Consider the following 136,869-nt stretch of genomic DNA (forward strand, 5'->3'; position numbering starts at 1 on the left):
CCAGGACTACTCCATGTGTTGCGCTTTCGCACCCAAACTCACCAATTTATAGGTGTCAATGTGTTGAGAGTCAGAGTCGAACTCAATGCGGCGAGAGCAGTAAATTTCCCGAGTGCTTTTCCATCGGCACAGCTCAGGAGGCGGGCGAATGCGTCACTGTCCGACGGGCTTTTACCTTCAAACACGGATGCTGTCGACTGAGTACCATATGTAGATTGCAATTACAGACAATTCGATTTCTTTCTCCCCTCCGTGTCAAGTCAAACTGGACGACGATGCAAAGATGAAAGTGTTTTTTTTTGAGTAGGGGAGAATTATGGTTTTTCGAAAATTTAGCAACTTTTTTACTGAGTCAATAAAACGTCAAGATTTAGCACTTTTTCAAGGATTCCTCGCATATCGTGCTCCATGAATATGAATGACTGTTCGCGATTATTCCGTACAGTTAGTGTGTCAGTAACGAGAGAAACTTTCTGTCCAGATGCACTTGCTTTAGCAGCGAGACTCCTTCAAGTGGAAGAGTGCTTGACATCTTCTCTGGAATCTTCCTGGCTTGGAAGTGTGACAAGAGGAGTCGCCAAGTGACCTGCAGTGTTCCCATCACAGAATCAAGTGCCATATTCACAGCCTATTTCCCGAGTGCATTGCACTGGATGAATTCGTGGCATCTCTCAGGCGAACCCTTTAATTTCCCCAAAATTCTCATCAGCCGAGGATGCGCACCCGCTTTTTTTCACGCTCTCTCTCAAGTGGCAGGCGCTTCTGCCCCGGGGCGGATCCGTGAGAGCTCCAACTTTTTCACGCTGCGTCGCAATGAGCATAAAGACGTCATTTGAATTCCTCTCGCAATCAAATTGTCCCCCTTTGATGTGTGCTCTGCTGCCTCTCTTCCACTCCATGAGCGATTTGTTATGCAATTCCACAACTGCTTAATGCTGGATCTGGCAAAGTAATTTCTATTTTTAATACCGTGAGAATGGAGCATCTCTGCGCTCACACCGCTCTTGGTGACTGCGTGATGATCTGCTCCAGCGCCCGAGATTGCCATGTTCACATCTGGAGAGTCAATGAAGGGCTGAAATTGCGGAATAAGAAGATTGTGTATATTTCAGGAGTGAAGAATATAATATTTTCTCCATCATTCAATGTATTTTTCTTTAAAGTAGAAGTAATTTAATTGACTATTTTCAAACGTAAAACATGTATCTGGGGACAATTTGCAATTTCAATTATTCCTCAGCACTCGAATGTGAAATACGCCAAGATTATCCTTATTCCCCTTTCGGTAATATCTACGGAGATGTCTGAAATTCACATCCTCAGTCGATGAATTAATTCTCAACGAGTTGTGTCAATAAAAGTTACACGGGTGTAGCATGTGTTCCATTTATGCTCCGCAAAATTGGGGGCCAGCTTGTGGGTGTGCGATCAATTTGCCTTCGTGCGATGTAAGGTGGGAATATAGGTAAATACATGACGTCGCCTTGTAATCCCCTTCCAGCGGCACAATGTGTAATTTTCGTTTAATTGTGTTTGAGAGCAGGATCATCAGATCGACAATTTAGGTTGACATTCAATTCCATTCGATTATTCACCCATTCTTGAGCATCCCTCACCTTCCATTGCCACAATAGCCTCTTAATTTGGTAGCAATTCCAACTTGGCCTGCTGACGGCGGAGGAGCTACATGACACCATGTGAGCGGTGGGTTCATTTAATTGCACCTACACAACTATTTCCCATCGCAGGGAGACCTTTGAGAGGGGATTTCCCTGGAGGAACACGTGTGCATGCAAAAGATGACATTCGCCACTCTGATTGATAGTCTGAGTATTTCCAACGTACAATAGTTATTTTAGTATGTATTATGTCAGTGTGGAGTAATAAAGTGTGATTTAATTCTCTACCATTTCATTAAATCATCTTCGCTCCTCTTACATTTCAAAAGGTGGAAATCCGCCCACACAATTCACCTCTGCAATTTGCGCTTGGCGACTCTCGTGGGGATTTAAATCATAAAACATTCTCCGCACCACCTTTAGACAGTCGACATCGTTTTCGTTCAGCAGTGCCACCAAAAACCCGGGCAGCGGGAGGGATTGCGGTGGTGGTGCAAAGTGGTGAGAAGTGAGTTCTGTATGAGGTTTGGGAATTGGCGAGTTCACCTATCGTCTAATGGTTGGGATTGTGCTGGGACAAAATGCTCCTGGTGTTAACCCTCTAACCCATTAAATCACGAGGATACCATCGTTGCACGCCACTTAACCCCCCACCCCGGGCACTTCGCAAAGGTGGATCCTTCGGTAAATGGAAAACCATATAAGAATCCTGAATATTCATCGAGGGAGTGTGCTTTCTCATTGTATTTCTGCATGCGTCAGGGGAAAATTTATAACTCTCTGCGGTTGTGTCTTTTCGACAGCATTGGGGGAGTGCCTGACGGGGGAGACTTTCAATTTAATCAAAGATCATACGCTGAATAATGATAATTGATTTTCCACTCTCAATTCTCCAAGGTTTGCACGATGCTCGAGCAAAGGTGAATTTGAGCACTATGCATAGAGTGTAATTGAAAAAGTGTGGTACAGTAGAGAAATTGAGATAAAAAGGCGCCTTTATTTAAACTTTTCAAATTTCCCGAGATTAATTCAATTAAGACGCCAGCGAAACACCGGTCAAAAACTTTGTCCCGTGACATTTCCCTCCCATTCCATCGTCATCACTTTTTTTTCCCGTGTATCCCAAGGAAAACACACACACACAAGAGTGCGCCCTCACCCCATTTGGGAACGGAGACGGAAGAGAAGAAAATCTCAAGTGAAAATTGGGAAAGTTTTTATTTTCCGTTGTGTGGATTCAGGGCAATTCCATTTAATTTCACAAACGTGTGTCTCACAGGCTAAATTGGCAGAAATAACATCCAATTGCACAATTTCCCCGTGTTTCTCTTGCTTTCCTACCTCCACCATTTGTTTCACCCTCAGATTTATAGTTCGTAAAAAAAATTTCTCCTTGCCAGCTCATAGATATATACATATGTAGTTTCCCGTTGAATAGGAAGCTTCGCAAGGTTGAGGCCTCTTGCCAGAAACGATAAAACTCATAAAGTGATTCCAGTGTAATCCTTCGCTGCCAAAATCTCAAAGAAAAACGTAAAGCTCTAATCACATTTCTCGACTGAGTGACTCTCACATCCTCTCGACGGTCACTCTAAAGTCTCGTGCTTACTATTCCTTTAACTAGTTATACTGTGCGAACCGCGGATACATTAATTTTTTCAGCAGAATATTTTCCATGTGAAATTCAGGAACGATAAAGTGAATTTTCCACTCAAATTTCTCACATTTTCCCTGTATATATACTCCAGTCTTAAAACTCACAGAGGTGTAAATAATGTTAATTGAATCCAACTTTCCCCCATTTTAGTCCTTGCGGTTCTCTGTGCATTTTCCATTCTCACCCAAGTGGCGCCTATGTCGCCCACCTTCCTCATCTCTCGTAAAATTCTTCGTGTATCCTTTCTGTTAAATTACATTTTTATCCTTGAGTGCCATAAAGGTGAAGAGTTGATATTAAATTTCATCAGTATCGAATAGGAGGAATTGCACGAAATGAACATGTCATTTGCCAACATCAAATTCACGCTTTTCAATAATGATTTTTCCGCCCACTCGTCGTCATTCACACCCGCAATATTGCTCAATTGGTCTCATGACAATACCCACAATGACTTCCATTTCTCGTATGCTCGTGAGTATTTATGGCGCCTCCGGTGTTTTTAATCATGCACACGTCCTCGGCAGAAATTTGAATATGACACCGTGGCAGATCGTGGAGAACAGATTTTTTGCAACAATGCAAGGCATTCATATTGGACACGTCGCTGAAAATTCATTTCTCGCCTCCCATTCACCTGAATGTCCCGACTGTCCCCTTTAATCTGAGAAATTCACTAGGGATTCGCCATTGGGCGTGTTAGGTATGCTTTTTAATATCTCCACGGAGGTACAATCGCCACTTGACGGAGGAAAAAGTGGGTGGAATGATGCAAGGAAAATAAATAAATCACTCAGTTCAATCAGATCTATCTTCCCTAACTATTTTATATGAGTTTCCTGATGGTGTGTCCTGCGGGGGTAAGAATTTATATACAGACATCAGTTCTTATCACAACTTCACTATCGGCTACGTTTCACATTTCACCATGTGAGAACCTTCCTTTGGGTGTGCTTGACCGGGAGAAAGTCAACATCTATCCACTGTCCTAATGGGTAACTTCCTCTTTTGTTGATAATGGAAATGGTCGGTAAGCTGGGGTGACATCGACTTGTTCAGAAATGGATGGCTCTGATGGTCAAGCCATGAGACGAACTCTTTTATCAGTGTATGAAAGTGCAACGTGGATAGAAAGTGGGGAAAAACTTTTTTGTCTTCTATATTTCCCTGTATAATATTCTATATACACACTTGATATCTTAGACCTCTTATCTTGAGAGTGAAAAATGTATATGTGGACCAGATACTATGATTTCTGCGTTCGGCGAACTCACAAGAATTGTGGTGTTTTGCGAAAAAGCAACTTCTATATAAATCTCTTTAATCAGAACTTGACCTTTTGCACGCAATCTTCATTTCTACACACTCCCTTTAATCGTTTCGTATATATTCAGTAAAGTATTCCATGTACATACGGTAGTGAAAATTAATATAGGACACCTATGAAATTTAGGCAATTTTTCCTTTAGTGCTAATAATTCGATACTTCCTTCAATTTTCGAGACAATTACCTTAAGACAAGAAATAATTAGAATTTAATTATCTTTCAAATAACGTTGAGATCATGGCGATGTCTCAATTCGGAGTTGAGATATTGCAAAATGCAGAGAGATGTGCGAATAAGGACAGCAAAAATTAAATTAGAACACTGGCATATTTTGCTCTAAATCCATGTTATAAACATAATACTGACTAGAATAACCATATTAAATCATGCGTTTGAAATGTCTCAAAATCAGTAATTTATTATTAATGCATGGCAGGAAAATGGTTGTGAAAATACATAATTTCCAGTGAACTGTAGGTAGAAAAATAAGTACACACGTTTGCACATGTTCTCCATCTCAATGTATTCGACGTGGAATGACAACGATGGTGTGTGTGAATTGAAGAAAATTCCCTAATTCACTTTATTTTCTTCACACTTCCACTTGAGAACGACAATTTACCGTGTAAACAGATTCGTGAGGTGAATTTTGTGGTAACGCATTAACACACTTCAGACTCTGCGTTAAAAACAAGTCACGAGGCTTTCCGCTCTTCATTGGGAGATTGATCAATTGAATTAGATGTAATTTATAACTTCATTTCACATTCATAGACTATATAAATTGACTCATGTCTTTTTTTCTCTCTGGTCCATTTAGGAAAATTTCCACATCATCCCCCTGCTGAGGATGGTTCGTGAAAGTGAATTTGATGGAGAGTCAGTGAGGCAAGCCAAAATTTCATATCCCTATTAAATGAATTTATTATCACAATTGGTTTTGATTTAATCCAAATTGAAATGAAGGGATGCAAATTGATTCATGAATCGACATGGATACATCACTTCAACATACATACCTCGCTCTCTCACCATGAAATACTCTCTCATTTCGCCTAGTGAATAGGGCAATCTATTGTCCCATCCTCACAGTACTTCGTCCTATTTTGGGGGTGCGTGTGTATTTTCGTCGCTTAGGTATTGTATTTGGGATGTGCAATATGAGCTTTTGTGGTTTACCAACAATAGTTCAGGTGGGTGTTTCCACACATTCGAATTTGTTGGCAAAATCAATTTACAGTGAAATTTGTACCGGATTTCAACTTAAACAGGAAGACCATTTTCAGTCTCGTGCATACCTTTCACGCCCACCATTTGATAAACTGCACCCAGTTTTCCCCATGATTGGCCGACAAGGAAGTGTCTTTAGTGTGACGACAAATTTTATTATGCGACAATATTCTGGAACTTGACGATAAATAGCTTCTAACCTGATGTATGTACATATGGAATCACATGAAATAGCACAATTCTGATATGATATAAGTTAAGAGAGAAGTGTACGCTGTATGGATAAAGAGATTAACACGGTCATGTGAACATATTGCGATACATAGAGAAGTGACATGCCTGGATCCGACAGTAGACGTCAGGAACCGTAACATGTGCTGAGACCAGGAGAATTGTGACGATTTTCGAGTGGAAATTTGTGATACATGATGGTCAGACTTGTTTCCGGTGGCAAACACTCCTGTTGAGCAATATTCAAATAAGGATTATTGTTAAAGATTTAATAGTGATTAATCTCTGTGATTATTATGTATACGATGTGTTTCCACCTTAAATCTCCGCGAGGGGCGACGAAAGAGGGGAGGAAAAGACAGTTGCAGTAGAGCTCAGTAAAATTTCACTGTAGAATCAATTTGATGTGCGAGGAAATTGTGACGATAAGGGATGTTGATGCCCTTCTGTGTCACCACAATGATAAATGTCTATTGTTTCACTTGTAGGCATTGAGAAATGTGTCTCACTTTCCTCATCGTATCACCAGAATCCATCTGATCCATCTGTCTTTCTGTGTACAGAGGCACAAGGTGTAGAAGTGAAATGAATGTGACACAATATTTTTCTATTAACTCTTGACTATTTTGGGATGTGGCGTGCGTAGGTGGGGTCACAAGTGAATGTCAGCAATTTCCATTGATTTCCACCTCGTCCTCAGTCATTTATTGTCGCGCGGCACGGAACAAAACAATCCACGCGGGTGAACATGTGAAAGAGAGAACAAACAAATTTGAACAGGAAAATTCTCACCTAAAAGCCAATGGTGAATCCTGCCGTTTTAGCGGTGTATTGTTCATGGAAAATACCCCGGCGGAAGGGGGTGAAAATGCAAATAGCTGAATGCACACATTTTCCAATAGCGTGAAATTCTCCTGAATTTACACACCTCCATGGCGAAGGGAGATTCCCGCGCTCTTAATCTCTTAGTCCGCACCATAATGACTCGACAAATCCACTCGCAAATGAGAAATGCAGAGCTTTTACAATAGACACCGTCAACAATTTCCATGTCACCATCATATAATGTCAATATTTCAGTATTGAGATTTTTTTTTTATTTCGAGATTCTTATCGGAAAATTGCAGTCAATAAATCCAACAGGCGATGGTTCATTTGCACTGAAAATCTATGTCATCACACCACAAAATTTTCCACCGAATTAATTGGTCAATGTTTGTTTGGTGAATTGATTGAGTCGCCAGAAATAACATTTTCAATAATTCATCACGATATTGACTGTAAGTCATGACGAGTGAAAACCATTTCATTTCCATTCCAAACTATGCTTCTCATGAATTTGTGTTGCGTATCATCATTGACAGAACACCTAATATATTAACTTGAGGCACAATGTTTTAGGTACCAAAGCCTATAGCGCACAGATGGTTCCCATGTATTTTTCCTTGACAGATCTACCTTCCTCTCTCTCTCTCCCTCTCTCTTCCGCGGTGGGGAGGCCACCTAGGGTGAAAGTTTGCCCGCCGCAGAAGTCGTATCTCAGGCAAAAAAGGTGCCCGCCAGCCTGGAGCCGCTGCTCTTTCATATCTCCCGCACCTTAATTTCATACCGGCAGCTAGAAATGGCAGCATCTCCGTCTCTGATTCACCCCTCACTCGAGTATGACGGAGAATCTTCCAAATTTCCACCCTTGTCTCATTCACCTTCCTCCCCTTTCAAATGCCTCGCGTCTCACTGGCTTCGTTGCTGGCTTCTGAAGTAAATAGAAGATGAAGGAGTAGAGATTATATTAGAAGATGTTTTCATCTGCGAAAAATAGTGTTTATCAAAAACAACAGGACTTCATGGTCTGCTTTCAAATGAAAATTCCAACGGAATTGTCCAGAGAAGTGTATAATGATTTCCTGAGGTTGCTTTAATTTTCTTCGCCCAACGTCAGAATTAAACTTGGAATTAAAGGAAAACAGAATTGATTATTATGCAAATGGTGTTTGTTTTACTGCGTAATTTAATCACATCTCACCCCTTTTAATTTATTCATTCCCACATCAACAGTCTACAACAAAACACCTTGATGAGTAATTAACTTCTTGGATTCTTTTGCTCAAAAATCCGCAGCAGCAACAATTCAAAATTCAGAAAATACAACTATTATTGACTTTGGAACTCTTCAATTTGTAGAATTTTTTAAGTAAACATTGTCTTCCACGCCCTGGAAAATTCTACAATGATTTCTATATTGCGGACAAAGTTCTGGACCATTTAACGACATACAATGGAGGAGAATTTTGGAGGCTATAGAGCTGCAATGCAACAAATGGTACTTTTGTGTAGCAAATGATATAAAAGAAATGCCAGCCGGAGATGCCACCAGGAAACGGAACACCTAACCGGAAGGAGAGAATAATTCGTTCCTTGTTCTGTTCTCTTTTAGAACTTTTGATTCACTTCACCAGCAGTCACGGTGGCTGTGCTGGATGTAGAAAATGGTAAAGAAAGGCTTCACTTCGTTTACAATTCTGAAAAATGCGCAGTCCTTGAGGTTCCTCTCACCCTATCCTGGAAGGATAATTCTTTTGGAATTATCAAATTAGCTGATAAATTGCAATGACTAATTTTGTGTTAAATATCTCAAGGCAATCAACCGAATTCTTAGGAATAAACCTGAGATTAGATTAAAGAACTTAGGTCAACACTCAAATATGATGAATAATAATATGATTTGTAATCAAATATAAAGAAATATAGCACAAAAACATTCTATAAAACTGCCTGTCGTAAATCATAAACTGAATATTTATTTTTGGCTTCATTTTTTGCGTGTTCGAATGCATCACGGAATATTGGATAATAAGAGCTAGTAAAGCTTAAGAGAGATGTTGATTGATATATTGACCGGCCATTAGTCATGTTATGCTTTCTCAAATCACAATAGACAAAGTTTATAGCAAATCCATTACTGAAATCAATTAATCACATATTTCATAAATTTTGTATCATTCCTCTCCATTATTTGTGTGGATAGAATTTCACATACAATTCGCCTTTTGTTATCTCCTGCATCGATGGATGTTCCATTGAATGGCTCGGAATCAATGTGTGATTGGTGTGTATCAATTTGCGGGGGTGAAAATTTTACTGTGGCAAATTTCGGGCAGAAATAGGCGATGTCATTAATTTCACACAATATCGCGATGCTCTAAATTACAAATTTTCCTCCATCAATTTTGATTGACCGCTCGAATCACAGCTCATTATCATATTGGAGGGAAGAAAAAATCCGTCAAACACTGTGAAAGTCAATTATAAGATTGCACAAGGGCGCGTCTTAATATGGATGTGGAATTTTAAGAGCATATCCCTTTTGATCCTCGTCGGGATTGCAGAGTATGTGGAAAAATTGGAGATGAAAGAGGAATTTTGCTTGGAATGCAAATTGCAAAAATATTCCATAGGTTATAATTGAGTGACCTTTGGATTAAGCAATTAAAAGTTTCACTCTCGAGCCAACCCCCACTCAACACTGTGGCCTGTGCAGAGTGGAATAAATTCACGGAGCAGGAAATAAATCTTTCTCAAGGCAATTGACGGCCAACAGAGGGTTCAACTTCTTTTTTTCTTCTTTGGGCGCAGTGGTAATGGGAACTTGGTTTTTCTTCCTTTTTTCGGGACGGCACAAAATGAATATTCAATATCTAATTTATGTGCATATTCATTGATTGGTGACCAATTTGTTTTGCCTCACATTTATTCATTGGGCGATTGCCTAACGAATGTGAGAAGGAAGTATGGCCAAATCGAGAGATGGGACAAAGAGGACACACAAGAAAGGAGGAAAAGACGGAAAATATTGTCAAGTGGGATGGAATGGTGAGATGCTTAATTCTCTCTTGACTTTACCATTAGGCAAGATTAAAAGATAGCATATTTGATGTTCGTGCGTGATTGAGACGCCAACGTGGCGCCCACACGATGGACACTTTGTGAATTCTAAATGAGGTTATTCAAACACACAATATCACCACAAGGGCAGAAGATTGTGTGCCATAGGAAGCTCCTCTCGCACAATTCATTTATTAGCTCTTGTGCTCCTGGGCGGGAAGGAGCGTCATTTGGTGCACTTTTCGTGGTCTGTGGCGCACATTGGCAGGAAAGGAAATAATTTGCTAATAGTGCAAAATAATATTTGAGCCATATTCACGTGGATGCACATGTATGAAAAGTGCAAGAGATAAACATCAAAGCAATGGCAGCTATAACAATAATAATATTTCTGAATGGGGGTCTGATTTGAATTGCACAATCTACCCTGAGGGTAGTGTTGGACCGCGTCGTAGTGCTCGAGGCCGACGAGATGTCGTTCCCCGCTTTCCGCACACTTTCTTCCAATGTTAACAATAAAACCAATTCACCTCAGTCAATTTCACGTAATGTTATATGTATGTAAAATGGGTGGAAATACCAGAATTCACACTTGAATGAGAATTTTTCTTACCATCCACACAAGTGTGTATAGACATTTTATATATCGTTTCAGTGTGCATCAAAGCATTTCATTGGGAAAATATCTTATTGGGAAATTTCCCCCTGGGCGCCTGGCGAGCCAAGAAGATGCCAAAGGGAGCATTGCGGGCGCTGCCAAAGGCAAAAGTGCACACATATTGTGTAAAAAGCTCCCCACCATATATGGTGGGGTAAAGTATAAGACAAACATTTTCCATGTGAAGCACCGGAAGAAGTTAGGATGCTTTTTCACCCACTCCACGCGTGCATCAACTCACACTAACTGATTTATGAGTAGCAAATTCCAAGTACAGTGAAGCATCCTCAACCTCCCTCGCATGTCTCGTGCACATTGTGCTCCATGGCAATGGAATGTAAAGGTAAAACAAGCGAATTACATCAGATTCACAACATATTGCAATGCTGTGTTTTATGTTACACCCACCACATCATGTTTTCAAGTGCAAAATATGAGAGTTTTGCGCCATATCACTACACTTGCTGTTGTGGGTGTTTAACTTCACATCTACACACGCAATTCGGGTTAAATTTGCATATTCCAATAATAACATTTTCAACGAATTGGTCCAGCAATTTACTGGGGAAACCCTCTCTCCACCACAATCATCCTTCATCACTCTGACTAAATTTAATTATCTCTCTCTCCTCCACACAACATCTTTCTGCAGTTTACGGGATGGTATAAATTTTCTACCTTTGCACCAGTATCGCATCCTGTGCAGAAAAGTTTTTTAATTAGTGTTTTCCTGACTTTCACAATATTACATGCATTACAAATTTTAGTCTCTCGCAGAGAGACACGACAGTCTGATTTATTAATCAGCAAAGTGCTCAGATTGAGCTTTCCCTTCGCATCTTTTCACTTTCACACACAGAAAGCCACTTTATATTGTGCCACAGAATGCATGCAGAATATTGGAATTATGCATAGAAACCAAAAAAATCTCACTTATAAGGGCTGATATCAAGGCTGATATAGTGAGTTTATTAAATTTAACATTCAATCCTTAATGAAAATCATTTTTCACATACTGAGTAGTTTGAAATGGTAATTTTTCCATACATCCCAGATGACACATTGACCTAAAATCTGCATGTTTTTTAGTTGATTTCGTGTTGAGTCAAGGTGCTCATAATCAAGCAGCTCTCATATCAAATAACGCTCAGACAATTATTGCTTCCTCAGAGCAAAATATTTATCATTTATTCATGATATTCGGCCACTTTCTGCTGAATTTTGAGTAGATAAAAACACATTTCTCAGCATATCCAATAAGCCTCCTTTATATTGTTTTTTTTTACAGTTCTTCGGTGACATAAACAACATGTTGATGGGCCGATAAGAGGTCTAAGAATACATAATGTCCTTTTACTACTATTACTTTTACTAATCGCCGCTAGGATCGGGAGTAATTCTCTCACTTTGACCCGAAACAAGCGCTTTTGCGAGCAGATTTTTAAGCACGATGAAATTCTCAACAAAGTATGTTTGCTGGGGTATTTTAATAGGGAAATCATACAACAGACAGCCACGTACGTTAGAAATACCATCTAGTTCCCACATTCTCCCATAGATGATAAATTTAGGGCATTTTTTCAGTGGCATCGACAGAATTCCCTTTCACTGCGGTTCGGCTGCGCAAGAGGGTGAGAGATCAGAACACCTTCCACCCGAAATACCGTGGGTCAGAAAAGTGGAATAAAAATTTGGGTACGGCCAGAGATGATGTACATGGAGAGATGATAGATTCGCATACATGTGTTGTGCCTCACTTCGTATATAATCTCTTCAGAAACATGTGGCCACTTGTGTGGCGAAGAATGCTGTGCGTTGAGGAAAAAAAAGAGGAAGCTAGGCAAGGGGTGAAACTCTATTTTTCATACTTTTCCATGCCTCTTCCGTTACGGGGGTGCGCTTTTGCCTATAGGACACAATCAAATTGAACATCGGAAACCAAAGTTGATGCTCGGCCTCTCTGTTGTATCTCATGGTCAAGGGATGGACGAGGAGGGGTGAAAGTGGTGGCAAAGGATACTTCTGTAATATTAGATTTGTGAATAAAATGATCTTATACACACGGTTGATTCGACCGAAAATGAGAAAAATAACATTTTTTGATGTCCAACTTTTTTATGTGTAAAACCACCCTTCGTGATTCTGGTGGAGGCGAGTGTGTGTGTTGGCGTGGATGGGTAGAAGGGATGAATGGTGGCATTTTATACCGCAGTTTATAGTGAAATCGATATGATTTTTTATTGTGGAAATATTGTCGGTCAAGAATTGTAGCAGATGTTAATAATATCAACCCATCATTTTATGTTTCTTTTTTGCAACAACACACATCTGAAGGTTTAAAACCGTATATCAATGTTAGGAATTTATTTTTTGCAAGATTGAAAGGGGAGATGGTAGAAAATATTTCAAGATTGTCCTCATTTATATCGAATACACCTATAAATTCAGACTTTTATTCCATTTCATGCATGTACTCCATTACCGTTGCCCTTCACCTCGACACCCCATTTATGTCGCTGTTTAGAACTTTATTCCTGATTATCACACTTCGCAAATTTCGATGGAAATCAAGGGTGACAGAGGAAATGAGATGCTTCCTTACTTATTGTTTCATTGTAAATTAGAAGGACTTCATCCTCTCTGCAGCTTGATATACAAATATACACACCATGAGGAAGAAGGAGTCTCACACCATTTCAACTCCATTTACCTCATTACCAGCTATTCTCTCCTTCTACCTGACGACGCTCGAGTTTATAATAACAAAGTGTCGCTCGCTAATGAAGATAAATTCCACTTGTTCAACTTTTGTTCTTGTGAATTAGACACACATACAAAACCAGCAACTTTATCCGATTTCTCTGACATTTTTAATGGCTTTAAGCACTGACTGTACAGAGAAACTTTACACCTACTTATGCAGGCTTCGGGGGATGTGAATGATGTGAATTTAATTTTTCACAGAGCCTCTCTCTCGGAATCACGGAAGCTCGTGAATTGGCGCCTCTGTGAGCGACACAATCCACTCGTGATGTGTGGAGACGCGGGCGTGAATGTCGGGCACCAAACCGCACTGCACACTCCAACTCTTCACGCCCACCACGTGATTCCCGATGATTACAGGTCCTCCGGTGTCGGCCATGCACATTCCCTGGCCGAAGGGATTGGATGTGCACAGAGTGTTCTCGTGAATGAAGGGTCTCTGAGCGAGTACGTGTCGCGAACGACACTCATCCTGCGTGAGGGTCACTGTTGGCAGCCACTGGAGAGCATCGGAGAGACTTCCGGGATTCGAAGTCCATCCCCAACCAATCAGAGTCGCTGTGACTCCGCCGGCCACGTCGGAGTTGCCCAGGGAAATGGGCTGAATGTTGTTGGTCCAGAAGAACGGCGTGGTCACGAGAATCAGCGACACATCGTTTGCCATGAGGTTGAAGTTGAAATTGGGGTGAGTGAAGATGCGAGAGCTGCGGAAAACCAAACCGCCAGACGTTCGGAGGTGACTTCCAGCCACGATATTGATCGCATCTTGGTCACGACCCATCATGCAGTGGCCAGATGTGAGGACCCAGCGCTCATTGAGTATGCATCCGCCGCAGAAGTGGGTATTGAGGAGCGTCCTGAGCGACACGGAGAACGGAAATTGCCCGGCAGCAGCGTCTGATCCGCCCAAAATTCGATTGTCAATTAAAGCTGAAACAATAGGATTTGAATAAAGTTGCATGAATTACAATGCTTAATTGTTACTCACGTGAAGCGAAAGCTTTCACCAGAAGAAGGCTCAAAAGCACTGCCAAACAAGCCACTGTCTTCATTGTCGCAGGTAAAGTCATAGACTGACTGTCGATTTTCTGTTAAATTTATTATTGTTTGTCATCAGTAGCGAATCTTATCGTCCTAGATTAGTAAATCTCACCTTTACACACGCTGATTGTGCGACAATACATATTTAGTCGAATTCCTCCCGATTATTTGGCAGCTCAGCAGTTCATCTAGTAATACGGAATGTGAGATACGCGAATATGTAGATTTCGGCAGTATATAGCACACATTACATATACAAAGTGGGTATTTTCTTATCATCCAGCACTTTGATGCGCAATCTTGTGACCAAATGTAATTGGTACGAATGTATTTGTTGTGGGATTTATGGTGGGCTTATTCACTGCCTCCTTCTAAGTGAATTCATTCACGAAATTGCTTTTGTCTATATTTTTTCATCGCACATTCTCCCCCACTCCCGAAGCACTTATTACAAATTCACACAGTGTCCATTCTGTTGGCGCCAAAAAGGCAAAAAAAAAGTGGATAAGGAAATTGAAAGACTCTGCAGAAATTGCCTTAAGCCTTTTTGATATATCATTTAAGTGTCGAAGCCTCCTTTTCATCCACTAGAGTAAATTGAACAGGACATAAAAGTTAAATAAATCAGCATTTTGTTTAGAAGCAAATGTTGTCTTTTATTATACGAAATAATGTATTTTACAACGAAAAGCATAAGCAGATTATCATGGAATAATCATTATTTATAATTATCATAATGAAATCTAATTTTTTAATAAAAACGTAGAGATTTACTGATATAATGTTGGAATTTATCATTATATAAATTTCATCACATGCTTTTCGACACTAGAGGGCGGTTTTCGAAGGAGAATGAAGCATAAGCTGTACAGCATTTCTTTAATTGAAAGCAACGAAATCTCAATAGCAAGATTTCGACAATTTATGAGATAAATTTATTACAGTTCAATTTAACTAAACTAAAACTCTTAAACAGCGTATAAACCTCATAATAATTAAATTCGTCTAAGCGTAAAACAAAGGCTAGAAATAAAAAGAGCAGCGCACAATGTATAATCACTTTATTGAAATAGTTATTGTCCAAAATCACAAAGAATATAATGTTTCCCCAAAATATTGCAACGATAACAAAAAGCCAAACAAAAAGAATAAAATGCCAAAGTCACCCTTAACAATAAACAATAACGAAAATGCTTTATAAAATGTAAAAAATGCACCTAAACAGATTCTTGTGCTTTTCGGTACTCATGAACACTGCCTCGTTCGATAAATTTGGTCTCCTTATTGTCTTGGACAATATTGGGGATATCTTCATCGCCTGGACGACCATATCCGCCGCCGCCAGGCGTCTTCATTGAGAAGATATCACCCGCCTCGACTTGGACGGCAGTCTTGCCGCCCAAATTTATAACTCTGCCAGTCGATTTAATGAGTAAATTCAATCCACGCTTTCCATTCTCTCCTCCCGCCAATCCGTAAGGCTCCAGCACTCGACGCTCCGTCAGGACAGACAGCATCATTGGCTTGCGGAAGAGAAGCTCGCGATGAACTCCCTCGCCTCCATTGTATTTACCTGTAAATACACGAACATTTGACAAGGAGATAAAGACAGAAAAATCGTTATCGGATTTTGGTATCACTTGTCTTTTCCAGTCAATCTTATCATTCATGTGTGAGCAATAGCACAAGAAAATTCGTAGTGACCCAAGTGATAAGGAAAATGCTAATCTGTCTTTTCATTTTGGCAACTTGCTTCCAAATACACCAATTCCAGCAGTTGGAGGACAATTCTCAATCACCACTCGTTCACATTGGACTCGATTATGTGGCGGATTCTGTAAGTCTTTCTCCCCCTTTGCAATTGAGCCATAAATAAATGTGTGATTTTACTTTCAGGAATTTAAATACGACGACACAGAGAAGTGGAAGGAAAAATACCCCATTTGTGGTGGAAAAAGTCAAAGTCCAATCAACATTGATCCTTCAAAGTGTGAAAGAGTATCGAAGAAAGCCACATTGAAGGTCACCAATGAAGATTATCGTCCAGAAAGTGTGGAACTCATAAATGATCACTACACAGTGAAATATCTTATCTCATGGCAGAAGAATCACTTTCCCACAATATCAGGTGACATCCTTCGCCACAATCGCTACATTCCCAGGGATATTCACTTCCATTGGGGCCATGAGGATTCCCAAGGATCTGAGCACTCCATAAACACACGCAAATACTCAATGGAGATGCACATTGTGTCCTACAATGCGAAATACAAAAGTGTAGCTGATGCAAAATTTCACAGAGATGGCATTTTGGTAATTGCTCAACTTTTCCACGTGAACAATTCGGCGCCGAATTACTTCTTTCTGGACTATTTGCCACGCGTGAAGCAAAGTAGGAGGAAAATTGTGATCAAAGACAAACTCTGTGCTTTCAATTTGGGTGAATTTCTCAATGTGGACGCTCTCAGTGCATCATTTGTGACCTACAATGGCAGCTTCACAACTCCACCGTGTTATGAGGATGTCACATGGGTTCTTCCTCTGAAGATAAATGCGATACCGCATAATAAGATGAGGTTTTTTCGAGATATTCAAGGATTGGAGGGTCATCTTGTCGACAACTATCGCCCTATTCAGCCCACAAATGGTCGAAAGTGTTATGCGTTAGGCTAGTGCTAAATAAAGTGATACTGAATGTTGTGAAAGGACGCTTTGTACTCACCTCTGCCGCCTGATTGATCGTCGCGAAGACAGAACTTTTGAAGAATTATGGGATAACGCAGCTCCATAATTTCCGGATCGGTGATTCGTGTGTTTGTCATATGCGTGTGAACTCCGCCCGTTCCGTGCCATGTCGGTCCAGCTCCACTGCCACCAGCCACGGTTTCGTAGTACCCAAAAGTCTCATCACCCATCGTGATGTTGTTCATGCAGCCTTGCGAAGCGGCGCAGACACGAAAGGCTCGCAACACAGTGTCCACAATCCTCTGGGACGTCAGCACATTTCCACCAACAACTGCTGCTCCCTCGGAAGGATCCAGAATGGAGTTTTTCGGTATGACGACTCGGATGGGCGCCAGACAGCCCTGATTCAGCGGCACATCGTGTCCTACCATGCAGCGAAGGCAATAAATCAAGGCGGAGAGTGTAATGGCGCGCGGAGCATTGCAATTCCCAAAGACTTCTGGGCCAGATCCTGTGAAGTCACACACAGCATTGCCCTCCTTCTCATCTATGGTGATTTTCAATTTGATCGGGCTTCCATCGTCCATGCGCTCCTCCGCTTCCAAAGCCCCTTCCTGTTGCACCTTCTTGGCAATCTCCTTCAGCATATCGCTCACGGCCAGTTCTGCATTGGCCTGGATGAAGTTCATGTACGCCTGAACCACACTCAAGCCATACACATCAATTAATTCACCCACAAGTTGAATGCCTTTGTGATTGGCCGCAATCTGTGCCTTCAAGTCGGACAGATTATCACTCAGGTTGCGTGTGCCACAAGCGCCTGGCGCGTCTGTGGGCGTTGTGAGGCGTTTCACGGTCTTCTCCTCCTGGAACACTCCGTTCTCCACGATGAGGAAGGACTTGAAGGCGGCTCCCTCCTCGGCGAGGCTCTTTGAATGGGGCGGCATTGATCCCGGCGTGATGCCACCAATATCAGCATGATGTCCTCTCGATGCCACAAAGAACACCGGACGCGCCACATCGTTCCTGAACACCGGAGTGATCACCGTGAAGTCCGGCAAGTGCGATCCACCAGCTTGGGGGTGATTTGAGAGGATAACGTCGCCTTTCCGCAGAGAATCTCCGCGCACTTTCAGCTGGAACTGCACGGTCTCTTGCATGGCGCCAAGATGCACTGGAATGTGCGGCGCATTGCTCACGAGGCCACCGTCAGGGCCAAAGAGTGCGCACGAGAAATCGAGTCTCTCTTTAATATTCGTGGAAATTGAGGTGCGCTGAAGAACACGACCCATTTGCTCGGCTATTGACATGAAGCGATGACTGAAGATGCTCAATTGAACGGCGTCCAATTTCTCATGAATCGGTCGCATTTCTCCGCTTCCCACGTGAATGATCAAATCACCTTTCCCGGTGATCTCGACACGACAGTCTGGCTCCACGAGAATCGTGGACAAGTCATCAATGAGGATGGCAGGCCCGGGAATGACATCACCCGCCAGGAGTTTCATGCACAAATACACTGGCGTTTCCCGAACGCCTCCTTCGAAGTACACCTTCGTCACCTCCTCCATTTGAGGAATCGTCCCAATGGCGGAAGCAATATCACTTTCCGGCGGTGCAAATGTTTTTCCCAAGCCTCTCACGCGCACATCATCCACAATTATCTTCCTATCTGTGATCACAAAGCCGAACTCCATGCGATAGCGCTCCAGAAATGCCTCATAGAAGTTTCCGTACTTTTGGCTGAGAGCATTGTCATCACTGTGAATCTTCTTGGGTGAGCACATGAGAGCGCAATCTGTTCCATCGTATCTCATGTGTAGATAAGGCTCAAGTTCAATTTGGTCATCTTGGAAGCCCTGCTCCTTCAGTTTTTGCACACATTGCGCCGACAGAGTGTCCAATCGTTCCACCAGAATATCACTCGTGACAGGTCTGAAATCCACACCGCAAGGCTCTTGAGCCTCGTGCACGACGTCCGCCAGAGCCATTCCATATGCAGACAGAATGCCTGCATACTTGTGCACCAGCACCTTCGTCATTCCCAGCTCCCGGGCGATGCTGCACGCGTGCTGTCCACCAGCGCCTCCGAAGCAGCTCAGGACGTGCGATGAGGTGTCATAGCCGCGCGCCTGAGTCAGTGCCCTGATCGGTCGACACATTGTCTCATTGGCCACTCTAATGAATCCCATGGCGACCTCTTGAAGCGTCAGTTCTGTCGTCCTTTCGCCAGACTTAATCAGATGCGCGTTGATTTCCACAGCGAGCTCCTCGAATCTCTCTCTCGAAGCCTCGTAATCCAGCTTCTCGTTCTCGTTGGGGCCGAAAATTTTGGGAAAATACTCAGGCAAAAGACGCCCGAGGATCAGATTGGCGTCCGTGACGGTGAGAGGACCGTTCTTCTTGTAGCACGCTGGTCCAGGATTAGCTCCAGCCGACTCTGGTCCCACCACAAACAATCCTGAGCGGAAGAAGAGCATCGAACCACCTCCGGCCGCCACGGTGTTGATGTCCAGCTGTGGCGCTTGGATAGGAACTCCAGCTGTTGTGGATTCCACAACATGTTCATACTTTCCTGGAGAATAGAAGAAAAGAAAGAGAATTACAGTGGCAAATCTTGAATATCTCCCATACAAATCTCATCCATTTTACGGGCAATTTACTGCACTTTAATGCGATTAATTGATGGTGTCCAGTTAAGTTTTTCACGCTTCGCACTGGAGCTTATTATTACCTCAAGTTTATACCTTACATAAATGCATTCATATCAGTGGGAATACACACACTCCTCAGCACAATTTGGGGCAGGTGGAGTGCGAATTGCTTGGCGTGATAAATTAACTCACCGGAAGCCAGTCGCGAGACGTCCGTTGAAGTGCCGCCCATGTCAAAGCCTATCAGTGGGGCTTCGGTTTCTCTGCATCCGGTTACAGCGTAGCCGACAACTCCGCCAGCCGGTCCGCTGAGAATGGCTCTGGCGGCTCGGAAGTTGTCCATCTTCGTGAGTCCACCGTCACTCTGCATGAAGAGCACATCGACATCCTTCAGCTGATCCTTGAAGCCCGCCTTGAAGCTGGACAGATATCGCTCCACGTGCGGCGTCAAGTACGCCTCGGCGCACGCTGTGTATCCGCGCGGAACGATGCGACACATCGCCATGGCCTGGTGAGATAGCGTGATGTGCTTGAAGCCCAACTCTTGGGCGATGGCGCCAATTTGCAATTCATGCTTGGGACAAGCATAGCTGTGCGTCAGCACGACGGCTAGGGAAGTGATTCCGCACTCCAAGGCGCTCTTCAGGGATGCTTTCACAGCCAGCGAGTCAACTTTGCGCATCTCCAGATACTTGGACCCCGTCACACCGTCGATAGTCTCCCAAGTGTGACCTAAAACGAAGAGTCCAGCAATTGAGCACACATTTTATCACTGAGCACACAAAGGGCATTACTCAATTGGCACTTGTGCGGCTGGTCTGGAATGACTTTACAGTCCACCTCGATAACCGTTTTGTACAGATTGGACGGCTTCTTGATGTCCAGCTCGAAGATGCTCGGTCGTGCTTGATTGCCAATGTACAGCAGATCGCGGAAGCCCTTGTTGACCACGAGCGCCACGGGATCGCCCTTTCTCTCCAGCAGCGCATTCGTGGCCACGGTTGTGCCCATGCGAATGGACGAGATGCACGCCGTGTCCACGAGTCCATCCGTCGTGATTGCAGCCTCGCCGATCTCCTCCCGCAGAATCCGCCGAATCGCCTCCCGGGGGGCATCGGAGTACCTCAAGGGGTCCTCCGAGAGCAGCTTCAGGGTCTTCACGCGCCCATCTGGAGCCAGACACAGCACATCAGTGAACGTGCCTCCGCGATCAATGGCAAAGGAGAACTTCTTCATCTTCCACAGTCACTGAATGCACGAGAAAAATGGAGGATTTAATTAATTTTGGGATTGCAATGAATAAATCTGTGAACGAAAAGCGCTTACAGGTAAATTTAACTTCACTTGCTTTGCTCCACTTTCCGACCAACACTGAGCTGAACTCAAATGATATACTTCGCATTTTTATTGTTTTATAAGGCAATTATGTGAAGTTGTTTGTTGATAATCTCTATGAGTGTGTGTGGCAGATCTTATGTAATCAGCAACAAAAATTAAATAGATTCATTCAAATATTTGGTCTTTCCACTCACTATCTCCCACTCTGTCAAATTTTTCGCCTATTTATGCGCATCTCCTCTTGCACTCGTCTTCGTCTTCGTCGTGCCTCAACCGCTATCTCTCGCCTGAAACGACAAACAGCATGTTTGAATTGGCGGTGAGTGAGAAACCGCGCTGCTGATGAGGGAGTGAAAGATATTCCAGGAAGCAAAAATGCAATTACAACCGAAATTTCAAGCACTCTTGCGGATGATGTTAGTGGTAAAGTGCCAAAACTAAATCACTTATGGTTTATTCAACTGCTAGCATAACCAAAAGTCCAATTTAAATGGAAAGTACACGCATTTATCAAAGTTCAGAAAGAAGTGGAATTTAATGGCTCAGCTCAAACGCACAAAAGTGTGTGTACGAAATAAATTGTTGCAGACAATAATAAATTTTTTGGCGTGAGAAAAATAATCCAAATCAATCACAAATTTTACACTTTGCCGCACTTTTCACTTCTTGAGACACTCTGAGAAATTCCCCAAAATATTATTGCGAAAATCTTTTCACTAGAAATTAACAATATTTCTGCATTGTCTCAAAATGTATCATTTTGAGCTCTATTTTTTGACATATTTTGGTGTATTGATAAAGACATTCTGACAATTCGTCGTAAGCAAGGAAATACTGTACACGATAAGAACTAACCTTGGTAATTTTACTTACACTCTCTTATCATGTTTTTCTATTTCATTGACTTTTACAAATGATTTTGTTCTAAATACTAATTACTCGTGCACAGTTTGTAAGCAGTGATATTTGAAATCCTTAACTAGAAATATTCAACACGTGCTCCGATACGATATATACAAACATATGTGTTCCAATCAAACATATGTAGCATATCTGTGTACATATATTGCGGTGGTGAAGTGGGAGAAAGTTCTAATTGTTCGTATAAAAGAAATGTTACACCGAATTTAAAGTCTATTTATTGAAATATCTTGGAGGAAAATGTTGATTAACTTTTCTCTCTTGTTTCTTTTCACTCAAGTGATTGTGACCATTCAGCTGTCAAATAACTCAACTTCAGCCCCACGAATTCGTAGACAAGCTCAACAGGATGGAGCCGTGAGTGAGAAAGAGTTTCAGGAAAAAGAGAGTGAAAGACACTTTTGCTAAAGGACGCATTTCTTTCAGGAATTCTCATACGTCGATGCCGATCGATGGCGAGACAGATTTCCAATGTGTGGCGGAACGGCTCAGAGCCCTGTCAATTTGCGACCTTTCGACTGCAATAGACTCCAGGGCGGAAGGAGTTCTTTGACCTTTATCAATGCTTTCACACCGCCAAGAACCGTCGAATTGATTAACAACGGTCACACCGTGAGATTCGTGTTCCACTGGAATCGCAACAACACAGCGAGGATCACCGGAGGTCCTCTGAATGGGGCGCAGTACATTCCCCACGAGGTGCACTTCCACTGGACCAACGGAGTCTTTGGCGGCACCGAGCACGCCATCTACGGCTTCCGCTTTACCATGGAAATGCACGTTGTGTGTTACAATGCGAAGTACCGAAATCTGGAGGAGGCAATGAATTTTGCAGACGGAATCTTGGTTCTCGCTCAGCTGTTCAAGAGGTTCATCTTTGGCGATCGATTTCACTTCCTGCAGACACTTCCTTACGTTCGCAGACGAGGATCAAGGATCACCATCAATTACCTAGTGCATTTATTTACTCTAGACTCCTTTCTCAATGTGAATAGGTTTAATCGAAACTTCGTCAGCTACATAGGAAGTCTGACAACGCCACCGTGTCGAGAGCAAATTCAGTGGATTGTTAATGTAATACCGCGGAAAATAGCGTACAAAGCAATGAGACTATTTAATGGATTGCAGGGCTCTGAAGGATTCATCAACGACAATGTTCGTCCACTGCAGCCCATGAATGGGCGTCCTTGTAATACGAATTTCTGATTAATAAAGTCAATACTTTTTTTTTATAATTTTCTCTATGAGAACAACACAAATTGTACATATTATTGTTGAGTAAAATGTGATGGAATGCAAAGAAACATTATAGGTGAAATTTTATAGAGAAAATCCGGCAGAATAAATCAATTTCCTCTAAATCATGTGTATACCATACAAAATCTTTCTATGCTTTTCTTTGCTTTCATCCGTTCAATATCAGATCATACGCCATGAACTGCGACCGCGCGACAGCCAGCGACTCTACGTGAATACACACGGAGCGCGAGAAAAAGCAAATTTCCAAATTTTCTCACTCATATCCAACACATATTTAACCAGTGATGCCAAAGGAAAAAAGTAAAAGTTTACATTTATCTCAGGCCAATATTGAGAAACAGCAATTTGTGACACAATGCTCAAAAATCCACGATGCGCTTCAATTCATTTTGTACTGCTTGTGATGTTACAAATGCAAAAACAATAGCATATCAATTCTTGAAATATTCACACATTATGCCAAATAATTTTACCCGTCACACTTGTGACTGAATTTTTTAGCGCAAAATAATCTCATTTCAATCCATACCGTTAAATTACAAATATTTGCCCTGTGTGATTTGTATATCAAACGATGAAAATGGTTTGTGCTCGTCAAGGAGTTTGTCAGAAGTCTATGAACATATCGGTAAATGTATCAGCGTGATGATGTTTGAACTTGAGGAAAAACTGGAAAAGCAGCAAATTAGAAATTAAGAAAGGGAAGTCAAACGAGTTACACCTGTAATTACACGTAAAATCGCACGCTCTGCTGAAATGCAGAATTATTCAATGAAAGTGGTGGGTTTCTCAGTCGCGACGCGAAGCGAGGCATCTCAGTTGGAGTCAATGTAAGATGGCAGAACTGTTGTTTGAGAAATGAGAAGAACCTCTGGGCTATAAAAATGGCTCTAGCGAAGTACAATTTGGCGCTGGGTATGTTTGTAAAAGTAAATATAAAAGCACATTGTTGGGCATGTGAATGCGACTTTGGAGTAAATTAAATAAGGAGAAAGAGAAGAAAGGTTGGAGTGGAGGAAAGAATGGGGCAACAAGTGGCTGTATTTGGCCGCGGCAGGTCTGCTTCGCGTCTATCTTCGCGAGTGAGATGATGATGGTCGAGTTCTGTTACTTTCAGTTGCTGTTCATCTCTCAACCGTTCAACACCTGCTTTCGCACATTAGGCGACGCCACACTTGAGTCTCACCATCGAGGAGATTTCTTTGTATATGATTTGGATTAAATGTGACAATTGGTGAATTTGGGCGACTCCAGTGAAGAGCACAGAAATTATGGTGTAGAAAGTGTATTTGGGACTTGGTTGAAAGATGCTTTCTAGTAGAACGTGTGAAATGTGATTTTAAGGTGCAATTCTCTCTCCAAAATCAGTGTGCAATATCAAAAATCGAAGCCAAATGGACTTTATCATCTAAAAGGCCGTGTTCAGAGTTTGCAAGAAGTTCGGAAATTTGAACATCTCCTCGAAAATGAATATCAAATGGATTATCGTGTACCTCTTGTGGATTCTAATGCACCAAGCTGTGATGAGAGAAGGTATGGACAAATGTCTCTAAATTCCAGAGTGAACTTTCTCGCAAATACCAAGGCGTGGGACTGTAAATCCTTTTCATACCTCAATAAAAGTTTGCCTATAATGGTGAATTTCCCAAGTAATCAAGTCATTAATAACACTTTAGTCTAATATGCATTCACAAAAAATCTTTCTATCATAACTCAATTTGACACACTGGTCGAGCAGAAAATCGAAAGTTTGCCGAAAGCTACAAATCGAATATGTATATTTTGAGTTGGGGATTTTCACCTCAAGAGATACCAATAATTTATGCACTCCATCGAACTTGCGAGCACCTCATCTATCTCTTGAATTGAAAATTGTATTGTGTTTGTTTCGCCTTTTCTGTGTAAAAATTCCCAAATCTCCCCTATTATAAACTCTCAGTGAAAACAAATTACAAATCAAAGAAGATAAAAAAAAGAAGCACTTGTGGTCAACGTAGGACAATAGTTGAGTTAATGTACGCCTAATGATCAATATGAACTGTTATTAGACTCTTATTGTGGGCATTTATTAAATCGGAATTACACGGAATTCAAATTATGGACAAGAAAGTATGAGGAGAGAGACCTAGAGTGATAAAAGCATTATACATAAATTTATGTATGCTGATATACCGCTCTTTCGTGACCCATTTCAGTTGCGGTTCTTTCGGAAGCGCCGTCGAGTGTGTAAAATAAAATTTAGAATTAAATATTAGAGACGACCAAGTGAGGAACGGAGTAAGAGTCACTCAGCCATGAGGCAGAATGTCTGCGTTGCCGGACAATATTTTGCACCTCTTTCCCAAGAATTGTGTTAAAAATTCCTCAAGTCGTAAGAAATCTTTTAATCAATGAGTTCATTATGTCAGCAGGTTGGGAAAAAGGTGGCTTCCCGCTAATGTTTGAGCATATTCGTGTCTCGCTCATGTTTTATGTGCAAAACACTCCTCTTCACTTCATCTTTCCCTCCGCAATGCATTCTGCCGAGACTCCCATATTTCCCCGCGCGCGAGAAAAAGAAAATTATGTGTATATGGCACCAGGTAACAATGAATTCAATCTTAATTGTAGTTATATTTTATTTTTGCATCATTACCAACTCACCTTCTGTCTTCTCTGTGCCCTTCCCCAAACAATATGAAATTTGTATGCTGGGAACATCTGAGACTCTGATCTCTGAGCCACACAGAGAGATGCGTCTGCAATCTCCGTGGCATGGCATCATATTCCCTCGCAGACGTCATCCAGAGTGTTACTTCTTTGGCTCTTCTGGTCGAGATGCCACAGCTGAAAGCATATGTAATGCAGAGGAGGGGAGAAGATTGGGGTTCTCACGAGTGCCACACAAAGAGAAGAAGTGGCAAGAAGGCATTAGAAAAAAGCACAACAAATCAAAGAAATGGTTTTGTAACACAGTTTTCAGACTATTGTGAGGTTTATGCCTCATTAGAATTGAATAGAAAATCATCTGCAGCCCATCAAGCAGCTCTCTAGACACTCGTTGAGGCGAGAGATGAGTCTCACCACACATCATCACCGCCGTGATTGAGCACCCTTTTCCTGGTCGTCCAAAACTCACAGTAAACATGAGTAATTGGGTCATTAGAAAATTTGCCTAACCGCTAACAAATTGCATTTAGTCGAAAATCGAACAGAACTCAAATATTTTGACACCAAACACAAAAAGCTAAACCCTCAATGGCGAAGACCAAAAAAATATTTTCATCTCTTTTTCCTCATTATACCCATAAAGTGCGAGTGGATAATGCATTATTAATGATACACAGTGTTCGTGAATATCCGCAATCAGGAAAAAGAAAGTTATACCGCTTTAAATCGTCGTCAGAGCCTCCGAGAGTTATCAATATTATGGGATTATTTTGAATGTATGCAAATAGTGTTATAAAACGTCTCCACCTAAGACGCCAACGCTTAATGTTGCTCTTCACATTGAACATCCACCAAATTTATGGCGGCTTTTGTGCCCTATGCGAGATAAGCCATCCGCGTGAGGAAATTTCCGTTTAAAGTGCATTAACACAGCAAGACACACATATTCCTCGAGATTATCGTTTCGAAAAACAGACATTTTTATCTTCATTCGTCACTTGTATTTGCACTAAATTGTTTGCATTTATCAGCGGAATCACGTAACGTGATTAAACTCAGCACTTTCTACTCTCGATGCTCGGCATCTTGGCATTGAAAGGAAAATCCTCAAAACTGCATAGATGCGCATACTTCTCATCTCCCTAGAGGCCATTCACCGACTTACTCCGCTTGAAAACCGTTCAACTTAATGACAGTTAATGCATACTTGTGCGTATGAATTAAGATTTTCTTGCAATTACTGCCCAGGATGACTCAAATGCCTCCAAGATATTACATTGACCACTCATTTTCACCCTCGGATTTCTTGCAAAGCACACAAAAACCGATGTACAGACGAAGAAATACAGGGAAATATCGCACGTTAATTTGAATTGATAAGTCAAGTTGAGACAATAGCAGATAATACTATGCCTCTATATCTATTACAGACTTCAAATAAATGTGAGAAAACGAAAAAGTTCCACAGTCTGTTGTTGGTTACTTGATGAAGCATCCATTAATCAAGTTTACATAATTGCAAAATGAACTATCTTACAAAGCTATCGAGAGTGAAATATTTTAACGAATCCAGCATCTAAAGAAACACCACAAGTCTGAATAAATTTCCAAATGAAAAGTGTATCGCAAAAATGTAGATCCAAATTGAGGTCGTTTGGTGGATCTTTACGTAAAAATCTCGATAATATCAAGCAGATCAACTCATTTTAATATGCACAAGCATTATATAGGAAAAAATTTGCACAAAATCAAGTCGCAAAATTCGGTAATATTTATCATTAATTAACATTTTACGAGGTTAACTACTATTTGCTATATATAATATAATGATATTTTCCTGAGTCGCTCGTGCTTTAGTTTCTTTTCAAATTCTCTCAGTCGCACTGAAAATTGCATTCTGAATTGACTTTCAGTTTTTTTTTTCTCGTTATGAAATTTTATGCATGAAATTGATTTTAAAGTCCACCAAACTTTCCATTTCTTCAGCGCGGTTTTTTTCTCTTCAAGCTGCTTATAATGCTCTGAGCGTAAGAGTGAAGATTATCTCTCCTTCTTTCTCTCTTTCTCGCTCTGGTCTCAGTGGAGATGAAGGAGAAAAGGAAGATCATTCCAATTTGATTCTAATGAGAAGTTCCAAATTACAAGCAACAACGTGGAAATGAAGAAAGTATTGTGGCCAATGTATAGCCAAAACACTCACCGTGTCAATTATTTTACATACATTATATCGTCCAATTTTCTTTTTGTCACTATCTCCGCTCTCAGTTCAGCATAATAAGGAAAGTAATATTTTCTTTCCGACTCGTCGCTCAGAGCATCAAAATGAAATGTGAGCAATAAGTCAACGTTGCAGAACAAAATATCCACTTGTTGGAGTGCAAAGTCCCTTTCTGAGATCTCTGCATATGTATAATGAAGAAAAGCTCGCTGGTGGAGAAGCAAAATCCACGAAAGTCCTAGCAAACATCTGTGGGCATTAGCAATGATTCTCGATGCATAGAAATGTGAAATCGAAAAGCATAGCGACTCCTCCATATCGCAGCCAGTTTAACGTGAATATCTTCTAGAGCTAGACACTATATATTACACACAGCGTCGTGCACTCGCGATGGAGAGTGCAATTGTCACACCAGCCGGTTTTCTATCCAATAAATTTCTTCTCCATTCGGTATTTTGCCCATTAAAACTATCATCATTTACCGTAGAAACACAACACCATGTGATGCACAACCGTTATGCACTCGCGGATTCATTAGAACACTATCGTAATCGTCAAAGAACTCGCACTGAGTTCACTTGGCGATTAGTCAATTGCCAATTTAATAACGATTTCCCTCCACAAGAACGCAGGTTTAGCAATTAGAATTAAAGCAGGAAACCGAATTAAATGCAATCATCATCTTGCCCCTTTTCAGCATGCGTCTTTCACTCGCGACTGGGATATGAGTCTGAATCGGAGGGAGTGAGATTTATACGAGTGCGGGAGGATCTACCAGTAGGGGGTGAAGTTCTCACACTTCGTGCCTATCCAAGGTAAAAGAAATACGCGGGCGAACTAAAAGGCGCAATAAAAACCAAATTACTTTCACCAAACCGTCAGAGTAATATTAATGAAACCTTTCTACTTATCTCGCACCATAGAAATTCCATAATACTTAAGAGTATGGACAGATCAGCGGATCACCATTACTTTCGATTGAGAGAAGTCAATGCTACAAACATCCAAGTTTTATTGGAGAAATCACTGGAGGATCTTGTTGATCGTGATACACCTCAGAATCTTATTAAATTTAAAATACAGTGCAGCAGTTTATCGGGAAGGAATGATGAGCAGACATCGTATATGACAATAACGGTGTACATTGAGGATATCAATGATCACTATCCCATCTTCCAAAATATGCCATATGCCGTGGCAGTTGACGAGGCGACGCCCGTCGGTTCGACCATTTTTCACAGCATTTCCGCCTTCGACAGAGACAAGCCGAATACACCAAATTCCGACGTGCAATTCTCAATTGGGCCGCAAGAATTCGACTCGGCCGGTCCATATTTCGCCCTCGAGAGTCCTCATCGTCCCTCTGTGGTCCTCAAGCGATCTCTCGACTATGACGATGGAATACGCATGTTTGACGTCGTCATTCTGGCATCTGTGAGTATTTCGTGGTGAAACTGTTAGCTGAGATAGCGCATAATTGACAACATTAATTCTAGGATCGCGGCACTCCGACGAGAACCTCCAATGCAACGTTGAAGGTAATGGTGAGAGATCACGATGATCTTCCGCCGAAATTCACGGAAGGTGTCTATCGAACGAGGGTCAATGAATTCTCACCACTCACTGGAAAGGCCATACGCGTTCCTCTCTACTTTAATCCACCCATCAAAGCGTTCGATCAAGATTCAATTAATTCGTCACTCATCTACGATATTATTGCCGGCAATGAGAGGAGGCTTTTTCGCGTAAACCCCGCTAATGGAATGCTGTATCTTGAGAAAGAGATTGATTTGGAGGAAGAAAGTCTTCCGGGGAACACATTTGTGCTCCAATTGGAGGCACGACAGCGAGACAGTCCCCAAAAGAGAGCCGTAGCGCGAGTGGAGGTCGAGTTGGTGGATGTTAATGACAATGCACCTGAGTTTGAAGTTGATCTGTACAATATCTCGATAGTGGAGAATCTTCCCAGTGGCTTTAGTGTGCTCCAAGTGAATGCAATTGATCGGGATCAGGGAGAAAATGCGGAGTTCTTCTACAAGTTCTCCAATGAGAAGCCCGAGGGGGCTTTTCTCATAGATGCACGCACCGGTTGGATTACAGTGCGCGACCAGGCACTCTTGGATCGTGAAGCCCGATCGTCAATCACGATGAAAGTGCATGCGATAGAGAAGAAGCTGCCATTTGAGCCGAGAGACTCCACTGGCGGCAGTGTTCAAGTGGAAATCACACTCTTGGACTCCAACGACAACACGCCACAGTTTCAAATGGGAAATCTCTATGAGTTTAAAATAGGTCTCGATTCGCCGGTGGGATATTTGGTTGGGCACGTGACTGCCAAAGATCCGGATGAGGGAAGAAATGGCTTGATTCTGTATGATCTGCAGAGGCCGCGCGGAAGTGGAGTGATACCTTTTCAGATTGATCCTCAGACAGGCGCTCTGACTGTGTCTGGTCAGCTAAGACGAGGAAGAATCGCGATCTTCGTCGAGGCCAGTGATCAGCCGGCAAATCCCTCGGAACGCCGATTCTCTCTGGCTGTGGTCACGATTGAGATACTGAGGGGTTCATTTGACGGTTCCATCGACTTCATAGGAGCTCCTTATGAGTTTTGGGTAGGCGCTGATGTGCCTGTGGGCACTTCAGTTGGCCAGATAAAGACCACAATTGACTGGGATGCTCAAGGAGAGCAAGTTATGTACGATTTGCTGCACTCCTACTCGGAAGGCGTTCCTTTTGCGGTGGAAGAACGTTCAGGAACTGTAACAGTTATTCGAGATTTGGAGGATTTCTCAAGAAATATCTATGAATTTGAAGCAGTTGCAACACATGTAAGTATAATTTGCACTTTAATAAGTAGCTTATGTTCAACCATTCCTCCACTTTTCAGTACATTTCTGAGAGATCATATGGCGAATTGATAAGAAGGTCGTCGAAATCCGAAAAGCAAGTGACCTCAAGTGGAGAAGTGATTGAAATCGACGAAGGTGTGATATCAGAGAGCAAGAACGTTCTTGTGACGAATGTGACAATCCACGTGGTGAGTCCAGATGATGAGAAAGGTATTTTAATGCGCGGAACAAGCGCTGATCCCATTGAATTTCGTGTGGCGGAAAATCTCGCTGGTGCTCTTATTGGTCAATTGGTGTACAATAACAATGCCACTATGAAACTGAAGCATTCCGATTCAAGGGTGAAAGTAACTCCTGTGGCATTAACTTCGGGTCCTCCGCCAACACGGCGCAAAGATAGGCGTCTGAATTCGACGAAATTCGTGAAGAATGCCACGAGTTTCAATACAATTCCCAAATCCCGAAGACGCCACCGAGACACAGAATCACAGACAAATTTCTTCGTTGCCGTGGCACCGTCTGTTTTCTTCGACGAAGACTACCTCACGCAGGAGAGTGCAAGTGTGCTGGATTACGTGAGAGCTCCAAAAAGTAGAGATTTCGACAATTATGATGCAACGGCATTTGATTCGCGAAGAAATAGCAAATTTCCCAACTACTTCGATAACTTTGAGTCCACCAAGGTGAGAAATGAGAGTTCTCTGCGTCCAAAGGACATTCGAAAGAGGACTCCAGCTCCTCGGGAATCACGGAAATTTGATCATCTTCCGACAACCACAGAAATTCCACCGTCAACATATCGGCCGAGATTCAGAAACTCCGGCACTTACGATGGAAAGACTGTAAGTTCCACTATTGAGACATATCAGCAGATAAGGCAGAACAATGACACAAACCGTGGCTTGCATTTCCTTATCGCCAACCAGCGTGATGTCACTGATATGATAACAATCACGAACGACGGAACGCTGATGACTCTCAAAGGGTTGGACCGCGAAGAGCGAGACACTTATAGACTCACGGTAATTGCCGAATACTCCAAAGGATTCGTGAATGGTGCAGGAATTTACCAGGTCACAATTTATGTTGACGACGAAAATGACAATCCTCCGAAGTTCAATCACGAACACTACATGGGACTCATTACTGAAAATAGTCCTCTCGGAACAGAGGTTCTCGTCAATCACCTGATTGTCGTGAAGGATATTGACTTGGGTCGCAATGCTCTCTTTGACGTCCATCTCTATGGCGAAGGGAGTCATCTGTTCAAGGTGGAACAGGTCAATGGCACTTCTCTGCGTCACAATAAGACGTTGATGGCATCTTTCGATAATTTCGCTAGCGCCATGAATATTGAGCAAAGCTTCGCCAATCTGCAGATGATGTTTGTCGACGCGTTTGCCCGCGCACAGAAGAACGAGCCTCACTTCGTGATCAGTTTCACGGGGCCGAGTGTCCTGGACAGGGAGCGTGACAACTTCTACAACCTGAAGATGGTAGCTAGGGACAAGGGTGGCTTGAGTTCCGAGGTGAAACTGGGCATTTTCGTTGCCGATGTCAATGACAATGCGCCGATGTTTGAGAAAATAGCCGTCTTCAAGAATGCCGGCATAGAGATTCTTGAGTACACCGAAGATATGGAGATATACTTTGTCGAACCGATGCAAGGAGTGAATTATGCGAAGGAGGACAATAGAACAGATCAACTCACTTTCAAGATAACTAATGCACCCTATCCATCAGCACTGCGGGACAGCATGAAAGAGATGGTGGATCGGTATCATATCGGAACACCGAGGCACTTAAAGACCAACCATAATTATACGCGCCACGAGAAGTACGGAAGAAATTACAAGTCTTCACGTAACACCACAAAAAGGCAAGCTCGCAGAGAGTCTACGAGCTCATCACCTCTCTTCTCACTGCTGGAAAACACACCAGTTGGTCAGCGTCTCATCAAAGTCACAGCTAATGATGAGGACTTTGAGGGAAATGCGCGGATATTCTATGAGATTGTTTCCGAGAACTTCGCCCTCAAGCGAAACAATCCGCGTGTTGGTCACACCTCGGATGTGCGCTATTTCAGCATTGATAGACTGTCTGGTGAGGTGAAGATCAATCGTCCACTGCCAGCAGAATCTGAATTTCGACTCAATATCACGGCCAAAGATGTGGGAAATCTGGCGGATTACACAGTGTTGCGCTTCAGAGTCTTGGACGTTAATGATCACGCGCCGGTGTTTATGAAATCATGGTACACGTATGACATCGAGGAGGGCGTGTACTCCAACACAAGAGTGGGCAAAGTCGAGGCAATAGATGAGGATTTCGGTCAGAATGCCAACATCACGTATGCCATTCAGTCATCTGAGAAGATTCCATTCGCCGTGCTCCCTCACAGCGGAGTCATTATCGTCACAGGAGACATTGATAGGGAGGTGAGAGATGTCTATGAATTCAAGATTGTGGCAATGGACAATGGTGGTAAAAATATGCGACTCTCGTCGTTTGCCGAGGTGGAAATTAATGTCTTGGATCTCAATGATAACTCACCCGAATTTACGGGCTACGACGAAATCTTCTATTCTGACACTGATACCGAAAATACCGACAGAAGGCTCGATGAAGTGTCCACAGTTGAGTCCAATCGTCAGGCAACGAGCAAATTGCCCGTGTATAAAGCCTATTTGAATAGAAACACCGAACCGGGAACATTCGTTAAGCAGGTCAATGCTGTGGACAGAGACTTCACGGGGAATGGAAATGGACTCGTAATGTACTCACTTCATCACAATAAGCTGCCATATATGTTTGAAATTGATTCACGCGACGGAATCATCACCACCGTGTCACGATTCACGACTTTCCATGGCTATGAGCATCTGAACTTGACTGTGGTCGCATCGGATTTGGGCAGTCCATCGAGATCCTCAACTGCGCTGCTCCTCATCAATCTCCAGGGTGAGGAGGTGCTGAATGAGGAGGACGATGACAACTACCTCTTCCCCCACAAGTACTATGAAGTTGAGGTGGTGGAGAACAACGTGGCGCCAATGGTGATTCTCCATGTGAACACTTCCTCGCAGTACAATCGGGAGATCTTCAAGTGGTCCATTGTACCTGAGATGCAAGTGCTCAGGAATGACGAATTCACCATTGATCCCAACAATGGCACTCTGTGGCTCACCAAATCTCTCGACAGAGAGATGAGAGATGTGTACAAGATTAAGGTACGAGCTGATCGTGTGTCCAGAGAAGGGAGGAATGTTGCAGCGGCGATGACATATCCGGTGGAAGGAGATAAACTCAAGGGCTTGATGTACAATGAGATCAGGGTGAGTGAAATTGCATTGTGTAAACCTTCGTGTTCATCCTTAAACACACTTTCTCTCGCAGATTGTCATCCGGGTTATCGATGAGAACGATAATGCGCCGATGTTTGTGGGAAATGGACGTCCAATTGTGGCTGTAATTCCAAATACAGCCAATTTCGGCTTTCCCGTGACCCGCGTTCAAGCCACTGACGACGATATCGGTATCAATGCCGAGATTCGCTACTCCCTCCTCAATGAACCGTCCAAGTTGTTCGGAATCGATGCGGTGACCGGCAGGATTAGAGTCCTTGGGCCGGTGAGCAAGGGAAATCAGCGCGTTTACGGATTCGATGTGAAGGCGACTGATTTTGCCGGTGGCGATAGTGGCAAGACAACAATAGCCAACGTCTTCGTTTACATCTTGGATGAGCATCGCCAAGTGCGTCTCGTCCTGGCGGGAAATCCTGTTGAGGTGGAGAAAGAAGTTGACTCCCTGACGAAGAGTCTCAGCGATGCCACGGGTCTCGATGTCCGAGTGCGACTCTTGGAGCCGCACATGGGCGAAGCTGAGCAATCGTGAGTTATTATAATTACCTAGATTAACTCTATATGAAAAAATCTTACTGTATTTTTCCCTATTTTTTGCCCAGAACTGATGTCTATTTGTACGCTGTGGATCCAAAATCAAATTCAGTTATTGATATGGCGGATTTACAAGAGTAAGAAGAGGATTTATAGTGTCAATCCATGTTTTACACACTATAATTTATGCATTTCCAGAGCTGTATCTACGATTGATATGTCTACTTTGATGCCATCCATTCCTGTGCTGGAGCTGGTCCAGCTTGGGAGCGCTCGAGGCTTATCGCGGACCAACACGCACATTGGGGCACTCAATGGTCCAGAATTGGCATCAATTATTCTGGCTGTCGTGATCTTTGCCGGAGGCTTGGCCACGGCATTCTGTATTGTGTGTGTCCGCTACAAACGGTATGAAGACGATGAAATTGATGACTAAGTTTTGCAAGAAAAGTTGTATTATATGTTCACAGAGAGACTAACAATTGGCCCAATTTGAGAGGAAATTTTATTTAACAATTTTAATTTATTTGCGTTATTTGCAATTATTGTGGTAAGAATAAAAACGGAAGTTTGTGCTGCACATTAGACATTTTTACTCCCATTCCACACATCACGAGTGATGGTTGTTCTCAGTAATATGTTCATTTATTTATTATAACAATTTCATCATTTGCATTTTGTTGCAGTATTACATACTTATATACATAAATTTAATACTAACGTCACAGTTGAGGCTAGAGACACACGGGAAGCAACTCTGAATTTATGGACGCACATCAACACATTACTTATGTAAAGGTAACATCATTAATAGACTTTAGAACGCATTGGAAACGAGTTCTTCACTCATCATGATCACCATGCAAATGCACATTAGGTACTGTATTCACCGAGTTCTTGGCTTTCATACATGTCTGCATTTATTGCGATGGGATTGGTGAATTGCGAGTGAAATTCTTGGATGATGTAAAAGGAAGAAAATTTGTTCACTAGCCGACGGACGTTGCCCCCGGAAGCCAGCTATTCCGTAGGACGAGGCGGCAGCAGCACTCTGATGACTGGCGCCACGAAGTCCACCACGACATACACCACGAACGGCAAGAAGAAGCCACCGCCACTGCCGCCCACTGGGCCAAAGTACTACAACGCCCCAAGTGCCAGGTATGTTGCATTGATATCATAGAGAAATTCCACACAAAAACCGTACGCATTGCAATTATATACACAAATATGTTCTATGCAGAGACAGACAGCGGGAATACATCGATGTTCCTCTTCCTCAATCGGTTCTCAATGCAAATTTCAACATTCTCGACCACGACACAAGTTGCTTGCGCTTCAATCAACTCCACAGCGGACACCCGTAAGTGGGACAAAATGCATGCTTTTGGGCAGACACTCCAGACGATCAAGACTTTCTCTGTATTGTCAGGATCAATTTGGATAATACTGGGCATTCCCTTCACTCTAGTGGACGTGACTCGGGTCTGGACTTGTCCAGGGAGCGCAGCGAGAGTCCCTCGCGGATGCAGCAGGCTCAGGCGGCATTGCTGGTGACGGATCAACAGGTTGTGAGACTCCGCGATAAGCGACACGAGCATAAGAACAAGTGCCAATGCGGCCACAGTGAGTTGAATGTGTGCAGCGGAGAGGACAGTAGCGATAGTTACGAGGATTCCCTCAAAAATTGCCAATTGCCCAGACGAACGTCTCTGCCCAAGGCGCACGCCTTTCGCCGAAGTCTCAACAGTCTCAGCAATCCAATAGCAGGAGGTGCGATGGCCAGAGGAGTGCGCCACTCCTTCTCAGGTGAGGGTCAATGACAAGAAATCCAGTGTGTAATAGCCAAATAATTGGATAAGTGAGGGAAAATCAATGTTTTCTATGCGATCTTTTTCGAGAATGACTTGAAAAATTCAGTTTATCGAGTCTAGTTGTGAGACAAAGAGAATATAAATGTCTTCTATTCAGTTTACCTTCGAAGGTGCGATGTTGACTACATATTTCAAAATCAATTAAGGAGCATTACGAAGTCAGTGCTTCGATTTTTCCTCCGATTCTTCTGCACATATTGTGACTTTCTCACGCCACCCACAAAAATCACTAACCTTTTTCTAAGTAGCCTAAACAATAGACACAGAAATATTTCCCATGAATATGTAAGAAATTATTGAAAATCCTGACCCAAAAAAACACAAAACATTCTCCACAAGTATTCAATTCTTCTCTGCTTTAATATTGCAGGTGTTCGAGATGACCTGATTCAGGGTTCTCCAGCACCGCTCCAGAGGAATCGACATGGAAGCAATATTCGCAATTCCATGACAGATCTCGAGGAGAGACTGAGAAATCTCGAGAGGACATTCCGGGAGCCTTTCCTCCTCAACAACAATTCGCACTGTTGAGTCGCCCTGAGAAACCAAACATGAGACCTCAAACCAGATTGAAAGAAATCAAACCTTCTTGAACGAATGAAATGTGTCTGTGTATATATTGTATAGACAAGATCAATACTCTGCATTTTGTAAAAGACTTTTATGATGAATGTACATAAGAAAATAAATTTTTCCACATAATAGAAGAACTCATTTGAATTTCACATCTCACAAAATGCCGCATTTTATTCGCAGTTTCACGTGATTCTTGTATAAAAAATTTGTAAGAAACATTGTTTTTAGCCTTCGAGGCACTTACAATTACAGTTCAACTGCAGGCAGAACGAAAAGTGGTAAAAAAATACAGAAATGGTATCCTTTTATGAGTGAACTGGGGCTTAGCCTTGGATCTTCTTCAGCACCTCACCGAATTTCGTCGCAAATTCATCCACGCCCTTCTGGTTGATCTCATAGCCGTCCATGGTCTTCTTGCAGTTGTCGTACCACTTGGCCACGTTGGGATACTTGGAGAAGTCAAACTTGAAGCCATCATAGGTGGAGATCGAGGCCACGAGAGCGTGATCGGCAATCGTCAGGCTGTCTCCGGCGGCGTACTTCTGGCCCTCGAGGGCAGTATTGAGAAAGCCAACGGCCTCCTCCATCTTCTTGTAGTTATCGGGGTTGAAGGGCGCCTTGGCGAAGATTGGCGGATAGTAGTAATCAGCGAAGCGCTGATACAGCACGCCCATGTCGAAGTAGAGCTTCTGGTTCACGCGAGCCCTCTTCTGCGGATCCTTGGGATACAGAGAATCGTCCTTTCCGTACTTCTCCGCCAAGTAAGCCAGAATGGCACGAGATTCCCACAGCGCAAAGCCATTGTCCACAATTGTGGGCACGCAATGTTGATAGTTGATCTGAAATTTTGAGTATGAATTAGAAAATGAATTTTCCATCACAATCTAAAGAAAAACTGTGCCAAGTTGTAATCTTATCGAGCCTGAATCATGTCAGAGTCATACTGGGAGTATTAATAGATTGATAGCTGAAACTGCTTTGTAATAGATAGCATTGATAAGACTAACAAGGAATAAGTTATGCTAAAAATAGTGTGAAATTAAGCAATGACTTTCTCTTCTCACCTTCACAAATTCGGGCTGCAGATGTTCTCCGGTCATTAAGTCTGCAAATGAGGAGTAAATGTGTAAGAAATGTTGATTTTCTCCAGGAATGCAATGCAAATACTCACTCAACTCCTTCATGTTGAACTCGATGCCGAGCGCTTTGCCCAACAGAAGAATACTGCGGCATGGGGCAGATCCCAGAGTGTAGTAAAAATCGATGGTCATGGCGACAGGAACTCCTCTGCTTAGTCCTTCTGAAGTAGGTTCAATTTGTTCTGTTGGCGGGGGAGAAAAGACGACAGAGAAATTAAATTTGGCACAGAATGCGAGGGTGGAATTGCGGCAATACTTGAGGAGGAGGAACAACCCATATTTCTGGACTTTATATTGATTAACCGACAAGTGAAAATACAGTGTGTAAAATCGATTTCACTAGCAAAAAGTCAACTCTCAGCGCACTGATAGCCGATACTGATTATATTCAGGGTGAGAATGAGATCAAACAATTGATGCGGTCGACGGCAAACTGAGAAGGTTTTGTGTGAGAAGCGGTCCGAAAACCTGTTCAATCAGCCACTTGTGAAGAGCTCTTCAAAAATTAAAGATACCAAAAGGAACACACGCATATTACTATGTGCACGGAATTGATATTTTCCCAAAGAACTTTTCCTCGCCGCGCAAATGAGTGTGTGTGATGTGAGTGAGTAATAATTCAACTCCCCGAAGTGCTGTTGTCTTTTTTCGTCTTATGCCAAAATAATGAAAGGAAATTATATTTATCCAACACAACCACAAGCAAATGAAATGGAATGAAACATTCTGTTTTATACAGTGCGACTCTGCATCGAGTGGAGGCAAAAAACTTCATTTGTGGAATGTTTCTTCCGACAGAGATCCGATGTATTTTTTTTATCTCTTTTATGCAATCACAAAAATTACTATGTACCACATAAAATGTGACCTTCACAATCTATTGCTCTACCCATGCAGAACAGTCTTTTTGTTAATGTGTAGTTTGCACAGAAAAGATCGGAATGCTGACCGCGAATTCGTTGCGTAACTTCTGCACAGAACACTGGACAAGAATTAACGGAGAAGATCACGACATTTTATGACACTCCTCTTTATGTTTCACATGCGATACTTAATTAAAAGCAACTTATGTGCACAAGATAATGATGTGAATCTCACTGATGCGCTTCTGGGAAATTTCCACTGTTTCCACTTACCGAAAATTGGGGAGGAATTGGCCAGCAACACAGAAGAACTATGACTGAAGCGATCCCAGGAGCAGAAGTGAAAACTGGCCACCAAGCCTCTCGCTATTTATACAGCCGGCTTCCGTGACGCTGAGGAGGCGAAGAAGTGAGTGTGTTTGTGAGCGGGCCGGAGAAAAAAATATCACTAATTGTACGAACATGTAGTGAATTTATACGAAAGATGACTTTGCAAAAAAATTCCTAATGCATCAAAGTAGAAACGCACATATGATAAGAATACTCTGTGTCAATTTGTTTGGGAAAAATTGAGTTTTTCTGCTGCTTTTCTCCTGTTTCTCCAACACATTCATACATTTTTTCGTGTTCCCCTCTAAAAACAGCCGGCTTTAGGGCAGAGAAAAGCAATTTGTAACACTTTTTGGGTTTGTAATATTAAAACCTAAAATGTATTGAAGAATAGCTGGAAATTTACTTCAATTATCTGGTGAATTTAAGGACTTTCTTCGGGATTTCCTCAGTTTAGCAGCTCAGAAGACAGAAAGAAGCGAAATAAGGAATTTTGGGTGCAAAAAAGCCCCGCTTTTCCTTATTTCTCACAAACACATCCTCACAGTGAGTCTATTCAACAGATGGTATTTGATTTTTACAATGTTGGATAATTTTAGAAGAAAGTTAATTGTGTTTTTGTCAGTTTTGCTGAAATGATATGGAAAAGAAGAGTCACAGCATTATATTTCCTTAATTGTAGCTCTCAAGGAAAGCCAGAAAAGCCGCAAATAAATGCAATAACATATATTAGCATTTCCCCTTTTCAAACACATTTGCATCCGATCCACAGAAAGTGTCCGTAGGCAGACTTCCCTTTGCTCCAATTGGCTCCAATATTCAGAAGAAATGCAACGAGTTTTCATGTGTTTAGTGTCATTGAATTTGTGCTTTGCGCCCAAGTATTATTTCTCTGATTTCTCTTTAATACCGTTTGGTGATTTGAACGAAATACATTTGGGTAGATTTTGTCCTCTGCTATCGGTTATTTTTTTTTCTTGTATTGCGACAATGTTAAGTAAGCAGAAGGAAGATAAGATATGCATATAAGATATTCACCTTCATGAGGTGATCAGGAGGACACAATGTCATAATGACAATATTGAAATAAAGATTCTTATCTAATCTAATCTGTGCAACCAAGAAAAATATATTTGAGACATTTGGAAGTCAAATAACGAAATTAAATTAATATATTTTGTATGTCTTGCACTTTAAATTCATGTTCTGTCTTCTGTATTTGCTGTTGATTAGACTAAAAAGCGAGTAATATATATCCGTAGGATATTGTCATTTATTTAAATGCAGAACGCTGACAATGTTGCTTTACAACTTCTTCGATATTTCCTCTTTTATATGAGCAGGAATTTTGTTTAGAACATCTAGATAGTTGACTCCTTTGGCTGTCGCTAGCACGCCGCCCTTGTTGGGAAAGGACACACCCTTGCCGTACAAGTAGTGATTGCCCATCATGTCCGTGAGCGTGCCACCGTTCGCCTCCAGGACAGCCTCTGGGGCACAAGTGTCCCACTTCTTGCAGCCCGCGCTCGCGAAGACGTACGCGTGAGCCTTTCCCTCCAGCAGCTGGATGATCTTGTATCCGGCGCCGCCCACGCGCAGCACCTCGTCGGGCGTCAGGGCGTCCAGGGCGCTCTGCACCAGAGCATTTGAGTGTGATCTCGTTGTCGTCACGATGAATTTGTTCTCTGGCAGCGCGGCGGGATTTATGCCGCCAATTCCCAACTCCTTCACACCCCAAATGGTGCGTCCGATCTTCCCTGTGTCCGTCTTGAAGTACGGCTGGTGAATCACGCCGCCCACGGCCCGCTCGTTCACCGACACGCCAATCAAGACCGTGACGTGCTCGAGGAAGCCTTGCGTGTACTCGGAAGTGCCGTCCAGAGGATCCACCCAGATCACGAGGTCGTCTTCGGAGACGTTGCTAAGCGAATCTGGACACTTGTTCCGCAAGAAGTCCTGGTCAGCCTCGTTCGTGAGCCACTCCTGCGGAATCTTCAAGTCAATATTGCCCTCCTCGCCAATCACCTTCACCTTCGGGAAGTGATTGCTCAGCGACGCCACAATGCATCGCTGGGCTGATCTGTCTGCCTCCGTTTGCAAGTCATCTTTGCCCTGGAAAAGCCACACGACAACTTCATTATATCACTTCCTCATTGGCGAGTAGATTAAACCGAGATGATACCTTGTCAACAATTCCAAGCTCGCCTTTGTTCATCACCTCACGAATAATTTCGCCCGCTCTATTTGCCGCATTTATGGACAGCGCCACAACGCGCATCAGGAGTGGATGTTGAGCCATTTTATCGTGGTTTAGCTCAATTTTTCCTCACAATTTATCACTTAAAGCATACTCAACACTCCAGTAAAATCGGAAATATTTTATCACGACTATTTGACAACCAACTATATACATCGCATTCATATATGAATATACATAGCAGGGTAGTACAGATAGTTCTGGAATAAGTTATAACAAGTTTCTTATTGGAATGGTTGAAATGACTCTCTCCCTTTGATTATATTGCTGATTCTGATATGCAAAGACAACTTAGTTTTCTTCCTTCGTCTGGAAAATTCTTTATTTTTCAGAATTATCAGCGTTTTTCTCACTTTCCCATAATGACTTTCAAATCTCAACTGCCACTTCCCGTTATACGAAAGCTTAACGATGAGAGCTTTTCATCGATTTTTGTAGCAAAGCGCTGTCAAATGACGTGGTTCAAAGTGACAAAATCATTTTCACGTTTTGTGGCCACAAATTAGTGAGAAAATCCTGTATTTATTGGCTGAATAGAATAGTAGGATCACTGGTGAGTAGCTGAAATATCCTTCGAGGAGTCTGTCAATTGGGAATTGAGGAAAAGCCTGCAAATTTGCCAAAATTCGTCTTGAAAGTGAGGTGTCCTTCTGCAGTCTTTTCATCCTCATTTCATCAATATTATCAGCTCCTGGGGGATTTCAGGGGATTATTTGGGATTTTAGTGGGTCCTTGGAATGTATTTTGGGATAATCGCGTGAATAAACATGAGGATTTCCGTGAATATTGCACGGAATGTCAAGGTGAAGGAACAATCGATGAGATGACGGAGCTCCACGTTTAGACTTTTCCCGGTTTTTCGCAGAATCCCAGAGATGACCACGTACGAGGAGTACATCCAGCAGAACGAGGACAGGGATGGCATCCGCTTCACGTGGAATGTGTGGCCGTCCAGTCGGATCGACGCCACTCGGCTGGTGGTGCCGCTCGGGTGTCTCTATCAGCCCATCAAGGAGCGCCCGGATCTGCCGCCGATCCAGTACGATCCGGTGCTCTGCACGCGCACCACCTGTCGCGCCATCCTCAATCCTATGTGCCAGGTGGACTACCGCGCCAAGCTGTGGGTGTGCAACTTCTGCTTCCAGCGCAATCCCGTGAGTATCAAGCAAAAGAGTCTTGCGTGGTTTTCCCTGCTCACGAAATCTTCTCTCGGCAGTTTCCTCCGCAGTACGCGGCCATCTCGGAGCAGCATCAGCCGGCTGAGCTGATTCCGGGCTTCAGCACGATCGAGTACACGCTGATGCGGGCGCCGTGCATGCCGCCGGTGTTCCTGTTCGTTGTGGACACGTGCATGGATGACGAGGAGTTGGGCGCTCTGAAGAACTCCCTGCAGATGTCCCTGAGTCTGCTGCCGTCCACGGCCCTGATCGGCCTCATCACCTTCGGGAAGATGGTGCAGGTGCACGAGCTCGCCACGGAGGGCTGCTCCAAGAGCTACGTGTTCCGCGGCACGAAGGACCTCACGGCCAAGCAGATTCAGGACATGCTGGGAATCGGACGAGTGCCCACGGGTGGGATGCAGCAGCCGCAGCAGCAGCAGCCGCGCGGCGCGCAGGGACAGCCCGTGGCGCCGGCCAATCGCTTCCTGCAGCCCATCCACAAGTGCGACATGGCGCTCACGGATCTCCTGGGCGAGCTGCAGCGCGATCCGTGGCCAGTGCCGCAGGGGAAGCGCTATCTGCGCTCCACGGGCACGGCGCTCTCCATTGCGGTGGGACTGCTGGAGTGCACGTACCCCAACACGGGCGGCAGGATCATGATGTTCGTCGGCGGCCCGTGCTCCCAGGGGCCCGGCCAGGTGGTGAATGACGAGCTGAAGCAGCCCATTCGCTCGCACCACGACATCCACAAGGACAATGCGAAGTACATGAAGAAGGCGGTGAAGCACTACGACGCGCTGGCGATGCGCGCGGCCACGAACGGCCACTGCATCGACATCTACTCGTGCGCCCTGGACCAGACGGGCCTCATGGAGATGAAGCAGTGCTGCAACTCCACCGGCGGCCACATGGTCATGGGTGACTCCTTCAACTCGTCTCTGTTCAAGCAGACATACCAGCGCGTATTCGCGCGCGACGCCAAGGGCGACCTGAAGATGGCCTTCAACGGCACGCTGGAGATCAAGTGCTCGCGCGAGCTGAAGATTGAGGGTGGAATCGGGTCGTGCGTGTCGCTGAATGTGAAGAATGCGTCGGTGTCGGATTCGGAGATCGGCATGGGCGGCACGGCGCAGTGGAAACTGTGCACGCTGGCGCCCAGCATGACCATGGCCTTCTTCTTCGAGGTGGTCAACCAGCACGCGGCTCCGGTGCCTCAGGGCGGCCGCGGCTGCATCCAGTTTATCACGCAGTATCAACATTCCAGTGGACAGAGACGCATTCGCGTCACCACTGTGGCGAGAAAGTGAGTTGAGCTAAAATCCCTCTGACTTTTGGGCACCTTTGACTCATCTTTTATTCTTCCAGTTGGGCGGATTCATCGACAAATCTCCACCACATCAGTGCAGGATTCGACCAGGAGGCCGCGGCTGTGCTCATGTCGCGAATGGTGGTCTACAGGGCGGAGAGTGATGATGGTCCCGATGTCCTTCGCTGGGTCGACAGGATGTTGATTAGATTGGTGAGTGTTGTGTGATGAAATTGACTTGCCCTCGAAGAAAGAACAATTTGCATTTCTCTTCTCTGTTTGCAGTGCCAGAAATTCGGCGAATACAGCAAGGATGATCCGAATAGTTTCCGCCTGGCTGAGAACTTCAGTCTCTATCCACAATTCATGTATCACTTGAGACGCTCGCAATTCCTCCAAGTGTTCAACAATTCGCCCGACGAGACGACCTTCTACCGTCACATGCTGATGCGCGAGGATCTCACGCAGTCACTCATCATGATTCAGCCCATTCTGTACAGCTACTCATTCAACGGACCGCCAGAGCCTGTGCTCCTGGACACATCGTCAATTCAGCCGGACAGGATTCTCCTCATGGACACATTCTTCCAGATTCTCATCTTCCACGGTGAGACGATAGCGCAATGGCGACAGCTCAAGTATCAGGACATGCCGGAGTATGAGAACTTCAAGCAATTGCTGCAGGCGCCGGTGGACGATGCCCAGGACATCCTGCAGACGCGCTTCCCCATGCCGAGGTACATCGACACGGAGCAGGGCGGGTCGCAGGCCAGATTCCTGCTGTCCAAGGTGAATCCCTCGCAGACGCACAACAACATGTACGCGTACGGACAGGTGAGTGCAATGATTATCGCCACGCGCGGGTGGTTTTGATGGGTTGGGAGGAAGAGATGAGAATATCCTCGTGATCCTCGCTGCCGATGAATTGTGCGATACAAAAAAAACCATACAAATCACCAAAGAAAAAAAACACTACTGACTTTTTGTTGCTGTTTCAGGGCATGATTGGAGGCAATGCAATGGTATTTTTATTTGTTTTTATATCCTCAGAACTTCCCATTTATTTATCAAATCTAATTCTTCAAAATTCAACTCATTCTAACCATGATCTTCACAAATATTCACACAACACGTAACATAACATTTTTCTTTTCGGTTTTCCTCTTCATCTTGTCCACGTCGTTTGATTTCCATTAATTTTGGTGGTGAGGGTGCTCTTGTTGTCTCTCTGGGGACTGTCCATTTACACCTTTCTTTGTACTCTAAACACACTGAATGATGTTCTTGATGTGCTTTTTGTGTTTCAGGACGGAGGAGCGCCTGTGTTAACGGATGATGTGTCGCTGCAAGTGTTTATGGAGCATTTGAAGAAGTTGGCAGTCTCTTCAACAACATAGAGATCTGGCAGATATTCTAATGGAATCAATCTATAAAATATTTTAAGAGTATTGTTCGGTGAATAAATAGAATGAGAAATAAATCATCATGAACGTTGTGATTTGAATGCCAATGCCTGCGCGGTGATTCCCCGCCATTCCAGTATTCAAGTGGACGATTCGGTCAAGCGCTCTCGTTAAGTTTTTCCACAGTCGGAATTTGCATTGCACAGAGATCGAAGTGATCGCGCGTGAGTGTTTTGCTAGTTTTTTGTCTGCGTTTTATCTGTAAATTCCATTATCTTTTTGCTGAAACGGCTGATTTGACTCAAAGACAGGCTTCTTGATGATGTAAAGTAGGAGTATATCTTTGATATTACGCCGGAAATTAGTTCTTTCACTGCGTTTTTCAGCGCTGCAAAAGCCGCGAAGAAGAAAATGGAGAAAATGTTGAACAATAACAGCTTGGCGACGTCCAACAAGAAAAAGGCTGCGGAGAATGATGACAGTCTCTTTGAAAATGTGGAGCGTCGTTTTCACGAATTGGCTTTCAGTGGACCAAAGTCATCCGTGAAGTCTTCTGATTCTGCCTTCGAGCTGCTGCTGCCGACGACGTCGATTTTGGAGCAGAAAAACTTCCCTTCCGTCACTGTATCCGCCGCTGGAGCGACTGGCGCGATTGCCAAGAAGAGCCAGACATCTGAGGACAAGTCAGGGCATGGGATTGAGGCGCTGTCCGTCAGGAGTCCAAAAAAGACAACCACAAATGCTTCCACAGCGCCCAAGGCTAAGGCTTCGGGAGTGCAGCAGGCAAATGGAGAGCAGAAGGTGACTCCGGAAGAGTACGCGATGCTTCGCGCCAGAGTGGACATGCTGGAGTCCTTTATCGGGGCTCTCGCTGCAGATCACTCCGATTTGAGGTGTCAAGTGGCTCTGTGCATGGGATATCGCACGAACATCCAGGCTTTGGAGTATCGCCTGAACGTGATGTCGGGCGGCAACGCTAAGAAAGAAGCAAAAGCTCCGCCGCAGAATCTTCCTGTGGCGGTTCCAAAGGCCGCAGCAAAGCCACCGAAACCGCCTCGTCGTGCGCAGAGCACGGAAGTGTTGCCTTCTGCTGGCCCAGCATCGGACAAATACCAGCACTTGTTCGTCACTCGCCTGGCCAACAGCGTCACAACTGATCAAGTGGCGGATTACATGGAGAGCAAGCTGACCTCGAAGCGCCGTCCGCGCTGCATTCCCTTGAACAGACCCGACGATCCCCGGGACTATTCTTCGTTCAGAGTCGAACTGCTGCCCGGGGATTTCAAGGAAGCGTCTGGCGCGGGCTTCTGGAGCGAGGGCATCATCGCCACGACGTTCAAGTTCAAGGGAGCGCCGGGACACGCAAAGAAGCGCTCAACATCAACTCATTCAACCAAGAACTTTTAGCTTGATGCGTTTTTGATCATAATAATCAACTTAATTGAATTTGAGACTTTTCAGGAGCGCGAAAAATGAATTTTTTATGTCAACTGTGGAAAATATTTTTCTGCAGAATTGTGGAATTATTTTCAATATTTTTTCTAGTTAACAATTCACGATGAATTCGGATGAATTAGAGTTTCCTCAATCGAATTTCAATATTGGATTATAATTTTGAAGTAATTTTTGTTTTTCAACCAAGAGTTGATTCAAATGAAATAATTTTGAAATACAACACTTCATTATGACGATTTATGCTATTTACAACAAAATATTTAAATGTATAACTTGGAATATATGGAATTAAAATTTTTTGATCATTCTAATAAATTTCGACCTCTTACTATGAAATTTGCGTGAAAGTTTTCTACTGAAAATTCAGCAAAGATCTCAAAAAAAATGCGTGCGAAAATTCATGAAAGTGAACGAATGAAAAAATACACACGAAGTTAGCAACGTTCGTGGAATTCTGGAAAAGTCCCGTTATATTTTCGAAAAGGCTGAAGAAAAAAGTTTTGTTCTTGGAAACACACGCGAGATCTCCATCTTGAAAGATCATTGATTTGTGCCGTTTCTACCTTATATTTTTCTTATTTTTGAGTGAATAAGTATTGAAAGTCAACGGAAGCAGTTCATTTTATTGTTTGGCTAAGTCAGAAGAGCATTTTCATTGCGGCAAAATGCTGTATACGCTTTTGAAGCCGCTTTCCAATTTCTGGAAGCCGAAAGACATTCAGATCTACAACAATGTCTTCAATCTCCATGGGAAATTCACCGTGGCTATGTTGGTAATCTTCTCCCTGATCATCTCGGCCAAGGAGTACTTCGGGGAGCCCATCAAGTGCATAAATGATCCGATGGACAAGACCGACAAGACTTTCATAGAGTACTATTGCTGGATTCACGGAACGTACATCTTGAAGAACTTCCTGAACGGTGAGCAGAGCTTCTTGTGCGGCGTTTTGTGCGAAATTACTGTGCGTGTGTGTGATTCCAGTGACCAAACGTGAGGCAATCATCGCCCCGGGGATCACTGTTGTGCAGGGAGTGTCGGCGGAGAGGGATCGCATCTACCAGAAGTACTATCAGTGGGTGGCGTTCATCCTTGTGCTGATGGCCGTGGCGATGCGCGTGCCGACGTACATGTGGAAGATCTGGGAGGGCGGACGCCTGAAGAGCGTGTGCCAGGACTTCGGGTCGCCGCTGACATCGTCTCACTGGAATGGCGTCGAGAGCGTCCGCATCGTGCGCTACTTGCGCCAGAAGAGACACAAGGACTTGCATCGCTGGTACGCCTATCGCTTCATCAGCTGCGAAGTCCTGAACTTCTTTGCCATCCTCGGCGTGATGTGGGTGCTGGAGTTGTTCCTGCACGATTTCTGGTTCACCTACGCTGAGGCCGTTCAGTCCATGTTCCGAATGGACTCCTCGGGATGGATCATCAACACTGCGCGCATCTTTCCGAAGCTCGCGAAGTGCGATGTGTACAAAGTGGGCGTGTCCGGATCAATGCAGAATAATGACTATCTGTGCCTTCTTCCGCTCAACATCATCAACGAGAAAATCTTCGCCATTCTTTGGGTGTGGATGATCTTCGTGTTCATCGTCTCTGCGATCAACACCCTTTGCAAAGTGGTCATCTTCGTCTGCCCTCTCATTCGCCTGAAGATGCTCTACTCTCAGATCCACGATCACAGTGACCAGAAGTACTCCAGTATTTACCACATCACGTACGGCGGCGACTTTGGCCAGTGGTTCTTCCTCTATCAAATGAGCCGAAACCTCAATCCTGTGATTTTTAATGAAATCATCAGCGATCTGATCAAATACGACAAGGAGAAGATGATGAATGAGAAAAAGAAGCGAACTCTGGAGCCTAATGAGAATCACGAGGATACCATTTATATTGAGGAAACCATCTAAAGCAGGTCTTTGCATTCCCTTGAAGGCGATTCTAGTGATATTATCCATTTATCACACGGTAAAAGGTGAAAAAGTAAAAAATTGATAAGTAGTATACTTAGTGATAAAACTGAAACTGAATTGACTGTATATTTATCACATTATACCTCATTCTTGTTGAGTATTGAATAAGAAATCAAAAGTAAGGTAATACAAGTTATTAGATTTAGATCCTAATCTTAAAATATTTCCAATGTGCTCATATTTTTCCTAAAGTGCCATTTCTTATTGATGAATTAAGGTGTTCCTGAATATTTAGACTGAATTACTTATAAAATTTATGAAGTATTTGTATTTTGTACGAAAATTTAGAGAAGTTTAGTAGTGAAATAAAAGTTGCGCTGCACAGAATCAAAGCTTTCCCGTGGAATTCCCGCGCTTTCCAGCTGAACGAAAATCGTTTAACTCATCGCGTGTTTCATCGAATTCTCCATTGCCCCCGCGAGTGTGATTAAAAGTGCGCTGAAATAGTATTTTTCAGTGAATCTTTTCCTCCTCGTGCAGCAATATTAAGCAAAATCTGTGTGAATCGAAGAAATTAGCGTCTGTGCAGAGAAAGGTGAGTCTGAATGGTGAAAAAGTGTTGAATTCATTGGGAAAATAGCAGTTTTTCTGTGGCGTCGCGCGAGCTGTCAAATGGTCTCTCTGAAAAAATTCGATTTTGTCCTATAAATAATCACAGCGAGCGTGAAAGTTGGTCATATTTGTGTAATAACATGGCATGTGACGTGTTTTATTGATATATTTGGTCTATTTCCAGGTGAAAAGGAGAAGAAGACTTTCTCTCTGGTGTATTTGTGAGGTTATGTGAGGAAAGCACGGCGTGAAAGTCCTGGAAGAATGTTTAACAAACCGACATTTGGAGCGGCTTCAACTTCTGGGTTTGGGTTCAACAACGCCGCCACGCCGAGTCCCTTCGGGCAGTCGACCTTTGGGAAGCCGGCCACCACGAGCTTCGGGCAGACGGCCGCCTTTGGCCAGCCCAGCTCTTCGCTGTTTGGCGGCAATCAGCCTTCCGGAGGACTCTTTGGCTCCGCCAATCCGTCCCCGTTTGGAGCTCCGCAAGCGACCACGCAATCCGGCTTTGGAGGTAAGTCTCTGACAACATCAGGGAAGCGTTCTGTGAACTTGAGCTCTGTTGCTTTTGCTAACTGCGCAATTCGCAACGTCAGGGAATTTCGTCATGAAGGTGAACACGTCACTCTTGCAGTATTTATGAGATGAGCTCGCGTGAATTTCGCCTCTGAGTCACACCAACACAAGCAGTGTCGATTTCAAAACATTCCTTCCACTCAATATTTACTTATCAGTGTTTATTGTTCTTCTGGCTCAAATAATGTCTATAAAATGCTGAGAGAAAGTGATATTTTGGTCGATGTAATCTGCCTAAATTTTCTTTTGTTCGGCTACTGATAAGGAAATAATCTTCAGGCGCTGAACCTGTCGAGGCAGTGAAAATTGATATGAATTTTAATGGATTTCCTCTATTCTTATTGCAGGCTTCGCTCAGCCGACCAACACGTCAGTGTTCGGCAATGCGGGCACCAACCAGAACACCTCCATCTTCGGCCAGTCGGGCACTTCGGCCTTCGGTGCTGCCAAGCCGTCTGGATTTGGATTCGGGAGCAGTCAACCCACGGCATCCATCTTTGGCCAGGCGAGCACTTCCACCGCGACCGGAGCTGGCTTCTTTGGCCAACAGAATGCGGCCGGCAGCTCGATCTTCGGCGCCACGCCAACTCCGGCTTTCGGAGCCACGGTGACGGGCAACAGCGGCACGGCGATAGCCAAGTATCAGCCGTCCCTTGGTCAGGATACACTGATGAAGAATGGCCAGGCGAACAGTGTGTCCACGAAGCAGCACTGCATCACGACCATGAAAGAGTATGAGGCCAAGTCGCTGGAGGAGCTGCGAATGGAGGATTACCTGGCGAACAGGAAGGGACCTCAGGCCGGAGCTGTGGGTGGCATTTTTGGCACTGGCACCACATCGACTGGGATGTTCGGTGCTCCGGCGCAACAGCAGACAACCGGATTGTTTGGCCAGCAGCCAGACAACAAGGGATTGTTCAGCAACACCAATCCCATGACGGGATTCGGCCAGACAAATGCATTTGGCGCCACCACGAGTCAACCGTCCGCTGGTGGAATGTTCAACAAGCCATTTGCCGCTCCCACGACAAGCACTTCCAGCTTCGGCTTTGGCAACACGACGAACAACACCACGTCAAATCTGTTCGGAGCGAAACCCTTCGGTTCACCAGCAACTGGGAGTGTCTTTGGGGCTCCGCCAGCAAACACTGGCGCTCCTTCGGCCTTTGGACAGCCAAATACGGGCTTCGGTGGCTTTGGTCAGACCAACACCAACCAGAACAACACGCTTTTCGGCGCGAGCCAAGACAAGCCAGCCTTTGGCATGGCAGCCACGTCGAGTGGATTCGGTTTTGGCACAAATACCAACACCATGGCCGGCGGAAGTCTGTTCCAGCCGAAGCCCAACACTGGCTTTGGCGCTCCAACCGGTGGCTTTGGCACCTCAACATCGATGACGTCTGGATTTGGTGGTTTTGGACAGACAAACACTGGCGGCTCGCTGTTCAATTCGTCCTTCAACAAGCCCGCCACAAGTGGCTTTGGTACGTTCGGGAATCCAACTTCTAGCGCTCCGCTGGGTGGATTGGGCACAAACACTGGTGGATTGTTTGGTGGGGCGACCAACAAGCCGGGTGGATTCTTCGGGAGCAACACAGGAACTGGCACGGGCGGAGGACTGTTCAACAACTCCCTGTCATTTGGCAACAACAACTCACTGATGGGTGGCTTGGGACAGAGCAGCTTGGGCATTGGCGGCGCTCCGGCGCTGGGACAGAATCAGCAGAACACAGTGCCTGTGCATCAGCAAATTCTGGCTCTCACCACTTCGCCGTACGGCGATAATCCCATCTTCAAGGACCTCAAGCCACCAGTGGGCATAACTGAGGATTCACTGAAGCCCACAAATCCGGCGGCACAGAAGGCGATTCTCGAATCGTCGTCCAGTCAGTTCAGAGTGTCGTCTGCCAAGATCGACAGGGGCGTGAAGGTGAAGCCCATTGGCAATGGATTGAGCAAGAAATCACTGTTCGAGGGCTTGGAGGAGTATGATAGTTCGGTGGAGGAGAACTTCAATCTGAAGCCAAATGCTCGACGATTGATCATCAGCAAGGGCGGCGTGACACCCAGCAAATCCCTCAACGATTCTGTCACTCAATCACCGCAAGGATCGCTCTTTGGTGCAGCTGATAAGAGGAGAGTGTCGCTCAATGTGACACCAGTTGTGCACCAAGACAAGGAGAATCAGGAGAGCTTCAGGAATGAAATTCCCACAACAATTCCCAAGGCTCTGGACAATCCACGTCGAGTTTCGTGGTTGCACTCGAATTTGGACAAGAACAGAGCGCGCAACAGTGATGTGTACTTGGAGAGTACAATTCAGGAGATTGTGGCGGAGAAGAAGAAGTCGGAGAGTGCGAAGACGAGTGGCGTTTCGTCGGGCTCGAGGATGTCTGGCCAGACGTTGAGTCAGGACAAGGATGTGTCGTCGACGTCACGAGAGGTGTCCGAGGCGTCTGTGGCGGCTGACATGAGTGATGGTGAGGAGATGCTGGATCAAATGACTGCCAACGCTGAGCCACATCCCACGGGGATTGTCCTGAGGCGCGCGGGATACTATACAATTCCCTCCTTGGAGCAATTGATGGATTATCTCAAGGAGGACGGCACGTGTGTGGTGAAGAACTTCACAATAGGCCGCGAGAGATATGGGAATGTGTTCTATGACGAGGAGATGGACGTTGCCGGATTGAATTTGGATGAGAATGTGTTCTTCCGCCACAAGGAGATTGTTATCTATCCGCTTGATGATCAGAAGCCACCCATTGGCGTGGGTCTCAATCGTCCGGCTCAAGTGACGCTGGATCAAGTGTGGCCACACGATAAGCAGACACATGAGTCGATCAAGGATCCGGAACGGTTGCAGAGTCAGGGCTATGAGGACTTCCTGAGGCGTGTGTGCAAGAAGCATGACACGAGATTCGTGGAGTATCGCCCTGAGACGGGCAGTTGGGTGTTCAAGGTGGATCACTTCTCCAAGTATGGCTTAACGGAGAGTGACGAAGAGGGTGCTGGTCCAGTGGATCCAGCCAAGAAGCCTAAGATCTCAGCACCGCCGGCGCAAAAGACGCCACTGTCTGTGGAGAAGAGCAAGCAATTGCCTGAAGTTCCCTTCTCATCGACTGCGCTCTCTCATCCGGACATTGATGAGCTGAGGCAGATGACAAGCATTGAGCGATGTGAGTATATAGAGAGAATCTTTAGTGGATTGATAAACATTAATACAATTCCTTGTGAATTTTTGCTTTCAGCCTTTGAGATGGAGGACGATTTCGACATGGACTTTGTGCCGTCATTCTCTCAAACACACCCCGTAAGTCCGTCAGCCTCAGTGGCGATGGAAATGGGCGCAAAGTCACACAAGTTGCAACTGATGAAGGCGGCTTTCTTCGCTGACGATGACTACGACAACAGATCTGTGTGCACGGATTCTATGACGGGCAGAGAGAGTCCCGATCAGGATCAAATTGTGCCGAGTCGTCACTTGGGCAGTCGCTTCTCCTCCATGCAGAGCATGTACAAGGGATCAAGTGTGATGAGTCTCCAGACGCAGTCAGAAGACACGCCAACTGTGAGCTACACTCCAGTTCGTGTGGCTCCAGTGACGTCCAAGGCGGACGTGGTGGAGAAGAGAATTCCGCGACAAATCATTGAACCCATGTACTATCCACTGGTGGTGGAGCCAAAGATTGCCATTGTGAATCCCGTGGGCACAATCATTCCCTGCGAGAGCTCAATTGTGAGGCGACTGAGAGCGAAGTGTGTGGCTGACAGTGGAATTCTGGCTGGAAGGCGCTTCAAAGTGGGCTGGGGCCCTCGGAATGCCGTGATGATTCTCAGCAGTAAGCATGCTGTTCAGGATTTGGTGCGCGCAACCACAAGTCTCGGTGACTTTGCACCACTTCTCGCTGCACGGAATGTGAATGACAAGTCTCCGGCGATTGCTGTGAGACTCGAAGTGGCTTCTGTGCTGCCAATTCGGGCATTCCACCGATCGATTCACAAGCATTTGGGCATTCAGCTGAAGTACTGCGAGAAGGTGATTTTCTCGCCAAGTGAGTGTCCGCAGTTTCTGCCAGCGGGCGGAACGGATCTCCTGTCTGAGCATTGCCAGCTGGCGAGGGAGCAACAGAAGATGGGCGATCAGGAGAAGAAGTATGGGCAGACTGTGTGGTCTCTGTGCGAGGCATTGTGGGGCGAGGAGGAGGAGTTGCAGGGACAAGATCCGGCTAGTCATCTCACTGTTATGCGACGCCGAGAACTGCTGTCCAACTGGCTGGAGGAAGTTGTGACGGAAAAATCATCGGGCAGTGCGGAGAAGTCTGACTATTTGGAGTACTTGCTTCAACTTCTCTATGCTCACAAAGTCACGGAGGCTTGTGAGTTGGCATTCATGAAGAGTGACATGAACTTGTCTCTGCTCATCTCCCAATCTTCGGGTAAGTGTTGCTGAAGTTTTGGATGAAAAATTGCTTAACATGCATTACTTTCCTTCTGATCACAGGTGGTCCAATTGTGAGGCAACTCATTCAGCATCAGTTGGCGTCGTGGCAAGAAGTGGAGGCAGATAAGTTTATCAACGCCAATCGCCTGAAGGTGTTTATGCTAATTGCGGGAATTCCTCTGCTATCGTCCTCCAATGAGAGCTTGAATGAGGGAAAAGGCGGAACTATAAATGTATTTCAAGATGTGGACTGGATCACAGCTCTGGCGGTGAGTGTGTAACTTTCTATCTTTCAATACTTAATTATCTAATTTTGCATTAATTTTCCCTCAACAGCTCAATTTGTGGTACTTATGCTCTCCGACTGCATCAATTACCGATGCTCTGTTGAACTATGAGAGTGCTTTCACGTCTGAAGATGGTGTGGCAGCGGCGCCAAGACCACCTTACACGGATTACGAGGTGAACAGTGCGAGTCCCATTCAGGATATGCGCTATCACTTGCTGAAGTTGTACTCCAAGAGGAGTCATCGGATCGAGACTCTCCTTAATCCGGCCACACACACGGCAGACTCCATGGATTTCCGACTCAGTTGGCTGCTTTTGCAGACTCTGGACACACTTGGCTATCATCATTGCTCGGAGAAGTCAGAGTGTCAGCTGCACACGTCCTTTGCCAGTCAACTGGAGAACTATGGGATGTGGCATTGGGCGATCTTTGTCCTCCTGCACATTCGCAATCGCGAGCGACGAGAGATGAGTGTGCAGCAGATGCTGTATCGCTTCATAATGCTGCCCGGCGAGGGTGATGCGGAGTACGAGGCCAATGAGAGATTTGTGGTGGAGCAGCTGCACATCCCGGTCACGTGGATTTGCTGGGCGAAGGCCGTGAGGGCGGGTGCCATGAGGAAGCACCAGGAGCAGGCGGAGTTCCTTATCAAGGCCAAGCAGTGGAATTTGGCCCATGAAGTCATCATGGAGCACATCGCTCCGGATGCAGTGATTAATGGTGAGGATTTCACTGTCATTTGAGTTTGCACTTCTTTAATCGTCTTCTCGTTTCACTCTCTAGACAACATCCCATACTTGATGCAGCTTCTTAGGGCGCTCAAGGAGACGAAAAAGATCATGAACTGGAGGAATCAGGGTCAAATCCTCTATGATTTTATCGATATGAATGAAAAGGTGAAATTTTGTGTGTTTTCTCATTTGCTGCTTTGTTCTAATATCAATTTATTCTCTTCTCCAGTTTGAATCCTTCAAGTCGGTGGCGGAGAGTGAACTCGTGAGCCACTGGGAGGGATTGAAGCCTCAGCTAGATGAACTATGTTCGCGAATAAACCTCTTCCCGTGTCCGACGGCGAAGCATCGCCTGTGCCAGAGTGAGATCTCTCAGCGACTGGCCTGTCTCGTGCGCGGAGTGCTGATGACGTCGCCTCATCTCAATCCCTGTCTGCTGATCAAGGTGGCACTGGAGAAGTTGCCGCTGCCGCAGGAATATGCTCAGAAGGAGCTCAGGTTCTTCATCGACTCCGTCATGGTGGACACTTTTCAGCCAACAGACGACCAGATGGATGTTTAGTTTTTTTGGACTGTTTACAAAATAAGTATGTCAGATTATGAAATTCACAGTTAGAATGTTGGAATTGAATAAAAAAAAACTCTTCATATGGAACAATAATTTTACAATGCGATTTTGGAGGGCGCGAATTCGTGTCCATGTGACTTCCAGTCTTCCAGTTGGATGTCTTTGGGCTCTTCGCCGCGGTGCGGCGCCGCAGTCGGTCAGCTGACAGCGCGAAGAAAGGGAAGAAGAAGTGGGAGACGCAGCTCGACGCAGTTTGCTTGCGATTTTCGTTGCGTGTGTTTCGTGTTGTGTGACCTTTCATGGGGTTTTTGTGCTAAAAGTGAGAAAAAACTGATGATTTTGCCACAATGACCGTGTGGAAGAGTGTGGACGAGAAGTTCCTCTATGGAATCGGTAAGATTTCGCGGCGAAAGGGCTGCTGGAGCTGGCAAGAATCCACGATATGGCGAAAGTAAACACGTACAAAAAAAAATGAGGAAGGAAAAGGCGAACAAGAAATTGAGTGTGTGTGAAGAAAAATAGAAGAATCACTTGTTGCATTGGGTGACAAAATGTGGGAATCGCGCATCTGCAACTGGGAATTTGTCGTGTCTGCGCGGATTTGCGGTCCCGCAGCATGCAAATGCTGATGATTAATGCTGGAGCAAGTGTGCGCGCCTCCTTTCCTGTTTCCCACCCGAGATTACTCATTTTGTTGTTCCCGGACGGCAGAAGTGTGTGATCAGTTCGGGTGGCATTTATCGGGTTTTTGGGGCTCCTGATGCCGCAAATGAGACACCAGCGAAGGCCCCTTGGCAGTCTGGGAGTGTGTTGTGGGTCAATTGAGTGAAATTCCCAGAATGTGATCGGCTCTTCGGACATGAATCACGCTGAGATTTCTCGCTATCATGCGTGTCAACTTCTCGAGATGTTCGGGGAATTGATTGTGATACGCAGAGGAGAAAAAGTTGTTGCTCAACTGAAGGTTTTCCTTGAAATCCTCTTATTTTTAATCTATACTTTTCCAATCTCCCTGCGGCTTTGCTGCGGCAAAAGTCGAGTTATTATTGACTGTTTTTGGGGCTCTAAGGAAGTTATCCCACTAAGTTTACTACGATTAACTGAGCATATTGATCTAAGCACAGATTCTTAAAGTCGTATTTCCACTTTATTGTAGGGTTAAAATGGTTAAAAGCGAAAGACAATGACTTAATTAGTAATGACGAACACGAATTGTCTTTAATGCCTTAAAAGAGTGCAAAAATGCCCTAAGTTGCTCAAAAATTGACAGTTTTCTTGCTCTAATTGTCTCTAAATCAGCATCTTTTAGCATCATAGTGAGATATGACACTAATAAGTTCGCTTTGAAGGATCGTCAATGAGAATTCTGCCCAATTTCCTTTCATTTTCAATGTGTCAATTGGAATTTTCAGCTTGATTTTGAGTGATTTCAAAGAGCAGTCAGCAAAGCTTCTTCACTTGGTCACGGTTTTTCTGTACGTGTTTTTTTTTACTCAACTCAACATACTTGCAAAGTGATAAGATAGTGCAGAATTATCGCTCAAATGGCTCATTGATATTGTAAGTTCGCAATAATTTATTAGCGTATTGAATATCTCGAATGCCGAGGAAAAAATGTGGTGAGAAGAGAAATTCATAAAGTCAAAAGTCAGAAGCAAATTGTTCATCGTCAGCAAATTCTCAGTTTGAGTTTACTTTTGAGTAAACATTATGAATTAACTTCTTTCACGGTGATATTTTTCGTCAGTGCGACACAAAGTTCTCTTCTATAATACATTTTTTACCGTGACTCATCACATAATTTAGCATACAAATAAGCACATAATTGGACGGCAAAGAACCAGGAGAGCCCCTAAAATGTATTTTACATCAGATTTTTTTGTCAGTCTTCATTCACCTCATGAAAAAACAACACACGCTCAAGTGGGAAAGAAAATTTACAATTTTGAGAAGCATTCGCTGTGAAAGGCGTGCGAGACGAGAAAAGTGAACATTTATCTAATCTCGTGATTCTTCTACATTTCAGTAACGGTGATAACAATTTTCTCTATCGTAACACACTTATAACTCTATAACAATTTCTGTTGTGCCATTTTATCTGAAGACCTGCGAGTGTGTTCTTCTTTCCTCTCTTTATTGTCGATCTTACACACTTCTGCTAGAGAGTGAAAGAAGTGAGCTGACGCGCGAAGACAATCTCCCATTAGAATGCGAAAATTAATGCTGTGTTCCGTTAGCATAAATATTCATAGTGAGAGTTTCTGCGTGAGCTTCAAAGGGATTTACGTCAGCGATGCTCTTTAATCGCTCCTCCAAAAATAGGCGAAGGGGAAGTCCCTACAAATTTTACCACACGTGAGCTCAGAATTTATCTCTGGAGTCACTATCTGAAGACAGGGTTTAATTTTCTTAACCAGCAATGCTGATAAAAGCGAAGAAAGTCGATTGAAAGGTGTTTTTCTTGTCCCGCTGAATTTCCAGTATTGATCGTCAATGCTTTTTGGGGCCTTTTGGTCAATGTTAGTGGGGAAATCTTAAGGTCGATCCACACTTGACCGATGAACCGGTAGTTTTTATTTATTTGTATTTCATTTAATCTACTGTGAGATGAAGTGAAACTATGTGTCGAATTTTGTATTTACACACAGCGTGTAATCATTTAACTGTGTATTTACAAATGATTCACTTGCATAAATTTAGTTTGATAATAAAATGGATGAATTGAGTAATGTAAATATTTATGGGTAAATAAAGTGAATGATGAGGTATTTTTTCCACATAACTCTTCATGCGCTTGCATCCAATAATTGGGCTTCCAGAGAGACATAATCACAATCAATTAACATTCATGGAAGTCACTCGGATAACAAACTGTGGGGGACGCAGGATTTTCGTGTGCGTTTATTTTGAAATTTGTGAGCTTGATGTGATGAGGGAAAAACCAGAGATATTTTTAATTGTTCCTCGACAGACCTTTTCCTTTTCTTTTTTTTTCTCTCTTTCCACACTTTAACTGGGAGAGCGACAAATATGCCATTAATATATTCCCCCTTGTGTGTGAATATGAAAATGTGCGCCTCTTTGGGGTGTCGGTAGCGCAGAAGAAGAAGGCATTATCAATGGGAAGAAGCGTGTCTTTCTTCGGCTTTTAGTTATATTTTATGCTAAAAGGGCGATGTTGATGTACTGTTTATTGTGTGGCACGCGTTTCCCTTGATTTTTTTCGTCGTCGTCTTCTTCTTCAACTACACTTTCAACTTTCCTTGAACAATGTGACTTAAAGTCCACAGCATGATGACGCTCATGTCTGTATGATGAACATAGTTGTGTGTAAAAATGTTTGAGAGAATGCAATTACAATTCACACTTTATCATGAATAATGCAAGGCTTCCCCTATATTTTTTTTTCCTACGTGTGTTTTATTCTTAATTTCAGTCGCAATGGCAGATTCGCACACGGTATTATGTGATAATGATTCATGCTTTTATCACTTAATTGAAGTTGTGATTACATAAATATTTTCGCATTTAACACTCTTGCGAATTTCTAATATGATAATTTACATGGTATTTCTCATTGGTTTGCCTCTTTTCACTTCGGAAATGTTATGTTTCTTTGAATATCAAACATAGAAAACAGTTGTATTGAAAAATTCATGTTATTCCCCGTTGAGTTTTCGGTGTTTAACAAGCAATGAAGAATTGTGAGAGGGAATTTTGTTAGAGAAATTGAAAAGTCATGCGGGAAATTTGAAATGTTCCATTTCCAAAGCAACCCTATAATCAATCATTTTATATTTTATTGACGACTGCTGTATATCCCATCGGATTAAATTGACCCCAATACAGAAGATGAATGAGATATGCAGATTTTACTACACTCTTTGAGTGTTGTATAATCGAAATGAAGAATATTTTTTCACACCACGATGAAATGCGACTATTAATTTTAATCCTCGAGACCCAAATAACAAATATTCTAGCTTCAGGAGAGTGAGAGAGAGTCTATTTATGACCATTAGTGCTTCTTCACGTGATGATTTTTACGATTTGAAATAATTTGAGGTTTCAGGGTTAAAAATAAATAGGAAAAAATGAACCCAATCTGTTCTTTCAAATAATCTCCTTTTGGACCTAAAAGAGAATTAACGAAGCCAATAAATCTCGTGTCTGTGTTTACACACATTTCATCATGTGTTTCTCTCGTCTGGCTTTTTTGCTGCCGGATGAACTATTAGATGGATTTTTTCGAGATTTATTAATCTCAATACATGAGCAATCAATTGAGAAATTACATGGTCAATTGCAAATGTCGGGCTTTACAGTGTTTCTAAGTGAAAGCTATATCGACAGATTTTTGTGCTATACAAAGCTACACAGCCCACGAAATTGAGAGGCAACAAAACGCATCTCTATATGGAGTATTTAAAATAAATATATTGGCAATTGTACATCCAGAGACTCGTTGTAAATTGAGTACAAGCATCACGAATTTATTGCTCATCTCAAGATGTGGGTGCGGCAGATTCAACTTGAAGTAAAGCGTGTGAGAAAAAGTCTTACACGCTATTCCGTGTATATGTTTAAATGCACAGCGCGATAGTTTTTCGCGATAGAATTGCGCATAAAATTCGATGATTAATAAATATGATGGAGAAATTTTATTTCACTTCACGTTGTGGTCTCATTATCACTTTGAACATGCAATTTATTGATTAATTCCTGTATTGAATTTATGTGTTGATTTAATTTTACGGACACTGAGCTTATGACGTGAATTCTAAAGTGACTCAACGCACATTGGTTGTAATTGTTTGCTTAGCCAGTGTTCTAATCATTCGCCCAATTTCAATTGGAAAGCAGGAAGGAAGCTCATTCTCTCGTGATAATACATTCATTTTGCCGTTTAATCTCCCTTTAGGTCGATGCTCGGGTGAGTGTTGTTGCTGTTTACCACGCGCGCAATTCAGTTTGAGAACTTCTTCTTCCAGAGAAATGTGGTGTTCTCTAAGTTGAAATGAGGCATGAAATGAGTAAATTGAGGGCTTTTCTTTATCAAGGAAACCTTATCTTTATGACAAGCTAATGTGCATGACCGTTGCAAGGGTATAATTCTTCCGGTGGAAGAGGTTGGAAAGACAAATATGTGATTTTGTAAAGTGAATTTCTTGTCGAAACACAACCTATGAGTTATTAAGTGTTTTTCCATTTTTTTCCTTTGTGTGATACGAGAATTCGGTCAAGTGCTTTAGCTTTCGCTCTGGTGGAACTTCATAATAATGTTTTGCATCTCCGTAATGAGTCTGTGGCCCGATTTGAGTTCGAGGGGGAGTTTTGATAGTGCTGAAATTGATGCTGATTAGCACCAGTAACCCATTTTGATAAAAACATTTGTAGTGTTGAGAGAAAATGGGAAGCACTCAATATGATCGTGGGTGGGCGCAAAAGTGGGGGAGAGAGTCTGTGTGCAGATTTTTTCAGTTCCACTCTAGTGCCGTTTTCGTCAGTTCTGCATGAGATTTTATCGGTTCATCATGATTGTTTGACTTTACAATGTTGAGTGCTTTTTATATTCCTTGGCGTCGAGAAATTTTGAAACAGAAGCTCGACGGAGTTTTTCCAGTGAGGTTCGATGGTTTTTCTCTGGTGTTTTTTTTTGCTTTCTTTCTTTCTCTTGTGTGTCATTGACGTGGAATCCTGATTGGGTGCATAACAGGAGAGCTTCTTCTTAGGGGCGTTCTTAGAGGAGTGAGTTGTGTGTTGATTGTCAGTCGGTGGAATTGTGAGAGATGCGATGTGAATAGAAAATTGAATGGTGCACCAACCAATAAAATGTGTGTGTGATGTCACATCAGGGTCATCAACGTATAATTATCGTAAATGCCATTGATTAGTCACAACGTACTCAGTATACACATTCTCTCCATGAACAGATTATTCCATCAGGAATGTCTTGTATTATTTATCTATACAGAACTCGGGCTCTTTCTCACATGCGAAACCATTTGATGTTGCATAACACAGAGTCCGTTTATCTGCACAGTGGCTCAAATGGGAGGATTGTGAATGCAACTCAGAGTGTTATGAGAGCGAAAATATGCTTTTAATTGGGTTAATATTGCAATTTGTGGCTTTTTTCCCCATTTCAACTAAAGCGAAAAGTATTTCTGTGAAGCCCAGTTGAAATGTTTTGTGAAGTTCGAATATGCGTTTCCTCTCTTCTGGGTGATATTATTCTACCTGTTGTGTCGGGGGTTTTCCGAGAAAAATCCAACAAAACGTGGTACAATGCACACGTATAATGATTCTACTTGAGTTCCTCCATCAATAGCAAATAGAGTTGAAAGGGAATTTTTTGAAGAAACACCGACAGGATGAATGAAAGAAATGTATCTGAAGACTATTTGTTATTACGAAATGTATGAATTCGTGGCTTTTCGGGTTGTTTTCTGTAGGTGAAAAGAAACCTTTTTCGGAGATTCTTTGTGCCTCTGAAGAAGTGTTTTTAGCCATGGCAAAAAGTGACAAATTGAAACAAGTATGTAAATCTCTTTACCAAAAGTCGATGAGATGTTAATAATTTATTCAACAACATTCTTGACTATTATTCTTTCTTTGGCTTTATTCAGTGAGTGATCAATTAAATGTTCATACTTTTTATTCAGTGTGTAAAAATGATTCAGTGTTTTGAACTATGAAATTCAAATTAATTGAATCTTATTGGTTGAGCTGTTGGAAAACATTTGTAGACTATTTTGACTGGATTATTCGTGGATTTTTGCCAGGTCATGAAGTGAATATGAATTTTGTAATATTAATACGACGTTTCTTTTGCAGCCAAGAACAATTTTTCCCAAGACAAGTCGCACAGACTGACTTTGGACGTTGGCGATGCTGTGATAATCCTGAAAGAGACATCAAATTGGTACTATGGATACAATAAAAAGTGCGTGAGATTCTTCCTCCTTTCCATTTATTGTATTTTTTCTGCCTCTTCCTCTCTCTTTCTCCCTGCTTGTCTAACATAATAGCTGAGCTGATGCTCTTGTGAGGAATCATTGAACTTTAGTTGATGTGAACAAAGAAATAAATATATTTTCACTTTTGTCTAATTTTTCTAAACTTCATCTTCTTTCTTTTGCAGAAATCGTGGGAATCGAGGCATATTCCCAAAATCGTACATTCAGTTGATGGAGTGTGTGAGGTCTAAGAGTGACTATGTAATCAAGAGATCAGAAATTGTTGATGAGATCACGACAGTTCTCGTGGAGTGGGGAGATCTATTCAAGAAATTTTATTTGGTAATTTGTTACGCCAAATTTGGGGTGTGTTCTAAAAATAATGCTAATTTGCCTTTTTGCTCATCACGCTCTGTAGACAAACAACGCAAACTTCTTGCCCATCAGACAGAAAATGCTGGAATTGATAAGGTTACGATCACAAATACTGTCTGGCAATTTGCCAGTGGACGAGATGAAGGAGGTGAAATTGCAGGCAACGGCGGAGATTGATGTGGGAAACAGTCTATTGGGCTTGGACATGGTGGTACGAAATGAAAGTGGAAGTGTTATAGATATTAATTCCACATCAACAACACAATTGTATGAGCTTCACGTGAATGCTGTGGAGCGAATACGAATGGCATCGGTGAGTTCATGACCTGACTCATTGAGAGAGGCGCATTTTTGCACTCGCAAGGGCACCTGATCTGTGTGTGCTGTACATTGTCAATGAAATTATCTTGCGCTCTCAATGGCTATTCATTGACCACAATTTTTATAATTGTATGATCGCTCTTTCAGACGTCGTTCAGCAAGAACCGCGTGTCGAAGAACATGAACAAGCACTCACACAATCTCCTCGTGCGCGTTCATGCATTTGTGTGCAAGTTCCAAGAAGACTCAGACCTCCTCATCACACTGTACGACGCTGACGAGCAGAAGTCCATAACGGAGAATTACGTGGTGAAGTGGGGCAGGCAAGGCTTGGCCCGCGATATCGATCAATTTGATAACAATCGGGTGTTGTTCACTGACTTGAGTACACAGGATTTGAACAGGAATAAGGTGTACTTGATCTGCTATGCCATTCGAATTGGTGGGATGGATATCAAAGAACCTGACCCGAAGCGGGTCAGTGTGGCAAGTGTTGTACTGCAGGTCAGTTTTCTCTTTTTTTCTCTCTCTCTTGCTACCCAATTAACCTGATAATTGTTCAAAAAGCCAGCGCGCTAAATTACTGGCTCGATTAGACGATGAATGATTGGCTAATTGTACACTTTTCTGGCTCTTCCGCAGGGCGCAATGAGCAAGAAGAACAGCCAAAATAGTCTCAACTATGCTGGAGCAGATGCAATGCGAAGGCCTTTTGGTGTGGCGGCGATAGATTTGACACCGATTATCAAGAAGCCGGAGGATTTTAAGAACAATCTCGATTTGCCCTTTATTCTGTGCGAGAAGGAGAATCTCGACACGACACTGAAGAAGTTGATCAACAACAAGGACGTGGGGAAGATCGACTCGAAGTTGGCAGTGAGTGTTGAGGTGCTTCATGGGGACATTAAGCAAATCCGCGAGGATTATCCGCACCTTGTGCACGGAAATGTGCCAATTGCCAGGAAGATGGGCTTCCCGGAGGTGATCTTTCCGGGCGATGTGCGCAATGACATGTACTTGTCACTGGTGAATGGGGAGTTCTCCAAGGGTGTGAAGAGTGGCGATAAGAACATCGAGGTGATGGTGTGCGTGTGCAATGAGAAAGGAGTCGTTATACCGGACGTGATAACACTGGGAGCGGGCTATGCGGTGGTCAGTGAATACAAATCCGTTATATACTATCATGAGGACAAGCCCAAGTGGAATGAGACATTTAAAGTGCAAGTGCCGATAGAGGAATTCAAGCAGTGCCACTTGAGATTTACATTCAAGCATCGAAGTTCCAATGAAACGAAAGATCGTGCCGAGAAGCCATTTGCGCTGTCTTACGTGAAACTAATGCAAAATGATGGCACAACACTGCAGCATATGTGTCACAAGTTGCTGGTGTACAAGATTGATCAGAAGAAGTATGATAAAGACTCAGTGTTGAACTACTTATCACTGCCATCGAAATTTTCCGATCTGGAGCCCAACACGAAGCCATCAGCCGTTGGATTGAGTCTCGCATCGAAGGACTTCTTTGTCATTGAGACTAATCTGTGCAGCACAAAACTCACTCAGGATGGTAAGATCTGAATTTACTGCCAATGTTGCGGGGAAATCATGCTCTTGTTTTCTCCGCAGTTGCACTTCTGGGACTGCTCAATTGGTCATCGAATCTTGATGGTTTGGAGAACTCACTGAATGCCATAATGGGTGTGAAGCCCGAAGAGGTTGTGAAATTCCTGCAGGATATTTTGGATGCATTGTTCTGCATTTTGGTTAGATTACAATGGATTTTTCTTGAGAGCATTTGATAGAAAATATTCCTTCTGTTTTCCAGGTCCAAAACAATGATCCTTCAAAGTACGATGATTTAGTCTTCAGATGCTTGCTGCGGCTCATTGAGATTGTGTCCGAGATCAAGTATCAACATTTCCAGTCTGTTTTGGATTTGTACATCAACGAGAGCTTCTCAGCAACGCTGGCTTATGAGTAAGTCTTAAAGTATCATCAAAGATTCTACTTTAATTCTCTCTGTTTGCAGTAAATTGATCAACGTCCTGCAGACACACATTAAGAACGCCATCAACAGCACTCCAACTGTAATTCAGCCAGAAATATGTACTCCAATTGAAACAGAAATGGAGGGATTGCTATACAAAATCACGAAGAACTTGCAGTATATCATGAAATTTATAATTAGATCGCGAATACTCTTTGCTGATTTGAATGACAACAAGGACAGGGTGTTTTTCGAGCAGAGTCTGGACGATTTGCTGACGTCGTTTAAGAACTTGATAGCCTGTCCCAACAATTTGCTACGCTCACAAGGTGCCACTCTCAAGTATCTTCATGTCATCACGTCGGATTTGATGAAAGTGTACAGTCCAATTAGGCTGAGGTAAAGAAAAATCCCGTCACGTCGAGTGATGTGTGAGAGAAAGTAAATTTGCTATTCTTTCATATATTTCAGTCAATTTATCGTGGATATAATCTTGAATATTCCACCGGGAAGGTTGACACAATCAAAAATGATGTGCATTAAGGACATGATTGACTCGAAGTTGTTCAAATTGCAAGAGTGTCGATCAATTATTCTGCCAGTGTTTTGTCAACAAATCAAGGAGAAATTGGAGAGCAAGGAGGAGGTATGTGTGCACTCTTATCTACTTCGTGTGTGTTTACAAAATAACATAAGAACTCTTTGTTTGTGAATCATTAATCTTCGCACGTGCTTCAATGTTTTGTGAGAGCATACATTTTACAACAAAAAAAAATTTGTTTTGCCATGTCTTAAAAATGATAATGCCTTGTGTGTCTTGTGAACGTCTTCCATTCGAAACATGCTGCAATGATTTTTATTACTTGTCTTGTTAATGTTCTGAGAATACCTGAAGTACCTTCATCGACCTTAACTGGGACACTTTTCCGTGAAAAAGAGGTTTAATGTACATAAAGAAATGCGAAATGACAACACTTTTTTTTCTACTCTACATCACGCCTATTCTAAATCTTCAATTTCCGGACATGATTCACTGTTTTCCCTCTTATCCCTCATACTCACTTCCACATTGTGATTGATGATTACACTAATCGGGATTAATTTGATGCATGGTAGTTTTTGCATGTTGTTGATGCTTATAATAATGCTGAATCAGAGTTGGAATGAATTGTAGATTTGATATGCAATATTTACTTTATTACGCTTTATTTTATGGTCAATTCAATGATGATAGTAGAACAAATAGAGTCAATTTAATCATGGATTTTTAAAGATAAAACTTTGATAATTCCTTAACAACAATATTGATTTAGTACAGCTTAAGTAACTCTTGAAAATCTCTTTGTTCCTTAAAGTAGATTTTGATTTTGTTCTTTCTTCAAACTGTGGCCGGTAAAATACAATGAATATTTCAACTCTGACTGCATGTTATTGCAAATTACGCTTTTCTTTATGGCCTGCATCGCCTGCATTTTGGTTAACTCCATGCAATTGGATGCAGTTTGTTTTACTTGCTTCTTTCTTGCTCAAAATTGATATGGGAGCAAATGTTTTACATGAATGTTCACGTAGATTTGTAGAGTGTAAAGTGCTTAATCTGTGTAGATTGATTGTAGCTTTCATGAATAACAATTATGTGGTGTATTTTATTTAATTAATATAATTTCTTTTTTTGGTATCTTTAACTCTCCGTACCTGCCAATAAATTCTGTGGAAATCCTATTTATCCTCATCCTTATCACGTGCAATTTGCCAAAATAAAACAAAAAAATTACACGCAAACAATTATCAGGGTGATGTAATGTCAGAATTGTGGCAACAGCAAAAGAATTTAACAAAGGCCGCTAAGGTACTGGGTGAATTAAAGTCAAATCTGCACACGCGTGAGTCAACAGCCAAGACCAAGGTATATTTTAGTACATAGAATAATATTTCTTTTTATCTGATTGTTTTTCTTTTCTTTGTAAGTGTGCTGAAGAGCTTAAAGAATTTCTCAATGTGTGTTGCATTTGCTGAAGAAAAAAATGTGATATTAACGAGAAATCTTTTTATGTATTTATGATGATTCGACTGATGACTTGGTAATGCTATCTCTCTTTTCTCTCCATTGTGTGTGTGCCGCTGCGGTGGCCCCATTTAGATTGCGGAGTGTGTCAATATCATGAATAATATCTTGGGACTTCTCCACCGGAAGGATATTGGATCAACGGTGCATGATATCAGAGATATAATGTTTATTCTTCTGCGAACGGTGATTCAGTCGTCCATCCAAATGGACAGGGATAATCCGCTGGTGGGGAACTTGGTGGCAATAATGCTGGGCATTTTCCGGAGTATGAAGCAAGAGCACTACGCGTGGTATGTGAATCACTTCGGCACCAAATATGATCTCATGGACTTTCTCACGGAGATTCTGCACGTGTTCAAGGATTTGGTGTCATATCCTGTGTTCGCAAGTGATTGGATGGATATGATAATGCATCAGAACATTGTTATTCTCGAGAGTCTGAAGCACTTCACCAACATCATACTGGAGAAGTTCTTTGTGCCGTTCGAGAAGCAAGTGTGGTCGAATTTCTTTCACTGCTCCATCGCCTTTCTCATTCAGCCGTCGCTGCAATTGGATCAATTCACGACAAATAAGACGTCAACCATTCTGCTGCGCTACCGTGACATACGCAAGGAGACCGCCTTTGAGATACGGAAGATGTGGTTCAGCTTGGGTGAGAATAAAATTCAATTTGTGCCACAACTTGTGGGGCCTCTCCTTGAAATGAGCCTCATACCGGAGCCAGAGCTGCGACAGGCCACCATACCCATATTCTTCGACATGATGCAGGCGGAGTACTGCAGCTCGCGCTACATCACGGAGAGCTACGGGGACACGAGGCGCAATAACACCCATTACAAGGGGAATTTCAATGACTTCGAGAATGAGATGATTGAGAAATTGGACATTCTCATCGAGGGTGGGCGAGGAGACAATGACTACAGGGAGATGTTTTATCACATCATGATGGAGAATTGCCGCAATCACAACACCCTCAAGGTGGATGGCACGAATTTTGTGGTCATTGCCACGAAGCTGATGGAGAGACTGCTGGAGTATCGGTGCATCATTCACGATGAAAGCAAGGAGAATCGCATGGCGTGCACAGTGAGTCTGCTGCAGTTCTATTCGGAGGTGAATCGCAAGGAGATGTACATTCGCTATGTGAACAAGTTGTGTGACTTGCACATGGAATTTGATAACTACACAGAGGCTGCCTTCACGCTCAAGCTGCACAGCAATCTGCTGATGTGGAATGACACGGGTCTCTCGTCACTGCTGCGCTCACAGCGCTTCCCACACTGTCAGACGCACCGGCAACTCAAAGAGGCACTCTACCACGAGATCATTAAGCACTTTGACAATGGGAAGATGTGGGAGTGCGCCCTGGCGATGTGTAAGGAGTTGGCTGAGCAGTATGAGAACAAGGTGTTTGACTACATCAGCCTCAGTGATATTCACCAGAAGATGGCGGCGTTCTATGGGAAGATCCTCAAGGAGATGCGCCATGAGAATGAGTACTTTCGCGTGGCCTTCTATGGCCTGAAGTTCCCAGAGTTCCTGCGCAACAAGATTTTCATCTATCGTGGCAAGGAGTATGAGAGACTGAGTGATTTCTGCACGCGCATCTTGACACAACATCCGGCAGCTGAACTTATGCAAACGCTGACAACACCTGGCCAGGATGTCATGCAGAGCGATGGTCAGTTTATCCAGGTGAACAGTGTGGAGCCAATAATGGCGGAGGAGAATGAGCGATATGAGGATAAAATTGTTGCACAACAGATTGTGAAGTACTATCAGACGAATAATGTGCAGAAGTTCAAGTTTTCGCGACCCTATCGTGATGGGAAGTCAACATCGAATGACTCAGTGGCGAATATGTGGCTGGAGCGCACGATAATGCAGACAACTTATCCGCTGCCGGGCATTCTGAGGTGGTTCCCAGTCGAGGCGACAGAGACTTTCAAGATTTCTCCCATCGAACATGCGATCGAGACCATGGAAGCTACGAATAAATTCATTAGGAATCTAGTAATTGCTCACAGGGATGACGAGACGCTGCCAATCAATCCGCTGAGCATGAAGATCAACGGAATAGTGGATCCGGCAGTGATGGGAGGATTCAGGAAGTACGAGGAAGCCTTCCTCACGGAGGAATATCTGGAGCAAAATCCCGATGATGTGCACTTCGTGGTGAAGCTGAAGGAGCTGATTGCGCAGCAAATACCAATCTTGGAGATTGCTGTGCATGTGCACAGATCAAAGGCCCCGAAGTCCTTGGCACCTTTCCATGAGCGACTGGAGAAGTGTTTCTTCGAGATGCAGGCGAAAGTGGAGATCAAGTACGGGAAGAGGGTGAGAGATTCAACAATGATGAAATCACTTTTGCTCAATTCACAGAACTTCTTCTCTTTCATGTGTGTTTATCAGACGAGTGACTTGAAGTTTGATCGTGAGTTCGTGACGATGCGCCGAGGAATGTCAGCTCAGATGAGTCTGGACTCGAATCGCCTCTCCGAGACGAGCATGGGATCGAATGAGTATGTAATATGGTGATAGCTTAGCATTCATAGATGCCTAACATTTCGCATTTAATCTCGCAGTAGTGGCCTGTCTAAGTCTATGCAGCCAAATCGATCACAGACCAGCTCAATTAAATCCACATTCGCCAATTTTAACTTCAATGCAGCTAATTTGACAAGGTTAGTGATTCTCTGCCTTTCATTCACTTGATCTTCTGTTTTTATTTCAATTACATAAAAGCCATTACAATGCGGGTTTGTTAATATGCGGGCACATATATTTTATTCAATAAACTCTTTTCCAAATTCATTTTACTAACAAGGAATTTCAGATTAAGAATGCGTTTATTTAAAAAGGATTTTTTTTTTGGGTGAAAGGCAACATTTGGCTTTAGCAATTATTTTTAAGAGCAATATGAGAGGTAAAAGTTTAATCGTAACCCAAATAAAGAACCAAGCACTTTGTGGGAGCTTTTCAATGAAAAATTAAACGTTGTTAATTTGGTGACGGAATTGTTTTGGTGGATGAAAATGACATTTAAAGTCGTGTTCATCAATCCATAACTGCTTGGCTCTTTGTTTTCTACCCTCTTAATTTACTTGTTTTATTTATCATTTAATCATATTTTAATGTTGGTTGTTGGTTTCATGTTTATTTCCTTTCTTTTTATATGTATATTTGTCCCCCATCCAAATAAATCACCAGAACATCGCTAGGAACGACAGCAAATGCAAAGAAAAGTAAAGAGAAATCGAGCAATAAGCGACGATCGAGTCGTAAAGTATGGGTTTTGTTTACTTTTGTTTTCAATTCTTACGTTTTTTCTTGCTTGTGTCTTTGATGAAGAGTGTGAAGAGTGTCCAATTGATTTTGCAGATTGATCGGGAATCACTAAATGTGACAACCAGTCAATGGTACACAGGAACTCTCACGCCGATCACGTCTACGCCGCCGGAGAAGGACACCACGTCGATTTGCAGCAACGGAAGCAGTGCCTTGACCACGCCAACCAACAGTTTAGTCGTGGAACTCACTGAGGAGCTGACGCCTAAGAGACCGCTGAGATCTGAGATTGAGCGCGAGAGGAGATTATCCAGGACGGCGAGCATTGTGACGCCGACGAACAGCATCAGAGGTCTTCCCGGTGACAGCAATTCAGTGTCCGACGCGGAGAGTAATAGGAATTCAATAGGTGAGTAGAAATGACGAATTGCAGTGCTATTTATGATTGAACACGACCCATTTCTGCCTCTGATAGATTTTATTTAAAGACACTTCTCGATCCCTAGTCTGAGATGTCATCAAAATACTTATATTTTGGTACGTTCTTCTCGTACTCCATGTCTCTATTTGTCTGCACACAACTCAGCTTCAGCTCTTTATTGTCCCACAAACATGTTGCAGAGTTTCTGGATAGATCAATTCCTTTTTTGTTCCAGCTTACAATAAGATTTATCGAGCTTATCCATGTTAATCACTTAAGCAAAGCCACATATGTTATAGCTAAAGTGTCTCGTATGACTTTCAGTAACAACTGACTCAACGGCCTCGGACGAGGACCTCATTCCACCTCCGCTTCCGGCCAAGACAAGAGACTCCACGGACTACACAAATTTACCGAATGAGGAGAGCAATTGTGGCGTTCCGCCTCGGCAAAATATTCGCTCATCCAGCAGCAATAAACCTCTGCCGCAGCTTCCCATTGTCGTCAATGTCAACTATGAGTACGTTGAGGCGAGAAATTTTTGCATTGGAAATGACGAGAGGAAACGACCACCGACTCCACCGCCAAAACCCACTCGCAATTCTAAAGGCGTTTCCTCACCATAGATTATATGTATTTTTATCACGAGACCATGAATAAGGGACGCGTCTCGGTGTTGAGCGTATATGCGGAGGAAAATGGTGCAGAGAGGCGAGAGAAAAAGTCTCTCAGGGGGTGGAGAAAAGAGGAGATATTCAAGGAAGTGAATTTTATAATGCAAGGTACGTGAATGTGTCGCATATTTACCATCACGTATATATTTTACTGCAATTTATGCCTTTAATATTTATCCCCATATCGGTCTTAAAGTCACATTTTTATGCACACGATAAGTTATGCGAAAATATTTTTAGGGGAAGACAATGTAAAAGACTGCAAAATGCCTTTTTTTTGCAATATTATTGTGTAGACAAATATCGCGAGAGCACAATTTTTAGGTAGTAGAAATATTTAAGATTGCAATAATAACATTTTTTTTTATATATGAAGATTATATCCTAGAAATGTGCCACAAATTTGAAGGTCGTGACAATCAAAATTTTCATTATACCGCAGAGTGTCTTTGAAATAACCATATTGTGCGTATTGCAACCAAAGTTATTACTTAAATATCCTAATTTTACTATTTTACAGTAGTTGAATTATCCATAATGTTTATTTTTAGTCACGTGAAACATTTAATTTACGGGATTTTATGGAAAAGTACAAAATATCGTGAGGGAAAATTTTAGAGAAAAGGGAGGATAAATATCAAAATAATGGCATTTTTAGGGGGTTTAATGATATTTTAAAATCTTTGATAGATTGTTTTTTTTTATCACAAGAAAACTCTTGGGTGAAATTTAAATTTGAACTTCGAACAAAGGAATAAACTCAGAAATTTCAGTTGATCCTCATAAGAGAATCATTATATTTTACCGTATATGGATTGAAAGCCAAAGATGATGTGAGTTTGTAAGAGAGTTTTACTATAGAAAAATGTATTAAATATTAAGTGAGACATTATATTGCGATATAAAAAGTAATAAAAGAGACGGCAATAAAATCTTATGTATAAAATTTGAGACGGAATTAGAAGTGTTCACTAGTCGTGCTGAAATTCTGCAAATTCACTTGGAATAGTGTTCTAGAGCTGCGATTCTGCTTCTGTATCTTCTCGATGACCTCGCAGAGACCGTTGACGACGGGATTTTGAGTATCTTCAAGGCGTCGTCGTCTCCTTAGCGTCACCGTCTTCAGCTCATCCATTATAATATCCATACCTGAAATGGAAGGAGGAGAAAAGGAGTTGTTGTGAGAAACTTTTCTTGCGCCGTTTTTCTTGCCGCAAATGTCGTGGGACGGTTTTAGACACTGGCCACAGTTTTGTGCGATTTTTGTGGTGTGGAAAAATTCATTTGGTAAATTAAATTACAAATGGAAAGTACGGGGAATGGTGGAAAAGAGATGGTTAATGGAGGAGACACTAATCATCGGTGTGGTTCTTGGGCGCTTGGGGAAAAGTCAAATGAATAAATGGTTCGACGGTGTAATTGAATTAAAGAGGCAACAGAACTTCTCACTTACGAAATATCTCACTTTATATCCTTCTTTTCACTAACAGTCCTTCACGCGGGATTGCAAACAGTTTCGTTTTCAATTCTGCGTCAAAACAAATTGTCCAGTGAAATTTGTCTTTGCAGAACTTAATTATTCAAAAATCTGAGAGAAACTATTCAGAAATTTAATCCTCCTACTGATAAGTGATATGAAAAGTGGGTCAGTGTGCTTTCTGATCCTTTGGATGAGAGTCTATAATGAGGAATTTCGCCGTTTAACGTTTAATATAGTCGGCTCGTGATGCATTGTCTGGCACTACGTATTTATCGATGGACTTATAGTGACTTGTGCGGACGAGGGTGTCCGTGGGGGTGGGCGCAATCATCTCGGGCGACAGAGTCGGGCCGGAGCTGAAGAGCGGCCAGGCTGAGTCCTCAGTTGTGCTCCTGCCTCGACCACAAAAAGCCGTCGACTGAGTGCACTCTTGTCGCGCGTCTCACGGGAAAATTGCCATTTTACTTCCCTCGCGTCACCTATCTTTTGCGCATATTTCATACACGGCTCCACAACACACTCCCCATCGGGCGCCCCCTCCTCAACGACACGTACCCGATGACTTGTTGACATGTTTGATATTTTTACGATTGATTGATTTTAGTTGCGATAAAAAATTTGACGAGTTCACATCTTCAGGCGGAATGATGTGTTCTCCTGTGCCGAGGCGCGATTCCTTGTGACTCCTTTTCAATGAGTGTAATGTGAGAGTGATTCTATTTTCACACCCTCAACAGCAAATGAAGTTTAATATTTGTTCTTTCGCTGGTAAAAGTGTAAAATTGTTTAAGGGGGAAAAAGTGAGAAGAATACTGTGTAAGGAATACAAGATTCAGCACACACTTAACCGACGGATTACCAACGACGAGAGAGGAAAATTGTATTTCCCTAAATTGTCCATCAATATCATTTGAGTTTTTTGATAAAAAGAAAAACCTCTAGCTTCGGTAGTTTGAGGGAGACGAAAGGAGCACAAGACACGGCGAGAGGAATATTCCGCGAAGAGATCTGTAGTGGAAAATGAGGCGCGCAGCGGTGGAAAAAGAGTCGCGAAGCGCGATGGGTGGCGATGGGGTGGGCTGGAGGATTCAGCTGGGGACGGTTGATGTTGTGTATTTGAATTTCATGTCAATTAGGGATGATGGAAATGCTTCGTGGCGGGTAAATTTATGTGGCTTTTATTCAAGAGAGACTGCGAGGCTGTGAGTGAATTAGACTCGATATTATGTTTTGTTTCGCCTCGTGAATTTCATTGTACAATATACACTTTTTTTTCTCTCTTTCTCTCGACTTGTAGCAATTTCCCTACAAATACCCCGGGTGGGCTTCTTTTGCCAGATTACACTCACCAACCGCAGAACAATTCCATTTTCGTGTTTTCACAGAGAAATTATACACAATTTGTGGAAATTCCACAAATAAACGGTAGTTGACGAAACTTTTTTGAGCTATTTCGCGTTTGAATCACTTGGAAATGTGTCATGAAATGTTAGTGTCGAAGGAACATGAAGGAAACCGGCTAAAAAAACTACTTAATACAGTAATTACAGAGACAGAATATACAGAATAGTAGAAATAGACCCTAAAACACTTTGTCTCTATCTAAATGATTTATGTACATTGCCAGCAACTACGCCACTGTTTGCTCTAATAAGCGTGGAAATATTTCTCAGCGAGCTACTGTGCCTGTATTATAAATATAAAGTCGTGCAAACAAATTGTAAGTCATAGGTTTTGTACTTGTTGCAGCGCAATTTATACGCAATAACGCAATACGATTGCTGGGGACACGCCGGGGGCGCTCTGGGGGTGGATTGGGCGGATTGATTTTCGCAACAATTTCACGAGTTGTGTGAAATTTTACTTGTATGAAAATGTGTACGCTTCCTCTGCCCCACTCTGGGTGACTTTCTCCGCAATATTCTTGTACTTTTTGCCATGGCTTTCTCTCACTCTTCCTCTTTGTCACCCTATTCGCCTCGTGACTGGAAGCCAGTGTTGGTTGCGATCGATTACGGCTATGTACACCCACACACCCGCGCACAGTACATACCTGTTGATTGTCCCTTCTTGTGGCTGGATGCTGAAGCCTTCGCCACCCTACTCGAGTCATTTCTTTCAATATCGCCGTCACTATTCACTCTCGCTGTATTAGTCATGGTTAGTGGCGGTGGCGGCGGGGGTGGGGGAGGGGGAGGAGGCGGGGGTGCCTGGCTCACGGACTCCTTCCGCCTCAGCTCCGTGAGAGCCGTCTCGGCCAGCTCGGCCCGACTCAATGCCAGACTGAGCTCCCGCTCGGCAATCTCGAGCTTAATCTCGAGCATTCGGATTCTCTCAATAACATCCTCAGCGAGTCCCTCCGCTCTATCACACTCTTCCACCTCATCGACTCCATCACCGTTCCCATCCTCCACCTCCTTCTCATGCTGGAGTGAGAAAATTAGTAATTATACTAACTTTATTCAACTGGTTAGTTTTGCACTACTTGCGTCCTTCTGTGCGAATTGTGCGCTAATCGAATTGAGGGGCTCAAAAGGACTCACCATTTCTGTAATCCTCTTCGGTGGGACGGGAAGTGGGCGCTCGGGTTCCACCCTTGCATTCTCGAATTGCTGGATACGCATTCGCGTGAGCTGATTCTGCGGCACGGATTTCCTCTCCGGCGGACACACCACGTCAGGAGTGTCCCTGGGCGATGATGACTTCAGCAATTTGTCCTTCTCAGCTCTCATTTGGCGAATTGTGTACTCCATCCTGTAGGGAAGCATTATCCGCAAAACTCAATTACTGTTATTGTTCACTTCACGACTGGATATTAAAGCACTAAATGTGATTCAACGACAATTTGCCACTGCCCGAAAAAAAGCAAGGGAAAAAGTGATTAAGAATGGAAATATTTGCTTCTGTTTGATACAAACCACAATTACAAAAAATAATAAATAGTCATACACAAGCATGAATAGTTGCAGAATAAACTCTGTGATTAATTGTACATGCTTGAGGAGAAGAAAAATGGGCATTTTGACGCCTTGTGATTAATTTCCAAAACATTGCAACACATTTTTTCAAATTTAAACCACTCGAAACAATCATATCATATTGACGTAATATTGCGCAGTAATCGACATAAAGATAAATCTCTCGATGGAATGCATAATTTCTGAAGTGAAATTATTACTGTTTTCGTGTTGTGGAGCAATTAAATGTTTAAATGCAGAAATTGAAGTAATAATTTTTGCGAATCTGTTTTTGACCATTTCTTTCACTTCACGATTAAAATGCATTGCTTACTTTTTGCTTGTATCGATGCTTTCCTGCATATTCTCCGTGACGAGCTTCGCCAGTGTCGTCATATTTGCATTTTCCACCTTCAGGCTCGCATTTTCCTTCTCAAGCTGCAATTTCTGTTGGACAAAGAGTGGCATTAATTCACTAATGAACTGGATGTTTCACTCATGTTTCATTTCACCTACATTTTCCATTAAATCTGAGATTTTCTCGTCAGTCTCGTAGAGTTGAAGCTCCAGTTTTCCAATGTAAGCCTTCAGTTTGCCAATCTCATCTACCATCTTCTCCATGCAGTCGGAAATGGAGGGTTGTGTGGCGCTTTCGGTGGAATTGTTGTTAACACAATTATCTGTGTCTTCGAAGAAGTTCTCCTCGGGTAAAAGTTCACCGAGTTTTTTGCGAATATTCGCATTCTTCTCCATCAATTGCTGGAATTCTGAATCTCTCTTTGCGACATTTGTCTTCAAACTGTGGAAATTGAGGAGAATTTATAAGTGACTATTCGATTGAATTTGATGGAATTTGTTGAGGGTGAGGAGAAGTGAAAAGATACTCACGTCTTGATTATATGTTTCTGCTCATTTTGGACGGCTTCGCTGGTTTTTCTCGTCATTTGTTCTCTCTCGAGGAGGTTTTTCGTCTCACCCAATTGACTTCCGAGACTGGCAATTTGAGCTTTGAACTTGGCATTTTCTTCACTTATTTTCTGGTTTTGTCGCTCCAGTTCGACAATTTTCTGTAAATCTACAAATAATGACACTTTATTAGTTTTTCCACGCGACATGAATGCGGACTTTTTACTCACAATCGCTACTTCTGCTGGATAAATTCCAACGGGAGCGACTCATCTCGTCAGTGGGACTTGGTGAGGATGAATTGCTCTTCTGGAAGGCACCGGGCAGATGGCTGATGCTTCCGTAGAGGAAGCTGGAGCTTCCGTTCTCCACCGGTGATGTGCAGAGAGAGCTTCTGAACTTTGTGGGCTTCGGAATGCCACTCTTGCGACTGCTGCCTCCGTTTCCCTCCATTGTCACATGCATTAAATTCCAGAATGCGCGGCGATATCCTGGAAGGAGGAAATGGAAAATGCACGAGTAATTATCGGATTTCTCTGCCACTCCTATATGGCGCCGCTCAGCATAGGAAGGAATTAATTGCGAAGGTGACAAATGACTCACTATTGTGAGTTTTAATCGCATTTGCGGAAATTAAAACACTTCATCCTTATTGATGGTGTTTCTCTCCTTTAGTCAACCTACATATAAGGATTCGTCAATAATTGGATTGAAACATGTTTTTCAATTAAATCATAGCGAAGCTGGTCAAGATTTCACGTTGTTTTATTATATAATTGCTCTGTACGATAATAAAACGTATACCACTCATATTTATATGTTCTCACTTTGCTAACAACCTCGTGCAGATGGATATCGATCCAATTTCTGCCACTTCCAGTCAGGCTTCGTTGAAGGAGGTTTGCAAATATTAATTGACCAGATGTTCTAGTTCATTTGTTTATGATAAATTCACGGAGAATTTTACAATAAATCTGTCAATTTGTAAGCAAAGTTGAGGTGAAAATGAAACATAAAAATACCAACTTGATTACATGCTCTTGAGCATGTTTAAAGAATTCAGTTTGGAATGAATTGGGTGTTTTGAATTTCAACCAAATGCGAACACGCAGAGGCTCTTTTCTCAGGTGTGCAGCCGAAAATGTGAATTTTGATTGTCCGTCGCGGCGATACAATGCTTCTCATTGTTTCCGTCATTAATTATCGCGTAATCTAAATCAGATGCGATTGTGTATTTCCGGCTTCACGGTGCGGTGCGCCCCTCATCTTGGGACACCTCACAAAATGTTTGTCTAGCATTGTGTCTCACGAATGGTAGGAGAAACATGGCAGATGGAAGACCTTCGCTGTTGCGGAACTTTAGGAATTCTTCGTGGGTTATACATTATAGATCTGACTGTATGAATTTATTGGTTTTATTTTTTCATCCCAACATTACACAATGTGATTTTCATGTGCGATTGTGTGTGTGTTTTTGAGAGCTTCAAAAGTTGATAAACAACTCCTCCCACGCGCCCGCACAGTTCTGTTTGATATTGACATTTCTTTGCGCAGGTAATATAATTTTTCTGTATGGCGAGTCAAGTGGGCTTCAAATGGCGACAATGAAATGGAAAGTTCCACTTATTTGCCACCATCCAGCTCGATTATTTCATTATTTCATTATGCCCATGTGTAAATATTTCAAATTTGTCCATGCATCATTATTTGCCGTGACGTTCTCTCGATGTTCGCGAGCGAAGAAGAATTTCAGATGGAGTCAAAGGAGAAAAAATCTCGCCATACTTTCAAGATCGCTCCGTTAGAGACGCATTTCTTCGGCGCACCTTCTTCAACACCATCACTTGACTTTGGTGCCTTTTTTTTTACCAACAAGCGCGAAGAACTTGTTCCATGCTTGTTCTCTTCGTGGTCGCATATTTCGAATATTTCCGCAATGATTCAGTGAAAAATATTCTTCCGCGAGATTCGGAGTGAAACATTATGTTGGCTAAGAATTTTATAGTGCTCTTAGCTTACAAATTGAGGCCATCTGTGGATAAATTAATTGTGTTTCTTCAGAGATCGTTTATTTGTCATTTCTCCTTAATCAAATGATTGACTAATGCTTTTAAAGCATAAGAAATGCATGCGGATGTTAATGTGACATCACAAGTGCGTGTTGCACCGTTATGTAGTCAATAACTTCCATTTAAGACAATAAATAAATCGTTAAACTTTGAAAGATAGACCTAGAGTTTAAGATATCGCGAATAAAATCCAGAGATTGTGCGTTCTGGTATATAAGAGATTGACAAATACTTGAATTTATTTGTTTGATAAGTCTGATACTTCCTATTGATTTTTTGGTTGATAAGATAATTCTTAAAGAAACGTCAGAAGTTTTCCATTTCCAAGTTTTCATGAGTCAATCTGGCGATTCAAATTGTGACTCGAAACCTCATTTTTTTTCTATAGAGCATTTTACGATTATGCGCGGCAATTTCATTACGCTATTTTACGGATTAGACATTGAGTTCGAAAGAAACGCATCGTTTAATTAATTCAATCGCAAAGGCGTACGCCTAGTAGGAGTTAAGTGGACATTATTGACCACTTTGCACAACACTCATTTGCATGCATGTTCGGGCGCTGTGGATTGAAAGTTTCATGCAACTTTGGAAGCCTCTTCGCGGTGGCAATGCAGAGAATTCACGAATCTCTCGCCTCAGCATGAAGCAGTCTTTTGACCCATATTCCATCAAGTGCTGACCGACTCTCGATGTTTGGTCACATTCTCGGCACTGACCTGTTTTCTCCCGCCAACTTGTTGATCGCTGGACACCCAGTTGGGCAGCTGGGAGGTCAATCACTTGACTCAATGATGAGCTTCCTGTGGCCCCTCTCTTCGTTCCAATTCACCAAAGTTCACCTCTTTCGCGCTGCGGCGTTTTTGTATTCAAATGCACTCCGCGCACTGCAATATTTCACCAAGATATGATTTGTGTTGATGCAACTTGCAGCGCTTCTTTTCACATGAGACGCCACAAAAAGTTCACACTTTGCACTGAAAAAGTGCTCAGGCACTCTGGAAGAAGGCGCAGAAGAACAACAATAGCAGAATCTCAGATGGAATGACTAAGAGCTGGGAATGAGTCATGGGTTGCGCGCGCATTCTAAGTGGCACACGCTGCGACTGAACTCGCGGTCTCGGAGCAACTGACTGTCTCAGCGGCGCTGGAGTGTCTTCCTCCTGGCCAAGTGAGCGCCCAAGTCAGCACCACGACACTCAAGTCGCATATCACTCGCGCACATAATCTGTGACTTATCTGGCGAAATTTTCCCCTTTTTCCGCTGGACTCTCCGCGTGTCGCTTGGACAAAAATACGTGAATCTATTCGCTAGAAAAGTGAATGTGTTCACTTCCGATTAATCAAGAGCCATTTTTGTCTCAGACCTTTGCGTTGCGATTAACGCGTAAAATGCTCGGGATGAAAAACACATTGAAAGTGCATTTAGCCAGTCACTTTCAGTGATTGAGCGATAGGAAAAAGACACTTTTGCCACGACTTTGACTTGAACACCAGTGACTGGAATAAGAAAACTGACGCCTACAAGTCCAGAATACCAAATGGACATCATGTGAACCGCGAGAGGCCTCGTCATTCGAGCAATTTGTCCACTGAACCCCGCACTTAATTAATCCCTCCTCTTCCTCACTTCGACACTCCGCCAGAACTATCAATTTACTTGCCTTTTGTTCGTCTAACACTCCAATTAAATAAAAATTCGTTATGGCAATTTTTGGGAGCGAGAATGCGAGAAAATAGTGGCGCTCTTGTGAGACTCTTTCGCTCAGTGATTGTACGCGAAGCTGGAGTTCTTCTCGCTCGTACGGCCAATGTATCATTATTGCCTCTCACCGACAATTGTGAGCGGCGTAGAGGCAATATTTGATTTCTTCTGTTTCTTTCTCGCAAGATTTCTAACACTTACATCTGCACATGAATACATTTTGCTCACTATTCAATAGATATAATCGCCGAAGCGCACTTACCGACTTTTTAATATTTTAATTTGATAAGAAAGCGAAATTACAGTCGTGTGAAATGCCCATTTTATAAAAAATGGCTATATTTTGGAAATAATGCCAGTATGCGTGTTGAAGAGCGGAAATATTTACAGTCATAAATATATGTACATAATTTACTTTCGAAGCCAAGACACACTTCCAGATTGTACACAAAATAAAGTATTTGATAGGGCTGTTGGCCGCTAGAGGCGCTCTTGTGATTATCACAAATCCATCTGTGGAAATTTGGAGAAGCTTTTTTCGAATTCAACGTGTTTTGGAGACATTTTTTGCTGTACTAAATTTCAGATATTTCGATATTTTCAGAGTTATTGAACATGATTGAATCTCATTTCAATAAATGGTTATTTCCTGTGAACTCCAGCCGCTCATTCTAATTCCCTTCTCTAAAATTGTGATTATAATTCCATGTCCTAAGTGGCTAATGGTGATTACATATGGATACATTGAAAGGATAAAGGGTATTGTTCGCTTATCGTCCCTTGAAATCACTCCTACGTTGCTCCAATAGTAGAGATACTATTTTCAGAGAACAAAAAGACATTACATGTTGTCATTCACAGAGTGAAAGCACGAGTGAAAGTGATTTGGTCCCAAAGGCTCCCCTTTAAGCCCCTAGAAACAAAGAGACTTTCTGAGAGGGCAAACATTAAACTCTCACTTTATTGGAAGAGAAGGAATTTGTTTTATCTTCTTTAAAACAAAGTGACGCTAGATTTATGCAGCCACGACACATTTGTCACTTGTTAGATGTTATTTTGCAAGATACTAAGTTATTCGTCAACATTGTGATACAATCAATGTCCATGACATTGATTTTGTAAGAATAATGCTTGAAAATTGCATTTTGATCCAAGGCTAGTCACCGGATCGAAAGAGTGTGAAATGAGAATGAGTGACATAATAACTGTGATGAAACTGTAGCTATAAATGAATGGATTTCAATTAACTTTCAAAGCTCAGAGCATTTTTGGGGTCACGAAAGATGAATTTGTATAGGAGAAGTGGTGTGGCAAAAGAAGTCACATGGCGAATAAACTGGCGGAAAATGTTTGGCACGCCGTGAGTAATTAATTAGGAGTCGCAGTCAATCAGTCACAGTTCCCTTCTCACTGGGAAGCGGCGTCCTCCGGAAGGTGGACGCCTCCCCCGGAGTAAGGCATGCGCATCCCGGGCATCGCCAACGTGCACGACGCTCCGGATGGCGTGCCTCTGCAACACTGTGTCCCATCATTGCGTGCGTGTGGGTCGCATAAACACAGCTCGCCTGCGCGCCCGTAAACCACCTACACTCGCAGTCGAAAGTGTGCCATCGCGGCTGAGGATAGAAGAAGTCAATCCCGATAGTTTCCTAGAAGTTCTATTTTACGAATAGAAATGCAGTTTAGCGTTGAAAAAATTAGTCCAAGTAAATTAGTTGAATAAAATTGTATTTAATTTTTGATGTTTTTGATATAATACAACATGTGTAAAATGTTGTAGTTATGAAATGAAGATTGTTCAGTGATGAGAAACAATAACAGTACTATGTGTGGTTACGCATTTATTATAATACACATTTCGTAATGAAAATTTATTAATAAAAGTGAAGTGATTTATTTGATACTTTAAACTCTATCTCGATTAATCTTGACTTTCCGAAACTTTTACACCCAAAATGATGTTGTTCTGCACCTAAAAAGTCATGCGTAAAAAATAGTGGATTGACAGAAAAATAATAGTAGTAACTGCATTGGCTGTGATTTCGGGAGCCATAATTCAGGTTGGGAACGAAACTCACGTCGTGTTCGACGAGAAAGGCGCCGTGTCGTGGGGGAAACCCCTTCCATCGGGCGTGAAGCCTTCCCCAGCTGCTCCACGAGCACTCTCTCTCTCGCCGTGTCTCTCCATGCTGTCTCTGCTCCGGATGTGGGAGCTCCGGCGAACTCTGAGCACGCTTTTTGGGGGATTTTCCGCCGCGTACACCTCAGTCCGAGGTTGAGCTTCTCCATGAGCGCACTTGAGCCACTGTCGCGCTTTTGGGTGTCCCAGTAGTCTTTTTTTCTGTTCCATTCCTTAGTTCATCACTTTCCTTTCACACATCGTCGCGAATTTGTTATTCACCACCTCACCTGGCGCGCTGGACGAACGCACTTATCTCATTTTCATCTCGCCAGCCAGTGACCACTTTTCGGCGAAGAGACCACAGCTCTGTGATAAAAGACAATAATACAATTTGACGACGGAGATTGAAAGAGGTTTTGCTTCTTTTTCTCGGAGGGAAACAGTTGTGAGAAGATTTTTGTGCTGATTTGCTTCTGCGAAAGGTGAAGATTGTGTGAACAAAAATCGTGAAATAGTTTATCGCCGAATTTTGGCATTGCGCGCGTGAAAAAGAGCTCAAGTGAAAGCAATTTAAGCGGGGCAAGAGAGAGAAATTCGTGGGAATAATTTCGTTGGATGGAATAAAGTCACCTGGGACGGACAGAACGCGAGAGCGGGTGGTTTAGTCACCCTCGACGGGAGGATTTCGACGGTGGACGACCGCCATTTTGGGTGCTCCAAAATGCCCCCAACCCGTCAGCGACCCCACACAATTGGGGGCCACCACCTCACCCTGACACTGCTCATCGTGGCTTTCTGCTGCACCAACGGTAAAGTTTCTTCCGCACCTCATTGAACACCAACTCCACTTGACCCCCCTTCACGCCCGCGAGCCGACGGAGTTAATTAATTTGGGAAAATTTTTGCGCCAAACTCCAGCGGCTCATTCACACGACACTTCTGCTCTGCATGAACTGTTTTCACTTGCGTGTGTGTTTGTGTTTTTTTATGTTCTGGACAGTTCACGAGAGAGTCAATGAATTTTTGTGATTTTTGACGAGAATCTCGTGCTCCAAGGCAGGGAAAATACAAAGCGATGGTGTACGTAAGGTGTTTCAGTACACTGGAGAATTGACTGGAAAGCCTTTATCATGTAAAATCCATAGAAAATGTAAAAATTATAGAGAGAAAACAATGAGAATTGTATATTTATTTGCTTATTGCATTTGAATAGAAACATTCCAGAAAGACAGGAAAAATTGTATCATTTGTGATGCATGAAAAAAAGTTATATAGAGCGCAAATATTATGTTTTATCATCTAATTGTATTGTATAATATTGTAAAATATTGAAGAAATGCAATAGAGGCAAGTTGAGGTTCATCGCATGTGCAAATTGTTGATTTACTTTCTTTGTGGAGCACAAATTTTCATAATGTGACGTTAATATTGTTATTATACATTACTAATATGGGTAAATATTATCATCATTGCTGTGTACACCTTCTCAGTGAAGCTGTGCTGCCTTGAGCTTAATTTGCATTGATTCTTCGTGAAGGTTGTATCTCTTTCTTTAACTTAAGTTGTCTGTTTAGATCGGAAAAAACCGGCTTTAGGTTATTAATTTTTTGGGATGTGTCTTTAAAAGTCAAATATCACAAAAATTTCACGAAAACTTTCCACAATGTGCGCCTTGTTGTTGGCTATTTGCTCAAGTCGGTGTAGTGTTGACATAAAAATGTGGGTTTTCATTGTCAACCACACCAATTAGCGAGTTTATTTTTAACATAAAATACTAGAGTGAAAGCATGTGAAGTGCACTAATGGCTTACTATTAAAAATGCTCACGTTTTTGAAGGCCCATGTTAATTGTCACTGATGGCAAAGAATAAAGTGGGTATCGTGTTTTTCCTCTCGAAGCATGAATATGTACACATCTTGCATCATTTGCATCATGAGCACTTCTCCATGTGAAAATCTCATAAATACATGCGAGGTATTCTTTTGACTAATTGCATTAATATGGATTCGTGGCATGCTGCGTTGTCGCTGCTAGACGGGGCTTTGTAATTAAAATGTAGTGAAAGTTGAGCGTCGATGTTGTGGACTCTGTCCTTAATCTACTTAGAAATCTTACAAGAATAATCACTGAGACATTCTCTCCCTCCTGATGCGAGTGTCAAATCTGATAATGAGTTCAATGTTTCATGGAGGCCATTTGAAATGGCAGAAGCAATACGTTTTCTTGTCAATTACCATCGATTTTGATTGATGCGAATTGACTCAGCGTCGCTCTGTGTTCTGTGTTTTTCATCTTCTGTCATTCCGTAGGGTCAACCGGATACGGAGTCACATTTCGCATCCAAGTTAAGCTTGTAGAATTTCATACTAAAATTCCCACTTTGCGACGGGATTTCAGCTAAAATCCTGCAGTGAAGAGAAATTTAAATAGATTTCTTGCATTCGATTGACTCAATTAAATTTGAGAGATCCGACAGGAAGTGTGAAATTGTAGAAAATTGATCAAAGTGCTACTTAATAATATTACTTCTTATGCGTGTAATGTTTTTGATTTGCATTTTTTGCTCTGTCATCAATAAAATCTCTTATTTCATGGGCATAATTTCATGTTAGACGCGTAAATGTATGGGAAATTTTCATCTCTCCGAAGTCCTAATTGTGGGCTGTCGATGTGAGAATTGTGCATTGCCTTCGTCTTTGCCACCATCCTCATCGTGAGTGATCGAATTGTTGAGCAAACAAGGGTGAAATCTCTCGATGACTATTAATGTTTATTTTTATTGACTGAAGGCCCAGTTTTTGTCTCAATTCCCTCACAAATCCATAGTCATAAGTGTGGAAGAGAGTCAAATGTATACTTGAGAGGAGATTAATGAACCTTTTTGCACTATTTTACTTACTCGATGTTTTATTTATACTTTATAACACATAAGCATGCCATTATCGTGATTTCGCCAGAGAAACTGAAAGTTTATGCTTTGCCCGTCAATCCACTTTTGAGAGCACATCTGTAGGGAATATTAAATGCGGGTCAGTGTGAGAAATTGTCCAAGGAAACACACAGTCAATATTTAGCATGGTGAAAATCAATTAACCACCATGAGTGTTTGTGTCTTCATAAATAAAGAGATAGGGAAAATTCAATAATGATTATCTTATTAATTGTCTTTCATGCAGCCTTTCCGTACCATGTCTACAGAAAACGTGAGTCGATTGTTAATGATCAATTTCACACTATTGTTGATTGCAAAAATTTACCACGAAGCTGAAGTGTGTGAGTGTGTATTTTAAGTATACGAGTTTTGCAATTATGTAATATTACTTAAGCCATGCGAGAGAATGCTGACAACAAGATAGAGCCGAGAGGAGAAATATTGAACTACTTTCTCCTTTGTGGGCAGTGCCACTTCCATGGTTAATTTCGCTGCAAGATGGAAACTAATTTAACTTTCTTCCATCAGAACTTATTCCTCAAGTCTTATCGCAGAATAGGGGAGGTGAAGTGCAAAAGTTCTCCCAATAAGCTCCCCACTTTTCGTCCTTCTGCATTTCTTTTCTCCCGCTCAATTGGTGTGGAAGGAAGAAGAAATGATGAAAATATTCCACTTTATCAGTGAATTGTTTTCTACCCTGCGAGACGCCGTGGAAAAAAATCGATTAACAGCTCCAATTTCAAGTGGAAATCTCTTGAAATTATTTGATCATCATGAGAAGCGCCTTTCGCAATTTTTCTTTCCTTCCTCCCACGCGCTGTCGTCCCCTATTCAGGTCCTCCATCAATTCCAGCAAAGGTCAACCACCTACGAGGAGAATGCTACGGCACTCAGCATTATAATTACTTATGTAATGTGAAAATTTATTCAGTCATGGCACGACGGTTTATCTACTAAATATTTTTCCGTGCGCAGTGACAAATTAATAATGTGTGCAAATTACATGAACCTTTATCAGCATTTCCACTACAACTTTGTTAGAAAGTTCCACCCTCATCTGTACCTATTGTGTGACACACTTCCGCCAGTGCATGAATTTTTGCGATATGACTTTTATTGCTGGCAATTTATTATTTCACACCCTCCATCCCAGATACATTGAGCACCAGAACCAGCGTCGTAAAATTCTATGGGATCGCCGACCCCACATCCAACCGAACCTTTCCCACCGGCGAGAAATTGTCACCTATTTGCGTACGCAATTGCAACCTTCATCCCTCTGCTGAGGGCTCATTTGGACAGTCCATTTTGAGTATTTATACTGAAAATTTCACATGTAAATCCATGAGCACTGCTGGTACTCATTGGCTTTTCATGACAGCAAATTGGTAAATTGTTCCCCCTCGTCGTATTTTGGTGGTTTCTTAATGAGTAATTTGTGGGGTGGTGTCGAAAAGAATAATGACTCCATTAGTAATGCAATATGCAAGTTTTTCTGCGTATCTCAATTACAATGCGAGATGTCGTTTATTGAGTTATATTGCAAATTCAATTCACTGGCGGGAGATATCGATGGGGTGACTTCGTTCCCCTAAATTGACACTATATGAGAGATATTTGGTAGTTGGATCGCCAAGAATGTCTCGAGGGTGGTCGAGAGGGCACGAATGTTGTGGTTGGAAGTTTGCGCGGAGTGCATCGCCGGGCGAAATATTTCACTGTCAGTCGGGAAAGCGCGATAGAACTTTCATGATTGGGCGAATTATATTGGAAATTATCGGAAATTGAATTACTTCCGCGTGAACACCTCAAAATGAGGGACTTTTGCCAAGCTCTCTGTCTTTCCACCGATGAAATGTATTACATACTCTCGCGCGCACAGTTATCGCCAAGGAGTCAGACAGGGTTTTCAGATCAATGCTGTGGGAGTGGTTTTTCCTTCAATTGCATTTATCACTGATTCGTGGCTGCTGAATCGAGAGAAGTGAGATAATTTTTTATGGCACCGCTCGCTTATGATACAATTATCGACGTTACCTCCCATCGATGGCATTGCAAATTACAGGAGTCTGGATTGTGCGTAGTGAGGGCGACAAATGCCCTCACAACACCCCTCCAAATTCCACACTGGTTTCACGCTTATTGCTCATATTTTCCAGAGCAACTCTACTGCCGTCCACGGCTATGGTTAATGCCGTTCTCGCATTGTGAGGCACGTTCTGGGCTTGTAGCGAACTCCTGGAAAATATGTGGACGGAAGCGATGTTTCCAGGGGGTGATTTTCCATGCAAATTTATACACATAGTGAGCATTGCGTATTTGTGTGCGTGTGTACACATTCCTCAGCGTTTGAGGAAAAGTGCCAAACGTCGAAGGTAACTTGTGGATCGATAAACGAACAGATGAGTCCTCACCTTTCAGTGACAGTGGGAAGGATACCGACAAATATACATTATTCACGTTTTGGGGTCTCTGCTCTATGATCTGGGCTGAACAAAGGCATATACTTCATTTGAATCTATGGACGGACCGGGATTTAATGGAACGTGATGACATTATTTTAGCTGTTGTATCACGTAACTCCACGGACACGTGCTGATGTTTTCTCAGCACTCATCGCGAAGGGTTTAACTTTTTTCTGAATAATTTTGCTAGACAAAATCATGCTTTTAGTGCTATTTGCTGATGCCAATCAAAGTCATATATCACTTGTTTACAGCGGATTATTTCTCATGACGAAACACGCACCTTCGCCCACAATTTCTGGAAAATGGATTTTCCTTCTATTCCATTAAAATAATTGAAATCGTCAATTTTCCTGCTTCAACCCAGTGGAGACGAGTAATGAATGATATGGGGGAATGTTGTAAAATGATTTCTTGCTCGCTGGCGAAAAGTATCCCAAGCTTTTTCTGTTTTGCGAGAAAGATTTAGTGGTTTATAGGGTGAAATCATCATTATTTTCTCTCTTCGATCTATCTATATATGTGCAATATATGCCGTTTGTTATTCTGTGATTCGATATCACGAAAAAGGAGGACAATTTCACTGTATGGCCGGGCGTTAGGCTCTGAGGGGTGTGAAGAGGAAATTGCCCAGTTGAAGAAAGCAATTTACAATTCCAACCACATGTGAGTTCGACATACATAACTTCAAGGACCACTGAGTGAGTGGATAGCTTTTTATCCCGGGGACACATCAGATGCCCAAGGAGAGGCACATTGCCGGTCTCATGGCGTCTCGAAGTGGTGAGCGCGTGACAAGGGTGCCGATTCGATTTATAAAATTCTGCACCGCAACACCCTCACATCTAGCCAATTATTTAGATCGATTTTCATTTTTCATCACGCTCTAATCGCCCTGGGAAGAGTCATAGTTTCACATATTTCAAGCTTCACACTCACACAGTGACGAGGAAGGAAAAAGGGGGATAAGCGCGTAATTCTTTGGAAAGCTCACCGTATAAATATACAGTGAGTTTAAAAATAAATTTGATTGTAAATAAACACAATACACAACTCATCAAAGAGCAGGATTTTCAACCATAAAGATAGATATCATGGTTAAATGTTGACGGGATTTACAAATTGAGGAAATGATATATATCCGGTGAGGGTAAAACCTTTCACACTTTTTCCACGTTGTCCTTTTTTCCTGAAATTAGTGAAATATTGGAAAATACAAAATATACACACACACGCTGAATGGATGAATGAACTGTGTGGCAAAGTGAGAAAGTTTGTGGCAATTGCTATTATAGACTCTGTTTCCTGTTACAGTTCATTCGCGTGCACCACCGGAACCATACTACGGCCGCCTAATAGGACAACTAACTGAATTTGCTCATGGCATTAAGGTAACTATTGTGTGACTTTCCGCGCGCCCCATAAATATGCGCCACACTCTTCCCTTTCACCATCAACTCTAAACTAATGTTGTTCACCGTTCAGGGCACCGTTTATGCAGTGGATGAGTCGACGATCTTCATCAAAGGATTTGCATACGATGGTTTGGGACCGGACGCCTACTTTTGGGTTGGAAACTCCCCACGCCCGAGTCCGGAGGGTTACATCATTCCCTATCCCGAGGATTACTCTGGCAGGTTTGTATTTTTTTTTCAGCACACTAAATCGACGAATCCGCATTTTCTCATCACCCTCCACACACCACTCAAATGCCATCCCTCCGGCGCATCCTCGCACAATGCCATAAGCGCCTCTTCAAGCGAAATCCCCGAATGATCCAGTATCATGTGTTTTGCGATAGATTTCGAGAATATCGCCACTATACAGCGTGCCAATATGGTGTCCTTATGGACTGTAATGGCAATCCACATACTTATGTACAGAGCAGAAGCAAACAGTGTTGGTGAAGATATTGCTTTCCTCACAATTACGATTGTGCGAAAGGAATTTAGACACGATCTTCGTGCTTTCTTGCAATTAATTAGATTATTTTCCTTCACTCATATCTCTATCGTCATTTTGCCATTGAAAAGAAGACCCTTTGTTGCCACATCTCCCCTTATTATCATATCGGAAGCTGAGAGTCGAAGAGGTTTCCTGCGGAAGGAAGGTGTTTTGTGGCCTATCGTCGCGAGAAGTACTCAGAAAATTTCATGGACTCTCTTATGCCAAGATAAGGAGTGTTAGAGATTTAGTGGAAGACACAGGAAAAGTATGCCGAATGTCTTAGGCCACTTTGGCTCACACGCCCAAAGTGAAAAGTATCCCAAATGTGTTCTTTGATAGTCACCCAAGCAAATAAGATGAGACAGAGACATTGTGGGATCAGGAGAAGCGTTAAACATGCTCTTAATGCAATGAATTTGGGGTGAGAAAAAAAAAGAAAAATCAGTTTCGACTGACTTGAATGCAAATCTTTCCCCTTTTCTAGCGTCATTCATCGCTGTCACTGTGTCTTCATGGGATGAAGAGATCCAAGGGTGGGATTAAAATTCATTACGATAATAGTGATACGCTTTTGTTGCTGACGACGAGGGGAGAGTTTCGGCAAATAGGTGATTATTGCCATGGTGGGGGCGACGGATCACATGGCTAAATGCCTTATGATGTGAATCAGGGGAAAATGGGTGAAAAATAGAGCGGGAGACCAGTTAAATTAATGAGAATTTGATGGATTGGGATTTTAATGAATGAGACTCACGAAGCTGAGTGCTTTTGAAGGCAACCAAATCAATACAATATAATTGCACGGAAGATGCTGTAGCAGAAGAATTCTGGAAGCAGAATCTATATATTTTCATTCCAATTAAGTGAAAGGGAAAAGGAAAAACACTTGAAGTGTGAAGTGGAGGATGAGTGAAATGGCATTAAAGACGGGACTTGAGAATGGGTATTCTTCGTGTCTTCTTTTCTTCCTTCGTGTGTGCGAACAGTGATGGCATTTCTTCCTTTAATTTCATTTTAAATGAATCCTTCACAGGAACGGAGATGATGTCATAAATGTCATGAGACATTGTTACGTCGCATAGCGACAAGTACATGGGATATATAAATTGAGTTTTTTCTCCTCCACCTCCGCTCAATGAACTCTTCAATGTGCTCACGAACGATTTAGAGATTAGAGAGGAAGCGGGGAGTGTAGGAGCTGAAGGATGGCACGAGGGAGGAAGACGCGACGAGTGCAGGAGAGGATAAAGTGAGACTACTCCAAAAACGGAGGCATATTATACGCTAAAGTATGAATTCACTCGTCTATACATGGCACATAATGGAATACAATATATTTCCTCGTTTTGATCTGCGTGGATGATGATGAATCAAGAAATCGAAGGGGACATCCACGGTCTGTATTGTGTGTGTGCTGTTTGGTCGCTCTGGGGCGGGTGATTTCACGGGGGTTTTTCACTGTTAACACACCCGATATTCACTCTCTAATGCACTTCATTGTTAACGCCACGTGCCGAGTGTTATTAGTTATTATGTGTACCTCGTCCATGGGCATCGTCACTGTGCAAATTCTCAATTGCCTCGGGGGAAATCGTCTCTTCTCCACCTCGATTTCCCGCCTGATGCGGGGGTGACAAAATATTCATTTTAATTCGTATGCCGAGAGACAAGAATTTCCAATGAAGTAAAAATGCGTGAAATTATATTTCAATTCATGATTCACATTTGAAAATATATCGCAAATAAATTGCATTAATCAAATTTGTTCAGTGAAGAATCAATTCTACTGTCTCAGGCTGATAAGGAGAATCTTCTCAGCTTCCACTTCAGTCTTCGAGCATTAGCAAACTGCAATGCAATGCAATGAATCGTCGACAAAATGGATTATATGTACTATAGGAAATGAAACTCAATAATCTCTGGATACTCCAATTTCTTCTCCCTCAGAAGAAATGCAATAATTCTTCATCTACCTGCGGGGAAGATTGAATTTTAATGTCAGCAGTTTTAAATAAATTGCTGCCACTGAACTTTCCCATTTTTCGAATGGCTCCGATCGATTTTCTCTCCATGGGGATTCGTTTTAATCAATGAATAACGTTAGATTGTGCCAGTGGAAATTCTCCCTAAGCAGTCCGCACGATGAGTGAATAGAGGACGAAAAGTATTGTTGATCACTTGTAAGCCAATTAAATTTATTCAATTATGTGAACACCCTTAAATGATGGGGTATAAAATTGAATCAGAGCAAAGTGCTGCCGTTCTCCATTCCTTGCAATTTGCATAGAAATGAATGTGACAACAACATCACGTACGCTGCACAGTAAATTATTTCTCCGGCAGCACCAAGAGTTGAGGGTGTTGCAGATGGAAATTGCACACATAGTAGATGCTGAAATATGAGTCTTCTTCAATTACATCGCGATGGCAGAATGTTTAACGCGATCTGGATTTTCATCGATGATTTAATACACTTCGTACGAGTTGAAATTTAGAGTTGAAAGGTTTTTCCTTGGGCTTTTTAATACATTTTCAAGTCAGAAGGGAGTAAAGGCGTACGACAGACAAGTGGAATCTTAAAGATTATGGGATTTTCTAGAGATTTGTTGCATCGTTTTTTAACACAAATGTATTTGGAGGAGCTGCTGTCGACGGAAATTAGTCTATCTGTTTTCATTTGTAACTCCCTCGGGAACATCTCGTCGAGGGTAGTTTGTGCAACATTTGAATTTTATTCGATTGTTGAGTGAAAAATTGTTCACAAGAGAAAGAAGGAATAATTCCTGTCTTTGATACAAAATATTGCATCAAACTCGAACGTGTTTTAGTGCAAATTCAGCGAAAATTCGTCACAATTTACATAAATTGTTGCAGTACTTCAGCGTTATTCAATGCTTTGGAGGTTCGTGCGTATTCACCCTCATGCAATGTGCTCAGCAGTGGATGTTTTGTGTGGTGAGACTGAAGAAGACAAAAATGCTTTCAACCAATTGATTTCAACCCTTCTTGCTCACTCAAGAAAGAGTATGAATTTGTCGCGGTGATGCTGTGAATAGAAGAGCAGAAGGGATATTCAGATCCCGTGGGCTTCAATAGGAGGGTGGATGGGTGGACTCTTCATATTCAAATCATCATTTCCATACACGCCAAAGCAAGTGGATTTCCCAGTGAGTGGATAAACGTTTTGAATTGACTGTTTTTGCATAAACACACCATGTTGTGCTGTGTTTTGCCAGAGAAACACACAAAGGGACGAAATTCTTGAAATTCGATTCATTAATGGTTTTCTCTCGAAGTCTGATGATGAATTTCCCAGCACTTTCTCGTGAAAGATATTTTCCATAGAGACAATCAGGAAGATAATAACAAAATGGAGAACAAATATGTTCTAATATTATGAACATCTCAATTAATTTAGCTATGAATACACGATGAAGACAGCTCTGTACTTTGTGACTTCCGATTTGAGAATTCAGTGTGTGCTGAGAGACAAACGAGACGCTTTGGTGGTCGTTATGAAGCGTTTCCCACCGGGAATTGTCAAACTATATAATCATCTTGCCAAGTGGGACGAAGTATCCTCATTCTTTTCCGCTGAATACCCATTCATATCGTACAAGATTGAGAACAAATGGCTGGTGGAACGAGAGAGCGGCTCGGACGGGGTTGAGCTCACCTCCTCGAGAATGCAGCACAGCAATAAGTATTGAGAGTCTCTGATAAATATGAAATACTGCTGGGAGATACATGAATGATGGGACTTTAATAAAGTTCCGCAGATTTATTTTGAGGGTGTTTAGTATCGGGAAGGGCGAGATGGCACTGAGGGTGGGTTGCCTGCAATTGGAGATGGAGGCCTCGTTTCATGGTTTTTGGTTTTATTGACATTGATATATAGGCATTACATTCATAAGAGAGGACGCATCCCAGCGCGAGGGAGAAGTCAGCAAGGGTTTACGCTCTCTTTTATGTTTGAACAACTCCGTCCATTCCGCAGAGTGTATAAATTTGCTCAGACGGAACTCCTCTATTGATCAGTCCTTTGAAGAAATGCACTGAAAGTTGCCATGCAACCGCAGAGCATTAAATTCCCATACACTTTTCGCTCATTATCTGTTTGTTTGCCGTTCCAGAGATCCACCCATCTTGCAAGCTCACAACAACACCGACATCATCCTTCGGCTGCCGATGGGAAAGAGGATTCGAGACATTCGGTGGCTTTCTGTGTGGTGCAGGAGATTTACGGTCAGTACAAAATACCATTATAGTAAAAGTTTAATACTGCTTTGAAAGTCCCTGGAGACACCCTCAAATTAGTTTTCTTTCTCTCTACGAACCCACACACTTTACATACACTCCCTTTTCAACAGATTAAACTCCTCTCTTGACTCTTCTTTATAGAATTTATGGAGTTGTAATTGGACGCAATGATATGAAATATGTACAAATCTTCCGAAACTATTGCGATTTGTATATAAAATCTAGTTATTCAACTTCGTTTTCTTATGTTTGATGGCTGTGCAAAAATTTAGTTAGTTTGCAGACACTTTTTGCTGGCTTAGCAATATGAAACATAAATAACTATCACAATAATATCGCGAATAAGTGGGAAATAATGTAGAGGAAGTTTATTTTGACCTTTTTTGCAGTATGAAAACTACATGAATTTTAAAATATATGCAATTAACTATCAATGTTTAGCCCATTTCTAATAATTCTAAACTAAACTTTATACCTCCTTCATTACTAAACACGGAGCATTTGTTGGTAAATTGATGAGGATTGCAGTGAATTCAGCAAGCGACTTTGCATGAAATCCTCAAAAGGATCACATGCAATTTCACTCTGGCTGAATCCCATTTCTTCCAGTGTCGCTTCCCACAGCTTACACTCAAAATCCTTAACTATGGTGACTGCTGTTGCCAAGCGAAAATCTCCAATAAGTTGGTTTGGCAGAGAATGTGAATGCATTTCATACCCATTTGTCGGATTATGCACTATTAAATTTCCCATTGATGTTTGCTTCATGGGCGAATTTAATCGATTTGGACATTTTGCAATGGCCACAAGGGAAATTCTGGGAAATTCTGTAAAATTGCAAAATGTCCTGGGTCATGTGCGGGGGTGGAAAAATAGCGAAAATGTCGCCCACACAAGACACAACAACAATGAGGGATTTTAATTAAATTTCTCACTTTTGCTGGCACAATTATTATTTCATCTGGCACACGACACATCTTGCTGGCATTTGCAAAAGTTTTAAAATACACCATGACATTCAGTGGAGAGTGAGGTGGTGGCTTTTTGAGTGGTGGGAGTTTGTGCAAGAAAAGTGATAATGACAGTGAGGTCTCTGTCGAGTGGAATATCTGCGGAACAAAACTCAACTCTTATTCAAAGAAATATTGTTGAATTCTATGAATACTGGAAGGTACTTCGAATTGTCTCATTTTCTTGGCGAAGCGCGCTCATGCAGCGATAGCAAGAAGTATATATATGTGGTTTCGAGGAACAAAAGCAGGAGTCGGAATTATTTTTTCGACGCTCGGAAATAAACCACCTGCCAACGTTTGGGCATTATATCCTTTTGGGTCTTGTTGGGATTATAACTCTAACCGCAGAGAAGTTCTCCCAAGTTGTAAATCGCATGAAAAACCTTCCATACTATGCGTTTATGCTCTTCACATTTTACATTAAGTATTAGCGAAAATCGGTGATAAGCGTAATAGAGGATAAATCATACTGGAATGAGCTAAAGAGCCATTTTCACTCTGCATTTCCCACACAAATTTCGCCTCTGGGAAGTTCAGAACAATTTTTCGCAATTAATAAAAAAGTGTAAATATTTTCTGTCCAAAAAAATCTGTTGCATTTGATACTCTGTGCGGTGGAATGATTATACAAGCAAATTGTGTGTCCTGTCTGGAGTTTTGACAGCATTGCGTGGTGCGATGAGGGTCGGTGCCACCCCATCGGAGCGACGGTCCCCATGCTGAGCTTTCCGACCATTTTTGCTGGCATCGCCGCTCTGGGGTTGGTGGCTGTGAGAGAGCTCACACAAAATGGTCCCTCCCGACTTTATCGACCCCGTCTGTGGGGGTGCGCACGCACAGCGCCACTGTTGCGGCTTCTCTCAGCGAATGGGGACGCTCGAGGGGTTCGAGCGGCTCCCGTGTGTGAGTGGAATATCGGGCATCAGCGGCGAGAGGGTGAAATTGTGATTATCACTAACGTCGTGTGGATTAACTAACAATGTTATGAGTATACAGTGAAATATTCCCTATGTGGGATGTGTATTTAAACTTTTTACCCACATCGCGTGAGCGGAGAAGGGTAATTTTGTTTAGATATTTTCAATCATCCCCGATTCTCGCAATCCTGTGGGAGTTTTTCCGCTGTGTGATGTAGATTGATGGCTGACTGTGTAGTTGAGTAATGAGTAAACTTTCATTTGCAGGTGGATTTCGGGGAAGTGTTTATTCCGCCGGGTCTTGAAGTGCCAAAACCGCGTGTGTTGCCAGAATTCAAGCGCCTGGCACATGGCCTGAGGAGCAGCAATATCAGCGTCCTGGATGCCAAGACATTCTACATTCCGAACCTCCATTACGACGGAGCGGGTCCCGATGCGTACTTCTGGGTGGGAAATGGGAGCGAGCCGAACATCATGGGCATTAAGGTGCCCAACGAGGTTGGCTCTCTGGAACCACTTCGAGGCTACCAAGGAGAGGACATTGAAATTCAGTTGCCTGGGAATCTCACTGTTTACGATATAGATTGGCTCGCCGTTTGGTGTGTGGAGTATCGTCACAACTTCGGTCACGTTTTCATACCGACGGACCTCGATGTTCCGCCTGCTCTTGGTCAAACAAAAATCCCGGTGAGTTCACTGTTTACATATGTAAAGCATATCACGACTGAAGCGCAACATTTCCCTTTGATTCTACGCAAGCCTCCCTGGTGGTACAACCCTGTAAGTAGTGTCAACAGTTATGGGATGTTTATTCGCGTTAAAGTCAATTTCAGACGAATACGAAAGTGGAAAAATGCGATGGTCGGAAAATTGAAATTTTTGTTCGTGATTTTTCAGACCACAACAACGGCCAAGCCGCAACACAACAACTGCCGAGAAATGCTGGGCGGACGGCTGCAGGTGAAGTGGGAAATTCAGGGGGACAATGTGATTGTGGACTTGTACGGACGCATCCGGGAGGATCAGTACATGGCGTTTGGTTTGTCGGGCGCACAGGGAAGGTCGCAAATGGTCGGTGGAGACGTTGTGGTGGCCTTCTACGACACGAAGAAGCGCATCTTCTGGGCCGAGGACTACTACATGTCGCACCTGTCGCAGTGCGATGGGAAGCACGGCGTGTGTCCGGACAGGCGGATCGGAGGCCGAAACGATGTGATGGTGATTTCTGGAGACAGGAAGAATGGAGTGACGAGCGTGAGATTCACGAGACCGCTGCAGACGAATGAGCCCATCAACGACAGGGCCATTCCTCTCGATCGAGAAGTGCGACAATCAATTCCCATTTTCAGTGTACTGTGATGTCATGGCGTGGTTTTTTGCTTTGCAGATTTCTGTGATTGGAGCTATTGGACCACTGAATTCGGAGAAGGAGGCAAACGCACATCTCCACAACGGCATGGACGCCACTCTGGATGACATCCAGATAAATTTCTCTTCGAAGAACGACCACTCGTGCGTGGCGTCAATTTATGACTTCAAGGAGGAGAACGACCTCAAGCCATGGCCACCGATGAAGATTATCGCCGACAGTGATAGTGTCATTTACGCGAAGATTGGCCCGACGGGCGGCAAGCGGGGCTACACCACCATCACCGGCAATCCCTCGTGGGGAATTGCGTGGTACATGAACGATATGCTAATCCCCGAAATTACGGTTGAGCGTGGCAAAACGTACACGTTCGTTGTGCAGGGAGGCGATGAACCGGCTCAGCCCGCCCGCTACCACCCACTGTACATTTGTGACTCAATAGAGGGTGGTTATGGTCAATTGTCGGCGGCCGAGCAGCAAAGGCAGACAGTCTACGCCGGAGTGGAAACGGACGCCGAGGGATACAAGATTCCCACTGGAGGTAAAGGATTTTTCTTGTTCACCGACACACTTTGCTGTGTGCAAACCTTATCTCATTCATTTTGTGATAAATGACCAACAATAACATGTCCTTTCTTCGCCTCCAGTCGGTGGATACTGCGAGTGGAAGCACAAGACCGTCGATAAGTCGGCAGAAAGTGAAACTTTTGAGGCTTACAAAACCACATTGTATTTGGACTGCGAGAAGAACGAGCCTGGCTATCTCAATTGGACAGTCGCAATGGACACTCCGGATTTGGTGTATTATCAGGTGAGTCTCAATCGTAAAAAATAATAAAACTCACACCTTACTGACTCTCCATTTTGTCGCAGTGCTACACTCACAAGAATCTGGGATGGAAAATCCACGTTGTGGACAAATTGTCACACAGTCATCAGGGCAGTTTTGGTACGAAATTGCAAGTGCCAAATGCAGTCTTCTTGGCTGTATTCGGTGCGATTTACAAGATTGTGAGCGAAATCATGTCAAATTACAAGTATGCCTGATAGTTAAGACATTCCAAAACACTCCTTGGAAGGTTTTCAATGTGAATTGAGTGAAGAACAAACCCAACAACCAGGCGATATCGTATCAAAACATATCTGAAAAAAAAACTGTGTGAAAGCGCTCTGAATGACTGATAAAGTGTGAATTACAAGTCTCTGCGGTGGACATTCTAGTTCTTAAGATGAGGGAAGTTTTTGAAATTCGAGTAACAAAATTTAGATAAAGACAAAGTGAAGAAATCGTAAGGTTTTATTGATCAATCGACATATCGTTTATCAAAAGCTTCCTAACCAATTTTTCATGAGAGAGAGAGAGAAACTTAGCGGTATTTCAATGTAATTGGACAATTTTAATGAGAAATGCATTCAACACATTTTGCTGGATGCTTTTATGTGAGAATTTGGAAGAAAATGATGACAATAATTGTGTAAATCAGTGACAATAATTTTACTGATGAATTGATGAATCGATAAAGTTGAAGAATGTGTGAATAAATATAAGTGAAAAAGTTTTAAAGGAAAAAATAAAACAATTAGACTGTATTCTTAAATCTATTTAGGTCAATCTTTCACTAATATTAGGAGAAAAATACTGCACGGAAATTATCTCATAAATTTAATGGAGAAGTAAAGAGAATTTTACTTTCGTATGAAAGCTTTTTATTGGTATTTTCTTCAACTATTTAGATGAAATACAACTCATGATGGAAACTTGACAATAAATAAAAGTGAAATCTGAAAAATAATGTGAAAAACCTACAATGAACAATTATCATTGATAGATGTATAAATTTATTAGCTGTTGTTGCAAAAAAAAGACATGTAATTTATGTGGTGCAAAACATTTTTAGAAATAGAAATATTCTAAGGAAACACACAACATTTGAAGAGTTATATTTTTTCCTTGTGCGCGAAACGGCTTCTGTTGGGCATATTTTGTTAATTTGTTTAAGCGTCACGGGAGAAGAATTTCAATTTATCAGTAAACGGTGGACAATACTTGCACAAAGATTTTAATTATACATTCTAACAGGATTTTTGCAGAAGAGCATCTTCTACAATTACTAGATGTAAATAAGAGTAAAAGGAATGTGTATTATATACAATAATAAAATTAAAAAAAAAATTGCAAGATTAAATCTCGAGAGAGAAAATTCTCAAAATATGACAATAAAATATTTACCTTATAAAGAACAAGAATATTTCTCTGAATTAGATTTAATCAATGAAAAGATATTCATATTCAAATTCTGGTAAATAAATGAAGAAAAAGAGTCATTTACCTTTAAGCAGAAAATATTGGTGTTAACTCTAAAATTAGTGATGGAAGAGGAGAAAAATGATAACTTCAGAAATTATAATGAAGAAGATCTTGTAAATTTATACACGTGAAGCTCATAAAATAGGCTGGCAGATTGCAATTATTTTCTATTGATAGTAATTAACTAGAAGATATTGAGAAAAAAAATGTGAGATCAAATAAAGACAATAATATTATAAAAATTGTATTAAGTCAAATTTCCCTAAAATCTAAATTGTCATTCAAAAGGATTTTGAGAAGATAAATTGTATCAGAAACATATTTCATCGCTGTATTAACGGATTTACTCACAAATTTATATGAGAAGATTGGGAAAAAGAAGTTAATATCAAAATATATCTTAGGACAATAATATGGCACAAAAAGTAACGTGAGAAATATCAAAGAATTTACATCTAAAATTTATCTATTACCCTTTGATTTTTACGTACAATAAATTCAGTGTAATGAAACCCAACATTGATGAACTATCAGGAAATATTGAAATATCTGGGCAAATGGAGTTGAAACATATCAAGAAATGAAGAGACCGAAAAGACACAGAAAAATTGAACGTGATTTCGAATCTTAACTTCATTTGATGTTTTCACTGTTGTTGTGCATTTTCTTGTGTAAAAATTGTTTATAATTTCCACCTCTATTGTTAACTAACTCATAATACTTTTTGTACTTAACTACATTTATATAGAAATTTAGAAGTAACTTCTATTCTAAGGAAAATCTAACGAAATTTATTCAAATTTCTTGATATAAAATTTACCCTGTACTTCTTGTAATAATTAATATTGAAAGTCTGGATGTTTTCGAGTCAAGAGAACAGCAGAATCCTGAAATTTTCAAATAAAATGTTTTCGTGATGGAAATTTTCTTTATTAAAGATTCGATTGTTAGCCGGATTTCTTTTGAAAAGTCTCCAAACTTTTAGCAAAGACACGATCCACTGGCTGGATTGTTATAATCGCCATGGAGTTGTATAACAGCCAGAAAGCATGGTTATGTTGAAGTCAGTGTGTGTTGTTTTGCCAAAAATCCACAGAAAACACTTGTTTTCCACGATTCTAGCTAGAAGGAAATGCAGTTCAGGTGGGAAAACATCAAATTTTCCCCCAATCTTCGTGAATCATTGAAGAATTCTGCTTGAATTTGCAGACACTCAGAGTTCCCGGAAGATCGTCGAGCCGGGCGAGATTGTCGTCTCGCGGCAGAGGGATGTGGGCCTGGTGGGCATCAACAGACCTTCTGTCCAGAACTGCCTGACGGACGACCTCACCGTGCGTCTCTTCGCGGAGATTGAGCGTATTGAAGAGGATCCGAGTATTCTGGTGGGCGTTCTTCATGGGATCGGCGGGACTTTCTGTGCCGGACACGATTTGAACAGCATCAGTGAGAGCACATTCTCAAGAGCCCCCAGGATAACCAGGAGATTCCTCCGGAAGCCCTTCGTGTGCGCTATGAATGGGTTTTGCGTGGGAAACGGCCTTGAACTGGCGCTCATGTGCGATTTGCGAGTCATCGAGGAGACTTGCGTGATTGGCTTCCTCAACAGGCGCTTCGGGGTGCCCCTTATCGATGGAGGCACTGTCCGGCTGCCCGCCCTGATTGGCTTGTCTCGTGCTCTGGACATGGTGCTCACGGGACGAAAAGTGAGTGCCGAGGAAGCCTTCGAAATGGGCCTCGCCAGTCGGTTTGTGGCCAATGGAACTGGTGAGTAATTTCCAGATTGAGCAAGATAGAGTCTGACTCTTGTCTCTCTGCGCTTCAGGAGTTGGCCAGGCGGTGCATCTTGCCGTGGCGGTCGCAAAGTTCCCACAGAATGCGCTGCTGCACGACAGAACTTCAATGTACAGAGCCACATTTGATGGCACATCTTTCGACGCTGCTGTGAAGGATGAAATTGAGTCTGTGACGCCAGAAATGGTGCAGGAAGCCATCCAGGGATCTCGACGGTTCGCCGAAGGCATTGGCAAGAGTGGTAAGTTCCACGACATCAAGGCGAGGCCGATTGCTGACTGGGAAGCGGATGAAATTGCGAGGGAAAAAACGAAGTCTGAATCGTGATTTTTCATAAAACTTTTTATTTCTCTAATGATTTTCATTTTATCACAAAAGGAATATTTTTTTCTTCTGTTTATTTCTCAGTAGTTATAAGCCCTAAACACTGACACAACTCAACTTCACCACTGGGATTGTTTTTAACGTCCACACATTCGGTTCTGAATCATGAGAAAAATATCATTCTAAGTAGAAAATATAGAGCATTTCCAAAATCCTCTCGTCTTGCTTTTCTCCCCCATTAAACACACTTTATCAATTTTTTTTCTTACTTTCGAATAAGAAAACACTTTGCGAAATTCTGAAGAATTTTCCATTCCATACAAAATCACCTTTTCACCCCGAAATTCACAATTCTCCATTCTTTTGCCTTTAAAAAGTGAATAAAAGTGTATAGAAAATTGTCAATAATTGATTTTTTTTCTTTTCACTATGAAAATTTCTTTATATAATTTCTCTTTATCATAAAATTTTGTCGTATGCCGATTTTTTTTTCCTTTAAATATAGATTTCTCTCATGCTCTAACAATTACAACTTGCCTAACTATGCATAAAAAATTTCTTACGAGATAAAGTAATAAAAAAGAAATTTGCCTCTCTGAAGTTTCGCCATTCGTAAGAAATACAATTTTTATTGATTTTCCCTATCATATAAAATTATTTCCGTCTCGCCTCTCACCAAAACTCCTCCTCAAAACCCAATTTGTTTTCTCTATTTTTTCCCCCCATTTTTGCTAAAAATATTTTCTTGATTTCCTTCTTTACTTTTTTTTATTCAAAAAATATTTCATCCTACTCTTCTTCGCAGCCTTCAGTTCCTAAACACATCGCCTTACATCCCTTTTCTCCATCCTCTACATACATATAAATCTGTACGTACATTTATTTATCATTTATATACATTCATACATATAAATATTTCTTCTTTCTCTGTAATATCTCTCCTCCTCCGCTCATTTTGGCAAAATTCTCTCTTCGCTAAATTTATTCCATTACCTCGCGGAATATAGTGGAAAATTATTGATAGGGGTCTTTTCTTTTATTAAGGATTCATATATTTTGTAAAAAATATTTAGTACTTTTCTTCCGTGTTGTAGAAAAAGTGCGAGATTGAAAAAGCTCGAATAGTTTCAGTGAAATTCCTGAGTGTTCAAAATTCAAATACAAGTGAGGGTAAATTCTTAGTGAATTGGGAAAATGTTAGAAGATAGAGTGAATATAATGTTATTAAATGGTTCTTGTATTTCTTCAATAATGATCCACTGAATATCCCAGTTATTTGTCTCACAGAAAACCTTCCTTCTCTCCTCAGCAGAACAATGGCTCACTGGGAAATCAACACTTTGGCAACCCATTCTTGGGTACCTTTTTCTGCCACTTTCCACCTCCACATTTTGTCCTCGTAAGGAATTCTACACATAAAGTGCCTTATATGACTAAATTAATGAAAAAACCTTCACAGTTGCATAGAGTTGGTGACAGTGTGAGGTGAGATCAGTATGATTTGCAGCATCATTGATCTCCCATGCTCTCCTTCTCTCTCTATCTTTCTCTCACCCTCTCTTCATGATCATTTCACATCACACTATCTTGAAACTATAAAGATCCACCATGTGATTTGGCCTTGACATCCTTCCACATTCAGTTTATAAATATTTTTGCTTGTATTTAAATGGTAGATAGTAATTCCTGAAGGATTGATCATATGAGTTCACTTCACCGGAATCGCCGCTGACAGTTCAAATAGCCTATTCCTCCTTCCTGTGCATGATGGTCGCATGGTCGATCTCCACCTGATCCTGATCCTTGTCACCCCAGCCCCACAGATTGTGGGTGCCGTCGCCGGTCCTCTTCACTCGCTTCTCAATGATGTCCGACGACACAGTCTTGAGATCGTACGCCCAGCCGATCTTCGCGAACAGATCAATGAAAGCCGTGGTGGTGTTGAGACGGTAGTTGCCCAGCTCGGCGGTCTTGTAGTCCCAGGGGAAGACGTGGTGGTAGTTGTGCCAGCCCTCGCCAAAGGCGAACATAGCCACTCCTCTGTTCTCAGACGGATTGATGTACCTGCACGGGGGAATAAGCCATTACACCCTCACTCAACCCACTATCGCTCGGGATCAACTCACTTGTCATAGGGTTTGCCGCCCCAAGTGTGAGCCGCGCTGTTGACGAGCCATGTGACGTTCAGGACGAACGTGTACCGGAACATTGTGGCGCAGAACCAGGAATTGAGCCATGATTCACCCCAGAACATCACCGGAATGATGGTGGGAAGGATGAAGCACATCACGGGCATGGCGAGCATGTAATACCTGCACAAAAAGGTGTTTTTGGTCAAATTATCTCAAGAGCTCGTAAAAACCAAGCAGAATATGTGGACTTTAGTGTTCATTACTTCATCTTAATAATGCTAAACTAAAAGAAATTATATTCTTTGCAATAACACTTTAATCCATAACTTTGATGGATTATATTTGCAAAACAATTGTTGATAATCTCTAAGTTCACCTTTGCTCAATTGTTATCTATGCAAATGACTTTTCTTATAGCAGACTATAAAATAGCTTGAATTACTCTAAAAATACTAAATGTTTTACGTTTCTGAAATTCTCCAGGTGTTGTGAAGGTTGTTAAACTTTTGCTTTGCAGAAAAAAAAACTTATCCGTCAGTTCTTATTCTTGCCATTCATAAATTCTTCTGATAATTTAGAGGCATATTTAGCAATACCCTAACTTTGATAGATCAGTAGAATTCAATCAATATTGGTAGAAATTTACCCACGAATAGAGTTTATACTTATGCATGAGCTTCATTAACGCAAATGTAAACAGTCAGCGACAGTAATTCAATCACTTTAGAATATTTTATGCATGATTAAGTATTGCAAAAGTCTGTTACTGAGAAAGTTAGCTAATATACGTCTAATGCGCTGACCTCAGTGGCATTGTGAGGTCATATTGGGAAATCCTCAAATTGCGCGCTTCACTCATGCGAAGCTGAAGGGAAATACTCACTTCTTCTGGATGCGAAGTACAGGATCGGCCTCGAGGTCAGAGATGTCCAGCTGGCGTCCCTTGGCGATCACGTCGGGGTGCTTTCGGCACAGCAGCCAGCCGACGTGGGAGAAGAAGAAGCCCCTGGTGGCATTGTGAGGATCGGCGTCCGTCTCTGAGAACTTGTGGTGAACGCGATGATCACGCGCCCAATGCATGGCGCAATCTTGGAAAGCGATCGTGTTGAAAATGGCAAGCAGGATGCGCAGCGGCAGTTTCGCCTTGTAGGATCGATGTGCCCACAATCGGTGCGCTCCGGCCGTGATTCCCAAGCCCGATATTACATACAGTACATAAGCTGTAAATGCAGGAGAAAAGGAATGCCCGTCATTGCCAATCAGCCGCTGTTTTTGCGAAAAAGCGTTCTTTTCAATGCAAAATACACATTCATGTAATATTTGCACGCGGAAGGAAACCACCGGTGGAAGTGCTTTTTGCATCTTGTATGAAACAATTGTGCATTCTCAACCCCTGGACACGCGAAAACTCGTTTAACCACCCAACAATGTTTGCCCCATTTGCCCATAGCGACTCCCCAGAAGCGTGTGAAGTGACCTTTTGACACTGGCGCGAGACTGGCTGTCTTATCACCGACCAGCAGCACACGACAAGTCAGCTTCAAAAGGAAAAGTGGACACTCTCTGGGTGTCTGATAGCGGCTACGTGAATCCGAATAGGTCATTCGACACAGCGCGAGAGAGGAAAAAACCATCACAAGTCATGCGACCGAAAAGAATTCCTATCGCAATCCTTATCGTGCTATATTATTCAAAATTGTGTAACTTGTGATCTCAGGATGGCTTTATGGCTCTCTAAACAACTTTTTTCCGTGTCAGCTAATCTTTTCGCAACACCATTTTTCTCACAGCAACGATTAGAGAAATAATTAACTCAAGAAGTATTCGGAGATCGAGAAACAATCGTATGGAGTAATTTTACTGCTTACGGGAGAAACTGTAACATATTTATTGCAAGTATTTCAATTGAAATTATCGCAATTTAATAAGCAGCCACCACACTTCGGTGAGGCAATTAAATCTCTCACACGTCTCTTTTCCTCGAGAGTTTCTTCACCGCCAGCCAATATGTTTTGCATTGGATTTGCGTGGAAAATTTATATAGAGAGAAAAGGCAAATATCTGACAAATTTTGCAAGACTTTCCGTATCGGCAAGCGAAACTTGATGAAAAACTAGACTTGTTCATATTCAGAACAATTTTCTGTGTTCGTAATTGGTCAAAATATAATAATAACCCTACATAAAAGTGCTTTTTACACAATAAATTTTGTTTAGAAGCCATCATAAACAGGAGAAGAAAAAGGGACCCTCAAAAGTGACTCTTAAAGCTTAATATTTAATTTCTAGTGTACAAAAAAGATCCTGCTTTTGTCCCAATCGCAGTAACAAATGAGATAAGTGATAAGGGAAGATAATACTAACCGAAAAGTACTGTGAAGAGTTTGGCGGATGTGAAAAGCCGATAGGCGCCGAAGAGGGCGGCAAGATGCAGGTATCCAAACGCAATGATATTTCGCCAGACCAGCTTGAGTCTCCTCTTCTCGGCCTTCTTCAGGGTTTCTATGTTGTTCAGCAGTCCTCCATCGACGGTCTCCGCGTCATTCTCATTGAGCACTCCTGTGCACGTCGACGTGGTTGATGTGGCGTTTGGCGGCATTTCTACGCAACTGATTCCATGCAAGGGAAAGGGAAAATAAATTGTAATTAGAGCAAAAATCCACCTCAAGTACTTGAAGTTTTTTCTTATGCAATGAAATTGTTGTTGCCAATTTAGCCATCATTTGCACAGAAACATTTTTTCACACTCTCACAGGAGGAAATATAGATTTTATAGAACCACAAGCGACATAAAAAATATAACACACGAGAAAAGAAAAAGTCGTGAATGTGATAATGATAAACGGGTGGAAGAATGACTTCAATTGGTGTGAAGTGCAGGAAAAAGAAAATCAAATTTAACCCTGGACGATGTGACAAAAGAAGTGTTCTCACGATGGGGCGCGTTAGGAATGGTTAAATTTGAAGGCCACTTTTGTCAAACTGCAATATATTTTTGGGGGATTTTCTATGCCAACTCCTTGTAGCTGGAAAAGTCCAAAGACATGGAAAGCGCCAAAGTTAATTTCGTCATCGACCAAACGTATTGCAGCTGAAATGTGTGACTGAGCATGATGAAAAGCGGGAAAAACTGGATTGTGCACACAAAGGAGAAAAAATTACGCAGTTTTCACATCTCGCAATTTGATCTCATGAATTGCCACGAAACCAACCCCATTATTCTGCAGCAAGAGTAGCTTTTCTCCACACACACGCTTTCGAGATGCCCTTCGAAGCTGAATTTCGTCACAAACTCACAAAATGGTAACGCACTGCTGTCTTGAGCAAATAAATATTTTATATATGGAAGTTATGAAAAAACCGAAATGTCGATGGAAATTCTACGAGCTTCTGCGGAGCACTGAGCAGAGAGGGAGAGACAAGATTCTGTGTGCTTTGGCCTTCTCCCCCTCGAAATTCGTCAAGTGCATCAACTGAGCATGAGTGGAAATCACACCGGCATCATCCGTTTCAACCCCACGCCAGAGCGCGCTGCACAGCGAGCAAACATCCGATGTCTTCCCACCCAATGACGTCACTTGCCTGGGGAAAGCGGCGCTCTGCTCCACCGTCAACCCCCAAGGCAGTCGCGAATTGAAGACACCCAAACAGTCTAGTTTTATTTGCAAGTCACAATTGCGGTGCGTTCGAGGTCAGGAATAGGTCAATTTTCGCAATGACTACTCAATTTCAGCCTCAACTGAACTATATACATCTCCCAAAAAGCCATCCTTCCTCTTTACCCAACCTCGGCATGTGATTATGCAAATTGAGGCGTGTGCAAATAGAGAAGGACCCCAAAATGGGATAAAGTTTATGCACATAAATTACTAAGAAAAGGCGGGGGACATTCCTAATTGTGGCGACAATTTGCAGAAATAAACAATGTGATTCTTTTACTATTTCTTACACCTGGCTTTTCTCGCATTTTGCATCTTGACCTCAGAATGTCACTCTGCTTTGCATAAGCAATTGAGCACCGTAAATGCTTCAAAACTCCTTGGATTTCCTCCAGCAAATATCCATAGAAGAGAATGAACGTTTTCACGTAGACCACCAGCTGATTTCATCTGATAGCGCCGCTATCACCTTGTCATTCAGCGCCAAAAGCTCAGCTTTGTCAACAGATTAGATTGGACTTTCGCATCATATTTCATTGGCTTTCCTCTTGGCCGTGAAATTTAATTTCTAAAACAAACAACACCTCTGTCATGCAAATTAATAATTTGCTGATATCACAATTCTCTGATAAATTCGTGCGCTTTGACCTTTGATCGTCTTATTTTTAACCCACCATTCGAGAGAGCACTCAATTAACCCTACGCGTGGAGTCCATCCAGGCGGTTGCTATCGCGCCTCGCTGCTTTTCAGTCGTGATAACAAACGCGGTATCGTGGAGAAAAAACAGTGCAGACTTTGGGAAATTGAGCGTCACGAGTAGATTTTGTGATTTGCTTATCAATATTCCTTACTTGTGTTTATGACCAATATTGTAAATCGCAAAATTGGCAATTAAATTCACTGCTTTTTCACCCCGATAATGTGCTTACTTGACAACACGCTCTTTTTTATGTCCCAGCGAAACATTAATCCACTCGCTTCAGATAAAGCTCGCAAGTTCTTTCTCGATGATTAAGCTATTTTTTCTCTCTCAAGTCCTTCGGCAATTCCGAATTCACCCAGAGTAGATAAGACAAATGCTTGATGAATATCTAATTGAAAAGCGGTCTTTGAACTGACTGAATATTGACACTAAGATTGATACTAAATTTACTGTATTCGCACTGTTTACTCAGTGAACTTTGTCTTGAGAAGGAAAAACAAATTATTTACAGTAGAGAATTAAGATTGGATTAACTACGCTTAGAAGCTCGGCGAAAACTCTTCACTTGGGTATCATAGTCCATTTCTAAACTATCATTATAATTACAGGAAGTGTCACTTAATGTTTCACAATAAAGACATGCCCGAAAGAGAAAATATAATTTATATTCTGAATAATAGTGGATTAATAAGAGGGGAACAATGGAAAGTGACATTTCGAAAATTTCCATCTAATCTAGCCAAACTCTTCACAACTGTTTTTTTTTTTTAAATTGTCATCTGCGACTTTTATCTCTGTAAATGTTTATTTACACTCTACACTTAAAAGCCAAGTGGAGATATTGCAAATTAAGTGTAGAGTTGCACTGAAAACAAGTCCAAAAATAAACCACATTCTTCCCATTAGTGTTCTTCTATATAGCATCTCTCTAAAGCATGTTTCAAGGACTCTCAAAAGTGTCTTTTACTTAGAATGTTGATAAGTCAATTTGTCAGACTTTCTTGAGAGACTTTATCGTGTATATTTTGCATATTCAAATTGAATCCCGCTTATAGACTACAATGGAAGATTGCGTTACTCATAGGAGCGGAAAGTACAAATGAACTCATTCACGTACATTTCAACTCGCGCTCTTCTAACACAAACGCACATCGAGACTGATTTACAGTTGAAAATTTAGAGATTTTCAATGAGATGCTGAATTTGCAACGCCGCATGACATTTTGACAAAGTCAAGAGCTCCGCGAGAGTCACTATCATCCCAATTTATCTCGCACTCATCATTTCTCTACATGCTCTGCTGCAATATGTAATGAGAGGTGTTCCTATGCGTGGCATATTTTAGTGAAATGGCCAAATTAGCTGCTTGATTGATGTGCAATGATAGAGTGCGAGCCAAAAGGTCCACTATTGCAGAGATAGATTGATGGGAGTTGGAAAAAATGTTCCGTGTTATTACGAAAAAAGGAGGTGGAAAAAAAGTGTAGGAATTATGTAATGAGAACTCTCAATGAGATATTCATTTACTTCTTGCGTTTGCAGAGAAAGGTCGTTCATCTCTTTCCCACAAATGCTGCACTGCGTGTGCGGCTTTCAGATTAATCACACACATATCTCGAAATAGCGAAATTGTGAATGGAGGCAAAAACTTACCCAGAGCTTTTGAGTTGTGTGGAAAGTGTGGTCAGCTATCCTCTCTCTGGCGAAATCACACTGGGAATTCGCGAGATGTGTCCGCTCGGTCGACACCCGGCAACTGATTTGCCTGTGTGCAATTATTCCGCGCGAAGAAACGGGATGATTTGGTTGGCTGTTGAAGAGTAGAGACGTGATCACCTGATTTTCCGGTACACTGTTACTCAATTCTCAGGCTTTTGGCAAATATCTTCCAACACACCACGGCTGTCGTCGGTATTTGAGAACCCCGCAATGTCACAACTGACAATATGTGCCAACACTCCTTACCTTGCAGTGCAAGTGAGGGAATCGATTCGTGAAAACGCGCGAGCAAGTCACACTTCCATCGACGGCGATGGCAGGAGTTCAATTGATTGCGACGCTCGCCCCGATCGCCGATTTTATTCGCGACTAAACGTGATAAGGAGTGTCAGTTGCAACGTGCCTCGGAACACACATTGGCACAACTGGCGGCTTGTGTGTGGTTGTCAGGCGGGATTATGGAAAAGAGTCCGGCAGTTATCGCGGGCCAGCTCAATCGTCCACGATTATGTGGAGTGAAATAGCTCAAATACAGATGACAGCAGATCCAGTGGGAATTTCATCACTACTTACAACAATCACTGTCTTTCAAATCGATAAGACCTTTGGCTTCACACACGCAAGAAGTGGGGAAATGGAGGGCCTCCCTCTCTCTCGCTTATCACACTGGGCCAAAACTGTAACTTAACAAACTTTCAGCGGGATGGAATCGAATTAACGTTACTTCTCGCTCACAGTGCGTCACACAATGAGGTGTACACTGTGAAAATGCAGCCCGCAGAGGAAGAACGGCCGCAGCTCAGTCGATAGAATTGCGCAAGAGTGAGCAGAGTGGCGAGAGAGCGCGAATGAAATGGCAAATTCATCAGACCACGTTGGGGCACAAGTGAGATGGAGGCATAGGCAGTGCTTGCGTCGCACGATATAGTACGATGTCTCACACAAAGTCTCATCGGAGTGTCTTGCATGAGGGCGAGCGAGAGGATCGGGCGAGGGAGAGAATTTGGTCAATTTCCTTTTTTTGCTCCTCTAATTCAATTTTAGCGGAATCACGCGATTTTCTCCAGAACCTACGGCCCAATCAGATGGATGTTCTGAAACAGGTTGCGGGGGCTTGTTATTCCCAACTTTTCCTACCATTTTTGCATTGTATTCAATAGCTGACAAACGCCGATTGACGCACAGAAAAATGTTTGGGCGTTGTTATTTATTTTTCTAGCATTTCATCCGATGTTGGGAAATTTGCAATGATTCTGGAAATATCTTTTTTTCAATTCCAATTTGAATCATGTCCACCCAAGAACATATCATGCCACATTCTGAGTCACATGTTCTCATTCGTTACCCATTGACCCCTCATAATGTCAACATTTAGTCTCGGTGTCACACAATTACTCAGAAGCCGCGATTCCCCTTATCGCAACTTTCTATGCTCCTCTCCATCAGTCAGGACGCTATCACGTGGCGATAAACTCACCCACAGTTCAAAGGTGTTCCATATTCATCGTCATCTTCCCCAACCTGACTCAATCTATGTGATCATAAGTTCAACGGTGGAAGTTCATATCAGATAGAGCGTCCCCTAATCTAATTTATCTAATGAGGATGTTACGCCGAAAAAAGACCGCCGCTCTTGAGACTGTCCACGGTCGAGGTCATGGGCAATTTCTATATCTCACATGTGCATCGGCCGATACATTTTTTCCTCTTGCTCGGTGAGCATGTCACATTGGAGCGAGACGACCGTATGGCGCTCAGCATCGCTGCTCCGCGATTGTGGCGTGATCGAAAGAGAGTGCCGAGAGTGGAGTGGAAACGTGGTAGTGGCGTGATATACTTCTCACACTATGCATCCCTCTCATCGCCACTATATTGGCCTCAGTCTGACTGACGCCGTGACTAACGCATGTGTTTCGCGTGGTTTCGTCAGCAAAGCTTTCGGAACACCTTGTAGTATCAAGTTTTTCAAACGCAAAGATATAACGGCTACTATCGTGCAATGTCCAGAAAAAGATTCGAAATGCTCGTAATTTACAATGAATCAGGCCGTTTGCATACATAGGCTAAGACGGGAGAACATTTAGGCAGTTACGGACACTATTAATTTTTTTTATGTATTCTGTCCTAATGGGAAAATGTCTGTAAATTCACACACGGGAAATATTCTAATGTTCTAATATTACAGTGAATTGGATTAATGCTAATTTTAACAAAAATTCAAGAACACGACTTTTTTTAGTAAATTTCGTAATATTACAGTTGTTTAACAAAGTTAATTAAGATTAAGGCTGTGTTACAAAAAAGAACAATTTAAAAAATAACACGTAAATGAACTATATATCAGGATAAGGAAAAAAAGAAGTACATAAAAAATATTGAGAACTAATAAAAAGAGCTACGGCTGAAATTGTGTAAAAGATAAGAATTATACAAAAAGTCGTAAACTAAGGACAAATTAAGGGCAAAAGTAAGGACACAAAAACTAAAGATTTAATGTATTGTACGGCGATATGGAATTTAATGTTAAGTAGTTTATTATTATTTAAATTCGAAAATATGTCATTATTGAAAAATTAGAATTTATTTAATTTTGAAATACAAGGGAAGGGAATTTAAAGGTGAAGAGAAACATATATCATTGACAGGTGGAAGAAGAATTGTCTTTTTTTTCTTTACAGTATGAATAGAATCCACCCAAATGTGGCGCTGCGAAAACTCACTGGAAACTGGTTCAGCTTATATCAGATGATAAAAATTCACATTTCTGTTATATGAATATCAAGTTGTTTGATGTTGAATTATTGCGTCCAGATTCATGCCATTGGTTATTTTTTTCTTTAAATTAATTATTCATCACTTCAATGGGTTTATAATGTGAGATACAGACTATTAATGTATGTCTTTCATACATTTGTACTGGTGAATTTCAAATTTTCAAGTTCATGCCTCATCTGCATATATTGAATATTAAGTGAAAATCTATTGATTTTTTGTGATAATGAAGAAATGCTCGAATGGATATGAATCCAAGCGGATTCGATCAGCAGGACTTCAAATATATATTCTTATAAAAGCTCTGCCACTGATCTGAACTTGGTTGATCGTGTGAGATTTGGAGTCAGGAATTCCCGTAGAGCACAAGTCACTGTACCTGTTGCAAAATGTCTAGTTTACAGCGAGTTAAACCTTATTTAATAGCGCGTTTGATCTTTCAAAAACTTGATATTAGTTGTGAAATATGATCAGTGGATGAAAAGCCAATGGAGTTCTTTGTTAACACAAATTATAAGAACTGATCAAAATTCATATTTATTCTCCATATAATCTGAAATTTTTCCATTTGATCGATTGAAGCAATTCTCAGTTTCTTAATCAAGTAAAGAAATATTCTACGTAAGCATGATGTTGAACTTCGGTTCACCCGGGAAACGATGGAAAAATGAGGAAATCCTCGAATATCTCACTATCTAAAATCTTCACAATTTTGGCAAATTAATTTTATACAGTTTAGAATATTTCTGCCGATGACTCAGCACTGAGAACTCGAAATTGATGCCCTTTTCATAATGTCTTATTCTTTACATGTCGCGAGAAATTCCACAATTGCACTCCAAGCCTTTGTGACGCTAATAACCCAATTGAAAAATGCAATGCATTACGTTTTATTGGGTGAAGTACACTTGAGAAAATTTGTCGTAGCGCTTTTTAATTTGACCTATAAAATTTTTCGAGGAATAGCAACGTCATATAAACATGATTTCTTATTATATTTTGCTCATTTGTCTTTATTTAGTCTCCAATTCATATTACAATAATATACACCTCGTGTAAAATACCAATGACTTTTACAGTATAAAAAAACGTACCAGAAATTGCATTTCACTAATGCGAAACACTCAAATGAAGGCATAACACAGCCACTTGAAATCCGTGTTTGTAAAAAGTTCTACATGAATATATTCACTAGCTCAATGTACGTAAACTCAGTTGTAAAAGAATCTGCTTTGTAAAATCTATATAAATATACAAATCCCTTAAATTAAATAGATTAGCCGAAAGCTTAGACTTTCACTTGTATTCTCGGATTGTGGGATTATCTGGATTCCTGCTTTGATTACTCTTCAAGGCATTTCAAAATTCCCTATTCTACTAAATTCGAGTTCTCGTCCGCCTCCATGGGAATCTCATCCGGCATGCTCCGGTGGCCGTGCTCGTGGTGAGATCCATCGCCATTGCGCGCGATGGTCTTGCGAATGAGCTCCTGCGAAGGCTCCTTCAGATCGTACGCCCAGCCGATCTTGGCGAAGAGTCTGAGGATCGACGTTGTAATGTTGTATCTGAAATCACCGAATTCAGCCGCCTTGTAGTCCCAAGGGAACGTATGGTGATAGTTGTGCCATCCCTCGCCCATAGACACGAGGGACACGGTGAGATTTTCCGATGGATTGATTTTCCTGGCGGACAAGGAGAGAAAGTTGAGTGTGGATCGTCACAAGCGGAGGAAGAGAGCTTACCTGTCGTATGGCTTGTTTCCCCACATGTGAGCGGCACTGTTGACCAGCCATGTGAAGTTCAGAGCGAAGACGTATCGGATGAAGGAGAGAGTGAAGATGGAGATTATCCACTCCTCGTTCCACATGTAGACAGGTGTAATGGTTGGAAGCACGAAGCAGAGAAGCAACTTCAGTGGCACAAAGTATCTGTAGAGTGTGATAAGAGGAGGAAATTGAGCATCTTCCGTAACACTAATCGGCGTCCATTGATCCCGATCGTCAATAAGGAGGTCGTCGTGAAGAATCTTTGATGCAATATTGTCATTGAAGGTGCGATATAACATGATCATTGATATTAATTCGGAAATATGCAAATTATTAGCAAAGATCACTAAATACGAATGCAAATTTATTCCTTATGCTGAATTAGATAATTTATGTGACACTTTTATGGTTGTATGATGAGATTTGTGATCGTGTGAGTGTTGCTTCTCACGTGGATGCTGACGAAGAGTGTGGAAAATGCCTGCTGTGAGCAATTTCTTCGCCTCTCTGGCGTATTCGGCGAATTTCTTGGAAATGAAACTTATACTGGTACTGCAAAATTCATTCAGTAGCTACGTGACTTTGGACATTATTTATGGGAGCTTTTGCGCAGATTTGTCTCTCTTCGGCAGAGACTACGTGACCAAAGTCTCGATCACCATCAGCCACTATCAGTGGAAGATACAGATCGTGGTTTGCAATAATTAATATGCGCCTGATTTATGTTTTTTCCGAATTTCTTCGCAGACTCTCGAGTGGAGGATTTTTAATGCTAATTTATGCAAAACTTATACGAATAGAAGGAACTATGAAAATTGATGTGGCCCTAAAGGAGATATTTTAGGTGTTTAATAGTTTAATTTATTGAATGATTATACAGCAGAAGGGGGCAACGGAGCATAATTCAATTACTATATGTTCACCTCAGTGGTAATGATGAATTAGAAGTCAAGGTTTGAATTTTGGTTTTTCTTGCGAGCGCTATTACGGATGATGATTTCGCTTTTTTTTGCTCAGCTTAAACTGAACTTCTGTGCATTTTACAGTGCGTTGACATTGATTTTTTACATGTTAGCTGGCTGTCTAATGAATTGAAGCAATGTGGGGAATTTTAGCATCTTCATTGAGGCCTTTTGGTAATTTAATTTTAACGCAGACATTGCTCAAGAGACGTTTCAAGAACACCTCCACACATTTTTTTGATACTCAATGCATTTGATTGTTGCACGAAGACACATGATCATAAAGCTGTTATTTATGTCTATGACCCTTTTGCGCGATTAGCATCATTGCGATAATTGCAAGTGCGACGCGATGCTCGCGCGTACTTACTTCTGATGCCACTGCACCACGGGATCGGCGAGAATGTCACTCATGTCCACCTGGTTGCCCTTTCGGATGACATCGGGATGTTTCTTCATCATGAGCCAGCCGACGTGGGCAAAGAAGAAGCCCCGATTGGAGTTGTGCGGATCGGCGTCCGTCTCGGAGAATTTATGGTGGACCCGGTGGTCGCGCGTCCAATCGAAAATGGTATTCTAATGAGATGAGTGAATGAAAGTAATTAGCATATTTCTTTGCCGGGTCAGAATATATGAATTTGTTAGACAATCTAATCTATAATCTTCCCGTACCTGCCCGGCAACTGAGAAGCAGAGAGCCAAGATAACCCGGAGTGGTGTCTTCGCCTTGTACGCCTTATGACTCCAGTGTCTGTGCGCACCTGCAGTCACGCCGAATCCGCCAATTCCACCCACGATAAAGGCTGTTAATTTGAAAAATTAAGAGGCTTAATGCGAGATTACAACACATTTTCGCGCTACAGCAATGTTATGAGCGATGCACAGTAAAGTATTTGATGGAATTCACTTCAATTCATAAAGGAAATGATGCAGAGTTGGCAAAAACCTATTGAGTTTTTGAGGTCACTCGAGTGCTATTGCAACAAGAGGCGTGCTTGTTGTGGTTGCATTTATTGTTGAATTTTCCGGACTTCAGCTCAACGTGAGACAATCGGGGAATTTTGCATGAAGTATGACGATGTGATCACATATATTTCTGATGAAGTAACCTTTGAAATTGCCAAAGATCAATAAAGTCTAGGAAGAATTTTTTCCTCCATTATTATTGACAAAACCTTGGCCCTTTTTTTCACTCACAGTTCCGTAATAGTCAATTTTCTAAATAAATCGGATAAAACTGTGAGATGACACAAACTCATAATGCCTCTTTCATCACTGATTAAATGTTATGTGGGGAAATTCCACTGAGATAAATCAATTGAGACTGTTTTTCTTGTTCAAATACTCACATATCGCGTGAAATTGAGTGATCAACAGATTGACGGAGTCTTTTTCTCCATTTCTATGGGATTGTGGTTTGTTTGAATTAAACAATTGCCACAAAAGTCGTGAAGAAATCATAATACAGAGTGGCAATGATATTAATATGCCTAGAGAAACTGCAACCTCCAGAAATTAATGTAACTCATTAACTTCACCAAATATTATTCTCGTACTCTAATGCCTTTGCAATTCGCCACTTCTTCATTTAATTAATTACAACACACATCGTGTGAATTTATCATGGAAAATCCTTCGCAAATTGCGCAATGTTGGTAGATTTTTGGACATGATCTTGATATGGGGATTTTTTTCACGTGTACAGGAAGAGGCATTTAGCATTTTTGCCGGATTATTGTGATTAATTTTGAACCTTGAGCAATTTGTGCTGCCCATCCTATTTATGGAAATTTCGGCACATGATATCTGCGAGATATTCAATCAGTCTGGACTTACCCCAAGCCACGGTGAAGAAGTGCGGCGAGCGGAAATTCACTAGGAATGCATAGAGCGACACGAGGTGGAATCCAATGATGGACACGGCGTTAATCACCTTCAGCGGCTGCTTGAATTTAATCCCGAGATACTCGTACTCCTCCTCCTCCTCCGCGACTTCCTTATCCTTCGGGTCATATTCACTTTGGTCACTTATGCTATTCAATTGGCTCTTGCCCTCGTTATTATTATTATTATTGAACGTGTCATCACTGTCATTCACTGTTGCATAAAATTTGTTAGCACTTCTCTTGTGAGCATTAGCTAATCCACTTTCAAAGTGTCCATCGGCGGTTGTTCCTGCCACCATCGTCATCGTCGACAATTGTGTCATGGTCACGTCTTGTGATCCTCCTCGTCTGGGATGGAAGACAATCTGTTAATTGAGTCGCGGTGAATAAATTTAGCCCACTCTAGAGTGTGCCTCAGAGTCACAAAGTATGGTAATTTGTAAGGAAAAATGTATCTTATTCACATTTGAGAGGGCGCACAGCACGGAACACTCCTTATTTTAATCAAAGATTTATATATGCTATCCTATTTGTGGCCAATGTGCAGCTGCAATCCTTTTGCTCAGAAATAAACGATTAAATCTATTCCTGGCGCAAATCACTTCACTGGAGAATCAATAGAAATTCAATTATTATGTTATTTTCACTGAGGAGCAGCTCGTGCAATACATGAGTGTGTCGTTAATTTTTAAAAGACTAAACCATACAGATTGCTGCTATGGTCTTTATATAAAGACGATCCCTCCTCTTCAATTTCAAATGGTCACTCCGTTCGTGACTTGTGTCTGCTTTACCGGTTTTTCTTTGAATCCATCAGTGAGAGAGGTCGGAGGATCAATTATTCCTCTGCCAGCACTCGGAGAGATGAGAGGAGAATCTCCCAAGAGACACGGAAGGAAAAATTCTTCCCTCGAATTGCATATTCAGGAAGTGATTGAGGAGGATTTTTTTTTTTACCTGTTTTGGCCAATTTTCTATGAATTTCCTCCTTCAGAGGCACTGCGAAATTGAGAGACACCTTGACTGTTCTACTTCTGGATCACTCCGACACCTCAATACGACTGGTGGATTTTTATTAAATTGCATTTAATAATGACCAAGTTGCTACACCAAAAATGCATTCTCAGCAGTTAATTTTCTTATGACACTTTGAATGGAAAATTTGCAATAATTACATTTCGAAAAGATCATAATATTTATTTTACACATTCACACCTCTTTTTTTTAATTACACAATACATCATAAGCATTCGCCCATTTGGTACAAGGAAGATCCTATAGAAAGAAACTGACAGATTTCCTACACTTTTTGCACCATTTTCACCGCTCAGTGTCAGATGTAATACCATCTTAAATATCAAAGATTTCATCAATATTTTTGCTGTTAGAGAATAATAAAGAATCCTTCAGTAATATTTTCGCTGTTTTTTCGGGAAATTCAATCATAATTGAATGGCAAATTACCGACAGATAGTCTTGAACTTTCAATCCGCATAAGGTGTACTATCGTGAATGCAAAGTGATTATTCGCCAGAGAATTCAATATCAGCGAGAGTAATACATTGATTCTGGTGGTCATACAAAATTCCCACGAAGCCTTAACACTGTTTCCATTTTCCTCTCCCTAAATTCTTCTGCAAACTCATGCCAACAATTAGCAGAATTAATTGTGTGATGGAAAGACGTGTAAAAACAACAAATTCAATGGGGACAAACAATAGTCTAATCGGACTTTTTAACAAATATGCGTCGTTAGTCATTCTAAATGACTTTTGATTAGTGAAATGATGTCCAAACGAGCGCAAACAGAAGTCAATTTACTATAATCGTCACATTATTACCATCCGGTATCTCAAGCAAGCCACGTTAGGAGCTTTTCTCAGCGCTGGAAATTCATGATTGGGTGTAAAGCTTTGCCTTTTTTTACAGCTCTTCGATTCTATGCAATTTTTCTGTTGGACTTCAGATGAGAAATCGTGATGTTTAAAATGACGCAATAATTTTTTATATACTTATTAATTTATCAGCTTGTGTTGTGTTTAAGGCGTTTTCCTACACGACAAACATTTTACTATACTGCGTTTGTACGTATATAAAAGAATATCATACGTAAGAGATTAACAGCTTCATTGATCTCACAGATGACTTTCTATGTGATTGAGGATTTTTACATATCGATGTTTCCTGTAAAGTTTATGTTTCTATGCGCAATTAGAATAATACAGAGACTTTATACGTTTGCTTAGGGAATTTTATTCTTGGCATTTTTGTGCACAGACACAAAAGGTCATGATTAATTGGGGATAATAGGATAATAGGAATAAAATATTCAATTAGCTTCCTATTAATTATGAGAGATATGCGAATTCACCAGAATTACTTCGTAATTTTGTAGATTAATATCAATTTGCGAAATCAAAAAACTCTCCACTTTGTAGTCTGCATCTCTTCCTGACCTTTAATTTAGCAAAAATTGCACTTGACACCATATCATGTTGCGATTAGATTTGCAACTTCAAGTACACTATTTCAACAGGACTCCAGCACATAACGAACATAGAATGTGTAAGCTTTCGATTACGCAGATTGACATTGAATTTGGTAAAAAAAAAGTAAAATTTTGGGTGTTTGTGAATTTCGTAAATTACTTTTATTAATTTTTCGACATTGATATATGCGCATAACCTTAGCAGCGCCGGAGAAGAAGTTAAGACAGTGCGTGAATTCAGTCAGACGGGAATGCCTGCGACTAAACTGACCGCAAGAGTGCGATTGGTTCGGTGTGTTGGGGACAATTCTTTTCTCGCAAAGTCAAATACCGAGTGAGACGATCATTTGTTATTTTACATAAGACAAAAAGTCAAGCTCTGCTGGTTGCTCAACACCTCAGAAAGGCTTACTTATCATTTGATTATTGCTGAATTTACTGAAAAATTGAGCTATTTGTCTTTTTTGTCAGAAATTTCTCGGGCAAGGTAAAAATGATGGCGCAAATGGAAGTAAATCTTAGCATAATTTACGATCTTGTCTCAACACCGACTTGCTTCTGACTAATTCAAATATATCAGGTGATAATGAATGCTGAGTATGTATGAATGAATAATCATAATGCCATAATAGTAATAAAATTTTCATTGCTACCAAAATATTGAGGCCAATGTAGCCGCATTGAATTTCATTCCGCTGCACAAAAGCATCTTTTTGCCCATCTTCGGGTGAATCTTCGCCTGAGTTTGATTCATACGCCGATTAATCATGGTTTGTGAGATGTTTTGTGTAATTTCCTCGTTCAAGTATCTCGGCATTATCATTTTTTTCCCACAATTCCCCAGAGTTTTCATTGCTGAATTCTTGCCTCTGCACCAAGTATTGGTGGAAGTTGATATGAGGAAGGTAAAAAGTCTTGAGATTCATCACGTTTTTTTCCTCAGCTTTTCATTGACAAGTGAAAATCCAAACATTGAAGTTTATCTGTACGCATTTGCTTTTTTGTTGCTAATATTTCAATAATTTCGTAAAATACCGTGGAAGCTTAATTATTCAACTCTTGTTGATTATTAGGAAAAATTGTGTTTTTCACCCAGAGTTGCCATGTCTGAAAAAATACCTCAAATTTGACCTTAACACGTCATTATGAACATCAGAATTCGTTGGTGGCTTCAAATGAATTTTTAATTAAAAGGCACCGTGTGTCTTCATCCAAATCCACACTTACCTTCGTCACTGCGGCTGATCCCGCATTAATTAGTCCATTTGCTTGTACCACCAGCAAAGCTCCAGAGATTTCCGGCGATACGCTATCTTATCTGCACTGTCGATGGTGGAGCAAAACAAGTTAGATCGGTCTGTGGTCAGGTACACAGAGGATTGCGGATGGATTAGCGATCGCAATAAAAAAGTTATCGCATTTCAAGACTCTCCGTCTTCCCGCCTCGCATCGGAATCACATTATTGCCATTCCGCTGACCTTGCCACTGTTTCAGCGTTGCCTACAACTTATGAATGAGCGAGATCAGTGAACCAGAAAAATGTAAGTCAAACACTGTCTCTGGGTTAAAGGGTCGTAAAATGACCGACTGGAGCGTTGAAATGTGTGGAAAAACTACTAAAAAAAAGTTCTGAAGCTGTAAAATTTAAATGATGATTCAAACATTTTTATAGTCTGCAAATTCCAACGGTCGAGAAGCTGTAAATGTTTTCGTGATCATAGTCACAGCAGAGAGAGTGAGTGGAAGATTAGGTGAAATTCATCATTTTTTCACAATAACAGCGTGGTGCAATCCAAGTGTTATGAACACTTAAAGACAAAGAACAGCACAAAAGTTTTATTACGCAGAAGATTATCTCTAATTCATGTGCCACGAGTACAGCATAAAGCCCACAAAGTCTACATGTCTCGACACCTAGACCACACCATTCTGTGAATTAGCAATCGGCAGTGATGACCTTTAAACTGCACCCACAGACATCGTGCATTTCTTCATATGTTTAACTCCTTTATTAACCAAAAAAAATATCATTTTATACACAAAGAGATAAGAGAAAATTTTGCGATACAGTAAGAAAAAAGTAAAGGAAAAAGGGGAAGAGACTGTGTTGAATAAGTGGCAAATAATTCACACACGCACAACCTTCGATAAGAGTGCTTGAATCCGGGGCGATAGAATATTTGTGGGGCATTGCATCATCTGCAATTTGGACTCTTTCATATTCGATGCTCGGTGATGGATAAATTGGGGGAAATTGTATGTGTTTTCTACTTGTTGTAGGCACGACAGACTTTGGGGTATTTCTCCATCTCAGCTATTCCAGCCTCTCGCAAGCAATCCACCACGGGCCGTCCAGAGTCCACCGCCATGGTGAGTCCAGTCTTCACGGCATCCGTGGAGATGGTGGACAGATCTGAGGCCAGTTCTAGAGCCGCGAATACCCGAATCAGTATCGTGGTGAGTCCTTCGCCTGAAAAAATCGCAAAGAGCCGTGAAGAAACTGACTGGAATTATATAGATCACGAGATTTAGTGTGTAAATGAGGTGATTTTCTTTCAGGAGAAAAGGCCATCTCGTCACTAGCAACCTTTAACAAGATAATGAAGCACGATGAGATATGTATTCGTTATCATAAATTAATACGATATTTAAGATTAAAATGCTCATTTTAGGCAATTCATTAATACTACCGTATGCCACTAGTCGAACTAGCATTTTTCTTCTAAATTTGATTAATCACCCCATAATCCGCGCGAAGAGAAACTTATGCGTTGATCGCGTATTTTGTTGAGTGTTGAGATTGTGGTGGGAAGTTTTTTTTTTGATGACATATATTAATATTTTTTATAGTTTCGCATGGTGGAAAAGAAAAAATGATTATTTGGTAATTTGCATTATAGCATAAAAATTTTCCTTGGGCTGCTCTTGTCACTTTCAATATCATTATCGTGATTAATACTGTTTTTTTGTCTCAATGTTTCTGGAGGAGGTGATCAGAAAAGGAGACTTCCCGCAGTTGTTTTATTGCTGCCTCACATGTGCCACTGTAAATTGCCACAAATGTCACATACTGTCCAAGAGAAACTGGGGGAGAAGATTTCAATATTCAAATGAATGAGGTTTTATGGCGACTCCTCGTGGACGAAAATTAGTGGTGAGATGCCTATATGCGCAAAAGCACGTGCAATGCCGATCAAAGACGTGTGTTAAAGAGATTAATTGACTCAACTCCAGAGTTTGCATCACATGAGAAAAACCCCAAAGATGAACAACGTCAGAGATTCCTTCTTACCATAGTTTCCGAATTCTCCCGTCTGATAGTCCCACGGCATGAGGTAGTGGTATTGAGGCCAGTAAGTCTTGGTGATGACGAAGATGAGATTCGAGTCGGACTGCTTGAAGTTCTTGTCGAGACCCCAGATGAAGTGTGCGGAGTTTACGAGCCACGCCACGTTGATCACGATCATGTAGCGCAGGGAGAAGGCCACGAACAGGGCGGCCTGCACCGTGTCATTCCAGTACTCAAGGGGCGCATTGATGGGCAGCAGGACGAAGAAGATCAGGTAGAGAATCCAGTAGAACTTCTTCTGGAACATCACGATTTTGTCATCCTCGATGTCACTCATGTCGATGGCGTCAAGCATTCGCTGTTGCTTCACGCTCAGCGTGCGGATTTGCGTCAGGACCTGGCTGTGCAGGAGGTCCTTGTCGCTGTAGTAGGGATCATCGGGCGTCTTGAAGACTTTGTGGTGAAGTCTGTGCTGACGCACCCATTCGTAGATCGATCCCTAGAAGAGAATTGCGAGAAGAAACGCATAAAAATCTCTTCAACACGTGCCAAAACATATCGAATTCTGGGAATTCATTTTATTCAGTTGAACTTGCTTTAAGAGGAGCGTCTTAATTGATCAACAGCTCAAAACATTTTAACATAATTCAATAAAATCACAATACACCATCAAACTATGTATTGTATGTCAAAGGTGACAAACTAATTAGATTATCTAATTCCTTTTCAGGAAAGTGTATGTTTTCGCTGATTTTCTGAACTCGGCATTGGGGATTTTATTGCTTTTTTTATGTGTTTACAGATGAATTCCGGTAAAGCCTAAATTTAAATAAAAATTCATCCACGACAAACTATAAATAAAACTTTGACAGGATCGTTTTGAATTTCAAGAGTTGCCTTGAAGGTGTAATTGACGTGCGTTTCTTGCATTCAATGTACATTGTTTGCAAATAGAGAAACCTCTAAGCGTGTCTAGCTGTTTCCCATTGGACTGTTATAAACTATACAGAAGGCATTAGGAATTGCAGACATTTCGGCGGAAGCGCGATGAATTATCGGGCATATTGGCGATACTGATTTTCAATTCGTAGCGGAAATCGAAAGTGCGCGAGGAATGCTTTTTGTAATGTCATTGTTTTAAATTGAAATTAATGCAGGTCATAGCAGGTCTCCGTGGCAATTATTCGTATTGTGTACAATTACCTGGCCGGCCATCGTTTGGCACAGCATGAGGAAGATGCGGAGCGACGGGCTGGCCGTGTAGGTGCGATGTGCCCAGAGCCGGTGGGAGCCACACGTGACTCCAATAATGCCCAGGAAAGTGAGGGTTATGGCTGCAAGGGAAGGAAATGCACTTAAACACTGTGACAGAGGAGCAAAACGCCTCGCGTGACTCACTAAATAATGCTGTTATGAGGGAAGTCTGTGTGAAAAGCACCACGACTCCGTATATTCCTAAGATGTTGAGATGGATGTAGAAGAGCACGGCCGGCCAACTCGCCTCCCGCTTGAGGTCCTTGGGATTATCCTTTGGCTCATCCTTGGAGGCTGGCTGAGTTACAGTTTCCGTTTGACTGACACCGTTTGTGCTGTGTTTTTCCGTCATTTTGATTGCTTTTCAAGTGTCTGAAAATGGAAAATAACCAAATGTTCAGTGGTTATGAGATAGAAATCCTCATAAAGACACACACGCGTGCGAATCCGGGGATATTTCTTGGAAATGGGAAAGAGTTCTAATGAATAAACTCACAAATTATAAGCTTTGAAATGGCACGTGTTTTGACCAGTTTCTGGAAGTCGGGATTTTCGGCAATAATTTATATCTCTGCGATTGTCTCCCAAATATTCTTCACTGCCTTTCTTTCAAGCCGAAGGTATTGTCAATGTGGCCAGAAGTCAGCACCTTGACAATAATGTCAAGGTGAGGCTGCAAAGGGCGGAGATTTGCAGTCTTGATATGTGAATTTTGATCCAATTCCCGCAAGAGTGCCACTTTAGTGAGAAAAACCACTTACGACGGCCGATGAGCAGTTATTTAAGGTCATTCGGCGGTGAAACTGCACAAAATGCTGAAAGTTGTTCATGGTAATTCCTCTCCCACTTGACAGTGAATCGTTATCAAGAACAGAAATGCGTAAATCGTAATTATTGTTACGCACACTAGATTTAGAAGAGATTAGGAAGTAATTCCAGTGAAGCGACTCACTCTTATCCTCTGAGAATCTCGCATTACAAAAGTATAAATTAGAAAAAATGTGCATAAGCATGTGAAAAGATCTCAAGTGGGCTGTTAATATTCTACCATGGTCAATAAGGAAGCTTGATAAATTGAAGAAAAAAAACTTTTCCACAAATATATGCATGAGGTAAATTGGATGAATTAATGAGCATGGGAAAAGTTCCTTGAACTCCAAATGGCTTGCATTGTTTTAACAGAATACTCGTTTTCCCGGGAAGCTTTCCCGCGACTCTTATTTAAAGGTCAAATGAGCTTTAATATCGCCGATCTGCACACAGTGTACGCAATAGACTCACAGCTCAAATTGATCGTGAACTTGACTGACGGCGGAATCCGCAATTGCTCCGCGAGCATTGAGAGAAGTGCTTGAGACAGGTTGGAACTATTATGCGAATGAAAAGCCCATTGCACAACAGCGATGCTGTAAGGTTAATGTGTTTTCCACCTCTCAGCGCCCGAAAGTCGCGGAGGTGTGGAAAGTTACGTGTGATCGAAAGTGGTTGTGGCAAATGGGAAGAGAAAAGTCTCGGCGCTGAGACTGGTTTTTCTTCTCACTCCACAATCAGTGGCTCTTTAATGTGTCAATATCAACGGGTTTTCTGCTTCTCTTCTTTCGAGGTTCACTCTTTTTTGGCAAATATACACATACTGGACCACACGTCACCATTTCACACATCTTCACCAGCAGTCCTCCGACGAAGAAAACTTCTGGCGACAACTATGACACTTTTGGTGTGCGTTATTGGTCACAAATTTGCTGTGACACACTTCAATGAGACTGCAAAAATATTTAATTTTACGTTTATGCATTTATGAAAGGGAAAGTTTCCAAAGGTAGAGAGAGACACTCGTCAGATAGAGTCACCAATAGTGTGAAATCTACTCGCCATTGTAAGCCACACTGATTAATTGCAGACAATGTGAATTGTGGAATTATTGCAAAACATGCTCAAACTTACCTTTCTGCGATGAGTTCTGGCGAAGGTTGATGGGAATCAACACGGAAAATCCTGATCACACTTGTTGTTTATCCCAAAACGGAGAGAGTTTCGCTAAGAGGCCTGCAACTTCCGTTTCACAGAATCACACACTGAATAGCACTTGTGCAGAATTCCGGGTGGGAAAACCACACAATTTTCCCAACTATACGGTGTGAACCCGTTGACAAGTCGAGTGGAAGTAAAGGGACGATCGATTGCCACCTGAAGCTTATTGCAGCGTGATCGAGGCTCTTTAATATGTATTCTTGATGATAATGACGGACAAAATAGCCGTAGTGCGACAAAGAAACTTACACAGTGACTAAAGCACACTGAGTGACTATTTTTTGTGGTAATATGTCCACAGTTACTTGAAAATCAGTGAATTTCCCCCACTCGACGATGGCAACATGAAGCATATCGGCGAGGTCTGTACATCCATACATTGCACCTCTCCTGCTCCGCCACTTATCACAATATCACAGCCGAAAGTCACTAATTTTCATAACTCAACAAGACTGAGGCGCTTCGAAATGTGAAACCACTTCCCCGTGCGATTTACAATTAAACTTGCAAAAGGTGAGAAGATAACTGAACGAGAGAAAAAACGTAATTTTCCGAGATATTCGCATTCAGCATTTTTTCTCGAGTTGAGTGTGATTTGAGGAGTGCAGATAAATTGTTTAATGATAAATGTGAAAGGCTATTTTGTCACAGTGTGTATTTTTTTTAAATACTTTTTGAGTAACTATTGTGATATCAGATGACACCGTTTTGCTTTCAAATCCATCAAATTGGAAATAAAACAATGATAATTAATAAAAAACTATAAAATATAGTTATTTTCATTAGTCAACTCTGTGCTCCACTGAAGTATATTGTGACGAAAATGGGATTTTAATTCAGTGGAGCAAAGAAAATGAATTAGCGAAAAGAGTCATTCATATTCAAAATATTCATCATCCGCTAAAAACAATATTGAGAGACAGACAAGGAATCTGCCTAATTGTATAGTTTTGATTAATTATATTACTCAAGAGATGAATCTAGCTGAAAATACGTATGAAATGCCGCCCAATGGAAGAGCTGCGGCCTAAGACAATATGGCAAAATTGATGAAATGCTCGTAAGGCCCCTCAGAGTGTCACACTTGAGATTATCTCAGTGATAGACAATATCAATGAGATAGAAGAATTGCTGTCCGAGCAATAAATGAGTTGCTCTTGCACGAAAATTGGGCAGTTTGATTGTGGAATTTGCTTTTAGAAGTTGTGAAAATGAAGTTTTGTGTATCAATTCTCCTGACTTGTGTCACTTTGGCGCACTCCCTGGAGATCCTGGATCAGCTGAAGTCCAGCGCTGTCAGCTTCCATCAGCAAATTCACGCTCAAATATACACCGCGAGTGGTCGCATTCGCAGAGAGACAGAAAATGCTCTTCCGACTGAATTGGGTGTCTTTGAGTTGGCAGTGAATGACATTTTCAAGGATTTGGCCACCATTGAGCAAACATTCAATTCCGTTTCGGCAGAGTGTCAAGCGAGAATGCCAACAACGCCGGGAAATGTGAGGAATGCCGTGGAAACTGCTTTCCACTCGTGCGGCAGGAATTTCTACAATGAGCTCGTCGACGCCCAGAGAGCTTCCGAAGGATTCTTCGCCATTATGTATGGACAGTCTGCTGAACAGTCTCTGAAAGCTCTCGAGAGCATATCTAGAACTAGAATATCTCCCACTGAGACGCCTCTCTCCAGTACAATTGATGCAACTCACCAGGAGTACATTCGGAAGATTCTGCAGTGGGACAATGTGGAGGCGACGGAACTTTTCACAGAGTTGTACGTTTATCAAGACAAATTGGAAAGTGCTAAGGCAAATCTACAGAATTGCTTGTTGAGCGCCAAGGGCAGAGCTGGAGCAGACATTGGAGATATCTTTATTTCCCTCTGGGATTGTTAAATTCTGACCTTACAGGAGATATTCTTTGTCTCTACATTGAGAAAATTACAACTTAACCGACAAATTGAACATTTTATCTGAAATACACAATAGTTGGATGATTCTATAAAGATGTTTTGATTAAGATTGCCTCTATAGAGCGATTGCAAATTTATGTGTGTTTCTGTTGAAGAAATATTCTGAAGAATACGGGTTTTTCTACAGACACAATTATCCCACTATTGATTCAACTAATCATTCCTCGATCGAGAATGCACACACAGATGCAAGTTAATGCAACCAATGTGCGTAGTTGTCTTGAAATTTCCTTATGTAAAGTAATAGACATTATAATTTATGACAATATTGCTATATTTGAGGCATTTAAGGCATTTAAGGTGTGAAATATTCACGAGAAAATTCAATTTTTCTCTTTCAACAGTTCTCAAGTGTGTCCTAATGTGGTGTTTTTCCTCGTTGCATCTCACTTCAGCTTTATTATCTCTGGAGATCGATTGCCATCTAAACTAGAATGAAATTTTATTACAGCATAAAGAATGCCATTAACTTTTGAACCACCATGGAGTGATTGCATGTTAACTGAGCTTGATTTTATCAAATGCACAATCGTTTTGCTGCAGTTTATCCAGTTGAGAGAATCAAATTCCCCAAGACCTCATTGGCTTTGGGGCACCAAACCTACCGAAACGAACTTGGGATCAGTGCTGACGTTAAGTGTGAAAATTTGCAAATGAGGGGAAACGGCGAGTGGTGATTAAGCAGCAGAACAATGCTATTACAATTGCATATGAATGACTTGCAAGACGACATTTCTTGGACAATTTTCTGCAGACCACCTTGATAGTGTATTGGCAGCCACAATCGCCAAGACATTAAATAAAATAAACACTGCATCGCAATGGAAATTTTTTTTTTCATTTACAATTGCCTCACTAAACAATCAAAAAACGAGGTAATTTCGTCTCCAATAAATGTTAGACTTGGTGTACAGTTTTGTGGTGTTCAGATTTGATCTGAAGCAGCATCAAAGGCTTGGCAGCAAGGCATGTGCAATCTATTGCATTGTTCGGAGTTCCGCCTCGTCGTCCAATGGAATATCCTTGTCCCCGAATCCCCACACGGGATCCCTGTGGGCCTCCTCCGAGCTGAGGTAGTGCGAACCGTCTCCACATCGGGCAGCTCTGCGCTTTATCATGTCACGCGACACGGATTTACCTGCGGTGGTGAAAAAGTACAGGTAAGCGAGAGTCTTCGCTAAAAGCTCACCAGAGAGCTTTATGCCACTCACGTTCAGTAGCCCAGCCGATCTTAGCGAAGAAGTCTATGAAGCCTGTGGTGGGATTGAATTTGTAATCTCCCAATTCACCTGTCTTGTAGTCCCACGGAAAGACGTGATGGTAGTTGTGCCAACCCTCGCCGAGGGCTGCAACGGCTACAGTGATGTTCTCTGCTGGATTTATGCTCCTGGAAATGGTTAAAATCAATTGGAATTTGCAAAGATCCTCTGCTTCCTCGAGACTCACTTGTCATAAGGCCTCTGTCCCCACATGTGGGCGGCACTGTTCACGAAGAAGGCAATATTGAGCGTGGTGCAGAAGCGCAAATTGAACATTGTCCAGAAGGACATCCAGAGGTTCTCGTCCCAGTAATACCAAGGCACAAACACTGGCATGGCGATGGCCAAGAGAGCAAAGAGTGGTACGTAGAACCGCTTCTGCCACATGACAATGGAGTCCGTCTCCAGATCACTCATGTCGATGATCTTCCTCTTCTCCACGACTTTCGGGTGCGGCGTGAGAAACAGCCAGCCCACGTGTGCGAAGAAGAAGCCCCTTTTGGCATTGTGCGGATCAGAATCCGTCTCGGAGTACTTGTGGTGCACTCGATGATCATGAGCCCACGTGTAGGCGTCCCTCTGGAAAAGCCATCAATCAGATTGCGTTAGGGGAAAAGTGTCATATGATAACACCGTCAATTGATTGCTTCTGCAATTGCTCCAAATCTACATGATTTGACACAATAATTAGCTCAATTAGCAGTGCTACAGCGCGACCTTTACTCACTTGACCAGCAATTGTGAAGAGGAACACCAGAAGTAGTCGCAATGGCCACTTTGCCTTGTACGCTTTGTGGGACCAGAGCCTGTGGGCTCCAGCTGTTATGCCAAAGCCTGACCCGTATATTAAAACTATGACTGCAAAAAAAGAGCGAAAGAAACAAATTAGTTTGAAGGGCTACAAACTCGGCGAGAGTATGTCCAATAGAATCACGAAAAGTATGCTTAAACGACCTCAAATTCAAGGTACACAGTAATTTAAAAACTCACAATGGAGCCCAGCATTATTAAGATTATGAAGGGCTTAGAAGAATTGATTTGGGAACGTGGAAAAAGACGCAAACTTCTGCAAATGGAAATGAAGTGACGTAAATAAGATCGTCATCTGCTTCGATGATCTTCACGTTTCAATTAAGTCTGATTATCACCTCCGCAAATGTGCTTTAATGTTAATTGTGAGAAACACTTTGTGTGCAATAATTGTGGTTTTTAGAGATTTTCTGTCACTCGCTACATTTAATTCTATTTTCGCACAGTATGATTTGTAAATTCTATTCGAGAATCAATTAATATTTTTGCATACGGAAAATCGTGAGGTCATTGATGTGGCAAAAGTTTTATTTCAAAAGCCCAATCTGAATACATAAATATTCGCAATAAAATCCACACGAATCATGAAATTCATATAATCATGGAATATCATGGAAGCGTTTTATGCTGTAATTCACTTTTAATCATGTGACGTGAAAGAAGAAAATGTTTCAAACTGTTAAAGTTTGAATAAATGAAATCTTATTGCAGCACAGAAATCACTTAGAATTTCAGACAAGTATAAAATATTCCACAACTCAGCAGAGCGTGCCAGCTGTCCCATTATGATTTCATCGTGGAGAATTTTAAAGTTTAACAATTTATTTTTTGCGCTCTTTGCGTCTCGTAGTACAAATCGTCCAGTTTGTAATACATCTTTTCAAAGTACACGCACGTGAATGGGAAAATTTCATTGGTTTCCTCACTTTGACAAGTAAATTGATTTGTTACGCGGTTGCGTTTAATTAACCTTCAATCAAATTGATTCAACCAGCTCTCAATTTTACGTTACAATGTATATAAGTTACAATTATACATCGAATAACATTTCCCACGAGATGTTTTTAAATATTTTCCTAGAAGGGATAAGTATTGTTTATGTTTATCTAATTTCACTTCTCCATCCGCCAATGATTCATCTTATCATCTCTTATCACAGACGCTCCAGAGCCCATAGTTTACGTGCTAATTCATTCTGTTGTCAATAAATAATCTTCACTTCTAATTCACTGTGCGATTAATCACGGAAAATGTGTGCACAGACAGCGTCTGACTTTATCTATCGGACAGTGTTCTACATTTTATGGGTGAGTTATTTAATTAGACGCTAGAAAAGGTGTTCCAGTCTGGATCAAAATCAATATCGATAAGGTATACTCACACCATATAAATGAATACAGTTTGACGGAGAAGAACAGGTAGAGTCCATAGAGGGCTCCGGCATGGAGAAATATCTGCACAATGAGATCTGGCCATCTTATTTCGGGCTTAAAATCTGTGTAGTCTGTGGAAGATTCCTCTTCTTTGATCTCCATCTCATCAACACCCACTGGATTGTCATTGCAATCGTTCCTCCTCTGTCGCACTTCTCCGCCCAAGTTCTCCTCTAGCAGAGTTGTTTTGGAAATACTGGGTGGCATTTTGTTCACAGATGATCACACGAGAGTGAAGTCAAGCAGGCTTTCTGCAGAGGAGAGAAAATAAAGCAAGAATCCCATAAGAATGTCGCATATTGGACACACAAAAAATACTCTGTTCAGGGTGTCATTCATAATTCTGGAAAGATAAATAAGAAGTGTCGTTGAGCATTTTGTCAATCTCTCGTGTATAGTAATTCCAATTATTCACACAACGATTATGTCATCGAAAACTGTGTGAACAACCTTGACTATGACCGAAAAAAAGCGCGGTAAAGACTTATGGTTGTGTAGAGGTGTTGTTTGTGAATTGAAAGGAATATTTTTGATGTGTAAACTCTGGGTGAAACTTTATGAGCAGCACAAGAGAGGCTCTTTGATCTCTGAGAAATGGTCAAAGGTATATGAAAAAGGAGTACAAGCGATTTTGCCGCTCGTGAGGAGATAATAAAGAGGAAAACTATGGGAGAAATACCAAATATTTGATGTACTCAATTACATTCAACATGCAAAAGTGTTGACTTTGTGGTGTTTCTTTCCTCCTTTTCACCCACAAATTGTGAATCTATGGCAATAGAAACCGAATTACCACACTCTCCTTGTGTGGAAGTTGCCATGCGCATTCGATAATATGATAACGCGCTTCGAAGAATTGCGACAACACTGCAATTGATCTCTGGAACTTTTCCATATAATGCAAAGCAGCATTTGAAAAGCCGCGCGATTCTCAACTAGTTTGCATTATTAAAAATTTTCTCATGAAAACATACTCATTATTTTTTCACTAAAAACATCTCAGTGAAACCTATAATTATGCATGGTTTGTTTGTTGCATGTCTCTTGTGATTTCATCAAACCGCCTCAACTGAAGCTCAATATCTTGGAGATCTACTCGGTCACACACACATTTATTGTCTTACAACAATGTATGACTTGTAAGTGGGCGACGCGATTCATGTGATTCCCATCGAGAAGTCTTCGTCATCACTTCCAGAAAACGCACGTAAACTCTGCTGCCATTTCACTTGACAGCTTAATAATGTGCATTCTGAGCTCGTGAAAACTTAAATGGGAAATAAAGTGAATTCACATGATCGCAGAGCAAGAATCAATTAACATTCAGAACGATTTATCATCATTATAATGTCTGGTATGGATTTCATTTACAAAGATCGCTACTTCAGAAGTAAAAGCGAGGTGAAAAATTGGGATCAGTCATTGTTTTCTTATCTTTCAGTCGTTATGTTAATCATGTTTTGCATGATTTGCAATTACAGAAGTTACATGATCCTGAGTGAGAGCGAAGAATGTATAATAAATTCGTTGCCACTCCCTTTTTTTCCTCTTCTGCTCAATTGAATTCAGCATTACAACATAGCAATGATAAGAATTCTGTCGGAATTATTTCCTATGAGTTATTGTCGTAAAACCTTCCCAAAAAATTATCACAATTGCTTGGTGTAGTAAACACAGGTGTTTAGTTGGGATTTTTCGCTGCTGTTTTTCACTCACGAAAAGGTGGATGTTTAAAAATAATTCGCTGTCATCCCACCTTTATTACACAGACGTATTGTGAGATATTCGACACTCATGGCGATATGGTGCAAGTGTAAAGCTCAAACCACATAATTAAGACGGCAAACATTTGGTGAATGAAAGAGTCTCTCTTTTCTACTTTGCCAGCAATTTTGTGAGCGCGTTAGCATTTATCATCTTATCGTTGCGTGATCACACTTTGTCCACAATGGTTCTGTGTCACATGTAAGAAAATAAAACATATCCACTATATTGTAGTTTTTAGTACTTCACTCCACCCAGAGTATTCTTCACGGTGACTTATGGTGTCATAGATGAGGTTTAGTTAGACGTGAGAGAAATGATAGTTCTTTATATTGTGCCTGAATTACTCATAAAATTATATGGAAGTGTAGAGTTCTGATTTTCCGAATATTTCTCCACATTTTGTTTGAAACATTTCCACTAAAGCGTAAATTTTCATTCAACCAAGTGCAAATCTTGATGGAAATTTCTAATTGCTTGTTCTTACACAATCGACAAACCGCAGAATGTTTTTTTTTGTGGTCCAGCGACGTGATAAGGTCACAATGAAACTGAGATTTTTCTATGAACAAAAGTTTGCAAAACATTTTTGCCAACTGTGATTAACGATTGAGATTGAAAGAGTAGCAAAATTCTATTAATGAATTCCCAAATGCAGTGGTTAATCTAAATTTCCATTTACTACTTAACTGATTACACCCACAAAACTCAGGTATTCAATTTATTTGCGTAGATTAATGGATCATGAAAGTTGTGAATAAATAATTTTCCTTGGCACTCGTGTTACTGTTAACGATAGATTTTAGGCTATAACAAATAACAATGGGAGGAAAGCCATCGATTTTTCCCAGTCCTCCGCGGTGGTGATGTCTTTTGATTTGGAACACAATGCGAGGCGACTGGGTGTGGGTGCTTTTGAGATTTCCCATGCGTGAAGCCCAAAAGTGTGATGGTAACCTTCAGCAATGGTCATTTTGCATTACACACTGGAAGAGCCGAGAGAGTGACTCACGCTCAATTTTCCAGCGATGGTGGAAAGTCTTGCGAACGCGCCTTAGAAGGAAAAGTGTCTCAAGTTTGGCGCGATAGTGGACGATGAGTTATCAGTTTAATCAGTCGTCAAGGTTCTATTGATTGAAAATTAACCCATCCAATTGATACGTGTTAGATTTTATTTGATTAAAACGCTCTTCTGTGGCTCTCACTTCGAGAGCCTCATCGTCTCGAAAATATGTCATCGTGTCCATTAAAATTCATTTAGATTCGTGCCAGCAGCACAACTTGGGAATTTCTTCATAAACATTCCCTTTGGAAGTACAATTGGGCGTCTGGGTGATAAATGCCAAATAGGAGTTTATTGCCCATCACACAGTGAAAGAATTTAATTCACTAATGCCTCAGCTATTGCTGTTTCATCCCACTCTCAGTGGGCGATAGTATGAATGGCTGAGAACTCTTACTTTCACAAATCGTTAACCCGCTTTTGTGCCACTCCATACATATGTACGTGCACATGATGATAATCTAGAAAATATGCGCTAACATGGTTTGAAGTTCAAGGCGAAACAATATGCGGTGAGGAACTTCTTGGAAATAACACCGTGGAGAATTTTCTTACATCACACATACACACTTGAAGAAAAAAAAAATGATGAATCGGAGAGAAATGAGAATCATAAAGAACAAGTTATTTCCTCATAATAATGAAATTTCATAGATTTTTCTGTCCAATAAAATGATTTACGACCACACTTTCATTTGGCGCCTCAATAGACATTTTCTAATATAACATTTTTCCTTCTGGACTCATTTTTCGCGGCTCATTCTCGCAACAAAAGAGCCAATCTGGCAAAAACTCATCACATAATTACATCACATGGGGGATAAAATGTGGAATAAATCGATGACAACTATTTATAAAATGATTCTGCCATTAAG

At 41.9% G+C, this 136,869-nt stretch overlaps 19 protein-coding genes across 29 annotated transcripts in view; 10 read left to right on the forward strand and 9 right to left on the reverse strand.

Moving 5' to 3' along the window:
• Window positions 1–13,579: 13,579 nt before the first annotated feature.
• LOC132258475 (chymotrypsin-2-like) lies at window positions 13,580–14,419 on the reverse strand. Its single transcript, XM_059755802.1, has 2 exons — window positions 14,356–14,419; window positions 13,580–14,297 (listed from the first exon to the last, which is right to left on the reverse strand). Exons 1-2 carry the CDS (start codon window positions 14,417–14,419, stop codon window positions 13,585–13,587), a joined length of 777 nt encoding a protein of 258 aa, XP_059611785.1. The 3' UTR covers window positions 13,580–13,584.
• A 770-nt stretch (window positions 14,420–15,189) lies between these two features.
• On the reverse strand, window positions 15,190–21,291 carry LOC132258247 (5-oxoprolinase). Its single transcript, XM_059755463.1, has 5 exons — window positions 21,074–21,291; window positions 20,542–20,995; window positions 19,940–20,479; window positions 17,131–19,668; window positions 15,190–15,981 (listed from the first exon to the last, which is right to left on the reverse strand). Exons 2-5 carry the CDS (start codon window positions 20,981–20,983, stop codon window positions 15,626–15,628), a joined length of 3,876 nt encoding a protein of 1,291 aa, XP_059611446.1. The 5' UTR covers window positions 20,984–20,995; window positions 21,074–21,291; the 3' UTR covers window positions 15,190–15,625.
• LOC132258248 (carbonic anhydrase 2-like) lies at window positions 16,068–17,105 on the forward strand. Its single transcript, XM_059755464.1, has 2 exons — window positions 16,068–16,245; window positions 16,305–17,105. Exons 1-2 carry the CDS (start codon window positions 16,129–16,131, stop codon window positions 17,079–17,081), a joined length of 894 nt encoding a protein of 297 aa, XP_059611447.1. The 5' UTR covers window positions 16,068–16,128; the 3' UTR covers window positions 17,082–17,105.
• Window positions 21,292–21,389: 98 nt separating the features above from the next.
• On the forward strand, window positions 21,390–26,299 carry LOC132258476 (carbonic anhydrase-like). The gene is made up of 4 exons (XM_059755803.1): window positions 21,390–21,404; window positions 22,304–22,363; window positions 22,433–23,195; window positions 26,043–26,299. Exons 1-4 carry the CDS (start codon window positions 21,390–21,392, stop codon window positions 26,297–26,299), a joined length of 1,095 nt encoding a protein of 364 aa, XP_059611786.1.
• Window positions 26,300–28,802: 2,503 nt separating this feature from the next.
• LOC132258477 (cadherin-89D) lies at window positions 28,803–37,346 on the forward strand. The gene is made up of 11 exons (XM_059755804.1): window positions 28,803–28,948; window positions 29,057–29,567; window positions 29,630–30,965; window positions 31,082–34,317; window positions 34,379–34,872; window positions 34,947–35,015; window positions 35,077–35,286; window positions 35,872–36,039; window positions 36,122–36,241; window positions 36,311–36,687; window positions 37,123–37,346. The coding sequence occupies exons 1-11, from the start codon at window positions 28,803–28,805 to the stop codon at window positions 37,281–37,283; spliced, it is 6,828 nt and encodes a 2,275-aa protein (XP_059611787.1). The 3' UTR covers window positions 37,284–37,346.
• Window positions 37,347–37,472: 126 nt separating this feature from the next.
• Window positions 37,473–39,698, reverse strand: LOC132258937 (glutathione S-transferase 1-like). 2 transcript variants are annotated; one of them, XM_059756496.1, is made up of 4 exons: window positions 39,604–39,698; window positions 38,500–38,649; window positions 38,393–38,433; window positions 37,473–38,167 (listed from the first exon to the last, which is right to left on the reverse strand). In XM_059756496.1, exons 2-4 carry the CDS (start codon window positions 38,597–38,599, stop codon window positions 37,652–37,654), a joined length of 657 nt encoding a protein of 218 aa, XP_059612479.1. In that variant the 5' UTR covers window positions 38,600–38,649; window positions 39,604–39,698; the 3' UTR covers window positions 37,473–37,651. The 2 variants fall into 2 exon arrangements, with proteins under 2 accessions (XP_059612479.1, XP_059612478.1); XM_059756495.1 differs by lacking the exon at window positions 39,604–39,698 and adding an exon at window positions 38,724–38,898.
• A 1,160-nt stretch (window positions 39,699–40,858) lies between these two features.
• Window positions 40,859–42,094, reverse strand: LOC132257609 (3'(2'),5'-bisphosphate nucleotidase 1). The gene is made up of 2 exons (XM_059754589.1): window positions 41,843–42,094; window positions 40,859–41,772 (listed from the first exon to the last, which is right to left on the reverse strand). Exons 1-2 carry the CDS (start codon window positions 41,957–41,959, stop codon window positions 40,966–40,968), a joined length of 924 nt encoding a protein of 307 aa, XP_059610572.1. The 5' UTR covers window positions 41,960–42,094; the 3' UTR covers window positions 40,859–40,965.
• A 267-nt stretch (window positions 42,095–42,361) lies between these two features.
• On the forward strand, window positions 42,362–45,822 carry LOC132258091 (protein transport protein Sec23A). Of its 2 annotated transcripts, XM_059755198.1 has the most exons (7): window positions 42,362–42,470; window positions 42,783–43,071; window positions 43,134–44,380; window positions 44,443–44,596; window positions 44,669–45,217; window positions 45,382–45,405; window positions 45,691–45,822. In XM_059755198.1, exons 2-7 carry the CDS (start codon window positions 42,793–42,795, stop codon window positions 45,778–45,780), a joined length of 2,343 nt encoding a protein of 780 aa, XP_059611181.1. In that variant the 5' UTR covers window positions 42,362–42,470; window positions 42,783–42,792; the 3' UTR covers window positions 45,781–45,822. The 2 variants fall into 2 exon arrangements, with proteins under 2 accessions (XP_059611181.1, XP_059611182.1); XM_059755199.1 differs by lacking the exon at window positions 45,382–45,405.
• A 117-nt stretch (window positions 45,823–45,939) lies between these two features.
• Window positions 45,940–47,516, forward strand: LOC132258092 (uncharacterized). The gene is made up of 2 exons (XM_059755200.1): window positions 45,940–46,110; window positions 46,173–47,516. The coding sequence occupies exons 1-2, from the start codon at window positions 46,106–46,108 to the stop codon at window positions 47,191–47,193; spliced, it is 1,026 nt and encodes a 341-aa protein (XP_059611183.1). The 5' UTR covers window positions 45,940–46,105; the 3' UTR covers window positions 47,194–47,516.
• Window positions 47,517–47,754: 238 nt separating this feature from the next.
• LOC132258589 (innexin inx2-like) lies at window positions 47,755–49,553 on the forward strand. Its single transcript, XM_059755954.1, has 2 exons — window positions 47,755–48,162; window positions 48,224–49,553. Exons 1-2 carry the CDS (start codon window positions 47,907–47,909, stop codon window positions 49,147–49,149), a joined length of 1,182 nt encoding a protein of 393 aa, XP_059611937.1. The 5' UTR covers window positions 47,755–47,906; the 3' UTR covers window positions 49,150–49,553.
• Window positions 49,554–49,620: 67 nt separating this feature from the next.
• LOC132258588 (nuclear pore complex protein Nup98-Nup96) lies at window positions 49,621–56,454 on the forward strand. The gene is made up of 8 exons (XM_059755953.1): window positions 49,621–49,747; window positions 49,949–50,278; window positions 50,688–53,519; window positions 53,592–54,779; window positions 54,845–55,053; window positions 55,121–55,793; window positions 55,857–55,969; window positions 56,034–56,454. Exons 2-8 carry the CDS (start codon window positions 50,029–50,031, stop codon window positions 56,364–56,366), a joined length of 5,598 nt encoding a protein of 1,865 aa, XP_059611936.1. The 5' UTR covers window positions 49,621–49,747; window positions 49,949–50,028; the 3' UTR covers window positions 56,367–56,454.
• Window positions 56,455–56,555: 101 nt separating this feature from the next.
• Window positions 56,556–72,420, forward strand: LOC132258587 (dedicator of cytokinesis protein 1). Of its 3 annotated transcripts, XM_059755950.1 has the most exons (17): window positions 56,568–56,765; window positions 63,210–63,318; window positions 63,517–63,673; window positions 63,750–64,019; window positions 64,175–64,531; window positions 64,670–65,594; window positions 65,654–65,790; window positions 65,853–66,004; window positions 66,057–66,413; window positions 66,486–66,660; window positions 67,807–67,920; window positions 68,155–70,422; window positions 70,498–70,607; window positions 70,671–70,769; window positions 71,296–71,371; window positions 71,467–71,782; window positions 72,119–72,420. In XM_059755950.1, the coding sequence occupies exons 1-17, from the start codon at window positions 56,720–56,722 to the stop codon at window positions 72,418–72,420; spliced, it is 5,970 nt and encodes a 1,989-aa protein (XP_059611933.1). In that variant the 5' UTR covers window positions 56,568–56,719. The 3 variants fall into 3 exon arrangements, with proteins under 3 accessions (XP_059611935.1, XP_059611933.1, XP_059611934.1); XM_059755951.1 differs by lacking the exon at window positions 67,807–67,920; XM_059755952.1 differs by lacking the exons at window positions 71,296–71,371; window positions 72,119–72,420 and having other exon boundaries at window positions 56,556–56,765; window positions 71,467–71,593.
• Window positions 72,421–73,426: 1,006 nt separating this feature from the next.
• On the reverse strand, window positions 73,427–81,044 carry LOC132258478 (shootin-1). The gene is made up of 8 exons (XM_059755806.1): window positions 80,600–81,044; window positions 78,042–78,302; window positions 77,794–77,980; window positions 77,422–77,704; window positions 77,240–77,352; window positions 76,492–76,702; window positions 76,002–76,374; window positions 73,427–73,617 (listed from the first exon to the last, which is right to left on the reverse strand). Exons 2-8 carry the CDS (start codon window positions 78,274–78,276, stop codon window positions 73,427–73,429), a joined length of 1,593 nt encoding a protein of 530 aa, XP_059611789.1. The 5' UTR covers window positions 78,277–78,302; window positions 80,600–81,044.
• A 3,384-nt stretch (window positions 81,045–84,428) lies between these two features.
• On the forward strand, window positions 84,429–101,831 carry LOC132258479 (protein Skeletor, isoforms B/C). The gene is made up of 11 exons (XM_059755807.1): window positions 84,429–84,516; window positions 86,885–86,911; window positions 90,420–90,496; window positions 90,591–90,742; window positions 95,186–95,297; window positions 97,510–97,929; window positions 98,002–98,022; window positions 98,140–98,565; window positions 98,630–99,152; window positions 99,259–99,422; window positions 99,485–101,831. Exons 1-11 carry the CDS (start codon window positions 84,429–84,431, stop codon window positions 99,656–99,658), a joined length of 2,184 nt encoding a protein of 727 aa, XP_059611790.1. The 3' UTR covers window positions 99,659–101,831.
• A 129-nt stretch (window positions 101,832–101,960) lies between these two features.
• Window positions 101,961–103,804, forward strand: LOC132258549 (2,3-dehydroadipyl-CoA hydratase-like). Its single transcript, XM_059755887.1, has 3 exons — window positions 101,961–102,062; window positions 102,129–102,683; window positions 102,742–103,804. The coding sequence occupies exons 1-3, from the start codon at window positions 101,969–101,971 to the stop codon at window positions 103,035–103,037; spliced, it is 945 nt and encodes a 314-aa protein (XP_059611870.1). The 5' UTR covers window positions 101,961–101,968; the 3' UTR covers window positions 103,038–103,804.
• LOC132258547 (acyl-CoA Delta-9 desaturase-like) lies at window positions 103,035–112,045 on the reverse strand. 4 transcript variants are annotated; one of them, XM_059755886.1, is made up of 6 exons: window positions 111,821–112,045; window positions 111,182–111,338; window positions 107,530–107,774; window positions 106,050–106,386; window positions 105,161–105,346; window positions 103,035–105,098 (listed from the first exon to the last, which is right to left on the reverse strand). In XM_059755886.1, the coding sequence occupies exons 3-6, from the start codon at window positions 107,762–107,764 to the stop codon at window positions 104,780–104,782; spliced, it is 1,077 nt and encodes a 358-aa protein (XP_059611869.1). In that variant the 5' UTR covers window positions 107,765–107,774; window positions 111,182–111,338; window positions 111,821–112,045; the 3' UTR covers window positions 103,035–104,779. The 4 variants fall into 4 exon arrangements, with proteins under 4 accessions (XP_059611869.1, XP_059611868.1, XP_059611867.1 ...); XM_059755885.1 differs by lacking the exon at window positions 111,821–112,045 and adding an exon at window positions 111,494–111,600; XM_059755884.1 differs by lacking the exon at window positions 111,821–112,045 and having other exon boundaries at window positions 111,182–111,582.
• A 2,513-nt stretch (window positions 112,046–114,558) lies between these two features.
• LOC132258823 (acyl-CoA Delta-9 desaturase-like) lies at window positions 114,559–119,671 on the reverse strand. Of its 2 annotated transcripts, none has more exons than XM_059756309.1 (6): window positions 119,591–119,671; window positions 118,584–118,981; window positions 117,420–117,550; window positions 117,118–117,323; window positions 115,762–115,947; window positions 114,559–115,701 (listed from the first exon to the last, which is right to left on the reverse strand). In XM_059756309.1, the coding sequence occupies exons 2-6, from the start codon at window positions 118,954–118,956 to the stop codon at window positions 115,389–115,391; spliced, it is 1,209 nt and encodes a 402-aa protein (XP_059612292.1). In that variant the 5' UTR covers window positions 118,957–118,981; window positions 119,591–119,671; the 3' UTR covers window positions 114,559–115,388. The 2 variants fall into 2 exon arrangements, with proteins under 2 accessions (XP_059612292.1, XP_059612291.1); XM_059756308.1 differs by lacking the exon at window positions 119,591–119,671 and adding an exon at window positions 119,098–119,292.
• Window positions 119,672–123,090: 3,419 nt separating this feature from the next.
• On the reverse strand, window positions 123,091–128,209 carry LOC132258938 (acyl-CoA Delta-9 desaturase). Of its 2 annotated transcripts, XM_059756498.1 has the most exons (6): window positions 127,946–128,209; window positions 127,610–127,881; window positions 125,810–126,037; window positions 125,615–125,745; window positions 124,415–124,910; window positions 123,091–123,592 (listed from the first exon to the last, which is right to left on the reverse strand). In XM_059756498.1, exons 3-6 carry the CDS (start codon window positions 126,015–126,017, stop codon window positions 123,390–123,392), a joined length of 1,038 nt encoding a protein of 345 aa, XP_059612481.1. In that variant the 5' UTR covers window positions 126,018–126,037; window positions 127,610–127,881; window positions 127,946–128,209; the 3' UTR covers window positions 123,091–123,389. The 2 variants fall into 2 exon arrangements, with proteins under 2 accessions (XP_059612481.1, XP_059612480.1); XM_059756497.1 differs by having other exon boundaries at window positions 127,610–128,209.
• Window positions 128,210–130,483: 2,274 nt separating this feature from the next.
• Window positions 130,484–136,869, reverse strand: part of LOC132257954 (acyl-CoA Delta-9 desaturase) — a 7,515-nt gene continuing 1,129 nt past the window's right edge. For both annotated transcript variants that reach the window (XM_059755030.1, XM_059755029.1), the window contains exons 2-6: window positions 133,116–133,418; window positions 131,652–131,782; window positions 131,112–131,503; window positions 130,877–131,052; window positions 130,484–130,803 (exon numbers count right to left, since the gene is read on the reverse strand). In XM_059755030.1, the coding sequence (XP_059611013.1) occupies window positions 130,643–130,803; window positions 130,877–131,052; window positions 131,112–131,503; window positions 131,652–131,782; window positions 133,116–133,374 (1,119 nt within the window). In that variant the 5' untranslated portion in view covers window positions 133,375–133,418 and the 3' untranslated portion in view covers window positions 130,484–130,642. The remainder of the gene's footprint in view (window positions 130,804–130,876; window positions 131,053–131,111; window positions 131,504–131,651; window positions 131,783–133,115; window positions 133,419–136,869) is intronic.

This window comes from Phlebotomus argentipes, unplaced genomic scaffold, assembly GCF_947086385.1.
Source record: "Phlebotomus argentipes unplaced genomic scaffold, Phlebotomus argentipes genome assembly scaffold_4, whole genome shotgun sequence".
NCBI classification, from domain to species: domain Eukaryota; kingdom Metazoa; phylum Arthropoda; class Insecta; order Diptera; family Psychodidae; genus Phlebotomus; species Phlebotomus argentipes.

Bases quoted from the DNA above. Each gene is read 5' to 3' on its own strand.
- LOC132258475 (XM_059755802.1), bottom strand. From the start codon at position 14,419: ATGAAGACAGTGGCTTGTTTGGCAGTGCTTTTGAGCCTTCTTCTGGTG. The intron at 14,298-14,355 runs GTGAGTAACAAT...CTATTGTTTCAG, and splicing joins GGTGAAAGCTTTCGCTTCAC to CTTTAATTGACAATCGAATT.
- LOC132258248 (XM_059755464.1), top strand. From the start codon at position 16,129: ATGCTAATCTGTCTTTTCATTTTGGCAACTTGCTTCCAAATACACCAA. The intron at 16,246-16,304 runs GTAAGTCTTTCT...TTTTACTTTCAG, and splicing joins TCGATTATGTGGCGGATTCT to GAATTTAAATACGACGACAC.
- LOC132258247 (XM_059755463.1), bottom strand. From the start codon at position 20,983: ATGAAGAAGTTCTCCTTTGCCATTGATCGCGGAGGCACGTTCACTGAT. The intron at 20,480-20,541 runs GTAATGCCCTTT...TCTTCGTTTTAG, and splicing joins GCCGCACAAGTGCCAATTGA to GTCACACTTGGGAGACTATC. The intron at 19,669-19,939 runs GTGAGTTAATTT...TCTATTCTCCAG, and splicing joins CGTCTCGCGACTGGCTTCCG to GAAAGTATGAACATGTTGTG.
- LOC132258476 (XM_059755803.1), top strand. The intron at 22,364-22,432 runs GTGAGTGAGAAA...CATTTCTTTCAG, and splicing joins AAGCTCAACAGGATGGAGCC to GAATTCTCATACGTCGATGC. The intron at 23,196-26,042 runs GTAATACGAATT...ATTCCCTCGCAG, and splicing joins GCCCATGAATGGGCGTCCTT to ACGTCATCCAGAGTGTTACT.
- LOC132258477 (XM_059755804.1), top strand. From the start codon at position 28,803: ATGCAATCATCATCTTGCCCCTTTTCAGCATGCGTCTTTCACTCGCGA. The intron at 34,873-34,946 runs GTGAGTTATTAT...TTTTTTGCCCAG, and splicing joins ATGGGCGAAGCTGAGCAATC to AACTGATGTCTATTTGTACG. The intron at 35,016-35,076 runs GTAAGAAGAGGA...ATGCATTTCCAG, and splicing joins GATATGGCGGATTTACAAGA to AGCTGTATCTACGATTGATA.
- LOC132258937 (XM_059756495.1), bottom strand. From the start codon at position 38,745: ATGGGTTGTTCCTCCTCCTCAA. The intron at 38,650-38,723 runs GTATTGCCGCAA...CCCCGCCAACAG, and splicing joins GGGTTGTTCCTCCTCCTCAA to AACAAATTGAACCTACTTCA. The intron at 38,168-38,392 runs GTGAGAAGAGAA...TCAAAATTTCAG, and splicing joins TGCAGCCCGAATTTGTGAAG to ATCAACTATCAACATTGCGT.
- LOC132257609 (XM_059754589.1), bottom strand. From the start codon at position 41,959: ATGGCTCAACATCCACTCCTGATGCGCGTTGTGGCGCTGTCCATAAAT. The intron at 41,773-41,842 runs GTATCATCTCGG...TGGCTTTTCCAG, and splicing joins AGCTTGGAATTGTTGACAAG to GGCAAAGATGACTTGCAAAC.
- LOC132258091 (XM_059755198.1), top strand. From the start codon at position 42,793: ATGACCACGTACGAGGAGTACATCCAGCAGAACGAGGACAGGGATGGC. The intron at 43,072-43,133 runs GTGAGTATCAAG...TTCTCTCGGCAG, and splicing joins TCTGCTTCCAGCGCAATCCC to TTTCCTCCGCAGTACGCGGC. The intron at 44,381-44,442 runs GTGAGTTGAGCT...TTATTCTTCCAG, and splicing joins GTCACCACTGTGGCGAGAAA to TTGGGCGGATTCATCGACAA.
- LOC132258589 (XM_059755954.1), top strand. From the start codon at position 47,907: ATGCTGTATACGCTTTTGAAGCCGCTTTCCAATTTCTGGAAGCCGAAA. The intron at 48,163-48,223 runs GTGAGCAGAGCT...GTGTGATTCCAG, and splicing joins CTTGAAGAACTTCCTGAACG to TGACCAAACGTGAGGCAATC.
- LOC132258588 (XM_059755953.1), top strand. From the start codon at position 50,029: ATGTTTAACAAACCGACATTTGGAGCGGCTTCAACTTCTGGGTTTGGG. The intron at 54,780-54,844 runs GTAAGTGTTGCT...TTCTGATCACAG, and splicing joins GCTCATCTCCCAATCTTCGG to GTGGTCCAATTGTGAGGCAA. The intron at 55,970-56,033 runs GTGAAATTTTGT...TCTCTTCTCCAG, and splicing joins TTATCGATATGAATGAAAAG to TTTGAATCCTTCAAGTCGGT.
- LOC132258587 (XM_059755950.1), top strand. From the start codon at position 56,720: ATGACCGTGTGGAAGAGTGTGGACGAGAAGTTCCTCTATGGAATCG. The intron at 70,608-70,670 runs GTATGTAATATG...TTAATCTCGCAG, and splicing joins ACGAGCATGGGATCGAATGA to TAGTGGCCTGTCTAAGTCTA. The intron at 70,770-71,295 runs GTTAGTGATTCT...ATAAATCACCAG, and splicing joins AATGCAGCTAATTTGACAAG to AACATCGCTAGGAACGACAG.
- LOC132258478 (XM_059755806.1), bottom strand. From the start codon at position 78,276: ATGCATGTGACAATGGAGGGAAACGGAGGCAGCAGTCGCAAGAGTGGC. The intron at 77,353-77,421 runs GTAGGTGAAATG...TTTGTCCAACAG, and splicing joins TCTCAGATTTAATGGAAAAT to AAATTGCAGCTTGAGAAGGA. The intron at 73,618-76,001 runs GTATGTACTGTG...CTTCCATTTCAG, and splicing joins CAAGAAGGGACAATCAACAG to GTATGGATATTATAATGGAT.
- LOC132258479 (XM_059755807.1), top strand. From the start codon at position 84,429: ATGCCCCCAACCCGTCAGCGACCCCACACAATTGGGGGCCACCACCTC. The intron at 99,153-99,258 runs GTAAAGGATTTT...CTTCGCCTCCAG, and splicing joins ATACAAGATTCCCACTGGAG to TCGGTGGATACTGCGAGTGG. The intron at 99,423-99,484 runs GTGAGTCTCAAT...ATTTTGTCGCAG, and splicing joins CGGATTTGGTGTATTATCAG to TGCTACACTCACAAGAATCT.
- LOC132258549 (XM_059755887.1), top strand. From the start codon at position 101,969: ATGGTTATGTTGAAGTCAGTGTGTGTTGTTTTGCCAAAAATCCACAGA. The intron at 102,063-102,128 runs GTGGGAAAACAT...TTGAATTTGCAG, and splicing joins TAGAAGGAAATGCAGTTCAG to ACACTCAGAGTTCCCGGAAG. The intron at 102,684-102,741 runs GTGAGTAATTTC...TCTGCGCTTCAG, and splicing joins GTTTGTGGCCAATGGAACTG to GAGTTGGCCAGGCGGTGCAT.
- LOC132258547 (XM_059755883.1), bottom strand. The intron at 106,387-107,529 runs GTTAGTATTATC...CTGCATTTACAG, and splicing joins ACTCTTCACAGTACTTTTCG to CTTATGTACTGTATGTAATA. The intron at 105,099-105,160 runs GTGAGTTGATCC...TCCCCCGTGCAG, and splicing joins GGCGGCAAACCCTATGACAA to GTACATCAATCCGTCTGAGA.
- LOC132258823 (XM_059756309.1), bottom strand. From the start codon at position 118,956: ATGACACAATTGTCGACGATGACGATGGTGGCAGGAACAACCGCCGAT. The intron at 117,551-118,583 runs GTAAGTCCAGAC...TCAAATTAACAG, and splicing joins CTTCTTCACCGTGGCTTGGG to CCTTTATCGTGGGTGGAATT. The intron at 117,324-117,419 runs GTACGGGAAGAT...TCATCTCATTAG, and splicing joins GCTTCTCAGTTGCCGGGCAG to AATACCATTTTCGATTGGAC.
- LOC132258938 (XM_059756498.1), bottom strand. From the start codon at position 126,017: ATGACGGAAAAACACAGCACAAACGGTGTCAGTCAAACGGAAACTGTA. The intron at 124,911-125,614 runs GTAATTGTACAC...ATTCTCTTCTAG, and splicing joins GCCAAACGATGGCCGGCCAG to GGATCGATCTACGAATGGGT. The intron at 123,593-124,414 runs GTAAGAAGGAAT...CGATTTTTTCAG, and splicing joins GGGAGAATTCGGAAACTATG to GCGAAGGACTCACCACGATA.